General features: G+C 52.8%; 3 protein-coding genes across 15 annotated transcripts; 2 read left to right on the top strand and 1 right to left on the bottom strand.

Moving 5' to 3' along the window:
- The first annotated feature begins 29,023 nt into the window (after nt 1–29,023).
- Nucleotides 29,024–38,851, top strand: SPINDOC (spindlin interactor and repressor of chromatin binding). Its single transcript, XM_037140216.2, is given in 8 exon segments — nt 29,024–29,396; nt 33,212–33,541; nt 33,625–33,774; nt 33,938–34,087; nt 34,199–34,399; nt 38,461–38,509; nt 38,511–38,617; nt 38,620–38,851. Coding segments are annotated over 8 exon segments (1,254 nt in total). The 5' UTR covers nt 29,024–29,269; the 3' UTR covers nt 38,760–38,851.
- A 10,966-nt stretch (nt 38,852–49,817) lies between these two features.
- On the top strand, nt 49,818–105,468 carry MARK2 (microtubule affinity regulating kinase 2). Of its 11 annotated transcripts, XM_037140207.2 has the most exons (20): nt 49,818–50,492; nt 74,250–74,356; nt 89,958–90,137; nt 90,372–90,425; nt 93,235–93,283; nt 93,610–93,675; nt 93,765–93,835; nt 94,053–94,109; nt 94,800–95,036; nt 95,478–95,597; nt 95,702–95,801; nt 95,885–95,997; nt 96,900–97,032; nt 97,294–97,475; nt 97,695–97,792; nt 98,623–98,784; nt 99,429–99,686; nt 100,679–100,705; nt 102,725–102,769; nt 103,344–105,468. In XM_037140207.2, exons 2-20 carry the CDS (start codon nt 74,321–74,323, stop codon nt 103,702–103,704), a joined length of 2,349 nt encoding a protein of 782 aa, XP_036996102.1. In that variant the 5' UTR covers nt 49,818–50,492; nt 74,250–74,320; the 3' UTR covers nt 103,705–105,468. The 11 variants fall into 11 exon arrangements, with proteins under 11 accessions (XP_036996102.1, XP_036996100.1, XP_036996105.1 ...); XM_037140205.2 differs by lacking the exon at nt 74,250–74,356 and having other exon boundaries at nt 49,819–50,492; XM_037140206.2 differs by lacking the exon at nt 74,250–74,356 and having other exon boundaries at nt 49,820–50,492; nt 97,297–97,475.
- A 248-nt stretch (nt 105,469–105,716) lies between these two features.
- On the bottom strand, nt 105,717–110,953 carry RCOR2 (REST corepressor 2). Of its 3 annotated transcripts, none has more exons than XM_037140202.2 (12): nt 110,110–110,953; nt 109,328–109,384; nt 108,945–109,025; nt 108,693–108,745; nt 108,444–108,605; nt 108,213–108,337; nt 108,046–108,115; nt 107,746–107,961; nt 107,281–107,358; nt 107,088–107,145; nt 106,719–106,948; nt 106,209–106,603 (listed from the first exon to the last, which is right to left on the bottom strand). In XM_037140202.2, the coding sequence occupies exons 1-12, from the start codon at nt 110,234–110,236 to the stop codon at nt 106,289–106,291; spliced, it is 1,572 nt and encodes a 523-aa protein (XP_036996097.1). In that variant the 5' UTR covers nt 110,237–110,953; the 3' UTR covers nt 106,209–106,288. The 3 variants fall into 3 exon arrangements, with proteins under 3 accessions (XP_036996099.1, XP_036996097.1, XP_036996098.1); XM_037140203.2 differs by having other exon boundaries at nt 109,328–109,380; nt 110,110–110,197; XM_037140204.2 differs by lacking the exon at nt 106,719–106,948 and having other exon boundaries at nt 105,717–106,603.
- Nucleotides 110,954–123,014: the final 12,061 nt, after the last annotated feature.

Genomic DNA, 123,014 nt, shown 5'->3' with positions numbered 1-123,014 from the left:
TTCTAACCACTTCTAGTTTGGCAATGAGTCCAATAGATTTTTGCTCACATAAACTCCTGAAATTTTTATATGCCCCAACTTATCTTCGAACAGCTCTGGAGTCAGAAGTGGGATCCGGAGGACCCGCGGGCCCGGGAAAGCCCCAGGCGCCTGCGCACCTAGAGGGGTCGCCGAGCCCCTTCAGCTCGCTGCTTCCTCCCCGCAAATGGAAGTCACAGGTGGAGCCCTCTCGCATCTTAATTTCTGCAGTTCTAGCGTTTAAAAGAGCTCTCCAAATATGTCTGAGCATTTCTATCTCTGGCCTGGGTCTGGCGTCGGCTAGCTTACAAGAAACTGGACTGGCGGCGTGACACCCCAAGTAATAAGGGAGCAGGAGAGAGAAATGGGTTCCTCTCAGTCCGAACAATCCGGCACCCCGCCATCTGGGACCCCCGGGAACTATGTGTATAAAAACTATGGGTAGAGAACCTGTGTTTTTCTGAATCAGGGAGTTAACCTTACCAAAGATCGTTTTAGATTAGAGTGGCACCCTGGCTGGGTGGCTCAGTTGGTTGGAGCGTTGTCCTGTACACCAGAAGGTTGCAGGTTCAGTTCCCGGGTCAGGGCACTTCATACCTAGGTTACAGGTCAGGGTGCATATGGGGACCACCAGGGACCGATGGTTCTCTCTCGCATCAATATTTCTCTCTCTGTCTCTCTCTCTTTCCCCACCCCCCACCCTTCCTCTCTCTAAAATCATCAAATGTATCATCAGGTGAGGATTTAAAAAATTACAGTGGCCACAGTGAGGAAATTTTAACCTAGAGAAATCTACCCATTTACGAGAAAAAAAGGTCCTGAATTCCCTCCCAGAACAGTGGGGTGCATTTTTTACTGATATGCAGAAGCTTCTGAAAAACTAAATGAATCAAAACTTTGATTCTTTAAAAGATTCTTTGCAAAAGACCAATGAAAAGCTTCAGCGACACACGCCGAAGGCAGAGCTAAAAAGTGCGCACTGACAACTTGACCTTGACTGTTCCAGCAGCCCCTCTCCTTCCCTCTCCTCCCCTAAATACTCTGGACCTACCGGTTCCTTCCCATAATTGCCTTTTTGCTCTGAAGATTAAACTAGAGGCTAAACAAATGCCTTTAAAAATGAGATCCTCCTGTAATACCAGATGTAACCACCTTTTCTTCTTAGTCAGAGGACCATCATCAAAAATTTTCCCCAAAACTAAAGAGAATCCTCAAAACTTTGATGAGGAATTTAGCCCTCGCTGCTGTGGCTCAGTGGACTGAGGACCAGCCTGTGAACCAGTCAGGGCAGGTGCCTGGGTTGCAGGCCAGGTCCCCAGGAGGGGGCGTGTGAGAGGCAACCACACACTGATGTTTCTCTCCCTCTCTTTCTCCCTCCCTTCTCCTCTTTCTAAAAATAAATAAACAAAATCTTTTTAAAAAATGTATGAGGGATTTCGAACCCTAATTGGAATTTATGATTCAGGACACCTCATCTGTGCCCACTGACTGGTGTGACAGTGGGACCTGGCGACTCCTGGAGATGGTGGCGGATGCCTGAGATGAGCATGGAAGAGCAGCGTCCTCATGGCTCTGCCAGGGATGGCCCAGGACGCACCAGAAAAACAGCCCACGACCTCCTTAAAGGCATTGATAAGGTATTCCCTGAAAAAGCCTAAACCGGTCTATCATTCAGTCTTGCAAACAAAAACAAGGATAAACCAGTCTCAGGTCATAAGACAAAATTGGAGACCATTTCTGTGAAACATTCTGGCTTCCCGGATTGAACACCAGCACAGGAAGCGCCCTGACTTTTGAAGTCTTTAAGACTCCAGCTGCAACTCGGTAGCCTAGCAAAGAGATACCAGCTGGGCACGGAAGCCGCCCCTTTTGCTGAATTAACAGCCCTCGCTGAGCATTTTGGAAAAATCTTGGATGGAGATAGAATTCAATCAGCCAGTGAACTTACGACCCTGCAGACACAACGCCCCCAGGGGCCGAGGGGGCCTCCTCGTCCTCGTTTTACAACAGAACCTGGGGGTCCTCCACTCAGGGCTGTCGTGCCCCAAGTGTGGGCCTTCCCTGCGAACAACCGGCCCGGAGAGGGGACACCCCCTGCCGAGCCCACTCTTTCACAGACCCCCACCTAGGAGTCCAGACTGGGTTTGCGTCCAGGGAGGCCTTAAAACAGCCAAGGACCGAATAAGTAATAAGCATCGACTGGGCTCCAAGTAAATCGCTTCCCTCTGGTCAGTTGCCCCCCACGATGCCCCTCACTGGGCAAGGGAAAAAACAACAACAAAAATTAGCGGGGGATCCCGTGCAGCATTGGTGGGGCCCAGAGCCACTTTCTCGGCATCAAACCCCACTTTTGTAAAACAGCGCCTCCCCGGGAGTGAAGAGACTATTTCCACAGTGGGCGTTTCTAGTCCACAGGACACCGGGGCCGTTTCCGGGACACCGCACTTTCCTTCTGTGTGACGCTGCCCCACGATGCTCTCTAAATTGAGAAGATGTTTGAAATTTAACTCGGAAGGAGAAATAAATGGCCTTGGAATTTCCAGGCCCTCCTGAACCTGAGCTGCTCTGCTCTCTGCACGCAGGAATTGATGAACTTGAACTCGAAAGTATGAAAGCGCCGATCTCCCAGAAGGGCCTGAATGCCTATGGGCTCCTTTCTTACCCTGCAAAATTAAGAGCACTGAACCCATAAAAACCCGAATAGGTTATTCCAAAGCCCTGCCTACAGCGCCTCAGTATCCACCAGACCAAGAGCTGTTAAGCCAAGACTTGGAATCCCAAGCACTAATCCCCATAACATTCCGGTCCTACCCATTAAAAAGCCAAGTGGACAAGGTTGGCAGTTTGTCCTGGACGCATATGCAACTCATAAACTTGTGATGCCAAGGTCCCCTGTGGTTTCAGATCTCAGTGCCTTGTTATCAAATGTACCGACAGGCTCCGAGTGTTTGGTCACAGTGGACCCACAGTGGTGGGTCCTTGCTCCGCTTTCTTTAGTATCGCAGGTGATGAGGAAATCTCCATTCACTCGCTGTCACCTGGAAAAACCAACAATATCCTGGGACTGAAAAGCCACAAGGGTGCACTGAAGCCGTAACCTATTTTCCACAACTTTTTACATCCAGATTTGGCAACTTAACAGTTCCCTAAGAACTCTACACTCGTTCAATGTGTACATGACTTACTGGTATGGTCCCCTGCAAGGGAAGACTCAGAAATAGACTTTTGTATCTATGACTGCAATTAGTCTGTAAGGGCCATAAGGCCTCCAAGGAAAAATTCAGTTCTCAGCCTGGAAGGGCCCCTACCTAGCACATGATGTGACTGTGGAAGGTATTTCCCTCTCACCTGAGAGAATAAAGACCATCCAAGCCCTGGCAGGTGTGGCTCACTGGACTGAGTGCAAGCCTGTGAACCAAAGGTTCACCAGTTTGATTCCTAGTCAGGGCACAGGCCTCGGTTGCGGGCCAAGTCAGTTCCCCAGTAGGGGGCGCTCAAGAGGCAACCACGCATTGATGTTTCCCTCCCCTCCCCTCTGTCTAAAATTAGTGGATTGAGCATCGGCCTGCAAATCAGAAGGTCACAAAAGGTCTCTGGTTCAATTCCCAGTCAGGGCACATGCCTGGATTGCACGCCAGGTCCCCAGTGGGGGGCACTTGAGAGGCAACCAGGACCTCATAAGGTGTTAGTGTTTTATATATATATATATATATATTTTTTAAGACCATCCAAAACTTCTCCAGATGTCCAGCTAAATGACAAGTAAGAACTTTTCTCGGGCTTGCAGGTCATTGTAGATCTTGGATTCTAAATTTTTCTCTGATGGCAACTCCCACTCATGAGCTTACAAGGAACTCGACTTCAGAGCACTCACCCTGCAAAGGTGATCATGAGACAGTCTTCAGCCAACTAAAACTAGCCCTGCGACAAACCCTAGTCTGAGGGTTCCAAAATTCTACTAAACCTTTCACCTTAATCGTCCCCAAGCTCTAGACCTTCTCACACGAGCCCGTGGAGGAAAACGGTGACCTGTTGCTACAGCCCACACTCGGACCGGGGAGCCAGAGCGTGCCCAGACTCCGAGAGGCGTGGCTGCCGTGGCTCGACTGGTGGAAAGCCCTGGGTGAGCTGTTACCAGGGTGTGATGTGCGCTCGCCAGCACCTCACACTGCTGAGAGCCCGTTACACTCTGAGCAGAGTTTAGTATTTTTCAGCAAGCAGACTAACATCTTACGAGGTCCTTCTTTCCCTTTCTTCTTTAAAAGATTTTATTTATTTATTACTTACTTATTTTTGAGAGAGAGGGGAAGGGAAGGAAAAAGAGAGGGAGAGAAACATTCAGTATGCGAAAGAAACATCAACTGGTTGCCTCTTGCATGCCCCCCACTGGGGACCTGGCGCACAACCCAGGCATGTGACCTGACTGGGATTGAACCAGAGACCTTTTGTGACCTTCTGATTTGCAGGCTGATGCTCAATCCACTGGGCCACACCAGCCAGGGCTCCCCTTACTGATAACCTCTGTCTTAAATGCTGTAACTTGCTCAACCCCGCTGCCCTCGCCTCAGCCTGACCATGGCATAGATCACATGACTGTGTCACTGCGGTGTCACGGCTATTGACCCCATCGCTGATGTCCAGGACTCACCATTAGAAAACCCAGATTAATCATCTTCATAGATGGGTTCTACGCTAAGAATTCGGGAGGGAAATATCAAGCCGGGTGTGCGGTCACAACCCAATTTCAACGACAGAAAAGGGAAACCCCCCCCCCCGTTTGTCTGCTCAGCCAGTGGGACTCTGGGCCCTCACCTGGGCTCGTCCATTAGCCTTTATACCAATAGTGGCTGTGTCTTTGGAAGGTCCGTGACTTTGGCGTGTTGTAGAAACCGAGAGTGTTCCTCATTTCTAGGGGAACCCCAGTCAAAACTGGGCCCCGCGTAAATGGACTGCTCTCTGCCATTCTACTGCCTCACTGAGTTACTATCATCAAAACTGAAGCCCGTGCTAGACAAGCAGACCCTGGGCATCAAGGAAACGCTCTGGCAGACTTCCAAGCAACATCCGCCAGTGTTAAAATTGTTCCAACCTGCAGTGTGAAGGAACTTCATAAGGTTGATTCTAACCAAATTATTTACAGACGAGACAAAAATCAGGCACCTGCGCTGGAGCAACACTGTCACGACCAATGAGGGTGCAGATTTCTATTTCATGAGGATGCACGGAGGGTCTGCACAGCCTCCCGGTTCTTCCTGAGTCCTTAGAAATGCCATTAATAAAAGCTCTATATTCCGCAATTCGTCCTGGTGCAGGTAAGAAGATCCACATTGACCCAGGAATTCCACTGTTAGGAGTATATCCTAAGAACCCTGAAATGCCAATCCAAAAGAACCTATGCACCCCAATGTTCATAACAGCACAATTTACAATAGTCAAGAGTTGGAAGCAATCTAGGTGCCCATCAGTAAATGAATGGATCCCAAAACTATGGTACATATACACAATGGAATTCTATGCAGCAGAGAGAAAGAAGGAGCTCCTACTCTTTGCAACAGCATGGGTGGAACTGGAAAGCATTATGCCGAGTGAAATAAGCCAGGCGGTGAAAGACAAATACCATATGATCTCACCTTTAACAGGAAGCTAAACAACAAAACAAACAAGCAAGCAAAATATAACTAAAGATACTGAAATAGAGAACAGAGGGACAGCGACCAGAGGGGAGAGGGGAGAGGGGAGGGAATTTCAGGGGAAAGGGGGAAGGATTCACAGGAACAAGTATAAAGGACACATGTACAAAAACTAAGGGGGTGGAAATGGGAGGGAGGTGGGGAGCACGGGGGTGGGCTGGGATGGGAGTAAAAGACAGAAAACTGTACTTGAACAATAATTAAATTTTTAAAAAGATCCAAATTATGAAAAAGTATTGGGTGTGGGGGAGTGACTGCTCCAAGGTCGCAAAATTAGTTTACCACCATTGCTGGTTTGTGAAACCATGACCCTGGAAAGACCACGAGAAAGAGAGGGAACCTCCCCATCCCCTGCCGGGCCCCTGGGACGTTCAGTGGGACTCCATCCCTTCGCCCCCTGCAATGGGCTTTCAACATGTTCTTGTAACTATATGTTCTCAGGACGGATTGAAGTCCTCCCATGTAGAGAGGCTGATGCCACAACTGTGGCTTAAGAAGCTTTTAAAACATATATTTCCTGCCCTGGCTGGTGTGGCTCAGTGGATTGAGCATCGGACTGAGAACAAAAGGGTCCCCGGTTGGATTCCCAGTCAGGGCACAGGCCTGGGTTGTGAGCCAAAGTGTGCCCCCAGTAGGGGGCGTGGGAGAGGCAACCACACATGGATGTTTCTCTCCCTCTCTTTCCCTTCCCCTCTCTCTAAAAATAAATAAATAAATAAAATATTTTTAGAAAAGAAAATAGATTTCCTTTATGGGGTACTCCCAGATGTAAGTTTCTAGTGATAGGGACCTCATTTCATGGGACAAATAATTAGACATTTAAATAAGCCGCTGACACAGTGGCATTACCACTGCCCTTACCATCCTCAGCCATCTGGTAAAGTCAAACGGGCAAATGGCAACTTAAATCTAAAGCTAAATGAGCAGAACGGACCGGGCGCCCTGGCCGAGAGTTCTGATCTGCCACTGGTCGTGATGGCCATCAGATCAAGCCCGACGGGAAAGTGTCAGTGAGTGGCCTACAGAGTGGTACCAGGGAGACCAATGCCTTGGATGATAGAACCATACACTCTGGTCTGACTCAGGGCAGTAAAGGTTGAATGGGTTCTGCCTCAGCGCATTCCCACCAGGCAAAGGAAGCCGTCCGGGAGCCTCCTGCGGATGATTGAACCTCCCACAACTCGAAATCTGGAGTGTGGGTCTTCCGGAAATGATACCTGAGAAAGACTGACCTTGAACAGACCATACCAGGTTCCCCAGATGGCAGTCAGACTGCAGGAAATTGAACCCGGGGTCCACATCTCCCCGTTGCAAAGGGCTCTTCCAGACTCTTGGAACTGCACTCGAGCAGGAAATCTAAAGTTAAAACTGACCCGGGAGATTCCTCCCCAGGAGGAGGCCACACTTTAAGGTGGATGGTTCTCCCAAGTTCCCAGATCAAGAGCTTCATAATTCTCCTCAACACTGGCCCCGTGCATGTTAATCCCTCTGGATGGGCATCCTTTGGGCAGCCCCTTCTCGCCTTGGCTTGGAGTCAGTACAGACAAGTGCACGACTAGAAACTTATCCTGAACTCCGACGACCACTGCTGGGTCGACTGCTAAGGCCGGAGCCGCAGGACAGCAGTCCCCAGGCTCTCTGGATTGGGTGGTTTCGGAGAACAGAATTGCTTCAGGTTGCCAGGGGTCTGTGCCCGGGAGAAAGACCTCCTGCTGTACCTGGATCAACAGCTTTGAGATTGCAGAAACTCCAAGCAAGAACTTAACAAACAGGCTGCTTGACTAAAGTAGGTTGAGCCCTGGCTGGTGTGGCTCAGTGGATTGAGTGTGGGCTGCGAACTAAGGTGTCCCCAGTTTGATTCCCAGTCAGGGCACATACCTGGGTTGCAGGCTGGGTCCCCAAGTGTGGGCCCTGTGAGAGGCAACCACACATTAATGTTTGTCTCCCTCTTTTTCTCCCTCCTTTCCCCTCTCTCTAAAAATAAATAAATAAAATCTTTAAAAAATAAAATAGGCTGATACCTCCTCCAGTGTTTCCCTAGATTTATTTGATGCCCGCTGGGCTGGGTCGTGGGGGCCTGGCTAAGGCCCCCCATGAACTGATATCACTGCCAGTCTGGCGGTGCGATCCTCCCAACGGCCGCCACTGAGGTCGCGCCGGAGTGTGGCGTTGTCTCCAAGACCGAAAACGCCTGTGCACAGCCGCCGGCAGCACGGCAGACGGTCTGGGTGCACTCGGAGAATGGAAACAGGATGGACCCCAGAGAAACACGGAGGGCACGTCTCCCACGGACCTGAGACCTCTGCGTTTCACGATGGGACCAGAGACATTTAACTCCGACGGCGACTGCGAGGGGCGCTGATGCCAGATTTTCCGTGGCTCTCTCATGTACGTGAGGATCACCGGAAGGAAGGCGGGGATTGTTCAATTAATTAAGCAAGGAAGTCACTGGACAGAGGGGACTCTAAAGCCCCAGCACCCACGTGAGCAAACCAGAACCGAAGCCTGCAGATACGTTAAGGCAGGGGTGTCAAACTCGTGGTCACCGGGGGCCACATCAGCCCCGCGGTTGCCTTCAGAGGGTCGGATGTAAGTTCAGGGCTGTATAAATGTAGCTACTCCTTAACAGTTAAGTGAGAGCTGGGTGCCTCCGCGGGGTAGAAACGAGGTGCCGGCGGATACAGCAAGGCGGAGGCCCGGTTGGGCCCTGGGCCCTGTGTGTGCCGCCTGTGTCTCAAGGTTACCAAAGTGAAACCTTGCCGGTTCCTGTTGTGAAAGGCTGCATTTGATAGCCGCTAAGACTCACCGTGATCCCGGCCTCTCAAGATGGTAATCAGAGGACCCGGTTTTAGCGAACAATGTGAGAAGGGCGGTCACGAGGGCTCTGCACATGCTTCTGGGTTCGCTGCGCTGCAGCAACACTGTCCCTCGGCGCTGTGTCCGTGACCTTGTCCTTGCCCTCTGATCGCATCCCTTCCTTCCTGGCGGAAACAACGACTGTTGCCAGCACCGCGTTTTCTCCGTCACTGGACTGATGAACCTGTGTGAAGTGAACCAGCCGTGCACTCTCACAGAAGCAAAGTTGCCGAGGCTCGGAACCGCCTGGCTCCTTTTGCAGCTTTGGCAGTGAGAGAACCAGCGGCCCCCACCTGACCATCATACCACCTTGAACTCAGATATCCCTGGGGCTTTGGACATTTTCAAGACCCTTGAGCAGTGCTGGCCCTGGCTGGTGTGGCTCAGTGCATTGCGTGCTGGCCTGTGAACTGAGAGGTCGCCACTGATTCCCAACCCAGGGCACGTGCCTGGGTTGCTGGCCAGGTCCTCTCCATACGGAGCACGGGAGAGGCAACTGGTCCATGTATCTCTCACGCTGATGTTTCTCTCCCTCCTTTCCCCTCTCTCTAAAAGCAAATAAATAAAATCTTTTAAGAAAAAGACTCTTGAGCAGTTTTCAATAGAAATAAACTCAAATGATGAGGATGATGGCAACGTCCTTACTTGGTTTTGCCTTTTCTCTGCATGTGAGTTCCCTGGCTCCCTTCAGCGGAGCACTTCTAACCCACTCCACTGTGGCACTGCCTGAGTCCAGTTAACTTTGCTCAAATGGATTTCTAAAGTGTTAATATCCGCCAACCGGATGTAACGGACATCTACAGAGACCACTTCATCCAGGAACAGAGTCCACATTCTTCTCAGGCTCCATGAGACATTCACCAAGATAGACCACATCCCTGTTCATAAAATGCACCTCAACGAAAAATTTAAAAGATTTTATTTATTCATTTTTAGAGAGAGGGGAAGAGAAGGAGAAAGAGAAGCAGAGACACATCGACTGTGTGCTTGTCTCTTGCACACCCCCACTGGGGACCTGGCCTGCAACCCAGGCATGTGCCCTGACTGGGAACTGGTGACCCTTGGTTTTGCAGCCCACACTCAATCCACTGAGCTACACCAGCCAGGGCTCAGCAAATCTAGAGGAATAGAAATCATATAAGATCTACTCTCAGACCACAACGAAATTAAACTAGAAATTAATAACAGAAAGTAACTGAAAAAAATCACAAAGTACATGGAGATTAAACAACACACCTCTAAATAACACATGCCTACAACAGAAATTTACAAGTACTTTGAACTAAATGAGAAGTACAGCACAACTGATAGAGCTGCGGGTTGCAGGAGAAGGGCTGCTCGGAGGGAAATTTGGAGCCTCGAATACATGCATCAGAAAAGAATGTCTACCATCAGTAATGTAAGCTTCCACCTCCGGAAACCAGAAAGAGAAGAGCAAATTCAATCCAAAGTAAGCAGAAGAAAAGAAATATTGAGAATTAAAACAGAAATCGATGAAGTTGAAAACAGGAAATCAGTGGAGAAGATCAGCGAAACCAGAAGTTGATTCTTTGTATGGGTCAGTGAAATTGATAAGCCTCTTCCCAGGCTAACTAACAGGAAAAGAGGGCCCTGATATCAGAAGTGAAAGAAAACCTCACTCCAGACCCCACACACATTAGAAAGGCGATAAAGGAACATAATGACCACTTCTACGCGCACAAATTTGATGACCTAGATAAAATGTACCGATTCCCTTAAAAACGCAATTTGCCAAAATTCATCCCAGAAAGAAACAGACAGTGTGAATGGGCCTTACCCATTAAAGAAATTGAATAGTTAATTACCTTCCAAAACGGAAAGTACCAGGCTCAGATGGGTTCACTGGTGAATTGTAAGAAACCTTCAAGGAAGAAATGATACCAATTCTCCACCATCTCTTTCAATGAAAAGAAACAGAGAGAATATTTAACTCATCCTATGAGGCCAGCTTTACCGTAACACAAAACCAGGCAAAGGCATTGCAAGTGAAGCAAACGACAGATCAATAGCTCTCATAAACACAGATGCAAAACTCCTCAAAAATATTAGCGAATCAAGTCCAACCGTGCATAAAAATAAAACAGAAATTAGAAGCAGACTTACAGAAAATTCAGACATTGCAATAAGCAAACATGGACTTTATCATTAATACATTAAGGAAAGTGCAGGAAAAGAAAACAGTTGGCAAGTTGTAGCGGAATTTCCATAGTCAGAATCTATTACCAAAAAAAGGTCAAATGGACACATGTATAATTTCTGAAAATAAGAACTCCCCGGATGGCGTAGCGCTTTGTGCTATGTGTTTGGCCAAGATGGAACCACATGTCCCAAAACCCCCTTTCCTGTGTCGTCCTGGGTTCGAGTTGGTCCGAAGGGGCAGCTGTGAGACTTTGGGAAGGCGTGAGTGACGCACCAGCCATTGCACTTTGGGCACCGATGCCCGTGGATTCCATACCGTCCAGGTCTCCCCTCCAGCTGCCGGCCCTGCTAACCAACAGCTACGCCCAGCCCAGCTCCAGGTGCAGAGGCAGCAGCCTTCCCGGGATATCTGTACCGGCCACGCTTCCTAATCTAAATCGGGCAGCTGGGCGTGCCTGGCTTCCCAGATTCCTGTGCTGCCTGCCCTGATACATGGCCTCTTCCCTCTCAAACTGTCCCTGTAGCCTCCGAGGATGTTTCTGTGAGCAGCTACTGAGCAATCCAAACTCCGGGCCTGGTGTTCAAGTGAGCTGGTGTAATACAGGGGCGGGGAAAAGTGGATTTACAGAGGCGGAAGAGGGTAAAGGGGGGATAAATGATGAAGGAGGGAGACTTGACTTGGGGCGGTGAACACACTACAATATGCAGATCTGTACACCTGAAACCTGTACAATTTTATTAACCAGTGTCACCCCAATTAATTCAATAAAAATTTTAAAAGTCGGTTTACAGTTATAAGTAGGCAAAGCACAGAGTTTATTCTTGTATTATTGTTGATTGGTTGTTGCATTATTTCTTTGTATTACAACTGGAGGCCTGCTTTTGCCCACCCTGCGTGTCGGCGCTCTCTGGGCGAGCACGGCCACGCACTGCGGTCCCACTCGGGGCTGGCCTTCAAAGGCAGTGAGGACGGGAAACACCCCCAGGAGACAGACCCTCCAGAAGGACACGTGGTGGCTCAATTTTTTCTGGAAAGAAAGATAGAGGAACAGATCTACACTGGTTCATGAAGCATTAATAGGCCCAGCTGGTGTGGCTCAGTGCATTGAGCGCCAGCCTGCAGACTGAAGGGCCACTGGTTCTATTCCCAGTCAGGGCACATGCCTGGGTTGCTGGCCGGGTTCCTAGTTGGGGGTGTGCAAGAAGCAACCAGTAGATGTTTTTCTTGCACATTGGTGTTCCTCCTCCTCTCTTTCTCCCTCCCCTCTCTCTAAAATTAACAAATAAAACCTTTTTTAAAAAGAGTTAACAGTGGTTGGCTGGTCAGGGACTGGAGAGAAACATGACTGGAAAGTTGGAAGCAAGGAGGTCTAGGAAAGAAATAGGCGGCCGGACCTCTCCGAAGCAGCACAGCTCGCGAAGGTCCTTTGCTCCCTGTGAATGCTCACTGAGACGCCAACTCACTGAAAATGGGCAAAAGACTTGAACAAGTTCATCCAAACAAAGGGATATTCAACTGGCCAAGAAATAGTTTTAGAACGTGTTCCACATCATCAGTCATCAGAGAAGTGGAAATAAAAGCACAATGAGATACCACCGCACACTCACCGGAAGAGCTCAGATTAAAACAATGAACAATAAACAGTGCTGGTGAGGATGTGGACAGCTGGAACCCTCTTGCATTGCTGGTGAAAGTGTAAATCAGCACAACCACTTTGGAAAAAATGTTTAGACAGCCCCAGTAAAATGACAGATTTCAATAACCTATGACCCAGCAATTCCACTAACGGATAATGCGTATGTCCACTATGCATTAATAAAGATAAATGCAAATGTCCACCAAGAGATGTGTTCAGGAACGTTTGCCTCTCATGGATTCTAGATAGCCACCACGTTTTACACTTCTCATCTTCACAAGACGACATCCAAAAAGGAGAGAGGTGGGGAGAGGCTTTTCTGTGACGGTCTCCCTTGTTTTCTCGGGGGGGGGGGGAACACACGTTCCAAGGAGTCCTCCAGCGGCCAGGTCACGTACAGACCCATCAGCCAAATACGACCAAAGGAGTCGGGTTCTGGGACTGGGGTCAGACCAGTCGCCATCCATTCCCTGAGGCTGAACCAGGGGCTCTCCTTCCCTTAGCATGTTGCTGTCCTGCAAAATTCGGACTCTGTTAGCAAGGAAGAAGAGGGGCGTGGCTATCTGATAGGTGATGGTTGTGCCACATTCTTCTTCTATAATAATAACATCGAGGGAAATGAAGTAATTTATTTTTTTTTTTATGGGGGGGGGGAAGGGATAGGTTGCTGCTGGAAGAGGGTTTTGTTTTTTGGTGCCACACCCCAGATATCCTTCGGAAACTCCTATACATCACTCTCAGAAAAGCAGTTCAGCCCTGGCCAGTTGTCTCCGTTGGTTAGAGCATTGCCTGATACCCACAGTACCCAAGGTTGCAGCTTTGATTCTTGATCATAGAACATACAAGAATCAACCAATGAGTGGAACAACACATCCGTCTCTCTCTCTCACTCTCCTTTCCTCTCTTTATAAAATCAGTTTTTAAAAAAGTAGTTCAGCCATGGCTGGTGTAGCTCAGTGGATTGAGTGAGGGCCTGTGAACCAAAGGGTCACTGGTTCAATTCCTGTCAGGGCACATGCCTGGGTTGCAGGCCGGGTCAGGTCCCAAGAGGGGGTATGCATGAGGCAACTACACACTGATGTTTCTTTCCCTCTCTATTTCCTTCCCTTCCCTTCTAAAAATAAATAAATGAAATAAATCTTTTTTAAAAAGTAGTTCAAATGGGGTGACCCCATCCCCCACCCCGAGAGTCACAGTCACGTCCCAAGGACAGGCACCGGACCTAGCCTCACTAGTAAGAGGCGTCCTCTGACGCTCTCTGGAATTCACTGGGCCAGTGAGTTGCAGGCACGCTCTGTCGAGCTTGCCAAACCACCGAATAACAAACCCGAAGTCGCTATGGTGTTCATCTTCGCCACCATTCTGCGGATTGTGCCTGAAAATGAAGCCCAGGCAGGAGACAGAGCCTGGAAATGGGGAGAAATGACAATTCCGGAAATACCACGTGTGCTCCTGAATGCAGCTGTGCCTGAAGCCAGAACTTTTCAGACACATGGGTCAATAATTCCTTTTTTTTTTTTTCTTGACTTAGTTTGCATTTGGTTTCTGTCATTTGCAATGGAAGAGCCCCAAATAATACAAGAAACAAGCAGGGGCTCGATCATGGAAGGCTTCAGTGTGAGACTCATAAGTCTGGACTTTATTCTGGGATAATTGGGGAACCTGGAGGGGTTTTAAGCAAGGGAAAGACATGCTCGGATATGTGAGACGTGGCCCTTATTGTAGAAACTGGGGAGCCCACCCCTCGGCCCAGATCCAGCACATGTTACACTGCGTAAAGCAAGAAGAATTACCAAATCCCTCAATCCTACCACTGTCAATTCGGTCAGAGGGAGACTCTAAATCCAAAGAACAATAAAAACTTGTACTGTATCCTGAGTGATGAAGGGAGCGGCTGTTAAAATCAGGTGTGCATTTGTGACGCTCCCAAGACCCAGGCAGCGCAGGAAGGGGTGGTACTGTCTAAAAAATTATTGGAAAGCCACACAAAGAGGAGGAGAATGTCTTTTTACCTTTTTTTTTTTTTTAAATGGTATCTTGTTATTGTTTTTTTTTTTATTTGTCATTTCCCTGATAACTAGTGGGGTAGCACATCTTCTAACTAATTCAGTATATATTTAAATATTTTTTTTTTTTTGAGAGGGAGGGAGGAGAGATGGGGGAATATAATGTTTTTTTGAACAGGCATGTTCTTTAAGGATTTTATTTATTAAAGGAGAAGGGAGGGAGAAAGAGAAGGAGGTAAACATTGATCTGTCGCCTCTCGTACACACCCCAACTAGGGACCAAACCCACAACCCAGGCATGTGCCCTCACGGCAAATCAAACCAGCGACCTTGTGGTTCGCAGGATGACGCCCAAGGAACTGAGAACCACACAGTTCAGGGAGGGAAATGTCTCTTTAGACATACATTATACTTATTGCTTCCAGAAACTTTTTTGTGGTTTTTTGAAAGATGTGCTTACTTAAGAAGAAACCCAGTAAGGGGACCAGCAGGTCCCACAGCTTTCACTCTTCCCACTGAGTTAAAATTGGTGGACCCACCACTCTCATCCCTGAGGCCATTCATCACCCAGAGTTTGCCGGGCTGGCAGGAAGGGAACGTCAGTGTGCTTCCGGCTGAAACCCAAGGGCCGGTTTCAGATAACAGGATGCAGGAAGGAACCCAGAAGCAAAACTTCTTCTCGTGGAAAGGGGTGGACTCTTCATTAAGAGAGAATTTGTCTCACTTAGAGACTGAGAAGGAAGTTCATGTACACAGGCAGGGTGAACCTGAGGACCAGAGAACCAGTCAGAAGAGGAAGAAGATCCATGAGGACGGAGAGAAGGTACAAGTCATACAGTGTTTCTCTGTGATTGCGGAGGGTGTTCGGTGAGCCGGCATTGGAATCTCAGCTCCTCTTTCAATGGAAATTTCTTCTGAAAATTCCCTAGTCTAGCACTTTGTAAACTTAGGTGTGCATAGAAATAACCTCTAGGATTTGTAACCTATAGGAATCTAGATTCCTGGAATTCTTGTATAGGTCCTGATTTAGTAGAAAAAGTGTGAAACCAAAAACATCAGCGTACTTGCTGCCTGTCACTACCAGAACCAGTAAGTAGAGACAAGGATTGAATCTTTATGGGTGCTTTATTCAGGTGGCCGGCAATCTGAGAAGATGGCAGGTTATACACCCTAAAAATTATTTTCTCGAACATCTCATCTCAAGCAGACCTTTTCTATAAGGAAAAGAATAGGAAAAGTAAGGGGTTTGGAATTCAGAAGAAAAGTAGATAAAGGGTTTGGAGTGAGGGGGAAAGGTGAACTCAGATAAAGCTGCTGTCTGGAGATTTCCCTAACATCCCTTCATCTGCTGATTGCTGATTCCTTATCTGCACCTGGACATTTTCTCCCCGGAGCACAATGGCCCAGATAGCATCTTGATCACTTGCAGGCCTCCTGGAGTCAGGGTGGGTCCAGTCATGCATTCCAATTCCTGGAATAACAGCTTTCTACCTGCATTAATCACTAAGCCCATTAACCATAAGCTAAAGCTAAAAATGTTTAACTCTTGTGTCCCCCCATCAAGTGGACAGCTGTTGTTTATACCTGTTCAGCATCCTTCACCCCTTCTTGTGGTGTCCTTCAGGGAAACAAAGTGGGGCACATAAGTACATAAGCATTTCTTCATCAGCTACTGTCCCTATTGCCCAATGGTGGCCCCACAGGCACCAGTTCCACCCACTTCTAGGAGGCACATGCACTAATGCCAAGCAGGTTCCCACAAGCGTCCCATGCTGAGGTGTCAGAGAAGCCCCAAAGCAAGAAGCAAGAGATACAAGGTGTGGGTACAGTGCAACCCAGTTGTACCTCCACAAAGTTGACAGAGCATAGAACTGGTGGTGGCAGCAGTGGCCTGAAAGGACGCGTGGCTGAGAGGGTTTGAAGTAATGCCCAAGAAATTTCCGTCTACTTCTTGAACTCTCGGATCTGCTCAGGCCCTCTGCTAAGTCCAGTCCATTCCAAGGTGATTCATGGAATAAGTTACATTCATTATTTTTCTCCTCTGTCCCCATTCACAATTTCTCTCACCTACATCCAACATTTCACTCATCTGCTATGTGACCCTGAGGTCAAGAAAACACCATTAAGTGATAGCACTAGTGGGGACTTGGACCCATACAGTTTGTCTCTGAAGCTTGGGCTTTTAAACAACTACGGTGCCTAAAGCACACTGCTAAGGAAAATTTCAACACAGGTGGCATCCAGGTTCAGTGAGAAAAAATGCCATAACCACTTAGAGATGTCTGTCATGAACAGGGAGGCTGATAGAGCCACCACCGAATGCACAAGTGACCAAAGAAAAATAGACAAACTGGACTATATCCAAAAGGTAAAACTTTTGTGCTGCTAACGACACCATGAAGAGAGTAAAGAGACAACCCACAGATCAGAAGAAAATATTTACAAATCATATATGGGATAAAAGTCTAGTATCTAGAACATATAATGAACTCATACAATTCAGCAATATGAAGACTAATAACCTAATTTAAAAATTAGGTTATTAGCCCTTGGACAGATAGCTCAGTTGGTTAGAGCATCATCCCGATACACCAAGATTGTGGGTTCAATCCCCAGAGAGGACACTTACAAGAATCAACCAATGAGGGCACAAATAGGTTGAATAACACATTTGTTTCCCCCACTCTTTCTTTCTCTGTGTCTCTCTCATCCTCTCTCTCTCTGTAGAATCAAGAAATAAAAACTTAAAAAAATAAAAGAAATAAAAATGAGCAAAGATTGAATAGATGTTTCGTTTTTTAAAAAAATCTACAAATGATGAAAAAGCACATGAAAAAATGTTCAATGTCATTAGTCATTAGGAAAATACAAATCAAAACCACTATGAGATACCACTGTGCACCCAGCAGGTGGATGGTGCCCAGTGGTATCTGGATGGCTATAATAGAAAAGATGGACAATAACAAGTGTTGGCAAGGATGTGGAGAAACTGGATCCTCCTTCCACTACTGGTGGGAATGTACAGTGCAGCAGCTGTGGAAAACCGCTTGGCCATTCCTCAATCAATTAAACCTAGAATTACGATATCACTCAGCAATTCCACTCTGAGGCATATGCCCAAAATAATGGAAAACAGATGTCCAAAAAAGACTTGCACATAAATGTTCATGGCAGCACTACTCACAGTAGCCAGAAGGTGGAAAAAACCCAAATGTCCATCACTGATAAGTGAACAGATAAAATGTGGTACATACATACAACTGAATATGCTCCAGCAATAAGAAGAAATGGCGTACTTAAACCTGTTATAAGTAGGATGAACCTGGGAAACACTATGCTAATTAAGAGAAGTCAGTCACCAAAGACCATCCCTTATGATTCCCTTTATATGAGATGTTCAGAATATGCAAATTTGTAGAGACAGAAGTAGATTAGTGGTTGCTGTGGGCAGGGGTGGGGACAATGGGGAGTGACTGCTAATGGGAATGGGGGTTTTTTAGGAAAGATAAAAGTGTTCACCATTAGTTTATAGTGATAGTTGTACCACTCTATGCATACGCTTTAAATGAGTGAATTGTATGGAGTGCAAATTATCTCAAGAAACCTATTTTTGAAAAGCTGAATGTCCCATGTCCCAGGAAACTCCTCAATCTCCTAGGAAACAAGAAGAGTCGGTCCGCCTAATGCCATCCGCGCCCATACAAAAAAATTTTTGAAAAAGAAACAATGGGGTTCAGGGGAAAATGCAGGATCTTGAGTGTTAGTCAGCTTTTCGCTATTCCAATGCTGTGTAACAAACAACCCTAAATGTGATCGCTTATAAAAGCCAACATTTATTTCTTGCTCACAGGTCTGTGGATCAACTGTGCCTTCACTGGGCCAGCTGGGGTCAGCTGGACGTGGGTGTCTCTGGTTCCAGGACCGGGGCTGGAGCAGCGACATTTCTTTGGGGCAGGCTCTTCTCACACGGATGCACCAGCAAGCAGAGCCAAAGCACACCACGCAAATATGCATAAAGCCTCAGCTAGGATATAGCTTGCCTCATAGCTGCTCACACTCCATTGGCCAACAAGATACATTGCCAAGTCCAAAGTCAGTGAGATGGGAAATATTCACTGCCTAATGAGAGGCACTGAAAAGCCTAAAGGTAATAAAGCTGGGTGTGTAATCTTATTAAGGGGGGCAGTGAAATATAGCCGTCCCCGACTTATGATGGTTCAACTTTATGATGGTGTGAAAATGATACACAGTCAGTAGAAACCTTACTTTGAATTTCCATCTTTTTCCAAGCTCAAGAATGCAGTGCAATGCTCTCTCGACGCTGGACAGCGGCAGTGAGTCACGAGTCCCAGTCAGTCTCGCAATTACCCTCTCCGGGGTAAACAGCCCACACTCTTCCCCAGTGTGTGATGTTGCTGGCGTCTTCTGGATATTGAGTTTTGGGTTTTCACATCCCATGATGTCTATAAAATGCCCATCTGTGCCTCCAGCTTCTGAGAAGAGGAAGGCAATGACTCTTGAAATGAAACTCAAGCTAAGTGCCCAACTGTGGGCTGCTGTGTGTTCCGAGCACGGCTGAGGTAGCCTAGGCTACGCTCTGCCGTTCCACCAGTTTGATGCAGGAAATGCATTTTCGTGTAGGATGGGTTTATGGGAAAGTCACCCCATCACAGGCGGAGGAGCCTCTGGAGTTGGAAACATGCCTATCTACCCCAGCTCCTGGGCCACACACTTGCCACTCCTGCTCTGTGAGACTTGTGTCTAATGTCTGCTGCATTGGCATCTTTTTTTTCTTTAATAGAAATTACTATATTTTGAATTTAAGAGTAAAAATATCAGACAATACAGAAAACTTTAAAATGTAAAAGTTAGCCATGGCTTGTGTGGCTTAATGGATTGAGTGCCAGCCTGCAGACAGAAAGGTCACTGGTTCGGTTCCCAGTCACGGCACATACCTGGGTTGTGGGCCAAGTCCCCAGTTGGGGGCGTGCAAGAGGCAACCAATGGATGTATCTCCTGCACATTGATTTATCTCTCCCTCTCTTCCCCTCTCCCTAAAAATAAATACATAAAATCTTTTTTAAAAATGTAAAAGTTAGCTATAAATAAGGGTTAGCTGATGTTAACAGCTTGGTATTCCTTTTTTTTTTTTTTTACAATTTCTTGTATATACAACCACATTAACAGTATTCTTAACATGACCAGGATTTTATATACTGTCTTGTAATGTCTATTGTCAGTTAAAATTTCATGAATTCCTTTCTATATAGAAATATAGATCATTGTTATTTTATGGTACTTACATTTTGAACGTGTTTATAAATATTTTCCACCAATATTTCTGCCATCAGAACAGATTTATTTCCATTTTTTATGTTTACTTCTGACCTGTACCATTATTTTTCACTTCAATATAATCATAATCATAGTGTATGTTTGCGGGCTTGCACACATTATTTCATAAATGCTTTTCCATGTTGTTACGATGCAGATATCTATTCTTTTAATTTTTTTTCTCTATTTGGTCTTTTATTTTTTTGGCATTTAAAAATATATTTTATTGGTTACACTATTACAGTTGTCCTATTTCCCCCCTTTATTCCCCTCTGCCCTGCCCACCCCCTCCCACCCACATTCTCCTCCCCATTAGTTCATGTCCGTGGGTCATACATATAAGTTCTTCGGCTTATTCATTTCCTATACTGTTCTTAACCTCCCCCTGTCTATTTCGTACCGACCAATTATACTACTTTTTCCCTGTACCTTCTTCCCCACTCCCCGCTCCTCTTCCCTGCTGATAAGCCTCCATGTCATCTACATTTCTGTGGTTCTGTTCCTGTTCTAGTTGTTTGCTTAGTTTATTTCTTTTTTGTTTGGTTTGGTTTTGTTTTTTAGCTTTGGTTGTTGATAGTTGTGAGTGTGTTGTCATTTTACTATTGGTATTTTTGATCTTCTTCTTTTTCTTAGATAAGTCCCTTTAACATTTCATATAATAAGGGTTTAGTGATGATGAACTTCTTGAGCTCATCTGGGAAACACTTTATCTGCCCTTCCATTCTAAATGATAGCTTTACTGGATAGAGTCATCTTGAATGTACGTCTTTGCCTTTCATGACCTCAAATACTTTTCTCCAGCCCCTTGTTGCCAGCAAGATTCCTTCTGAGAAATCAGCTGATGGTCTTATGGAAACTCATTTTAGGCAACTGTATCCTTTTCTCTTGCTGCTTTTAAGATTCTCTCCTTCTCTTGAATCTTGGGTGATTTAATTATGATGTGTTTTGGTGTATGCTTTCTTGGGTCCAACTCGTTTGGTAGTTGGGACTCTGAGCTTCCTGGACTTCCTAGAAGTCTGTTTCCTTTGCCAGATTAGGGAAATTTTCCTTCATTATTTTTTCAAATAAGTTTTCAATTTCTTGCTCTTCCTCTTCTTCTTCTGGTACCCCTATGATTTGGATGTTGAAACGTTTAAAGTTGTCTTGGAGGTTCCTAAGCCTCTCCTCGTTTTTTAAAAAAAGATTTTACTTATTTATTTTTAGTGCGAGGGGAAGGGAGAGAGAAAGAGAGGGAGAGAAACATCAGTGTGTGGTTGCTTCTCACACAACCCTACTGGGGACCTGGCCCACAACTCAGGCATGTGCCCTGAATGGGAATCAAACCAGCGACCCTTTGGTTCACAGCCCACGCTCAATCCTCTGAGCTAGGGCTTCCTCATTTTTTTTTTATTCTTGTTTCTTCATTCCGTTCTGATTGAATGTTTATTTCTTCCTTCTGCTCCAAATTGTTGATTAGAGTTCCGATTTTTTCCCCTTCATTGTCGGTTCCCTTTATTTCACTTTTCATAGCCTTCACTTGGGCCTGTGTGTGTGTGTGTGTGTGTGTGTGTGTGTCTGAACACCTGTTTCTAGTAAGAGGCCAAGCCATAGGTATTCACCCAGGCGGGGCAACCTACCTTGCCACGTTGTGGCGCTGTCTGTGGGGGAGGGGTCCGAGAAGGAACAATGAGGTGGGCTCAGCTCTCCGCCAGGTTCCAGTCCCCTCAGCTGCTACCCACAAGCAAATTGGACCCTTCTGGTGCTGATTTCCAGGCGGGTGGTTTTATGTATGTTCTAGGACCCTGTGGGTCTCTCCAACAAACTCACCTGTGAAGCTGAAAGTTTCTCCCACCACCTCAACCCCCATAGCTTTTTTCAGCCAGAGGCTTCGAGGCTCTATTTCCCCACACTGGGTTGTGTGGTCTGTCTCGATTCCCAGTTGTTCCTCTTGGTTTATGCACATGCAAATGTGGGACCGTGTGCTCCACCAGCCTCTGCCTCACCTGCCCGGGTCCTCCAGCCGTCACCTTGCTGTGAGTCCTCTCTGTGCAGGCCGCCCACCCCCGCCCTTCCTACTGGTCAGGATGAATGTTTCTTCTCTAACTTCTTGATTGTCAGACTTTCAGACAATTCGATTGTTTTGCCTGTTTTACAGTTCTGGTTGGTTTTTGCTTTTAAATTTGTTATCCTTCTCGTGGTTGTGCGAGGAGGTGCAGCGTATGCACCTGTGCCTCCATCTTGCCCAGAAGTCTCCAGGTATCTGTTCTTTCTGGTGCTAAAACACCATCATTTAATCAGCCAGTTCCTGCTGTTGGGGCATTGTGACTATTTCTAATAATTTACTATGACATTAATTGGTTCCAAAAATTCTTATTGAACTCTATTGGCTGAGTTTTTTCCGCCTTCATTTCCACTGTTCTTCCCCTCATGTCAATAGAAGTGGGGCGGCCGATGGCATTTTCCAACTGTTGAGTTCAGTGATGGTTTAGTAGTTGTAGTAGTTTACTGGTGTAGATTTATATAGCTTGTAGCCACTTCCCTATACAATTATCAATAGCTGGCCTGAGTAGGAATGGCTTCAAGAAATCCTATTGCCCACTAAATTGAATCGGCTCCTTTTTGTGACACTGAAGTGCAGGGCCAGCAGTCCTACAGTGCCCGGCAGCGACACACACGTCAACAGTGGAGGAGAAACGAGGTCTGAAATTTACAGAGCTTCTAATCTAGGGTAAACAGTGGTCACAGCTGCCGCTTGGGGAAAGCCCATCTACAAGGAGAGAATAAGGCTGATGCGCAGAAAGAGACAAAGACCAGGATGGGCCCTGGCTGGTATGACTCTGGAGTGAGCGCTAGCCTGTGAACCAAAATATTGCTGGTTCAATTCCCAGTCGGGAACACATGCCTGGGTTGCTGGCTGGGTCCCCAGTTGGGGGCACGCCAGAGGCAAACAATCGATATATTGCTCACGCATTGATGTTTCTCTCCTTCCCTTAAAAAAAAAGACCAGGATGGAAAGACTGCCCTGGTGGCATTAGCGTCCTGGGCCAGCTGTCCCTAAAGCCTGCCAGTATCCCTGCCCTTCTCACGACCGGGCAGTCAGCCCGTTCTTGAAGTCCACGAGCCAATAAATCCCTGTTCAGTTTGAACAAGAGCCCTGAAGGGTAGGCGTTGAGCCGGTACTAACACCACAGTTTCTGGGCCAGTGCCGAGGCTAGAAAAGTGGACAAGAAGTGTAGCTGCCCTGGAGGAGCCCACGGGAGACTGGGCTCCCATGAGAGACTGGGATGCGTAAAACATAGTGTTTGCTGCGCCAAGTTTCATAGGAGAGCCGCTCCGGCTAATTCCAGAGGAGGGGACCCCTGACTACATGAAAATGAGGAAAAACTCCCCTAGGAGTGGGAATCAACTAAGTTCAAGCAGTGAAAACTACTATAGCATCTTTGTTAGGTCATTTTTCTTCTTTCGGATGATTTTAAGGTAACTCTTGGTAATAAGATTACTGAGCTAAAAAGCATAGACACCCGTTTGTTATGGCTTTTGTAGACTGCTGCAAAATGCCAATGCGAATAAAGCCACGCACACCTCATACGTGGTCTTCGAACAGCCCTCTCCCCATGTAAAGCTCTGTCTAGACTTAAGTCTTGCAGCAGCCTATTCCCTGTCCTGTCTCATCACCGAGACCCTCCAATGCTACCAATAGGAAAAGCTGTACAGGAAGGAAAAGCTTCAGCCCAGCAGGGGGCTCTAGCCCAGGGGACAGTAGGGAGAGTGGCCTTGAGCAACTGAAGGCTGAAACAAAGGCAATTCATCCCCACTTCTCCCGTCTCCAGCCCACCCTTCCAGTTTTAGGATCTCATATCCCAAGGCCAGTCTGTACCCGCTCTCCTCCACATGGGGCTGTCTCAACAATTTCGATTCCAGTTCCTGCCACAAGTGCTCACTTAGCATCGGCTGTGTACCCAGTGGATGGGAACTCCTAATAAGTCCATCTAAGACAGTCTGTAGTTCTCTTCAGGTGCCTGGCACAGACAGGGCTGGCTCAGCAGCCGGCGTGACAGAAAAGAGCCCCGCCTCACAGTGGGACAGAACCGCTCTGTGACTTGCAAATCCTTTGATCTCAGATGATTATTTCTCTAGGATTTGGTTTCTTCGTGTATACATTGGAGCTAGTATCTACCCTTTCATGCACTGAGCGACCCCTGGAGGCTCACTGCAGGGCCACGTGGTGAGTACAGTGGAAAGAGCAAGGACAGTGGCCACACAGTGCGGGAGATGGTCCTGCTCTAGCCACTACCTGCATTCCCATCAGACTGTCAGCGGATTTCTCAAAAGAGACCTCACAGGCAGGAAGGGGCTGGGAAGCAGTATGCCAAGTCATGAAATCCAAAGACCTACAACCAAGATTGTTCTATCCAGCCAAGCTTTCATTTAGAATGGAAGGGCAGATAAAGCGCTTCTCAGATAAGGTCATGTTCAAGGAGTTCATCATCACCAAGCCCTTATTATATGAAATGTTAAAGGGACTTATCTAAAAAAAGAAGATAAAAAATAGGAACAGTGAAAGGACAGCAAACTCAGTTGTTATTAACAACCACACCTAAAACAAAAGCAAACTAAGTGGACAACTAGAACAAGAGCAGAACCACAGAAATGGAGATCACATGGAGGGATAGCAACAGGGGGGTGGGAGGAGGAGAAGGGGCGAGAAGGTACAGAAAATAAGTAGCATAGATGGTGGGGGGAAAATAGATGGGGGAGGGCAAGAATAGTAGGGGAAATAAAGAATCTAAAGAACTTGTGACAGATGGACATAAACTAAAGGGGGGAGGGATGGGGGAGGGGTGTGCAGGGTGGAGGGGAGTGAAGGGGGGAATGGGACAACTGTAATGGCATAATCAATAAAACGTATATTTTAAAAAACCTAGCACACTGCGGGCAGCAAGATGAACCATTATTGTATGTACCCCTCAGCAAAAAATGCTGCCAAATCCGACTCAATGAGTTCTTATGTCTTGGAATTGTATTGTATGTTTATTAAAAGAGCTCTGTGAGACCTACCAGTATGTTGGCATAGATTTTTTATTACACATCCCTCTTCATAGGTATAAACATGAAAACATAAGCAAAAGAAATTGGTTAAGGTTGTCAGCGCTCACAGAAACACACCTGTAGTCAGAAACAGCGAGGTTCATTTAACTCGCTGCAGTGAAGGAGGACGCGCCCCCAGGGAAGCCTCACGCACCTGCCTTTGTCCCACGGTCTTGTGGAGGGACTGGGGACATGGGGAGCAGCCCTGGACTGAATGCTGTCCAGAAGCAGAAGCGATTCAGAGACTGGGTATCTTTATGACATTTTTATAACGGAGGCAGGAGGAGTCAAGCAGGGCTAGTTGGATCTTTGGGAAAGGAGCAGCGACCACTCAGAAAAAGGCGAAGTCACTTTTGTGGGCTCATCCTGGTCTCATTCTGTGGGTCACGTCACTGTCTGCCTGCGACCCCTCCCAGACCCGACTCCAGTGCATGCGCACATGTGCGCGTTGGCTTCTTTACACCAAGCAACTCCCCTCCACCCTGCAGGGTGTCCAAGAATCCAACTCGGTCATGACCTGTCTAACCAGAGATGGAATCAGCATCCACAGGTAAAAGCCCCAGGCCCAGAAGACCACCCTTCGCTTCAGCTGCCAGCCGGGCCACACATTGGTGTTTCCAGCAACACCCTCCAACTGAAGCTGTTAACTGTACTTCTGACCAACTGGCTACAAATCCGAGTTTTCCGTAACCCTCCTCAGGTTTAATTACTCTGTGAGAATGGCTCACTGAACTCACGAAAACCTGTTTACTCTCTAGATTACCGATTTATTACAAAGAATATTAAAGGACACACACCGCAGCCAGATGAAGACATACACAGAGTGAGGTCCTAAATGAAGGAGCTGCTGCCCTGAAGTCCCCCCCCCCCCGAGCTGGGGACCCTGCAGGTGGCAGGTGGGGCAGAAGCGCTCTGGTTCCCCCACACAGCTCTCTGAAAAATGGCTGACAAGATGTACTTTTTTTATATGTATATACTTTTTTTGTTTTTCTCTTTCTCTTCTTTTTATTGTTGTTCAAGTACAATTGTCTCCATTTTCCCCCCACCACTCCCACAGCCCCCAGCCATCCCCACCTCCCACCCTTGATCCTGCCCCCCTTTGCCTTTGTCCCCGTGTCCTTTATACATGTTCCTTGATGACCCTTCCCGCTTTCCCCGCCATTATCCCCTCTCGCCTCCCCTCTGGTTACTGTCAGTTTATTCTTTATTTCAACATCTCTGGGTACATTTTGCTTGCTTGTTTGTTTTGTTGATTAACTTCCACTTACAGGTGAGATCACATGGTATTTGTCTATCACAACCAGGCTTATTTCACTTAGCAGGGTTCATCTCTTAGTCCCCATGGACTAAGTCACTGACCTTTGGCAACTGATTCAACCTCAAGCCCCCCTCCCTGGAAATCAAGGCCTGAGGACTGAAAGTTCTAATTGTCCAGTCACCTGTTGAATCCTGTGGGCAACCAGCCCCACCCTTGGGTGAGGTCCGAAACTCATCTACTTTACACAACAAAAAACACCTTTATCACTCTCCATTCCTAAGGTTTTGGGAGCCTGGAATGACGCATACAGGGTGGGGCAAAGGTAGGTTTACAGTTGCGAGCACACAAAATACAGTTTATTCTTGTATTATTATTCGTTAATTCTTGTGCTATTTCCATACAAACAGCTGTAAACCTACTTTTGCCCACCTATAGGAGGAATATATTTTGACCCCATATGTATTTTTTTAAGTCACCAGATCGCACCAGCAGAAGGACCATCTTATACTTTCTTGATATTCCTAAAATTTCACTGATGTCCATTACAGAAATCATCCTCATTTCAAAGCTGTTAAAATGTGGGGGGCGGGGAATGTTCATCTCAGATTTGATAAAATAAAACTCTCGCTCTATTATCTTGGGCAAATAATTTAACTTCCTCAATTTCCTGCTCTGTGAAATGGGAACAATACAATCTTCACATAAGACTTGTGAGGACTGAACCATAATGTGTATCCAGTGCTTGGTATAATAATACCGGGTGTATCACTCAGTGTTCAAACAGGAAAACAGGAACCACTCTAAAAATGTAAAATGGGCCCTGGCTGGTATAGCTCAGTGGATTGAGTGCGGGCCTGCGAACCAGACAATTGAGGTTCGATTCCCAGTCAGGGCACATGCCTGGGTTGCAGGCCAGTTCCCTGCAGGCCAGTTCCCAGCAGGGGACACACAAAAGGCAACCATACACTGATGTTTCTCTCTCTCTCTCTCCTTCCCTTCCCCTCTAAAGATAAATACATAAAATCTTTAAAAATAAAAATGTAAAATGGATCATTTCATGCCAGCTCTTGGCGACACCACTAGTGACCGGGGTGACAGAAGGGCCAAGAAGCCCACCAGGGAGCAGTGAGGCGACCCAGAGAGGGGCAGAAACAAGAAGCTGCCCGCGCTCCCACACCAGAGGCACAGATGAGGAGATGGAACACAGGGGGCCCAAGTGCGTTGGAGCCGCAGCAGCCCCCCCAGCGAGAGCTGGAAGCGCAGGGGAGTCTGGTCTGGAGACTCGCTGGAGCCTGAACGACACACAAAAAGAGAAGAGAAACTGCACCTTGGAGGGCAATACGGAAAATCTCCTGGCTGGTGTGGCTCTGGACCGAGCGCTGGCCTGTGGACCAAAAGGTCACCAGTTCAATTCCCAGTCAGGGCTCATGCCTGGGTTGCTGGCCACGTCCCCCATGGCGGTGGGGGGGGTGAGAAGCAACTGATTGATGTCTCTCTTCCTTTCTCTCTCTCTAAAAATAAATAAAACCTTTAACAAAAAGGAAAACAATTTGTTTTACTTTTTAAACTTTTTGGTTTGACACTAGGACACAAACACACACGTCAGACAGCACTTCCACCTGTTCCCCACCCCGACCCCTGCCCCAGGCTCCTCAAGGGCAGTAACAGGCAAGGAGCTGCCATCTCCTTTGACGACCATCATTCTTCCCGAACACCTCCGGAAGGACCTGTCTGAGACTCTTCTTGAGGAGGTGTCACTCTTTTCAGAAAGCACTCCCACCATGAAGTCAGCAAGCTGTAGGAATTGTTCAGCCCCATGATAATCTCACGGGAGCACTGCCACAGGCAAACAAATCTGTACAATATTCTGAATCATTACTGTGCTTGGTCTGTGACAGAAGCATTTTAAGATGGTGGTTCAGTGTAGGACATTATCTCCACTGAAATCTCAGGGAGCGTCTGGGGAGATGCTGGAAGGGAGATGCCCCCGTAAGTCACCGGTAAAAGCCCAGCCCCAGGAGTGTGAAACTGCAGCGACACGACTCTGGTCTTGGGGCTCTCTAGGATTTCTGTATGACCTTGGGAGGGTCACAATTTCTGAACTCACTTTAAAAAACTGGAAATCGGCACTGACCAGCTGGCTGGCTGTAGTCCAGTGAGGGGAAAGGTCACAGGTTCCATTTCCTGTCAGGTCACATGCCTGGGTTGCAGGATTGGTCACCGGTGGAAAAGGGTACAAGAGACAACCGATCGTGCTTCATGTTTCTCTCTCACATGGATGTTTCTCCCTCTTTTTTCCCTCCCTTCCCCTCTCTCTGTAAATAAAATCTTAAAGCAGAAAACTGGAAATCAGAGGAAGCATTTATCTCAGTCTCTTGAGATCTTGCTACAAGATGTATCCTCTGGTTGAAATAAGTTATAAAAATTTTTTAAATAATAAATAAAACTAGAAATCATAATCATTAGGGAAGGTTTGCATACCCCAACACTCCACTTGGCTCATCATCGTCGCCTGCCCTTGCCTAGAGGCTCCCCAATGCTTTTCCAAAGAAAGTATAAGTATCTAAGAGATAATGTGCCCAAGATCACATAGCTGGCAGATCGGAAGTAATTCCGTTTCCACACTTCCCACGCTAAGACCCTTTCCACTTCCCCACCGGTTCTGTTCCCGCCATGGGAATCTTCTAGAGGAAGCAGGTTTGGTCGGGGGAAGGCAAAAGGGACCCCGATCTAAAACTTCAGGCGAGCAAACTGCCCGATCAGCATGGCAACGTAGGGCGGCAACCCAGTGGACTCAGGAAGACCCCTCCAGGGTGAGCCTGAGGTGCTGGCTCCCTCCGGGGCCCGACATCGGAATGCTGCCGAGATTCCGCCGGCCCTTCGCGCCGCCCGGCGAGTCCGGAGATTCTAACGGAGCCGCGTGCGCGGGGCGGAGCCGCGCTCCATTGGCCGCGCGGCGTTTGGGGGCGGACTCGCGGCGGGCCGGCTCGGCGGGCGCCGACAATGAGGCTCCATAAAAGGGAACGGCAGGGGGCTGGGGCCCCGGATTGAACTCTCCCTGTCCGGGGTCCCGACGCAGCGGGTCTCGGGGAGGCCCGGACGTGCCCGTCTCAAGTCCGGCCACCCGCGGGGAGTGGGCGAGGGGCGGCGGGGAGGGGGTGGTGCAGGCGGGAGGTGGTGGAGCGCCCAGGCCTGCGCGCGGGTTCTCCAGCGTCCAGCCGCCGCGATATCCCCAGCCGCACTATGGCCCTGAAGGCCGAAGGCGCCGCACTCGACTGCTTCGAGGTGACACTGAAATGTGAGGAAGGGGAGGATGAGGAGGAGGCCGTGGTGGTGGCGGTAATTCCGCGGCCCGAGCCGATGCTCAGAGGTGAGGATGGGAGGGGACCCCACTTCCGCGTCACGATCAGGGGCTCGTTCTTGCCCCCCACCCAGCAGGGGCCCGGGCATCCTCTGCCTTTCTTGGGTATGGGGTTCACCTCCCACCCGGTTCTGTTTGGGCCCGGTGCGCTCTTGCCCCGCCCCCACCCGGTTTGGAATCTCAGGCCTCCCTGCATTCCCCCCTCCCCCGCCCAGGGTCTGGAGCCTTCGATCTACACCCGCAACGCCCGGGATCCTCTGCTGCCCGAGTACCCCCTCTCCCGGGCCCGGCACCCGTGGGGGGATCCCCGTGGAAACTGGCTGTCTGCGGCCACGGTCTCCCGCCCTGCGGAGCGGAGGCAGGCCCAGTGGCCAGGCTTGTGCTGCAGGCCGAGGGGCGGCAAGGCCTCCAGGCCTGAGACTGGGCGCGGCAGCCTGGTGTCCAGAGCAGTTCGGAGGATCGAGGCAGGCGCCACTGCCTCCGGCCAGGAGGATTTTAAGGGCCCTCGGTGTATATAGGTTTCCAGTTCCCCTTCCCTCTGTGGGCCTTCTACTTGCACAAGCCACAGGTGTCAGATTCTAGAGCTTCAGGGGTACATGGGATTGCTCGCAGCACCTGGTTTTGGGAAAGAAGTGCCTGCTGAGGAGGGAGATCCGAGGCGGGAGGGGATTTGAGGAAGGGCCAGGATCACACGTTTCCCCTCCCCTTCCACCAATTTCTTCAGTCCCCCAGACCTTGCAGACCTTGAGGAAACAAAGGGCCACCGTAATGGAAGAAGTGCTAATCATGGAAATGCAAATACCTTTTCATTCCCGGATACCTCTCCTCTTCTGAGGGAAAGCACCCTAAAGAGGTCGTGGGCGAATCCATTCATTTTTACCTCAGGGGGAAGTGATGCCCGCCGGCTTGCACTGCCTCTCACCCGCTTAGAATCCGCAGGGTTAGGAAGTGAGGGAATTAGCCGCACTGTCCTCCTCGGAGCTCTCACAGCCACAGAGATCCCTTCCCCACTTCGGCTGGTGGTGTGTAGTGAGGGTTCCACACGAGGCTGTCTCAAGCCTCCCAACCCACAAGAGTGGCCCTCTTCCCCACTCGGGGACGAGGAACTAGAAGTTCAGAGCAGCTAAACCTGGGACATCTACTCTGTGCCAGGCACTGATTTAGGCTGGGCATGCCCAGGGCTCTGGAACACACACACACACAGGACCAAAGGCAGACAGATATAAGTAAACAGGTAGTATGTTAGGTGGCAATAAGGGGTTCAGAGAACACTAAAGCAGCTAAGGGGGGAAGAGTGGGGTGAGTTTTATTTGGAATAGCAAGTGGTCTGGAAAGGCTTCTGTAATAAGGTGGAGTTTGAGCCCAGATCCAAAGGAAGTGCAGGAGTGAACCATGGAGGGAAAGCATTTTAGAGAGAAACGCAAGTACAGAGGTCCTGAAGCAAGACGCTTCTTGAAAGGTTTGGGGGTGGGAGAGAAGAAGAGGATGAGGTCAAGGCTTTGGAACTGAGCAACTGGAAGGATGGGCCTCCCTCTTGCAGAGGTGGGCAGCCTTCAATGCAGGTGTGGGGAGGCCGGGAGTTCAGGGTGGATCGTGGTCGATATGAGGTGCCTGGGACACATCGGAGGGCAGGCGGGAAGCTAGAGAGACGGGTCTCGGTTCACGGGAGAGGCTGGCTGCAGATAGAACCATGGGAATCATCAGCAGGGAGGCAGTGGGACAAGAGCACCAGAGGAAGGGTTCCGAGGACAGAGTCCTGGCGTGCCCCAGTGACGCCAGGCTGGAGATGAAGTCAGCCCCTCATCAGACATGTCTGAGCACCACTGCATGTGGGTGCTGTGCTTAGTGCTGGAGACACAGGTATGAAGGATCAAAAGTCTGTGCTGCCTGGAGCCCACAGCCCCCCGGGGAGATGCAGGGAGATACCGCGTATCATACATCGGGTGCTGCTCTGTGCTGTGAAGGGTGGCGGAGAAGGCCGTGGCGAGAATTCGGTTCTTTAGCAACGACCTGGAAGAGGCGAGGGAGCCACACAGAGCCCTGAGAAGAGGTGACGAGGGAGGGAATGAAATGAGGAATGGGCACAGGTGACTGAGGAGCCCCAGTGAAGTGACAGGGCAGTAGCCAGAAAGCTGAGTGACAAAGGCAGTAGAAGTGGTGGGTCAGAAGGTAAGGTTTAAGAACGGACTGCTGGGTTTGACATTGGTGGCCTGGGTGAGCAGTTTCGGACGAGTAGTGGGAAAGAAAGCCTGACTGCCCTTGGGGTTGAGGTTCCAGTCCATGGTCACGTGGGAGATAGGCACAACCCAGTTTTGGGCCTGGAGCTTCATGAGTCCAAGCCAGTTCTCAGCCATTTCAAAGGCCATGTCTTCCATATGGCACCCAAGCATTAGGGCCTCCCATAGCTCGTCCCATCCTCTCCTGTGGCAAAAGATGTACCCCATGAGGAATCGTAGGCTCTCCTCACGGCCTGGGCTGCCTGTCTTTGCCAAGCTACAAAGAGCTCCTACCTTTGCAGCTTTTGGTCCGTGTGCACAAAGGGCAGGTGCCAGGCAGACCAGTGAGCATGAGGCTACAGCTACAAATGCTCTGGGAGCTCTGTGCAAGGAGAGGCTACTTTTGATGGGGTGACCTGCCTTCTGAAGGGGCCTCAACAGGGGGAGAGAGCAGGCACATGGCATTCACTGACCGAAGGCTCATTGGGCATCTCTCCTTTGTGCCAGGCCCTGTGGAAACAAGAAGATGATAAAATTTACTGTCTTTGTCCCCGAGAAAGTGTGTGCTGTGGCCTGGAAGTGACACATGAATATTTCCAACTGCCAGGGTGGGAGTTCAGGAAGGCTCCCCGGGGGTGAGAATTTGAGCAGGTCCATTACAGAAGAATAGGAGATTGCAGGAGTGATCGGGGAATCTGGACAAATGTACCGAGTTGGAAGACGTGCAGCAACCTCACAGCCTGCTGGGAAAACACACGTGCGCCTGTGGTCTGGGGCCAGCGTGAAAGGGGGTGTGGAGACTCCAGCGGGAACGCCAAGGCACACGGGCTGTGTTTAGTGTTACCAGCCCCTCATGGGCTCCAGGGAAAGGGAGAAAGAGATGGGCTGGTGTTAAGCTAAAAATAAGAGGCCTAAGGGAGAGGTAAGAAACATTTTGGGGGGCTCAAAAAGAAGAGCTATTGGGGAATTCCTGATTTCAGGCAGAAACCCAAATACAGGGGTGGGCAAAAGTGGGTTTACAGCTGATGTGAGTCTGCAAAACAGAGTTTATTCTTGTGTTATCATTCATTTATTAATTGTCGTATTCCTTACTATTAACCTGCCTTTGCCCACCTCTGAAGTGTTCCGAGTGGGAGAAAAAGACCAGGGGTGTTTACGAGGAAGGGAGGGGAACCATCACATCCGTAGGTGGAAGGCATTTCTGTTGGCGCAGGTGAGCTAACTAGTGACGCAAATTCTAAAGAATGTCTTTAGATAACTTTACTACACATTGAAAGGATGTTTTAATCTTCAGTCCGTCAGCTGCCAGTCGGGTGGTCGTTGTATCCGCTTTCCTGTCATCCTCGCAGACAGGCCTTGAGGCCGCAGCATCGCTCAGGCCCTGTCCAGAGGTGACTTTGCCCCTCGTAACATCCGGAGGGCTGAGGCATAAGATGGGCAAGGCTGTTCCTCTGAGGTGGTGGCTGTGGCTCCATTTATTCAGCTTTCTCACAGGGGGGATGCTCCTCCCCCTCCCCCACACCACCAAGTGTGCAGATTTGTGTTCTAGGTAACGCTGGCCATGGGCACCTTTGCTCATAGCACCGCCCCCCTCCTCTCCCTCCATAGTGGCCCACCAGGAGAAGACCCCGCCGCGGAGGCCCAGCCTGCTGGAGGCGGGCAGCAGTAGCTGCGAGGAGCCCAGGCAGCAGGTGTCCTGGGAGCAGGAATTCCTAGTGGGGAGCAGCCCAGGAGGCAGCGGGCGGACGCTGTGCATGGTGTGTGGGGCAGAGATCCGGTTCCCCTCAGCCGACACAGCGCGTGCGCACATCCTGGAGCAGCACCCCCACACGCTGGACCTGAGCCCTTCGGAGAAGAGCAACATCCTGGAGGCCTGGAGTGAGGGGGTGGCCCTTTTGCAAGATGTCAGAGCTGATCAGTCATCCCCACCCAACTCAGGTAGTTGCACGTGGGATGGGGGTGAGAGAAAGGCAGACCTGTGGGAGCACGCGTGGAGTTCACAGGGCACTTGCACCCTTCAGACCCGGGCCAGGATGTCGGTGCAGACCCTGACTCTGCCCCAGACCCCGACACGATGCCAGCAGAGATTGTCGTTCTCCTTGACTCTGAGGACAGCACGTCCCGCCCTAGAAGGACCCGGCCCAGGGGACTCCGCCCACTTGAGCTTCCAGGTTAGTCATGGGGAGCAGTGAGGCTGAGCTGGGGGCGTGTGGAGACACAGGCCTGTGTTCTGGTGAGAGAGAGGCTACTGGGCAGGTAGCTTCAGCAGCCCTCAGGGTGCAGGGTTCAGGCACGTTCCCTTAAAAAGGTTTGTGACCTTTTCTTCTTTCACAGCTACCCCTCCCACAGAGCCAGTAAATAAGAAGCCCCGTGGTCAGAGGTGGAGGGAGCCCCCTGAGGAAGAGCCAGTCAGAAAGAAAAGAAGCAGATCCATGACCAAAAACCTGGACCTGGACCTAGACCTGGACCCTGACCCTGACCCAGGTGGAGGGGGAGCCCTGGGTGGGGGCTCTGGCTATGGCACCTGCACCTCATCTGAGTGGTGCTCAGGCCTTTAGGTCCTGGTCTCACAGTTCTGTCTGTCCCGTCTTCTAGACCCCCCGTCACCTGACTCACCCACAGAGACTTTCGCGGCTCCCACCGAGGTCCGACACTTCACTGACGGCACCTTCCCTCCCGGCTTCGTCCTCCAGCTCTTTTCCCACACCCAGCCGAGGACCTCACACAGCAAGGACGCGCCCAAAGAGGGGACAGTGGCCGAAGGCAGCCTTCCGCAGCCAGAAAGCCCCTCTCCAGGTGAGCCCCTGAGAGGGGATGACCTGGGGGACAGGTAGGCTGCATCCCTGGGCTCTCGCCTCCTTGAGGTGGTTTGGCGCTTGAATCCTGAAAGTTGGCCTGGGGCCGGCACATATGAAGGATATGGGCTGGGCTTTGCTGGCAGGTCCCTGGACGTGTCCTGGAATTGGTCATCAGGCTGGCCTAGGTCAGGCTCCCCAAAGTTTGAGTCCAGCTGCAGCCTGAGTGGTGCCCACTGGGGACCCTTAATGGGGGGTGGGTGGGTACCCGGCAGACACCTCTGTAAGCAGAGCAGCGCAGTGAGCTGCAGAGGGTGGCAGTGAGCGTGTTTTTGCAGCACGCTCTTCCGATTTTAAGAATGATTTACATGCATTTCCCTTGGTCCTTACAAAAGTGTCTTCCAGAGAAAAATCCCCATGGTGCTTATATTTGTTTCCTGTGGCTGCTCTAACAAGTTACCGCAGACTCGGTGGCTTAGGGCAGCACAGACGCTTTGCATTTCAGTCCTGGAGGTTGGAGGTCTCACTGGGCTGAAACATGACTGTCATGGGGCTGCATTTCTTCTGGAAGCTCTGGTGGCCCTTTCTCCCTTTTCCAGCTTCCAGAGGCCTTCTGCATTCCTTGCTCTGTGCCCTTCTGTTTTCAGAGCCCACAGTGGCCCCCAGAGCCTTTCTCAGGGTGCTGTCTTTGGCCTGCATCTTCTGCCTCTCTCTTGCCCACCTAGGAACCTCATGGCTGTGTGCAGTGAGCATCCAAGGTGGCTGACAGCGCCGTTAACTCCACATGTGGCCTCCATTGTCCCCTGCCGTGCAGCACCCTAGATTCACAAGTCCTGGGGATTAGGACACTGACATCTTGGGGGGGGGGTGCTTTGCCCACCTTAGTCTGGGAGCCAAGTGGTGGCAGGGCTCAGGCGAGACTCGAACACACTCCAGAGGGCAGCAGCTGAGCCTGGTTCCTCTCTTCGTCTTGCCACGCCAGGCACGGCGCACAGCATCTGGGGCTCAGGAAGTCGATCTTGGAGTGAGTGACCCAGGCAGTGCCCTGGCCCGGCCTGTCTGAAACGAGCATTTGGAGTCAGAGCCCGAGAAAGATGGCACATGAAAGGGAAGGGCAGGCGTGCCGCTGCTTCAGCCCACGTCACTGAATCATCTGCTTCGTACCCGCCAGACCCTGCATGGAGCCCTGGCTGTGTGTGTACATGTCCATACGTGTGCCGCTTCGTGGGTGTTGGGTTTTTTGGGGTTTTTTTGTTTTTCTTTTTTGCCAAAATGGGCTCCGCTTTTTCTCATCTCGAGGCAGACCTTATCCCTTCCGTAGCTGATGGTTTTAACTGTCAAGTTTCAGCTTGAGGCCCATTCCAGTCCTGCCTCCCCGAGACTGTGCCCTGCTTGGATTTGAGCATTCCGAGTCTCCTTGTCTTCAGTGGATCGCTGCTCCGAACAGCTGGCCCCTTCCACAGCTCAGTGGGTCTTCTGCTTTCATTCTCAAAAGAGAGCCTTCATTCTGACCCTGGGGTAGCCGGTGCCCAGACCCCCCCTGTCCGGAGTGGTGAATAGCTGAGGCGGGAATCCCTGAGATCTCAGGTCCCTTTGCGGGGAGTGCGGGAAGCCTGAGACTTCGGGGTCCAACACACTGATTGAATGGCGTGAGGGGGACGGAGGGCACTGATGGGCGTTCTTGGCAGTGGCAGGATCTATGGAGGTCGGACGAGGCCGGGAAGCCACAGAAGACACTAAACGGTGCAACAGCAAGTATTCTGCAGCCCAGCCCCCGAGTGAAGCACTCCGGAAAATGACACAAGTGAGGCAGCCGTTGTCCCCAAGAAGCTCGTAGTCCATCTGGGGATGCAGGTCAGAGGCCACGAAACTGAGGTAGTTGGGTGCCCACACTCGTCCTATGCAGAGTGAAGGCTTCTGGCCGATGGTCTCAGGCTGTTTTTCAGGATCTCAAAGCTTGGATGGGTTTCTCAGAAAGCTGTGAGGCTTGCACCTGAACGTCTCCACTTTGAGTTGTCTTATATATTCCAGTTCTCTGAAGATTTTATTTGAATAAAAAGATATTACCACTCTTGAAAGTTTAAAAACCAAGGATTTAGAAGTTGGAAAAGCTCGCTGTGGTCAGGTCACCCAAGCTGATGGATGTGTGAAGCGGTGAGGGAAGACTTTCCGGGACTTCCCAGGCGTCTTGTAGGATGAACGTGAAGAGGTTGCCCAGGCCAGAGGAGAAGGTGGTCCTGAGGGCCCACTCACAAATGGTGGGGAAAAGAGCCTCTTTGTCTTGCCGGTGATTAATTTGAGTCAGACCCAGAGGCCTGGCATAGGGTTCCTTGGTCAACGCAGCGTGTTCCCAGACTGCCCAAGGAGAAAGAAGAGGGGGGCGTCTGTGTGCGTGTGTGAGAGAGATCGCGTGTGCGCATGCGAGCTTCGTGAGGGTCGGGGTCTTGTTCATTGCTGTGTTCTCGGCCCCTGAGACGGTGCCTGGCACAAAGAACGCCCTCAAAAAGATTCACTGAAAGATGAGTGGGTGGCAGCCACCTTCACCTGTTGTTCTGGTGGCGACATTTCCAGAGCCACTACTCAGAGCAAAGCCTTGATGAGAAACAGTCGACTCAGCCCCCGCCCCCTCCTCTGGAGAAGGTGTACGCATGTACACACCACGCACAAACGCAGAAGGAGGTGGGGGTGGGCGAGGAGGGAAGGGGGTGTGGCTCCGGGGAGCTGAAGGGGCTCAGCTTAGCTGGTAAGCTCCCCACCCCACCCCCACCCCTGCCACATCTGCTCTTTTCTAGCCCTGGGGGCTCCCATTGCTCCGATTCTGAAAGGACGCCTCTACCGCTTCTCTGGAGCCCCCCTTTCCTGGTGCTCCCCTTCCCTCCCTGCCCCTCACCCCCCACCACTGACCTCCCAACTACCAGGGAGAAGTGGCGCTTAGTCCCACTGTTTCCAGAAGTCTCCGCCTTGGCAAGCCCTTACTCTGTCCACAGAGCTGTCACATGGGAGCAGAGACCTTCAGGGAACACCCTGGAAGCGGGCTGTCTGGAGGGCCCTGGCTGTCTCGCTCCCAGCCAGTCTGCTCCTCCCAGTCCTCTCTGAGGAAGCTGGCCACCTCATTCTCCAGTTCCCTTGAGTCAGACCCTCAGTCATCCTCTTGTCCCTGTCAAACCCCACACCAGTCAGGTGATCAGCAGGGCTGTTAGCCCCACCTCCAGCTGTGCCCAGAGTCTGCCTTGCTGTCACCACCGGCACTGCAGCTGCCCTCGTCCATGTCCGCGCTGCTTCTTGCCTGGTTCCCATAATGGCCTTCTCACTAGTCTCTGGCTTCCTGTCCTTGCCCCTATGGTTGGGTCTCATGCAGCAGCCAGTGTCCCTATTGAAACCCTCAGTCTCACCCCAGTCCTGCTCTGCACAAGGTCCCTTTTGTGCCCTGCCATCACTCTCCAGGTAAAAGTGAGTCCTCGTGGCATGTGATCCTCATCCCAGGATCCTTACTGGTCCCCACCACCGTCTCCTGCCGCAGGTGCACGCAGCATGGTGCTCACACCGGTCTTCCTTCCTGGGAAGGCTGCGTCTCCCACCCCCTCAGCATAGCTGACCACTCACGTCCTGTCCATCTCAGTGTCAGCTTCATGAGACCCTCCCTCTCCCCTTCCCTAGCGTATCTTTTCCCTCCTGACCATACATACCGTTTTGCATTTTTCGTTTGTTTGATGATTGGCTCTCACCACTGGAACGTAAATCCCAGGAAAGCCCTTGTGCTGCCCCAGGCACTGACGTACCCCCAGCCGCAGGAACCGTGTTGGGCACAGCACAGTAGCCTGGTATGTTGCTGCTGAGGTGAGCAGCAAATGACTGGGATTCAGCCCGCCCTCAAGGAGCTTATAGTTTATCAGGGAGACAAACCAGCTTCTGTAAGTACAAAGCAGACTTTGCTCAGCTGGGTTTCTGACTACGCCGGGCGTAGGGCTCTGGAAACCGGCGAAGATACAGTTTGCAGAAGCCTTCAGGAGCCCCCTGGAGGTGGGCCGTGGTCTGAAGGGTCCTGACTCACTCTCTTCACAGGTTCCCCTTCGGGACTTCGTGGGACGCTGGACCTGCAGGTCATCCGCGTGGACGGAGGAGCCCCTGGCAGTCAGCCCACTGCAGGACTGGTCCAGGCACCCCCCGGGGACCAAGGCTGTGGGAGCAGGTGACACCCCAGGCCAGCCCGTGGTTCTGTCGGGCCCAGCACCACCGTCTCGGGGCAGCGAGAGGCAGCAGGTGGTTCGCAGGTCCCTCCTCCCCGGGGAAGCGGGGTGGAGCGGGCAGTGTCCCCTTCTGGCTCTCAGAGCTGCCCCGCTGTGCCACCTGATGAAGAGTAAAACCAGGTGCCAAGGCAGGATGAAGGCAAGGAAGGGGGCACAGAAACACATCTGCCCGGCAAGGTGGGCAAGGGTGGTGGAGGCCAGCGTGCGGTAGGGCCCTGGGCCTGGGGAGAACCCGCCCCATCCTTCGCTGACTCGGACTGCCCCGTCCCCCGACCTTTTCCCACCCCTCCTAGCCCTCCACCATTCTCCCGTGGCACAGTGCCTTACACGAGAAGGAGGTGGTCGCCACGGGGTTTGAGCTGAGTCCCACTACCTCGGGGGACACCTCTCCTCCCCCACCTGTTCAGGCTCCCGAACCAGGAAGCCTCCATTACCTCCTCCCGCTCCACCCCTGCAGGAGGCCCAAACAGCCCACCTGGGGGCTTCACCATTCCCCCACTCCTTTCTCCCTCTTTCCCTGTTGTATATATCTCCTTTGTTGACAATAAATTATTTTTTTTTATTAAGACAGTTCTGGGCCATCACTGGGGGAAGGGGCTTGCTAGCAGGATACGTGGCCTCCAGGACCAGCCTTGAGGGCGGGAGGGCTGAAAGGCTGTCCTGTGTGGGAGCCAGGAAGCCGCCTACCCACAGGGTGGAGCAGGGCCGCAGGCTGTGTTGGGCTGGCAGGCGGCCAGGTGTCGGTCACAGAAGCACCCACCCTTTCCCCTCCCCCTGCCCTGGACCTGGGGCAGAAATGCCCATTCTTTGACATGCTGCACTTTCCGCCCCGCCTGACAGGCCACTGTCCGAGCGAGGCCACAGAGGCGGGTGCCCAGGGATGCTCACACCTTCGGAGCTGAGACTCGACCTCCCTAAAGTGACATGGTTGTGGCCAGCCTGCGCTTGGAGAGATGCCGCCCACCCCGCCCCACGTGGGGCAGGTGGTCCTCAGTGCAGCCCGCCTTCCACCGCTCAGCTCAGGCTGCGCAGATGAACTCCCGGTCCTACCCTCTCCCTGGTTTCGTTAAACCCGGGCCTCTGCCTGGTTTCCTGTTCCCCAGGTCAGGAGCTGGCCCACTCTGGGTCTCCATCAGATTCATTATTGTCCAAAAGATGACCATCCTAGACCAGGTCATCGTGAGGGTTTGTTTTCCCTTTGGTGATGGGGAGCTCCCTCCCAGACCCCACATAGTACTGGTTTAGAATCCAGAGGCAGGGGGGATGGATAGGGTAGTTGCCCCGAAAAATACTGTGGGGGGAGGGGCACAGCTAGGCCTCCAGGGCAGCGGGTCCCCAAGGACACCGACTCAGCCAGGCTTTGAGACCCTCCAGAAAGCCAGTCTCCGAACCCGGGGTGAGAGCTGTGCTTGAGTGGCCTGCCATCAGCATGAGCCAGACAGGGTGGGCGTGGCCCCACGGCCTGTCAGACTCAGGGCATGGCCCTTTCTCCCCATCCGACTCCAAGGGAGGCCAGGGATGTGGGGTACCCCGGACCAGGGAGACTGGAAGGCTGGGCTGTGCAGTGAAGGGAGACAGCGGGCGAAGATTCCGGACGCCCTGCGTGTGACGTCAGGGGGCGCATCCTCCGGTGTCCGCCCCGTTTGGGCAGCGTGGCAGAACTGCACCCTCCCTAATGGGAGCAAATGGTGCTGGAACTCTGGCTCTGAAACAGGACTATGAATTATTGCTGTTACTATTCATCCTTTCAGTCATGTGACTGTTTACGCTGATGCTGATGTGCTTTTAAACAGCGTGGCTGTGTTGCCGGATGTTCACAATTGAGAAAAGGTATATACAAGCTCGTTGTGGAACTGTGAAGCTTGACGCACGCTCGCCGTTGTTAATGTAACTGATGTCTTGGCCCACCAGACTGCGGGCTCCTCCCAGGCAGGGACCGGGTTTCAGTGACTTCATTTTCCCAGGCTCCCGCACAGGGCCTGGCACATGGCAGTAGGTACTCAACAAATGCGGATGTGTCAAGTTCTCTCTGGGCGCGCGTTCCTATGTGACGTTTTTCCACGTAATCCAGTCCCTGGAGTACAGTTCTCCGCATAGGGAGGCTGCCACGGTGACTACCGGCAGGCATTCCGGGACTTCAGACCCACACCCCACGGGCAGGGGTCTGCCCAGCCTCGGCCCGGACCGCAGGGACTGTACCAGCGTGTGTGGCTCGGAGTTGCCACTGGGCACCTCTGGGCTTCCAGGGAGGGGTGGCAAGCATGAAGCTAAGGGCACCACTCCACCCGGAATGCAGAGGGAAGTTTCTGAACGTAGGTGACCGATTGCCTGTGGCCTCCCATCTGGCCTGGAGCCTCCATCCCAGAACACCTGGAATGCCACCCACGCAGACATCAGTGCCCCCAGGGCAGGCGAGATGAGAAGCAACCTGGACTGGAGAGAAAAGGCGGGCAAGAGGGTGCCACTGCCCCTGACACCCACTCCCCTAGTCCCCAGTGCTCCCAGGGGCTCTGAAGCTGGCCACTCCTGCCCTTCCCAGTTACCCTCCTTGGGACCTAATTTCAAGGACATCTTTTGGGATGCCAAGAATAACTGCAGGCAAAGTGGGTCTGAGACAAGGGACGAAGCACCTCCTTTCCTCCTTCCCCCCTTGAGGGGAAACAAATGTAAGGGTGTGGCTAGGGAGGGGGGACACTGGCTGGGACCCTGTGAAGCACCCTGGTTGCATCGCTGGTTGGGCCCAGGCTCTGCGACCTCCCTCTCCTGCATGGAATGCAGTCCCTGAGCCCCCCCACCCCCACCCCACACAGCTGGGCTGCCGCATGGCTGCAAACTGCAAAGTCCATTAGACCCACCCCTGAGGTGTGGTAGGGGGCTGGGGGCCTGGGACAGGAGCGCATCTCCGATGGGACAGCAGCGTCTCTGTGTCCGGTGGGGAGGGGCCCCCAGCTGACCTCCCCAAGGCAGCACAAGTGGGAGGGGGCTGCCGCCTGCAAGTGGGGTGACAGGTAAGGTGGGCACCACTGCACCCCAGGGTGTCTGTTTCCCCACCTCCTTGGAAGCAGGTGCCTCAGCCCAGAGCCTTTATATAGAATCTGGTCAGTCCCCTCATCCCCTGCGGGAGCAGCGTCATCGCGCCTTGCACAGAACACACTGGCCTCTGGAGGGGGAAGAAGAACAGGCCTTTGGCCTCCCCGACACCTGTCAATGCCTCAGATCCCCTCGGGCTCCACACCTAGGAAGCTCAAGAAGCAAGAGCAGCAAGGGCCCATCGAGCCACCATCCTGTGGGTCAGATTCCACAAACACGAATGAAGACCCCCGCGAGCGGATACTGTGCTAGGAACTGCAGGGTCTGGGCAGGCCCTGCACCCTGGTCTCCACTGTGGGTCACCCCACAGTGGGCCTGTTATATGGGTGAGGAAACTGAGGCACGGAAGGCAAACCAGGTGAGTTGCCTGACATTTCAGCGCCAGTAAAGGAGCAGAGCCAGGCCAAGCCCAGGTCTGACTCCAGAGCTGTTGTCTTCTGCTCTGTGTGGCCAGTTCTGCTTTAGGAAGACTTGACATTGTCCCATGAGAGCTCAGGTACTTGCAGGTTCGGGGGCAGGGTGGGGTGGACTCAGGAGGGGGACAGGAAGGTCATACACAGTGGTGAACGCTCAGCAGCAGCACCCACCCCAACCCCCGCCCCAGCACTCTGCTGGCGGGGCCCAGGGCCCTCATCATCCCAATTTCCAGAATCTCCCCAGGTCCTGGCACCTGCTGGGATCCTGCCCTGTGCCTGGCAGTGCCAGCTGGGAGGGCTCACTGCAGATGTGGAAGGGTGCTCATGTCACCTGTCCCAGGTGACAGTGACTGTGGGCCAAGCTGAGGGCTTTCAGGGTGGAGGCAGGCCTGCTGCTCACCTGCCCCTTTTCTCCCGAAGTTGGCTCCTGGGCCCCGAAGTGGGCCCTGCCTGCTGACCGTGGCCTCACTCAGCGACCTGTGACCATGGCCCAGGCTGGGCTCAGCATCTGGAGGCTACAAAAGCAGTGACTGGCACCATGGTGTCCATGTGAGCCTGGGCCACTCTGGGGGCGGAGGGTGATTCTCCTATCCAGACCCTGCCCTGTCCCCCCACTCCCTCTCTCGGACTGGGCCGAGTCCTCTTCCCTGCCACAGCAACTGCATCTTCATAGGTGAGCAGTTTGCCTCTGAGAGATGCCCACGGACCTCCGAGGTCAGGACTGGCCGAAACAGCTGTCTGTAGACAGGTGGTTCGGGGCTCAGGCTCAAGAGGCCACGCTGACCCAGGCCCACGGCTGCGAGCTGGCTGAGACGCACACGCTGCTCCAGGTGCTGGGAGCACAGCTGTGAACATACAGCCAAGAACATACAGCCGTGAACGGGAGAGACAGCCCCGCTTCCCTGGCGTCCCCACACCAGGGAGACAAGCACACAAGGCTCTCGGCGGTATGTCCCACCAGGAAAAAACTAGGCTTCAGGGAGGGGCTCTACTTTTTATTTATTTATTTTCTTTTTTTGATCATGGACATTTCCAAATGCACCCAAAGAAGAAAGAGAGGATGAACACCCATGTTCCCATCTTCAACAAATATGGCCAGTTTGGTTCATCTTTATCTCCGCATGTGTCCCTTCCTTCTGAATTGTTTTAAAGCAAATCCCACACATTATATCCTTTTATCTGTAAGTAGGTCTGTCTGTATCTCTAAGAGATCAAGACCCTGTTCATATCATTATCACACTTTAAAAATTAATAATCCTTTAATGTCGTCTCCCATACAGTCAGTGCTCACACTCCCCAACTGGTCCATGAATATCTCTAAAAAGTTTTTAAAACTGTGGGACATGCACGTGCCCAAAAGTGTGCCATCTTCCCCTCTCTTGCGTGTGTGGTTGAGTAGTGAGACATCCGCGTCATGCAGCCAGTCTCCAGGGCTCTACACGAACATCTGTTTACAGCTGGTTTGTTCAAAGCAGATCTAAACGAGGTCCCCACATTCCACTGGGTTGGCAAGTTTCAACCCGTAAGGGCCTCTCCATCCTTTTTTTCCCCTTCTGTTCTTTTTCCTCGTGTAAGACCACAGTGACGTGTTCTGTAGACAGAATTTCCTCCACTCTGGGTTTGGCTGATTGCACACCCCACTTTGTCCATGCAGGGGTGCTGTGTTGAGATGGGGGTGGCAGAAGGACACCCCCAGAGCACCCGGGGAGCCATGCAGTGAAATAGGGCAAGGCGGAGGGGACGAGGAGGACCAAACCCTGAGGCTCCCGTTTCCCAGGGAATCCCACACAGCCTGCTCTTAGCATCAGGCACTGTTTGAGGCACCGAGGACACCGCTGAGAACCAGAAAATGTCCATGCTTCTCCTTGGGGCTGGAGACATCAGGCACTGTGCTCCAGGGGAGGGTGGCAGTGAGGAAAGCAGGAGGTCCCCCCACCCCACAGACACTCCGTCCGCTGGCTCCGGAGCTACTGCACAGAGATGGGTAGGTGGGGAAATCGTCTTGGCACACCGGCGAGTCATTGCCTGGGCTGCCCCACCTCCTCCAGGAAGCCAGCTGGAGCGTGGACACCAGCTGGGACTGACTCTGCTCAGCCAGCTCCAAGTCTGAGGCTGCTGTTGGCCTGTCTGCCTCCCCTCCACACCCCCCCACCCCCCCAGATGGGAACTCGCTGAGGGCCAGCTCTTCCGTGCTTCCTGCTAGCCCTCGGCTTATCCCTGAGATCAGATTCAGCGTCACCTCCTCTAAGAAGACTTCCTTGCTGCTCCATCCAGTTCCCAGGTTCCCACGAGTCCCAGATCACCTGCTTTGGGTACCCCGCTCCGAGCCCCATTAAAAACTGCCCACTGCTGCTTTCTCCTTTGCTTCTCACAGGGTCTTTGCCGACATCAGCCTGGCTCCCCACCCAGGATGTTTTGTCTCCTCAGCAATGGGGGCAGCAGAACTCTGCCCGCAGACCATGACCCAGTGTGGGAGCGTGGGTGGGTCCAAAGGTCCCGCCTCCCGGGACCACAGACTGTGGAGGTGCCCTCGCTTCCTGGTGCTTCCTTCCTGCCCCAACCCTCCCCCTAGGCCAGTATTCAGTGACCTCTGTGACCTTTCTACTGCACCTTTCCACTGTAGAAAACATACGAGCAAGACTGTCAGGGACATTGTCCCCTCCATTCCGGGGCGGTCCAGGCCATGGGCGAGGAAGTGTGAGATGAGCTTTGGGTTAGGGTTTTGGGGAGCGTCTCAGCCCCTGCTGCTGCTGCTGCCACAAAATCCCACAGGTTCACAGCTTATAAACAACTGGACTTTTCACAGTTCTGGAGGCTGGGAAGCTCAAGATCAAAGCGCTGGCAGGTTCGGGGTCTTGCGGGGGCCTTCTTCCTGGCATATAGAAGGCAACCTCCCCGCTGTGTCCTCACGTGGCGGAAGGCCCCACTATGCCCATCCGGTCATATGGAGCCCTTATAACCTCATCACCTCCCAGAGGCCTCTAATACCACCACCGTGTGGGGGTAGGATTTCAACGTATGAATCTCGGGCTTCACGTATTCTATCTATAGCTTTCTAGAAGACCCACAGAGAGCAAATAGTCGAGCTTCCCTTGGTTGTACAGACAGGGATCCTGAGACCCGAGGGGGGAAGGGAGTTACCTAATGGCTCATGTGACCCATTGGTGACAGAGCTGGGGCCTGAATGCGCTCACTCGCTCCCAATCCACTCTTGTTCTTGGGGGAAGTGGCCAGGACACAGCAGAGACTTGAGACTCCAGGAGGCTGGCTAGACTGCACTAATAACACTGATAATAACAGTGGCCCACACTAACTGCTGGCCATCCACACGTCTCTGTCTGAGCATGCTTTATACATTAACTCATTATACTCTCACAAATCAACCCCAAGCAGCTGGTACTTTGGTTGTCCCCATTTAACAGGTGGGAAAATTAAGGGAGACAGAGGTTAAGAGGCTTGCCTAAGATCCCATAGCTGCTAAGAAGAAGGCTGGCTATAACGCCCATGTGTTTGCCCCCGCCCTACACCACCCCTCTCCTGGGTGATTCCCCTCCCCCCACTTCCCTAGTCAGGGGCTGCTCTATGCTTTGATTTCCTTATTCAATTGAGTAATAACAGTACCTCCTGCTCATTGTAACTGTGATCATGTCCACACGATATGCAGCTCTCACGGCATGTCAGCAAAGCCAGGAAAGGGGCTGAGACGGGCAGTTCCCGTCCTTGCATAGCTTCTGTCCTGGTGGTGGTGGGACAAGGGGCACTGATTATAAACATTCTAGCCCACCAATTCTAACAGGCACATTTTTTTCACACTCTGACATCTCCAAACTGTTGTAAGTTTAATACGATACATGGCAACAGTGACCAACTGTGCGGTGGAAATTCAGAGACACCAAGAAAAACAGGGCACAGCTCTGCAAGATGGGAAGGCCTCGGGGGAGTGAGAGGGCAGGAGCTTCTCTTGCCACCCGATCAGAGCCTGGCCCACACCCCCGTCCCTCAGAGTGGCCTGCCCAGAATGAGCATGTCCTCTGGCTCCACTGGTTGGTAGGATTGAGAAGAACAGCTGTCTTTCAGAGGGGTAAGAGTAAGGATGCCTCTGTCCTGACTGGTGTGGCTCAGTTGGACGGGCATCGTTCCACAAAGCAAGGAGTTGCCAGTTCAATTCCTAGTCAGGGAATGTGCCTGGATTGAGGGTTTGGTCCCTGGTTGGGGTGTACATGAGAGGCAATGGACTGATGTTTCTCTCTCACAGCGATGTTTCTCTCCCTCTCTTCCTCCATCCCTTCCCCTCTCTCTAAAAATAAATAAAATCTTAAAAAAAAAAAAAGAATAAGCAATGTCTTCCACTCCAGCAGGCTTGCCTCCCCTTTGCCTTCTCCAGTTCCAGGGGGCATCGCAGCTGCCCTGGAACATTGGCCCTATGTTGTTCATATGGAAAAATAATACAGCAATTAATAAGTAACAATATGAGAATAAACTGTGTTTCACTACTCACAACTGTAAGCGTACTTTTGCCCCACCCTGTAAATCTCAAATCCGACCACTCCCCCTGCTGCTGCTCTGTCTAAGCCACGTCATCTCTCACTTGAATTATCATAAAAGCCTCCTTCCTGGCCAATGGCCCCTTTACTCTCTTCTCAGCCCTGCAACCAGTCAGATCATGTCACAGCAGCAATTCCCTGTCCCTCTCTCAAAGCAGCGGCCCACCAGTCCTGGCTCCATTGGCTTTCGGCCCTCTTCTGCTACTGCTCTCCCGCTTGCTCACTCTGCTCCAACCTCATTGGCCTCCTTAATCTTTAAATAGCCAGGCCTGCTCCTGCCTCAGGTCCTTTGCACTGGCTGTGCCCTCCTTCTGGAATGTGCTTCCACAATGTCTGCAGAGCTCCCTCCCTCACCTCTTTCAAGTCTTTGCTCAAATGTCACCTTCTCAGGGAGGTCTCCACTGACCACCTTGGTGCTGCAACTCATTTTCCACCCCCTCAGCCCTGCACTTCTGATCCCTCTGACACCCAGCTCTTATTTTCTCCCATGGCATTTAATTCTTACTATTATGTTTGTTGTCTTTCTTCCCCCAATGGAGATGTTAAGTTCTCTGACAGCAGAGATCTTTATTTTGTTCAACGATACGATGTACCTGAAGAGCCTAGAACGATGCTTTGCACATAGTAGGTGCTCAACAGAGATTTGAGGATGAATTAATATGCAAATTAGAGAGGGGTACATGTGTGGTAATATACAATTAATCTTTGAGAGACTTGAGAAGGTAATATTTGAACTAGATCTTGAAGTACATACACCTGGAAGCTGAGATAGGTGATTGGCAATTGATTAGCTTGGACAAAAGCTTGGAAGTGGGAGAGCGTGGTGGCGGGGCAGGAGCTGGGAGGAGGTGTCAACCAGTGGAACTTAGTTGGACAGGAGATTAGTAAGGTAAGTTGAGGCCAGACTGTGCAAAGCTTTGGATATAGGTTAAGGGCTTTTCCTACTGCCGGGACCAGCTACAAAATTTATGGGCTGCAGTGCACAGTTAAAATGCAGGACCCTCTTGGTAAACGTTTTAAGAGAATGACAACAGCACATTAAATCAAGCTCAAGGCCCTTCCCTGAGTAGGGCTTTGTGTGCCGGCACAGGTTCTAGGCCCCCTGACGCCAGCCCCGCCTATCCCATGAAAGAGCTGGTGAGGGCTGGTGGCAGGACAGAGATGTAATTAGAGCTGGACTTTAGGAAGACTATTCTGGCTGGTCTTGTGGGGTAGGTTGGACGGAGTCTAGGCAGGGAGACCAGTTAGGCAGCCTGCGTGGACAATGAGGACAGAGAGGGATCAGATGGTGTGGGGTAAGGTGGGGCTAAGGGGCTGCGGGCAGGGCTGAGGACTTGAGTGAGTAGAGGCAAGGAGGAAGCGGAGTTTACTTAGACAGGAGGACAGGCCCAGGAAGACTCCCGAGTGCACCTGTCTGCGTGCTCCTCCAACCCCTTCCTCTTTTCCCTTCTTTCCAGACCCCAGTCTTGGAAGTGAGATCTTGCATAGAAATCCACAGTGCTTTTCCCTTTGGCCACCAGAGGGCAGATTGTTCTCATGGATTTTTCAGGGTGAATTTGGGGTGGAGAGGGGGAGTGAACCGGTTTCTGTCCTTACCTATTCTCTCTCACTACCTTCTGCATTTCTTCACCCACTTCTTCCGCAATGACTGGGTATCTGAATGGCGCTGCGGTGAGGCATGGGGAGGCAGGCGTCCGGGAGTCTGGTACATGTACTAGGACTGTAGATGGTAACTGTTGCCTTAGGAAGCACTTTCATACCATCCTCTCATTGCACCTGTCTGGCTGCCTATTTCTCTGGCTGACTTGGCCAAGGGCTCTGCTCAAGATACCGCAGCTGGGAGTTGGAAGTCGGGTGTCAGAGGTCCAACCAGCACTTTTCCTCACAATCCCCAGGGCCACTCTGTTCCTATACCTTCCGGGACTTTTTAGTTGAACCTGGTCTCTGGCTCCTGTGGGGATTCTGGTTTCTGCCCACCTTAAGCTGCTGTTGAGGGGGGTGGGCAGGTACAGCAAGTTCTAACATATCTGGATCAGTAGGACAGGTGGGGGCAGCTTGGAGGAATCTCTGGAGGAATCTCTCCCCGGTGAGACAGTCCAGGAAGAAGTGAAGACCTGGTGCCCAGGCCGTCACAGATTTCCCGGCAGAGTCAGGGGCTCTCCAGAGGAGAGGGACCTCAGCGTTCATGAATCCAATGACCTCACTTTATTGATGGGGAAACTGAGGCCCAGGGAAAGAAAGGAACTTCTCCAGGTGCCCATTCTTTGTTCCATCCTGTGGCATTCTCATCTTCAACCAGTTTCTCTTTTCTTTCCCATGAGTTTCTTCGTCTTAGAAGGGATAAGTGAGATGTAAATTAAGATGAGAATGTCTCTCCTGCCTTATTTCGCAGAAATACTTGAAAAGTATTTGAACCAGTATGATAATATTACTATAGTGTGATGTTGTTTTGTGCTATCTTGAACAATTAAAATACTTTTTTGGAAAAAAATAAAGATAACTGGAATTCAAAAATGTTATTTAGAATGTTATCACTGAAACAAATACATGAATTCTTTCACTACAGGAATGTCGAGAAAGGTAAATTCAGTTATTTTATTTTCAGTTATGCTTCCACAGCTGGGAGCCTGCAGACCGGGTGCTTGTCTGGGACCTTAACGAGAAGCCAAGATAGACGATGGCAAATGATAAATGGTAGGTAGACAGGTAATAGACTAATGCTGCATTTGACCGGTAGTAGACATGTTGATAGGTTGGATGATAGACGAGATGGATTTTGTGAGCTGACAACGAACGGACACGCAGATGGAAAGTTGCTATAGAAGCAAAGGATGCCAATCTCAGGGACGCCTAACAGCCTTATATTCTATTTAGTCAAATAATAACACGCACAGGTGATCCACGTTTCCTGTTCAAGATTTCAAAATACCCGAAAACTGACGGAAAGAAGCGAAGAGTTAAACTCGGTACCACCCGAGGCCTCGGGTGTTGCCGGAAATGGCCGACGACCGCTGTCGGCGGAGGGGCGGAGCTGGGGGCGTGGCCAGCTTTCAGCACGCGGAACGGCTTCGGGTGTTTCCGGATGCTGCCGAGAGCCCGCTGCTGTGAGCCGGACGGCCTATGGGCGTGGCTAGAGCACCTGTAGTCGCTTCGTGGATATCCGAAAACAGAGCCGAAGCTAGGTCTTCGGAATCCAGAAAGCGCGCGCGTCCCCTGGGGTTACCTCCTTCGGGTGTTTCCGGATTTCACTCGTAGTCGGTGGCCGAGAGTGGGAGGAGAGCCGCCCTCCCGTTCCTGGGCCGCTTCGGATGTTTCCGGCTGCAGCCGACGGAAAGAGCCGAGGGCCGGCGGTGGTGGCGGCCATGTTGGGAGCAGCAGGTCCGGCGGCGGCTGCCTGTGTGCCGGGCGCGGAGCAGTGCCGCTGAGGGCAGGGGAGGAGCGAGGCGGGCGGCCGGCTGCGGCGGCAGAGAGTAGGCGGAGCGGCGCGGCTCGGCCTAAAGGCGGCACAGCCCAGCCGGGGGTCGGGGGGGTGCGGTCCGGAGCCGCTCGGAGCCGGCGCGGCCTAGCCCGAGCGGCGCATCCCCGGGCTGGCGTGAACGGCTGCCCGGCCTCCCCGCACCCCCGGCCGGGGCCCATGCGGCGGGTGCCCCTGCTGTGAGAAGCCCCGCCCGGCCGGGCTCCGCGCCTTCCCTTCCCTCCCTTCTTCCAAGCGTCTCGGTTCCCTCCCCTGAGATACCGGCGCCATGTCCAGCGCCCGGACCCCCCTACCCACGCTGAACGAGAGAGACACGGAGCAGGTAAGGAGCCCCGAGGGCTCCCCAAATTCTCTGGCTGGACCCCTGCACCTTGCAGAGCCTTCTCCCTCCTTTGCTCTCCTCGTGCCCCTGCTGCCATCCTGCAAGCCTCAGCTGCCCTGTCATCTGTCTTTCGGCCCCGCACATCCATCCCCCTCTGAGTCTGTCCTGGGACCCATCACGTCCTGACTCCAAGATGCACACTGTCTTTCTACTGACCCCACTTCTGCCCTCACCGCCTTCCTGCGCTCTTCCGTGTTACCTCCCCAGCTTCCCCTTCTCTTCCTTTTCCCCCCCCCTCAGGGGCCTTTCTGGTCTTCCTCCACCCACGCCTAAAGCAGCCACCCTCGTCTGCTCCTCAAATAGCACCCAGCGATTTGCCCCAGTCGTTGTCCACTTCTTCCTCCGTCTCTCTAGCCTTGTTTCCCCTCCGCCGCCCCGGTTCTCCCAGCCTCTGCTTATCACCCTCAGGGTCCTTGCTCCGGAATGTGTTCTCGATCCCTTTTTCCTTTCGGTTCCCAGCTTTTTTTTTACCCTGCTTCTTCCTTCTCCAAATTGTGCTCTCCCTCTTGCTTGCAACCCACCAGCTCCACCCTCATCACCTTTGCAAAATCGTTCGCCTACTCTTTGCTCATCACTTTCCCTTCTTTTCTCCAGGAGCTCCCTGGTGCCTCGCGCTGGCATTTGTTGCTTCCGTGTTTCCCATACAGCTGTCATGCGCACAGTTTTCCCACAGGTTGTCTTTGGGGTTCCAGTCATCACTCCCCTCAGTCTTCGGGTCCCTCGTGTTCTCTTCCCCTGGGGTTTGGCTTCTAAGTCTTGCGGCCTCCTGTTTGTGGCTGTGAGCGCTTCACCAGCCTTCTCCTTGGACTCTTCCTACCGAGGGAAAGAAGCTACTCTTTCAGCCCACTCCATTAACATATAACCTGTTGCTCAGCCCTTTCCCCTGCCTTTCTACATTACCGCCCTTGCCTTTCTGCCTTACACTGCAGCACAGACCATGCCGCCTGCCTGTGATCTGCCACTTTTCATAGTGTCTTTCTCTTGCTGTGGCCTTCCCATGTCTCTCCTCTCACCCCATCTTCCTTGTTGTGCTGCTTCTTCGTCAGGGTTGCCTTTCATCTCCGTGTCAGTCGCCTGCCTTCTTCACGTCTTTATTTTCCCCAGATATGCTCCTGTGTCTTTTCCCTTCTTATCGAGCAGTCTTTGTAACCTCCGGTCCAGGCCTGTTGCATGCTAGTTCCTTGAGCCGCTCTCTCCTCGTCATCCTGACAATCACTGCTACCTGCGGTTTATCACCCAAGCTTCAGCCTTTTCTGTATCAACTCACCTCTGAGCCGACAGGCGTCCACTTTCCACCTCTCCCCTTTCACCATCTCCAGTGTCCATTGCTGAGTGCTCTGTGGAGTGTTCCCTGTTGTCACACCCTTGGTGGTGGAGAACTTGACCAGGCCCGTTAAAACTTGACTTGGAAAAGGAGCCCTTCCTCCTGCCCCGCCCCCCACGGGGGGGGGCATCCCCAGGCTGGGGCCCCAGTGCTTTTTGCATCCTTTTATCTCATTACATTCTTTATGTTTTTCTCTGGTTCCCTTCTTTCTTTGTAGCCCCATGGGACCCTTGCTGCGTCTCTTGCATATTAACATTCTTCTCTGAAAAATCTTCCCTCTTTTCATGTTCCCGCCTTTTTCTTTTGTTACCCCTCGCTCTCTGTTACCTGGGCAGTCAGGGAGAGAGCTCTGCACTGAGTTTTTGTGTGTCATGGTTGATCCTTTTATTACTGATGGATTGACGGCTTTGGGGGGGTGAAGCAGGGGTCGAGAGGGAGGGATGGTTGATTTTCAGTTCATTGCTGGGTTCGGCAGGTGGTTCTATATGGGACTGAGGTCTTTGGAAACAGGAGTGTGGTCTGCATCTCACAGTCTCCCTCGATTGCCTGCTGTTTCTCCCCGACCTGGGAACCACTTTCTCTAGGCCCTCTGGAGGTTGCCTCTTCCATTCCCTTTCCTGTCACACCTTTGTTTTGGCAGGTAAACCCTGCTTAACCAGAGAACTTTCCCAGACTGTTGATTATGAACCAGTAGGAGGAGGCCAGTCAGTGGACTGGTACCCTCAGGCATTTGGGGAGTGGCGGTGGCCTGCCTACTGGGGGGGGATCGTGTCCAGCAAGGTGGAGTAACTGCTTGCCTCAGTGTGGTTTCTTTGTGCTGTTTACTAAATGTAAGTGTATTCTTGCCATGGTCTTTTTCTTGTGATGTGTATGTTGATTTCTTCTCTTCCCTACATGCCCAGCACAGTGCTGAGCACACAGTAGGGAGCACACTCGCTGATGTTATGGGAGCGGTAAGCAGTGAAGCATGTGGGACTGGAAGCCGCACTTTGATAACTTCATCCAGAGCAGTGGCTGCACACACTGTCATTCTCTTCCAGATTACAGAGTACTTATCCCATCTCTGTTCTCTGTGGCCTGAGGTTCCCCTGAATCACTTCATAGCTTCTGCTGTTCTCACGGATGCCCGTCTGACTATTAACTTGGTGTTAAGTCTCATCCTCATAAAAATGCAGACTTTGGAAAACCTTGGATGCAGAGTTTTACAGGCAGATACCTATATTTTTTAAAACAAGAAAAAAGACAAGTAGCAGGTCTTTTGCTTGCAAGACCAGGGATGCCAGAAGCATTGGCCTCCTTGAGAAGAGCTCTTGCCACCAGCCAACAGCAGGAAAGCCCTTCTTGGCCCCATTGCAGCTCCAGCTAAAGCAGTCATGGGAACTCAGTCATTGCAATGAGCCTCAATGCTATGAAACGAAGCTCAAAGAAGCAAGGCATTTGGTTGGGCGGTTCCTTACCCCCCCCCCCCCCCGTTCCTTACCCCCTACCAGAGGCCCTCTATCACCTTATTTAGATTTAAATGATTTAAACTGGTCTCACCAGAAAATAGGTAAGCAGACTCCACTGGTTGTCTTCAAGCTCCAGTCCCTCTATGCTCTTCCTCTCTGCCTGTCTTTAAAACATGTGGCTGACAAGAAGCCATTTCCAGAAGTTCTTTGATCACCTCTGAATTAAACACACAGAGAGAGAAAATGCTGAAGCATAAAAATAAACCTTGTGTTGCAGGGAGGTGGCCTGTTTGCTGTCAACTCTGCTTCTAACAGTGAGAGCAGGAGAGTAAAGAAAGTCCATAACACAACTGTTGTGATGCCTGGTTTCGGATGTGTTTCACAGTCACAGGCTCTCGGACTCTCCTTCCTCTGCAGGAGGCTTGTGACCTGGGGTGGTAATTTGGGGGGTTCTTAGTCTGTGAGCTGAGCTTTCTGTTCACTTTTCCAAATGGCTCTCCTGGCCTGGAGGCTTGGCAGTGGTGGGAGCAATCAGCAAGATGCCTGTTTGTCGTCCAGCCAGCAGCAGCAGTAGTAATGGGCAAGTGTGGAGAGGGGTTCAGCCTCCAGCCTTCACCTGTGACTGGCTAGAGCTTTCTGTAACACCTGGTAGCGGGCCTGCCCGGCTTCAGGCCTGCCTCACCTCGGCCTGGGGAGCCCCAAGAGAGGGCTCCCGAGAGAATGAACACAGGGGCCTTTCCCTGTCCGCCCCACTTCTGCTGCGGTGGGCGAGGGAGGGTGATGCTGTCATTCTCCTAGGGAGTGAGTGACATTGTTTGTCCCTGGGATAGTTCTGGGAAGGGGGGTTTGGAAGTCTGGGGGAAGAGAGGAAATCCATCCTATAGGATCCTTTAAAGAATAGCTGAGCTGCTTCAAACACACACATCCCTTGGACTCCAGGGTTGGTTCCGCCTGAGTGTTGCATTGGATGACTTGGGTTTAGTGTCATCTGGTAGGGAGCTTGGTTAGCTCAGTTCACCGCAGGCCCTGCAGGTTGGACAGCACTGTGTCCCGGGTGCTGGCTCTGCCCTCTGCCTTCAGGGATGTGGGTAAATGTCAGACATAGATTCTCATTTTTTGCGTGGCCCTAGAAATAGGAATGCGGTGTTAAAGCAGGGGCTTTAGGAGTTCCTACAGTTCATAGAATTGTCATAACCTTTGAACCCAGCAAAGGTAACTACTAGTAAATTCTCATCATTGCTCTCTCATCTGTGCATTTGGGGAAGTAGCTAAACAGATGGATATAGAGCAATCACTGCAGCTTGGCCTGCCTCAGATTAAAATCAACTTTGCGGAGGGGTAAGTCTTTCCAGTGGTGACCAGAGATGGGTCGCATTTTTTTTTTCCCAGGGGAAATGTCCTAAGCAGAGTTGATGCCTATGATGTAGGAGAAGATAAAGAGTTTGTGGACCTGGAGGTTCACATGGTTGGATCTGAGTCCAAAGCTACTCAGATGAGACTGCCCCGCTTTGGACAGAACAGCCCAGCTCTCAGCAGGCATTTAACCAGAACTAACCCATACCTCAGGAACGCTTTCCCACTGAGCACTTAGCCACCTGGCTGGCTTTTCTCACCTCCCAGGAGCCTCCATGACTTTCCCACATATATATTATGTCGACTTGAATGAATATTTTATGCCTAAAGTGCAGCCAGGCCTCAGACTTTGTGGCCCATTATCGTACAAGCAGGGTGGGGGCTGGGTGCCACCTTTGGCCTGCTGATTGTGTCTCTGCTAAATGGACTCCCCCAGCAGCACTTCGAAGCCCATTAATGGATTGGGATGAAGTAACCTCAGCAGATGGAAAGGGCGAGGAGGGTGGTTGTCCTTCCTTCCCTGAGACGGCCTGCGGAGGCTTTCGGGTAGTGACCAGGTCCAGCCCCGAGTCTCTCTGCTGGGTTAAGCTGTAGACAGTGGCTACCAGGCCTCTGCTTTGACAGGAGGTGTGGAAAGAGTTTCGTTTTCTCTTAGCTGTGGTGGTGCCGCCAGGTTTGCCACTTTCCTGTCAAAGCAGAAATTGAGAGGGATGTGGACAGGGTGGGTGGAGTTTAAACACGGCCCTTCCTCCTTCAGCGGAAGTTCAGCAAAGTGACAAACCAGTTAGGTGGCTGAGGTTTCTTCTCTTGGTGGGAGATTCCAGTATTTGTGCGTTTTGCACTTGAAGCTTGGATTCTCCAGGCTTTCTCCCAGCCCTCATCAAACACAAGTGAGTCACGGAAGCGTTAATCTGTGCATTTCCCCTTCTGTCTCAGGGAGGCCCTGGGAAGGGTGAGCCTTTCTAAATTTTGTGTGTGTGTGGGGGGGTGCACAGAGTTCCCACTTTGGGCCTAAACCTACACCAGCCCTGAGAGGCTTTGCTATGGGGTAAAATGTCCCTGCCCCCCCAAAACCCAAGGACCGTTGTCATGTCTCTTAGACTCAGAGGTGACGCGTCCAGTCCTGGAACAGCACCAGGAGGGAACCTGGCTGCTGGGTTTCCAGTTCTCCCTCAGAGAAGGAGGGATCCCAGTTCTTTTCCTTGCTCACTGGACCTGCTGCTCCTTTGGGGGGAATAAATAGGCTAGATTCCTTCGCCCGGATTGTCTCTTTTTCTCCAGTGTTTGAAGTTTCTTGGTTCCTGTGGGGAATTCTTTCTGTCTTTGAGTTGACACTCATTTCCCCCTACTTCCATGTATTTCTTTTTCTGCATCAGATGATTAATTTTAGACCTGAAAGCTATGTAATCACAAGGTTTGGTGGGAGAGAGGGTGAAATGGACACCGATATTGGTGGCAGGGTGAATCCTGTGGGACAGTGGGGGTGGGGGAGGAGAAGCTGAGGGGTGTGTTCAGTGCCTGGCTCGGAGCCACCTTTTTCTCTTCAACATGAGGAAGGCGGAGCAGACCAGAGGCTTCTCTGTAGAACCAGTCAAGCTGGTTTTGAGCAGCCGCAGCCTGTTTTCCCCTGTTCTTTGGAAGGTTGGCAATACAAAGGTCTGCCTCCTCTGGGGCTCTGCTCATGGAGGGCGAGTTTGGATGATGTCTGCAAACACCCCTCTCCCCCAACAATGAGTGGGTCTCTGAGTTGGGCCTCTCCGCGCGCCTGGGCTCGTCTTGCACACCTTCCACGGAAAGCTCGGAGACAGCTCCTTTTCTTGGGCCCTCTTTGCAATTCACAGATTGGCAAAAGGCCCTCAGCCTGGCCCGGAAGGAGGGAGTGGGTCTGTGATTGGCTTCCCATTTGTGGATCTGGAAGGGAATCTGGACTCCTGACTCCTCCTGTCTGTCATGATCTGGCTGGCTGCTAGATTCAGTGGGACCCCGGGTCTCTTGGCTCAGTGCAGTGGGACTCTGTCCAGTCTGCTGAGGAAGAAAAAAGGAGAGAACAGTTTCTGGTCTTTGGCAGCAGGTACTTTAGACAAGGGGAACAGTTTGAGTTTGTCCCTAATCGAGGTACCTGTGGGAAGAGGGGGGGCCATCAGTTAGCACGTTGAACAGCAGTGGGGAAAGGGCATTTGTAGCAGGGTTGTTTTCCTAGTTTCCCACTACCCAGAAAACACCTAAGTCTGAAAGTTGGATAATAGTGAGGCTACTTGCAGACATCTCCAGCCTGTGCCCTTGACCTCGGGGCGAGCGGCTCCTGTTGACACTGCAGTGATCTACTCATTGCTTCTCCTGAGCAGCATTTTGCTGAGGTTTTTGTTTTGGTTACTGTCCTGTGAGCAGGGTAGCCCCCTTTTCCCTCCATCATCTTTGTACTCAAGGGCTGGCTGGCCTTCCCTTGCCCTGCCACTTCCCCGTCTCCCCTCCCCAGATGGTCATCATTTAACTGTTTGCATGTAGTATTGGAAACACTTACAGTTGTCTCTCTGTTTTTGCCCACAAGAGTTTGAATTTCTGGTTCTCCAGTCACAGGAAGTGGGGACCTTTGGGCCCTCTTGGTGTAGCAGAGATGCTCATTGAGTTGAGTTTATGGCAGAGCTGAAAGGAGATCCCAGCACTTTGGATTTCAATAAGTGGTTTTGTTGTGGTTAAAGCAGGCTCTGCAGCCTTGTCCCTGTATTGGAACCTTAGTTTAGCCTCTACTGTGACCTTGGGCTTCCTTCATCACTCTCGGCCTGTTTGCTCCTCTGTGAAAAAGGAGTGATAATGGTATCTATCTTACAGGTATAGTTGTTTTCGGTATTAAAAGAGCTAACGGATATCAAGCACTTAGAATAATGCTTGGCAGGATATGATTGTGAACAGCCTGGCGGGTTTTCTCTGAGTGTCACACAACCCCAGGGTGGTGTTGAGTGATCTGTGTTGGAATTTCTCAGCAATTAACTGAAAGAATATTGGCCTCTTCCAGCCATTGGGGTCCCAAAGGTGCTTTTCCTACCCTTTCAGGTTTTTAAATTTTATTTGTTTTTGTGTTGTTGTTGTTGTTATTTGCCAATCAGCTACTGAAAGAAAATAGAATGCTGTTGGAAGGGTTTGTCTTCCTTTAAGAGCACTTTTTTAAAAAGTTGATTTATTCCCAAATATCAATATTAAGTCAGTTTATTGATTAGAGAACACACACACTACCATCTGCCAGCCCGCATCTTTGTGTTGTGAGTGTTACCGGTGGTGGTGGACGTACAGCTCGCCAATGGCTAGAAAGCCAAATCCAAAGACTCAGAGTATGAGCTTTTCCGAGTTTCAGAGGAAGCCCCACCAAGTGGGGGGATTTCTTTCATCAAATTTCATCATCTCGTCATCAAATTTCTTTCTTCAAGTGCAGTATTTACCCTTTGGCAAAAGAAAAAAGACCCCCTGTTTCTCTAAAAGACCACTTGGGAACTTAGCAGCGAATGACTTTAGGTTCCTTTGTCACTGGCAGAGGGGCCTTCGAGGGCAGGTCCTCAGTTACCTCGGTGGGCTCCTCTGACATGAGAAGGAAGCCTCCCTTTGTGACGCCTGGAAGGGTCACAGCCAGTTCTCAGCTGCTGCCGTGAATCTGTGGACTTGGAATCTGGGGCCGCGATTTTGGTCTCAGGTTGGGTCCTTGTTTATCTTCATCTCTTGCCACTTCTAGAGCCTGAATGCTTCCTCAGAACAGCAAGTTGCTTAGTTTTTTCCACATTGCAACTGTGGCCAGGGGAATAGGTAACAGTGTCGCCTCAGAGCTCGGCGGGGAATCCTCCTGTCACTGTGTTTTCCTCTTCCTTTTGACCCCTCTGCAGATTTGTCTCACTGTTTTTCCCATTTGGTGTTTCTGAACTCTGCTCCTTCGCTATCACTGTCCATCTTGGGGTTTCGCCTCCACTGCCCACTCTGTCTTACCTGTGTCTGTGCCTCTTCTGTGGCGCGGCTCCAGAGAGGAATTCCGATAGTCTGAGATCTCGATGCACAGAAGCTCAGATCCGCCCAGTCCTTCCTTTCTCCTGTTCCTCTGATCTCTGTAAGGTTAGGATTCACTGCTGTAAAAAAATTTTTTTTCTTTTTATGTCTCTGGAGCCACCATCCTCAATAAAGCCAGGCTTGGCAACCCGACAGCTTATTAGGGACGGCATCCCAGTTTCCCTGGTGACAGGGTCTAAGCCGTTTCCTCTGGCCTACCAGGAATGCTATAACTCTAAACCCTGTCTTGGAAGAAGTATGAGGGAGCACTTGTTAATTTTGGTAGCGCAGCATTGAACTTGGTTCTCAAGATGTGGTCTGGGGAGCCCAGGGGTGGTACATGGAGTGAAAATTGTTTCCATCGTAACAGTGCGGACTTTGCCGTTTCCCCTCGTCTCTCACCAGTGTACGGCGGGGTTTTCCAGAGGCCGTGAGTTGTGTGTCGGCATCATCTCTCGTGGCTGATGAATGCATGTTTCTGTATTCTTGTGTTTTCTAGAATTTTTAAGGTAATGCTTTAAGGTCTAAGTACGGAGGTTTTCAGCGATGAACTCAGTTTGTCCGCAGCACCTCTGCTGTGCCCTTGCCAGCTTTCTTTAGGCATATCTGCCGTAATCTCTGAAAGCCTCGCTGTTGTGCAGTGAATCCTTACTTTGAAATCCCAGTGTTTTCCCTGCACCTTCAAGGAAGCAGAACAATAAGTAAGTACAACTTGTAAAACTTGGGAAAACTTCTAATTTTTACAATTTTATTTACAACTTATTTTAGCACTTAATTCTATTTTATTCTGAAATAGGAAAAAATTATAATTCTGTTATATTTAAGGATGGATCGTTGGCTTAAAAAGGGAGATTAGAAGACTTGCTTTCTCTACATAGCTGCAGGCTTCTTTACTGAAGTGGATGTATCGACAAGAGAAAGGGGGATCTACTCCAAAGAAACTGGGAAAAACTGGGAATAAGAAATGCAAAACAATAAATAAAAGGGATGAAATCACAATGAAAGTTTTCTTTTTCTCAGCTTTATAGATATTAATAATGAACCTTATTGTGTCTTGCGCAAGAAAACATTTTTGTAGTATTATAGTGCCAGTTAAATTGCGGCATTATTTCAAGACCCATCATTCAGAGTTTAAAGAAAAAGGAATTGAATATTTTAACTGTACACACCATGAACTCTTACAAAGCCAAAATTTGTTCCAGCTTTTCAACCTAGAATTGAAAAAGTCACTGAAGCTTCTTACAGGATAAGTTACCACATTGCTCCTTTGGCTGGGAAACTGCACCCCAGCAGCTGAGAGACCCGTGAAGTCTTGAACAGCTGACGTTCCTGAGCGCCCACTGAACGAGAAATTAGTAAAATTCAGGTCAGTGCCATTTCACATGTTACCACAATTTGTCGAATTAAAGATTTGGCGGCAAAGATGAAGATTGAGTCTGAAGACTGAGTTAATATTTTGTTTACAGACTTTAACTTTGACCTTAGAAATGAGTACATTTATAGACGTGGCTCAGCTTGTATCAGCACCAGCTACACCTCAAAAATATTTTTATATGAATGCGTAGCAGCAGACACAAGTGGTGAAAAGTACACAAAGGGAGAGTAACTTTTTGACTTTGACGGTTCGCCGGGAACAACATCATTGCACTCTCCCCGTTGGTGCAGCAGCAGGGCGCCCAGCCCGTCCAGTTGACCACAACAAGCTGCTGCTAGTCGGTCGGAGTCAAGGACTTTGTTTCTGCCACACAATTGTGGTTTCAAAAACCAGAAAGCCATTTTCATTTAATATCCTGGATAAAGCACAAAAGTTTATGTATTTTTATGAAATTTCGACCCTGTAGCAAATGTTTCTTTAATATTCCGAGTGAGAAACGCGAAGCATTTCTGGAGCGCCACTGCTGCGCGCTGCGGCCCAATGACTGGCTGGAGCAAGTGCGCGTGTGCGGGGCCCCACCAGCTGCGCGAGTCGTCATTTCCCGTGAAGGAGCAACTGAGGGCCAGACCGTCCTTACGCTTCAGTGTTCTGTGGCCATTTCCTTGAAATTGAATAAAGTGAGGCTGTCACCACTACCAGAGATAAAATTCAAGTGTTCGAGCAAAAACCAAAATTTTGGAAAGTCTGTATTTGTCTAAGACGTTTTTGATGTGATCAGTGGTAAAATTAACGAAATGTGATTTTTTGATGTTGTGTGAAATACCAACATTTGGAAATTCTGCATGAGTCAGTGAAGGAATATTTTCCAGATTGCCAGTGGGTAGAAGCTGTCCAGAGTGCAAGATGACCAATGGATTTTAATGTAGAAGCACATAAAAGATTCATGGATAGAATTTCAGATTGCAACTGGCTTTCAGAAGCTACCGCTTGCTGAGTTTTGGTCTAGTATCAGAGAAGAAAGTCCACGGTATCCAACGGCTGTGGAACTCCGTTTTTCGACACCAGGTCTGTGTGAAGTGAGATTTTCTTTAGATCTTCGAACCAAAACAATGTATCAAAACATACTGAATGCAGAATTGGATATGAGAAGTCGGCTCTTGTCCGCTGATCCAGCCATTAAACAGATGTACAAGAGTGTAAAACTGTGCAACCCTTGCTGTGAATTCCATTTTGCCCTAGATAATATAGTTTCTGCATTAAGAACAGGTTATTTGAGTTAAACACATAATAGATTTATTGATAATTTAAATGAATTAATAAAAAGTTTTAAAAAGTATCAGTGTCTTTCTAATACGCTAATTCTTGATAGTCATAACGTACATAAACAAAAGATTTTTGCAGTCCTCAGTAGTTTGTTGTTTCATTTTTATTTTTTAATTCTAGAGCCAGGGGAAGGGAGATAGAAAGAGAGGGAGAGAAAGGTTGGTTGCCTTTCATACATGCCTGGACTGGGTGACCAGGGACCAAACCCGCCTGTGCCCTGCCCAGGAGTTGAATTGGGGAACCTTTTGATGTGCAGTATGACATCCAGCCAACTAAGCCACACCAGCCAGGACCTTGGTAGGTTTTTTTTTTTTTGAAGAGTGTAAGGAGTTCTTGAGATCAAAAAGTGAGAAAGCCTCTGTTACAGACAAAACTTGTTACTGGTCCCTCTAGGGTTGGTTACTTGTGATTGCTTTGTAAAGAGCTCTAGTTTGGAATCCCCAGCCTCTATATAATCTCTGCTTAAGCCTGAGAGACTTTGACCCAAAATAATTTCCTTCTTTTAATACATATAGCACTGTTGATCTTTTTTAAAAATTTTTTTTATTGATTATGCTGTTACAGTTGTTCTATTCCCCCCCCTTCATTCCCCTCCACCCTATCCCCCCGTCCCCACCATTACCCCCCCATTTGTTTATGTCCATGTGTCTCAAGTTCTTTAGATTCTATATTTCCCATGCTATTCTTGCCCCCCCATCTATTGTCTATCTATGCTACTTGTTTTCTGTACCTTCTCCCCCCTTCTCCACCTCCCACTCCCCTGTTGCTAACCCTCCTTGAGATCTTCATTTCTATGTTTCCACTCCTGATCTAGCTGTCCTTAGCATTGTTGATCTTAAGAGGTGATTGTTTTTGTTGCTGTATCTGTGGTTGGTTTGTTTCTTTTCTTCCTCCCATTTATTTATTTTATTGTTTGTTTGTTTTAGAGAGGGGGGAAGGGTGGGGAGAGAGAAACCTTGATTTATTGTTTTACTTATTTATTATGCATTCATTGGTTGATTCTTATATGTTCCCTGACTGGGGGTTGAACCTGCTGCAACCTTGGCATATCAGGACTGACACTCTAACCAACTGACCTACAGACTAGCCCCTACAGAGGGGTTCCCCCCCTTTTTTTATTTATTCCTGATTTTCCTTTAATTTTATTTTTCTTTTTATTCTTTTTAAAATTTTTTTCCTTTGTTCAATTTCTCCCCCCCCTTTTTTTGTTGTTTCTTTAGTTTGTTTTTTTTTTTTTTTTTTTAGATTTTATTTATTTATCTTTAGAGGGGAAGGGAAGGAGAGAGGGAGAGAAACATCAATGCACGGTTGCCCTTCATGCGTCCTCTGCTGGGAACTGGCCTGCAGGGAACCAGCCCGCAACCCCAGCATGTGCCCTGACTGGGAATCGAACCGCGACCGTCTGGCCCGCAGGCCCGCGCTCAATCCACTGAGCTACACCAGCCGGGGCTTCTTTAGTTTGTTAATATTTGGTTTTTATTTTATTGGTCTAGCATTGGGTTTTTTATTGCATTATAAGATCACTTTGTCAAGTAGACTTACTTTGGTATGTGTGAAGTTGTGGTTTGGAGGAAATACAGTTTTTTCATTAAAAGTCAGTAACTTAGGTTTACATGTAATGGGTTTATTAATGTTCTTTTAAATGAATGGATACGTATTAATTTTTTTCATATTAACTTCTAATTATTAAGTAATTGATAGATATAGTCCCTATAAACAAAAGTTTTTCAGGGACTCATTCATTTTTAATAGTACATATGGTTTCTGAAACCAAAAAGTTAAGAGCCATGGTTGTGGACAAAGCTTGGATTAATTCTTCCTGGCTTTGGTTGGTCAATTTCTCGGTAATTTCATAAAAAATCATTTTGCACTTCCCAGCCCCAGTTAGTCCTGGCTGGGCCTCAGGAAGCCACTTGCTGCCTTGTCTTGCCAGAGTCAGAGCTTGGGAGGCTGGTCCCCAGTGACGGGAGGGACTCTGACTCACGTCTTCCTTTGAGTACAGACCATTGGCCTTGTGAGGTTTTTTTTTAATGGTTAATTTTTCTTTTTTAAATTTTGAGATAATTTTAAACTTGGAAGAGTTACAAAAATAGTTGAAAGAATTCCTGTACGTTCTTCACCCGGTTCCCCCCATGTTAACATCTTGGGTCATCACAGAGCATGTATCAAAACTAAGAGCTGACCTCGGTGTACTGCTCTTGACCAAGTACAGAACTCATTGAGATTCCATCAGGTTTTCCACTGATGTGCTTTCTCCGGTCCAGTGTCGCCCTTAGTTATTGTTCCTTCGTGGTCTCCACGAATCTGTGACCGTTTCCTAGTCTTTTCATGTTTCTCTGAATGCTGACAGTCGGGAGGAATACTGGTCAGTCATTTTGTAGAACATTCCTCAGCTACAGTAGTCTGAAATTTCCTCACGGCCTTGTGCTTAATTCCTTTTCGTTCATTGTAAAGTGCACATCACAAACAGTTTACATTTTAATAATTTTTAAGTGTATAGTCCAGTGGTGTTAAGTACACTCACCATGTTAGAACTCATCATTCCAAACAGAAGCTCTGCATCAGTTCAATGACAACCCCCATCACCCTTGCCCCAGCCTCTCTTCCCACTTTATGTGTGAACTTTCCCTCCCCAGACCCCTGATGGAAGTGGGATCATACAACACTCGTTTTGTGTTGGATTCAGTTCACTGAGCATAATGTTTTCAAGACTCATCCATGTTGTAGCTTTAATTCCATTTCTTTTCTTTTTAAATTTTTAAAAAAGATTTTATTTTATTTTTAGAGAGAGGAGAAGGGAAGGAGAAAGAGAGGGTGAGAAACATCAGTGTGTGTAGTTGCCTCTTGTACACCGTCCCCATTGGGCACATGCCTGGCTCACAGCCCAAGCATATGCCCTGACTGGGAATCGAACCTGCAGCCCTTTGATTTGCAGGCTTGCACTCAATCCACTGAACTATACCAGCCAGGGCTAATTCCATTTGAAAAGTTAACTTGAATTTTATTATGATGATACATATGTATTAAGTTCATATGTTGGAAAATAATTACTAAGATGTGTAGTTGTGATGGATTTAGTAATATTATTTTAAATGAGTTAATAGTTTAACATTTTCTCAGTTTTAATTATAATACAGTAGCTTTAACCCACATAAAGCAGCTATTTGAGGTCTTTATAATTAAGAGTGTAAGGGTTTCCAGACAGAAGTGTGAGAATTGCTTTTGTAGACAAACATGGGGTTGATATTCCTGTCCTTGATTGGCTGGTTCCTTGCTATGACCTTATAATGAGCCTTTGTTTCGCAATTCCCAGGGTCTTGGCTGGGCTACAGGAAGGCACTTGCTGCTCTGGTTTGCAGTCGTTGCAGCTGAGGAAGCTGGTTCTCAGTGACCTGAGGGACTTTGGCAAAAGTTGGCTTGTTTCCTCCTAATACAGAGCATTGGCCTTTTTTTTTTTTATTCCATTAAAAAGATCATTTGGCTTACTTGGATTTCATTATGACAATAGATTTTTTTAAAGCTTATAAGTTGGGTATTGGTCATGTCCAAATCTGAAAACTGCAAAGCTTGCCTAGCCTCTAACCTTGAACAACCTTGGTGCCCACAGTAGCTGAAGGCTGACAGGCTGCAGGCACTCACCAAGGCCGGAACACCCAGCAGTCTGCTCTCGGGGTGATTATAGAGCCTACACACTTGGTTCTTATTCCTTCTGTTAACTCTTTGTGAGCCCTGTTTCTTAGTGCCTCCCAGTCCCATACTTCTGTAGGTACGTATTGTTCTCCTGTAAGAGGTGAGCAGATTTGGGGGGGGGTGTGTAACAGCACGTGAGCTTCATCTTTGTTTGATGAGTCTCGAAGAGACAGATGGAATTGCACTAGATATGTAATTCTAAGCTGCCTTGTCGTTCTCAACCTTGTTCTTTTATTTATACTCATCCTCTGATATTACTAGCGTCTCTGACTTCTAAGTTTCCTTTAGTTCCATTCATAGTAGACCTTCGGGCCCCTCTAGTAGTCACTTGGACCAGCTTTGAGAAAATCTTTTTAAACCGATCTCATTTGCTCAGAATCACTTCTCATCAGAATCAATAAAAATAAACAAAAACCCCTGTTTATAATTACACTGACTGGGATGACTCAGTTGGGCATCATCCCGTAAAGTGAAAGGTCACTGGTTCGATTCCCAGTCAGGGCACATTGCATAGGTTGTGGGTTCAATCCTGATTATTGAATCCATCCTGATTATCAAGCAATCAGTGTTTCTCTTTCACACCAATATTTCTCTCTCTTTTCCTCCCCCCAAAAAAACAAACAAACAAACAAAAACTTTGATCAGATGATTAGCTTATATATTCTCTGGCTGGTATGGCTCAGTGGACTGAGTGCTAACCTGTGAACCGAGGGGTCTGCCGGTTCAATTCCCAGTTAGGCACATAACTTGGGTTGCAGGCAGGGTCCCTGGTGAGGGAGCATGTGAGAGGCAGCTACACATTGATGTTTCCCTCTCTTTCTCCCTCCTTTCCCTGTCTTTCTAGAAATAAATAAATCTTTTTTTAAAAAGTACTTGTATCAACTTGAATCTACCATACAGACTTGCAAGATTATAGCTTTATTTCCCATCACTTGGCAAGTCCCACAATCCTGTGCCTTTTACACAAAGCATAGTTCTTTCTAGGTTCCCGTGTGGCTTTCATTTCAGTTCCAGATTGGAACTTAATGTGCTTTTTTCTCTTTTCGGCCGCTGTCTGTATGGAAGATAGACTTTTGCCTTCAAAGGGGATTTGTTCGCTCTGTGAGCTAAGGCAGTGACTCAGTAACGGTGCTTCCCGGTTGGCCTCACATTCCCTGCGTGGTCGGGGAAACTCTTGCAGGGGGTGGACTGACTGACTGAAGGGAGCAGCCCATTCTCTTTCCCTGGGCCTGGTGGGCCTGGTGGGCCTGGTGGGCCTGGAGGGCCTGGTGGGCCTGGTGGGCCTGGAGGCTTGTGTCTTTAGCTATAGACACAATAGCCAGCATGTTTATCAAGCACTTCTTTTGTCCTAGGCTCTTCTTTAGCTGTTTTACGTTTATTAACTCATTTAATCGTTGTGAGATAGTAGATCTTACTATTCCCCCCACCTTACAGGTGAGGACACAGGGCCCAGAAGTGTTGAGTGACTTGTGTAAGGTGACAGACCCAAGTGGCCTGACAGATGTGTTGGTGCGTGTGTGCCGGTGTTGGAAGGATTAGCTTCCAGTCAGTGTTGTGTAAAACCCATCTCCCAAGTTGGCTTTAGAGTCTGGAGGGGACTCCTCTGTTTCTTTCTTGTCCTTTTGAAGATTTTATTCATTTATTTTTAGAGACAAGGGAAGGGAGGGAGAAAGAGAAGGAGAGAAACTCCTTCCATGCTTCTTGCATGCTCCCAACCAGGGACCTGGCCTGCAACCCAGGCATGTGCCCTGATGGGGAATTGAACCAGCGACCTCTTGGTGAGCCACACCAGTCAGGGTGCCTGACTGTTCTTTCTGCCTTTGGTGCCCTATTACCCAGGTGGCACAGGTGGCAGAGATACAGTGGGTGCTGTGCTCAGGCTTACCTCCTGGTCTTGATTGTGCCATACAAGAGCTGTGGGAAACTTAAAAAACAGACTTACTTAATCCTGGCTTCTTATTCTCCTCTTTATCTCTTTTCTTCTTCTGGTATTTCAAAAACCCCTTTAGAAAAACCAGAGTCTTGAGACCTAAAATTGGTACCCAACAACTAAGTGTACCCCACAGCCTAAGACAGTTTGGATTCTGGATTTGACTGCCCTGTGCTGTGGCAGCCATGAAGTGCTGGGATTCTAGAACTTTTTTTTTTTTTCTTACAAGCACTCCTCCTGTCTCCCCCCCCAAAAGAAAAAAGTTGAAACCTTTTGTGTGTGGATCTTCACTTTGACCTTGTGAGACTAACATTCCCTCTTCAAAGCCCCTATGGGCCCCCTGTACACGCAGAGGCCCAGAGCTCTTCGCTGTGGGCTGTGGCTCCTGGCACCGCCACGGGCAGGGCCAGGCCTCTCTGCGTGTTCGAGACCTGCCAGCTCTGTCCCGGATGCTGAGCTCTGGCTGTCTTGCTGTGTCTCTTTGTCCCACTGTGTGTGTAATGTGCCACCAGTTCCCGTCTGCATTTGTTTGGTCTTTCTTTTGGTTCACTTCGCTCTCCCGAAGCGGGTCCCCGAACCTACACATGCGGTGGGTCTCCGAAACATCCGTGGCCGTTTCTCAGTGAGGGCGATGGCTGTGTGTGCCTCTGTGGAATTTCAGTTAAGTTGGGTGTGTGAGGTCACGGTTTGATTTACTTGCTTGTCTCTTCCTGGCGGTAGTGCCTTTTCTTTTCTCCTGGTAGAGATTTTTCCACTTACGCCCCTCTGTTGCCCTAGCAGAAAAAGAGAGGGAGTTCGACTATATCGTTGTGTTTGTGTTCAAACCTCATTCATTTCTCCAAGATCACAGTTACATGCCATTTCTAAATTACTTTAGAACCCGTCTTTTTGTTAAAGTGGGAAAACCAAGGTCTACATAAATTACTTTGACAAGCACAGCTTTCTCATGAGTGATTTTCCTGCTTCCCGTCTTGGCACATTTTAATCTCAACAGAGGTGGCTGTTCACACAGGTGTTTTTCGGTGACGCGGGCCGCTGCTTTCTCGGAGAGTGCGCGGCAGCGCTGTCTCGCTAATGAAAAGGCTCTCATAATAGGCTAGGTCCACAGGGGCTCTGCCCTCTGGACTGTATTCCCAGGGAGAAGAACCTCTACCTTAATTACCACCGCAGCTGGCAGAGAGGTGTGGCTGCGGATTGATTTGATGACGGCCCTTTACACTGCTGTGGAACTGTTGGGGGGGGGGTTCGCTTTTTAAGTAAACAAATAGATTTGAGTCAGATAAATTTACTTTGGAGAAAGATCTATATAAGGATTTCCCTTTGTTAGTCCCATGTCTTTTTTTTTTTAGATTTTATTTATTTACTTTTAGAGACAGAAAGGGAGAAATAGAGGGAAGCATTGGTTGATGTGTGAGAGTAACATCCATCAGTTGCCTCTTCCATGCCCCAACTGGAGACCCGGCCCAGAACCCAGGCATGTGCCCTGACCAGGAATGGAACTAGTGACCTTTTGGTTCACAGGCCAGTGCTCAATCCAGTGACTCACACCAGCTAAGGCAGCCTTGTGTCTTTAGTGCCATTTCTGTGTCCTTATTTTCTACTTGGTAGTAAGAATCACTCAGCTGGCTTTTGTTGCCATTTGGTGTGGACAGTGAATAACATGGGCATCGTTCTCGTCCTCCCTGGCACCTCTCGTGTGTACCCCTTTGGTTTGGCAGCACCGGATTCCTGTGCTTGGTTTGGTTTTCATCCCCTCCTTTCCGTCTTAGAATGGTTGAACCCTATTCTGAATTATATTTTTCAGATAGTGTTTAAAAGCAAACACCCTGCCTTTCTTAAAACCACAGAAACTGCTTGTGAAACAGCCGATAGGGCGAGCTGCCAAATCCACAGTTAAAACCAATCCCTAATGACAAAATGTCAAACACCGATGTTAAACCTTCATCTGACTGTGGTGTGAGGATTTTTTTCAGTGGTAAATGTTTAGGTGCAGGGCTCCCAGTTTCACACTCAGAGTGCTTACATTATAAAATTTTTCATGGTAAGAGTCTTGTAAAGCTAATCTGCTGTCGATGGTACAGGAAAGATTTTAAACAAGCCAATTCCCATTCCCTCTTGCCTACTTTTTTTTTTTTAATTTCAGGATGTGGTTTCATTTTGAGGTGATACTTGGATCAAGCCTCACATCATCTTTTCCCCTTTTGTTTTTATATAATTTTATTTATTTTTTAGATTTTATATATCTTTAGAAGGGAAGGGAGAGAGAGAGGGAGAGAAATATCAATGTATGGTTGCTTCTCATGTGTCCCCTGCTGGGAAATGGCCTCTGCTGAGAACTGGCTTGCAACCCAGGCATGTGCCCTGACTGGGAATCGAACCACGATCCTTTGGTTCGCAGGCTTGTGCTCAATCCACTGAGCTACACCAGCCAGGGCCTCTTTTCCCCTTTTTAAGATAGGTGTACCTTCAGAATCCTTTTTTCCCTCCAGTGGGGAAGGACTTGGGCCTTAATCCTTAATTCCTGGACTCTGAATTAACTGACTTTTTTATTTTATGACGGCATAGAATCTTCTCTGTCTGTCTAGGGAATTTTACCTCTTTCCAAGTACTTCCAGGAATGAGTATTCCAGAAGAGCTCTGACATTGCTGGTGGCCTGATGGGCAAGGGCACAGCTTAGACACTGGTGTCGGTGTGCACTGGGCTATTACACTGATTGAATGGGAATTGAGGGAGGTGATCAGGCTTGACCACTGACAGTGGGGAAATAAAAGGAAAATGAGATAAACGTGCCTCCCTTGCCACAGGCAGCACTGCGATCCGGTGGTTCCGGATGCAGATCTTCGGACGCTCCTTCCAAACCTGCCCCTCTTCTCTTCTGTCACTAGGGGCTTTTTCTGACTTCATTTCTGTGACGTAAGTCACCAAAGCCGCAGACTTCTAGCAAATAAGAGCAATTGGTAGTCTGTAGCTTTATGGGATTGGGTCCCCTATCGGACTGTGTGGTTTTATACTCATATCTCCTACTAAATAATCAGCTCTTTGGAAGACTGGGCTGTATTTTATCCTTCTCTGTATCCTTTCCTCCCCAGAGTCTTCAGAGTGCTTTGTGTGTGGTTATCTCTCAATTAAATAATTAGGAATTAAGAAAAAAATTGTAACATGGGCTTTATTCTCCACTTGAAATCACCCTTGGGAAAGCATGTCTGTATTGATATGTAAATCAGACATTTGTTTTTGGCCATATAAGTTACAAGTCTTTTTTGAAAATATTTTATTTATTTATTTTTTGAGAGAGGGGAAGGGAAGGAGAAAGAGTAGGAGAAAAATATCAATGTATGGTTGCCTCTCATGCATCCCCTCCTGGGAACTGGCCTGCAACCCAGGCATGTGCCCTGACTGGGAATTGAACCCCAATACTCTGGTTCGCAGGCCTGTGCTCAATCCACTGAGCTACGCCAGCCAGGGCTACAAGTCTTAATCAGTGTCTTAGTAGGTGCAATAATGACTAAAAGGAACAACTTTTTCACGATGAGAAGATGAGGGGGGAGGTTTACACTGTGACTGGATTATGCTGAGAACTCAGAGGAAAGCGCAGGGGGAGAATGCACTGCTGAGGAAACCCTTGTCTGGCCTTTCGAAGTAGGGACTGGGACCAGAAAGCCCAGCCCACTTGGTTTTGCTGAGTTCCGTTCTTGCCCTGACCCACAGTGCTTCTGGTTGTTGCTTCTAGTTAAGTTGGCCTCAGCCTTCCCTGTTTCACAATGGGGTAAGAGAGGCACACCGAGTGCTGGGGTTTCATCTGGAGTTGGAGAGATCACGTGGTCTGTATCAAAAGGCTGGAGTTGTTTAGAGCGGAAGAAAAGCTCAGGAGGGTCACGGGACTGAAAAGCCGAGTTCACATTACCCCAGCACCTGCTGGTGGTGAGGACCCAGATATGCCTTTGAGCATCTCAGGGGAGACTGGGGACCATGTTTGCAGATAGGACAAGAGTGAGAAAGATGATGATTTTCTTCTTGATTCCCTGGTCTTTGTGACTCAGGCTGTGAAAGCTCTGCCTGACTTTTGAATCTCCTGGTTTTGAACCAGTGCGGAAGGCACCAGCTGTGTAGGGTGGTGCAGAAAGGACCTGTTGGACTGGTCTGCTTGGAGGTGCCTCCCCTGCCCCCCATTCTGGGTAGGGAGACTGAAACTGCTGTTGCCAGCTTTGCCAAGTCAGATTCTCCTCCTGGCTTACCTGCCTATGGTGGGCAGGCCCAACTCCCCACCCAGGAGCCCTTGGAGGAGCTGGCCTTCTGGGGGAATCATGCTGTGGGTGGGGCAGGTGCTAGGTGTGCCACAGACCCTAGGAGGTGCTGCACTGACTCAGAGCAGCTTGGACTGAGGCTATGGCATCTTGGGGCCTGCCGGTAATAGGCTGTGTCATGGTGCCTTTCCCTGAGTCTTGTGGCCACCCACGTTCATGGTACACAGAGAGTGGAGAAGGGTGAGGAGTGTGTAAATTGTGGATAAATGAACTCTACAGAGGGGAAGGATCCTTCCCTAGGGGACACTGGGGTTCAGGATTGTAATGTTGCTAAGTTGTAGCTGTCACGTAGGTTAATTTTAATTTTTCAGCCCTAGGCAGAAGAGATTTTCCAGTGTGTGAGCCTGGTGTCTAAGGCATGTTGGATGAGATTTACCTGTGGGGCCAGAATTTTTGGCAGGTTGACTTGATATAAGCCAAGGTCAGGATGTGGTCTTCAGGACATGCAGACCATGGCCACTTCCTGCTTTGGTTTCAGGGGCAGAACTGAAAGGCTTTTGAGCTCAGATGCACGAAGAGTGCTCACATCCACACAGGACAGACCCTCAGAGGTCATCTCCAGCCCCTCATTTTACAAGTAGAGAAACAAAGGTCCCAAGAGGGTACATGACTTGCTCAGGGTGATGTAACTTGTTTGGGCGGAGCTGGGTCTAGAATTGCACTCTTGGAGACTTTGGCACTATCCCCCAGTTGCTCCCACTTCAGAGGCATTCCCGTTGCTTAGAAGGCCTATGCTGGGTCTGCCTGCATACCCCACGGCAGAAGGGAGACTGGGAAGGGACAACTGGAGGAGCAGCATGCCCCAGCTCCACACACCGGAGACGAGTTCTGAAATCCTGCCTGCGCCAGAGGCCCTGGGGAACGGAGGTAAAGCAATGGGCACTGCATTCTAGCTCTGACCCAAGCTGGAGGGGTCATACAGAGCAGAGCTGTTCTCAGGTGAGGTGTCACAGAAAAAAGCAGGAAGACCCTGACCTTGACCTTTCCTCATAAATTAGGAAAGCCTTTCTTCAGATAGGTACCAGGCAGTGGCACCACTAGCCACATGAGACAGGAAGAGGGGAAGGAGGTCAGCCCCTAAGCCTGTGACTCCAGGCAGTCTGGGCTCTCCACAGCAGATGCTGGGTCCTGGCCCTGCAAAATTAGATTCTGTTAGGGACCAGACATTGAGGACACAGAGATGACTTAAGTCCTAGAAATTTCCCTTGGGCTTCTCTCAGTCTTGTGTAATGGTGAACAGGCCATTCAGCACACAGTGAAGGCCTAGTGTAAGAAGGGCTGACTTGCAGATACCTGGAGGCACATGTCAGGGGCCCTGTGAAATCAGAGGGATGGAACAGGGAAAGCTTCCTGCAGAAAGTGATACCTGAGCTGAGGCTAACCAGGAAGGCGAGTGTGAGCAGACGCCGGAGGGAAAACGTTCCAGGCAGTAGGAGGCTGTAGCAAAGGCCTGGAGGTCTAAGAGAACCTTCTACATTTGGGGACAGGTGGTGGGAGCCCAAGAGTGAGACTCTGGGAAGGGACAAGGGTGAAGCTGTAGCTGCAGGCAGGGAGAGGAAGCCAGCCAGCTCATGTAGTGCAGCTGCAGGAAAAATCCAGGAGCCATGTGGGTCTGAAAATCAACTTTACGTGTCTCTGTGTACACATGCATAGACATGTACTTACATGTGTGTGCACATCTACACAGAGATACATAAGTCATGTATGTGCATGTTTAAGTGGTGCTTTGAATATGAAGCCATCACTTCCTGTTCCCAGTGCTGGGTGCCCTGCTGAGATGACTGTGGTGTCTCTCCTGTCCCCCGCCCCACCATGTTGTAGTGCACAGGCGACAAACACAAGGGCCGTGGGCCGAATCCTGGCCTCCACCTTGGTTTATCCAGCCTGGCGCCTTATTTCTACCTGGCAGCAGCGCCAAGCTCTCCCTTAACTGTTTTAACTGTTAAGGAGTAGTTACATTTATACAGTCCTGAACTTAACATTCGGCCCTTTGAAGGCAACCTTGAGGCTGATGTGGCCCCTGGTGACCATGTTTGACACCCCTGCTGTAGAGTCAAAGGGACTGGGTGTGGGTTGGGTGGAGAGTAGGCTGTTCTAGGTGTCTGTCTGGGCAGGGGGACTGGTTTTCGTTTTGGAGCAGGGTTGGCTGAGAACACGATGGAAGGGGACCCCCAGGCCCCCTCCATCGGGCCCGGGGGTCCTCAACAGTTCCCCTCTTCTCAAGGGTGGTGTGACTCACAACCCATTGCTGCCATCGTCGTTCTGCAGGCTTTTCAGAGGCCTCCTGTGGAGGCCCATGGTGACACTTGGTGAGAAAGAGGAAGTACCTGATGGCCGTCCCTCCTGCCTTTCTGTCACTAAACAGCACCTCTCTGTGGCAGCCTTGGGCTCTGCTCTGACGCAGGAGGTGCTGTCCCCTCCCTGGGGGAGGGGCCATCATCTGTGGCTGTGAAAATTGACCTAAGGTTGGAGAGTGGCCTGTCTGCCTCTGGCGGAAAGGACAGCATTTCACTTCCAACTGCACTTGGATGTTGCCCTATAGACAGCTGGGCTGGCCCCTCTCCTGCCAGGGAGAGTTGTGTTCCCATGCTAGTCCAGCTTTTACTGTTTTCCCCTGCTGCCTTTCCCCAGAGACCAGTAACCGGCCCACCTTCTGTTGTGTTCTAGCTCTGATAGGAGAACCATTGGAAGGTCTTGGCAGGAGACCAGCCCACTCTACCTGGTCGGTTCCCCTCCTTTCCCAGCGTGTTTCATGTGCACGTTCCCCAGAGTTCTTATGCAGCTGGTAGTGCCCAGAGACTGGAGCTCTCCTGAACCAGGAACCCAGCTGCTGCTCTCCCTGGTTTTAGGGGTGGGGCTTGAAAATAGAGACTCATAATCTCCCTTCCTCCTCCTCCTCCTCCCCACCCCCCAACACTGCCAGGCAAACTGGAGTGACTGGCTCTGAGCCTGAGAGCTGGACTCAGCCTGCCTCAGCCCGCCTCACTGCCCTGCATGACAGCAGCGATCTGGAGGAAGATTAATGGGCGTGTGAGTATGTGAACTCGGGAGCATGTTGCGTTTCGGCCTGCGCCTCTGTGGCTGGTGTGGACTCACTCTAGTGTTAGGGAGACCAGGGCTCTCAGGGGAGATGGTGACCCCACCAGGTGTGTGCGTGTGCGTGCGTGTGTGTGTGTGTGTGTGTGTGTGTGTGTGTGTGTGTGTGTGTGTCTGCCCAAGGCTTCCTTGTTCTCCAGCGTGTAGAGAAATGGAAAGCACTTCTAAATACCCCTGCGCTTCAGAAAAGCTTGGTGGGTGGTCGGGGAGTTTATTCTGGGAATCTTCGGTACAATATCCCTTTTTCCCCCAAACCAGTCGCTTTACTTCCTAAGTTGGACTGACTACCTTCAGCTTTCTTAGGAAGGTTAGGAAAGTGGTGGCTGCTTCTCTGCTGGAAAGGGGATGTTGGAGAGGGGAGTACAGGTGGCCAGTGGGGGTATCATGTTCTCCCTCTGGCTGACTGGAGGGGGACACCACCCTTGCCCTCTTCTGCTAACCCCTTCAGCCAGCCTCGGGAACTCCCAGCCCACGTGGAAACATCCTCTTGCTGCTATGCTTTGGGTGCCTAAGGCACAGACCAGAGCAGAGCAGCCCAGCTTGCTGGGAGGGGAGGATTGGTTATTCAGGGGCTATGACAGACAGTTTTGCAGAGCCAGGGGCCAGCATCTCCTGTGGAGAGCGTAGACTGTCTGGAGCCACAGGCTCGGGTGCTGACTGTCTTCCCCTCGTCCTGTGTCTTGTGGCTAGTGGTATCATTGTCAGGTTGACCGTCTGATTAGAGAGAACACCCTAACCGCATTGTCCCTGGACTCCCTGCTGCCTGAGCCCCTCTGTCCTGGAACAGTCTTCCAGTTCTGACTTTAAGGCAAGACATGGTTGTAGAAGTTCTGTTCTAGTAGTTGGACTTCTGAGAACAGAGTGCTTTCTTTATCCAAATGTTCCCTTGAAAAACGCCCTCTTTCCTAAGCTCTACACCCTGTTTCTTGGTGGGCCACGTAGGCTTTGCTTGGGTATTAATTTCATTTGGGGCTCCTTCTGGGGTCCTGTGTTGCTCATCCCTATAGCCACCCCCCACCCCCTTACAAACCCAAACCTTTCTTACAGAGAAAGAACACTGGAAAAATTGAGCAGTGCCTCAAGGTCACTGGGTCCTAAGTGGTATTTGGCATAGGTAGCTGGTTTGGTGTTGAGTGAGAGATTTCTGCTTTATATTTGAGCAAAAGATTCTTGGCGGGAGGCCTCTGTGCTATGTTCCCAGTGCTTGCCCCCTTTACAGGGTTTGCCCCTCTCCCTCCCCTGACAGGTTGTTTTAATCCTCCTGCCTATAAACAAGTACAGCAGAACATGTCAGGCCGGCTCGCATGACCTTAGTTATCTCTTCCTGGAGTAACCAGCATCAACTTCAGATACCACAGTCACTTGATGTGCTAGAGCTGTTGGGGTAGAGAGGTGGCGATGCCAGGGGGAAGCCTGGGTCTTCCAAGGAAGGTAAATGTGAGTGAGCGTGATCCTTAGTAAGAATCAGGTAGAAAAGTCAGCTCCCATTGACAGGAGTAAGAAGAAGACAGTGTCATTCCTGCAGCCTTTTATCCCTGCATTCCTACTGCTGGCATCTCATTTATCTCTCTCCTGTCTGTCACATCCTGTCTGCAGGGGCCCGGGACATGCAGCTGTTTCAGGAAGCTGCCCCTGAGACAGATGCATGCTAGTACATGGGATACAAAACCCAACACCAAAAGTCCCATCTCCCCAAATGCTGGTCTTGTAGTGTTGCTCATTGTGAAGGACAGCTGGTGGTGGGAGCCTCGCTGTCACAGAGGGCTACTGGGTCTCCAGCCTGAGACACTCAGGAGCTGGAGGTGCAGCTCAGTCCCCCGCACCCCAAACACACGTAGGTTTCCCTCCTCTCAAAACAGAAGAGGTAGCCCTCTTCAGTACACAACAGTCAGGGGCTCTGGCCACACACTGTGCATGTGTGTTTTAAGTGCTAGTCACTTTCCTCATGGTAACTATTGATTTCCAGTGTTTCCAGGTCCATCAATCTAGAAAACCTGGGCACGATTGCCAGTGTCGTGCATCTCGAGAGCCGTGTTGTATATTCTGGATTTCCCCAGGGTGGGGTACACATGTTCAGAGTGCTTTTAACCAGGAGAGAGTGGTGGGCTTTTATGAAGGAATAAAACATTTGAGCTGCTGGAGACTTTTCTGCAAGACCCCGAAGTTCAAGTAATTTGAACTTGCCTTGCCAATAGGTGGCTTTGGACTCTAGGATTTTTCTAGGCCACTTCTAAAAAGATACATCTTTTTTACAGATATAAATCATTTGCATTGATTATTGGGTAAATAAGTTAAAGCCCAAAGCCATATCTTTTTTGTTTTTTATCCACTCCTTCCTGCCCTACCCCTCACCATGTCTTTCTTCTGGCAACCTGCAGCATACGTTAGGAAAGCATATGGAATTATGGTAATAACAGAAGCATGTCGTGAGCATTTAGTGTATGCCAGGCATTGTTCTAAGTGTTGGATGGTGTTGGATATTGGACTATTTCTAACTTTGCACCTTTTGTTTTCTCTTGGTAGAGACCCCTTCATGCCTAATGGGGGGTCAGTCTTTGTCCTTGGTGGCCATACGGACTAGACAGAACAACAGAATGGGCAGCAGTGGCCTGCTGCTGCCCAGCTAGAGTCTTCTAACCAAAGGTATCCTGGGCGTTTTTTCCTCTCTCAGTCCTCAGGTCTTTATTTAAGCCTCCATGCCTGTTGGCAGTTAGAGCTGCCCTTCAGGATCTGCTGGGGAAGGGAGGATCTGTCTTCCTTTTGTAGCCACAGTTCCTTCCCTGCCCTCCTCAGAGGTGAAGGACTACAGACTTGGCTGCTTGCCTCCTTCAGAAAATAACCAGCGTTCTCTTGTCTGCATTCTGCCTACTCGTACATCTGACAATGCCCCAGGTGGCCCCTTCCTCCCCAGCACCCCCGTTAATGTGTGGCTCCGGTTCCTGAGGGCTTCTGCCAGTACAGGAGCTAATGTGTCCCAAAGAGCCCTGCACTCAGGTTCGTATCAGGGAGGCCAGGAACCTCGGAACCTCAGAATCACGTCTCCTGGCCGCTTTGGCCAGGGCCAAGCTGGCCTTTTCTGGACTACGCCCTTTTCTTAGCAACTCTCCTCCTAGAACTCTCCGAAATGATGGATTAACTATAAAAAATGCTTTAAAAAATATTTATATTTATTTATTTTGATCAATGTATGGTTGCCTCTCCCGAGTCTCCTGCTGGGAACTGGCCTGCAACGCAGGCATGCGCCCTGACTGGGAATCGAACCTCGATCTTTTGGTTCACAGGCCCGTGCTCAATCCACTGAGCTACACCAGCCAGGACTAAAAAATGGTTTTTAAAAAGGCACTTGTAATGGAAAATGGCCGTTGTATCTCATTTATTATAATGTACTCCTAGGCCAAGTGCATAGACAGCTAGGGCACCCAGGAGTAGAACTGTCTCTGCCACCAGAAAGTGAGCAGAGTTCAGCTCCGGGGCAGCCTAGGCCTAACTGAAGTCAGAAGCCGACGTGTGCTCAGTCTCACTGAGAAGCTTGTGCTTCCAGTCTTCTCCAGCTAATTCCTGACCAATGAGCCTTCTTCCATTTATCCAGCAAGCTAGCCAAGGCACCTGCCCATGTCATGGCCACTTAGTGACAGGATCCAACAGTCTCTGCCCTCGGTCTAGGGTTGAGACTGCAATGACAGCAACAGAGCTGGTGAGGTAGATATGAAACATATACCTGGCGTTAGTTGCCAAGCAGGGGAGGCTGTTTGAAAGAGCATTTATTTGCTCCTGATACATCAGAGGACCACCCCGGGTTCCCATTTCTCCTCTTTCTGTGTGGACACTTTACCCAGCCTTCCTTAGTGAGCCCTTCTCTTCCGTAGTGCCCACTCAGATCGCCTTTTCTCCCACCACATTCCTCATCTCCACCTGGGTTCGCATCTCCTTAGACCTCTCATCCAACTTGCCAACCCAAATGCTTTGAAATTCCCCTCTCTCACCTCAAGTCCACTTGTTTCAAGCCATCACCCAGGGTTTGAAGGTTAGGAAGTCCCTGTGTCTGTTGCCCATGCTGCTTGCAGAACTGAGATACGTTCCTGGCTTCCACATGGGAGCACTGAATACCTTCCCTTATTCTGGACTATGGTTAAGACCTTAAGTATGGCTAATATTTCCATACTGTTGATACTTCAGATGCAGTGGCGGGCCCTCGGGCTGGCCTGAGAATAAGTCCCCATCTCTGACATGTTTCTGTGGATAAATAGTTCCTTCTCAGAGCAGAACTTTTGGTGAGTTGGGGATTTCTTATGCAAAAGATTTGCATGTGCTTGTGAACTTGTCCTCATGACTTTGTAGTCACAGCACCATCTATCACAAAAGTTGTCCTTTTAGATGCTGGATGACAGTGGCAAAAAGAGCTGTACATACCACCTGCTACCCAGAAAGGTTGCTGGAGACGTGTTCTTATCTCCTGTGATTGTTCCGAGGGACAGGTGAGACTGGATTCTCGACTTCTGACAGATTGGACCCGTGGTCAGGTGGCAGTGCAAACAGGTGCCTTGCCTGCTTGGTTTCTGACCGTCCGCTGTGAGAGGAAGACGGCACCCCTGCCTGTGAGCGGGAGCAGCCCAGCTGGGTTTGTGGAAGGAGCTCTTTTTATGGTTGGATTTTTTAAAATATTTTATTTATTTATTTTTAGCAGGGAAAGGGAAGGAGAAAGAGTGGGAAAGAAACCAATATGTGGTTGCCTCTCATGTGTCCCCCACTGCGGATCTGGCCTGCAACCGAGGCATGTGCCTGACTGGGAATCAAACCAGCGACCCTCTGCTTCACAGGCCCACGCTCAGTCCACTGAGCTACACCAGCCAGGGCTTATGGTTGGATTTTTAATGGTCACTTCAGTGGAGCAGCCACATTGCAGCTTGGCTTAGGTGGTGACAGTTCTGAGGCCAGAGTGGCGGCAGTGGCCTCATGTGCTGTCTCTTCTACTGGAGCTCTCACCTCTGGCCTTTGCGACTTCTGGGGCAGCAGACTTTGTCCTGGTGTTTTTTCTGGTATTTCCTCCTCCTGCAACTCCCTCTTTGTAACGGGAGTGTTTTTTCCATTTCCAGAAGAAGACGGAGTAGAAAGAGGCACCTCTGTCCCAGCACACAGGCTGGGTCTGCTCTTCACTATGAATCTGGTTTCAGGAAGCCACACTGGGAAGGACAGGGATAGAGGCTTAAATCTGTACTCAGGTACAAAGGCTGTTGCATAAATGCTGAGAGGTTTGTTCTTTTGTTTTAAGATCTGGTGCTTCTTTTTTACTTTGTGTTGGCAAGAACCCTAGGAGAAGACGGGAGATTCTGGGAGGAGGTGATTGTGCTGGGTGAGTCAACCGGGCTCCCCAGCTGCCATTTTTAGTTCCTTTGCTTTCCTGTGCCAGTTGGGGGGCGGGGGGGGGTGGTGGCTGCTGATTTGTGCAGCAGGACAGGAGGCTAGTGTGTATGGGTGTTTTTTGGGGCCCTCTAAGGCCTTACACTCAGTACATTGATCCGAGGAAGAACACTTTCAACAAAACTCTCTCAGTTGGCAAACAGTAAATAAGTGTTTCCTGCAAGTCTACAAGTCATTACCTCTGCAAACTAACTGGCTGGGCAGCATTGTGTTGTCACAGTGGGACACAATGGTTGACAGCAGGGCAGTGGAAGGACCAATGGAGGGAAGCAGAGAGAACTACCTGGAGTGGGAGGGCCTGGTGGTGGGTGAGCAGCAACAATGTAGAGGAGAGGGTCGCCCCTCTGTGATGAAAAGAGGGTTTGAACCTTATGGAGGGGGGCTAGACCAGGGGGGTGTGTGGTGGACCTTGCTCGTCCTGGGCTGTGCTCATATATGTGTCTGTCTCCAGTTCACTGTGGTCACCTTGGTCTATCTGTGGTCACCTTGGCCTTGAGCTTTGTGTCAGGAGGAAGCATCAAGGGCCTTATGCCCACCTGAGAAAGCTTGTTGAGTAGCACTGAAGCTCCATAGATGTCACCCGTCCTCCGGAGGAAGGATCTCGTGGCCACTGCCCCTCCGTCTGCAGAGCAGACAACACCAGTGAGAGTTTTGCTGCAAATCCCAAAGATGGTCCTGAAGACACCACAATGCACTTTCACATTCGTTCATTTGTACACATTTATTTGTTTGATACCTGGTAGAATACTTTTGCTCTGTGCTTATGCATTGTGTGGGCATGAATGAAACAGACCAGGGTCGCTCCCTTTGTAGTGTGATCCAGTAGGAAGGGCATACAGTACTTGTCCAACTTGAAAGGGCAACACATATCTTGAAAGAGGAGAAAGGGGTCTCATGGCAAGATATTTTGATCTTCCTTCCTCTACTCTTAACTCCTGGGGTTGAGGGTGGAACAGTAGGGCAACTTTAAGGGTCAAAAAGTTGTTCCACTTTGATTTTGTATTTTAACATGGGCCAGCCAGGTTCAGGCACGGAAGTGAGCAAGACACTGCCTCTGATTGCTCAGAGTTTGTGGAAATAGAGTCCAATGCAATGAATGAGTACGGATAGGGTGGTTTGCGAGGCTGGAGCAGGGAGAGATCACTCTCAACTAAGATGATGTCTGGATAATTCTTTGAACAAAAGGGATAAGAGGGTTTGCTTACCTGGATCACTTAACAGAAGGCACTATGTGGTAGCTGGCGCTTTGCTTTCAGTGTCTGTCTGTTGTAGCTCTTCACACCACAGTTCTGGTCCCTCTTCTACACGGCAGCCAGAGTGGTGGAGCGGGATGCCACCGCAGGTCTGACTCCAGAGGACACCCTTTACTGCCACACCAGAAACAGCCCTACACTGCGCTGAAAATATGAATTACTAGCAAAGAAAAGGAAGTTAGAGGGAGGCCAGGCACCTCAGCTGCACTGGTTAGTCTCCATCAGCTCCCCACAATCCTCTGTAAAACAAGCCAAACCTTCCTGCTGCAGGCTGCCTTCTGCCTCCCCCAGAGCTCCGGCTGCTGGCAGTCTGGCTCTCCTGTGATATGGAGGAACTTGCTGGTCTCCATGGTTACAGTAACCCACTGGTACGGGAGGAGCTGAATGGAGTGTGAGGCTGGCAGTGTGAGCTTCCCCCAGCCCTTGGCACCATGTGGTACGGGTCTGTTGGCTGTTTCTTGGGCCTTTTCTGGAGGAAGGGGTTATGGAACTGACAAGGGAGGGAAGAACAGGCACACCTCCTCCTCTGGGCGTCTCAGAGAGTGGAGGCTTGGCTGTCTTCTCGTTCACCTGCTCCTCTGGGCAGGAGTGGTTTTATATTAGCACAGGGTCTTTTCTACCATGTGACAGCACAGCCATGAAAGAAATTAGACTTCTTGATTCTAGAAGGAATACCAGCTTGGCTACTCTGGTGCTTGTAGTCGAGATCTTAGAGATTATAGCTCTTTTTGGGGCTCAGAGAACCCCTTGAGTTGAGGAACCCCTTCACGCTCCCTGAGAGTGAAGAAGCACCGCTGAGACCGTACCACACGCCAGGCACACTGGTCAACACCATGTGGATTTGCTCCTGTCATAGTCACACTAACCCTGAGACTTGGGTGCAAGTCATGTCCTCATGTCCCAAGTGAGGAAACTGAGACTTAGAGAAGTCAAGTAACCTTGCCCAGTGAGCTGGTAAGGAGCAAAAGCAGGAATCCCACTGCAGTCCGTCTGCTTCCAGAGCTTCTCTCCCAGCACACACCACAAGCAGAGGTGCTGTAAGAGAGTTTAGTGTGCAGTTAGTTCCCTCCTCTGAGTTCCTAGGAAGCGGGAACCAGAGTTTTCTGTACGTTGCAAATGGCCCTGGCTCCAGAGGTAGGCGATCAACAAAGGTTTGCTGAAAGAACAGTAGTTGGGGAATGAGATAGAGACCAGACCCCAGTGAGCAAATTCTTGAGGGCGAAGTGGTGCTGAAAGCTGCTGAGGCCCTGGTGGCTCAGTAGAATCCACTGTGTTTGAAGAGGAGCCCATTTCAAGTGACTGACGACAGGAGGTGAGGGATGCTCATTGTATTGTGGCTTCAATGCACTAAGGGGAGTGAGCTGGAGGTGGCTCAGTTCTAATCTCATGCCAAGCCAGCTCTTGCCTGCTGTTCTTCCAAGGTGGGCCCTGGCTTCTGCTGTGGCTGCTTTGAGGCCCACAGGTAGCTCTCCTCATAGCCCAGGCTGCAGTGCTCATCTCCTTGCCTTGGGGTGAGGCTTGCAGCCCAGAGAGCTAAAGGGCAAAGACCCTGCAGTTGCTTTTGACTTTGTGCTTCAGTTGCAGGCTCTGCTAGTCTGTGTCTGGGAGGCACCTATCTTGGCTGGCTGGAAAAAGGGAGTTAGCCCTTTGACAGCTTGACACAGCTCCACCTCTTCTCTGCATTGGGGTATGCAGGAAAGGTGGGGGTCCCCCAGGGGGAGCCATCACAGTTAATTTTAGGGATGTGGGGGTTGCATCAGCCTCTCCACTGGTCAATGCTTACCACAGCTCTACAAGGTCTCTCCCACCCAGAATGCTCTGCTGGTTTATTGCCTCTTGGCAGTTGAGAGTGACAGTTACTCAGGATCAAAGGATGCAAGAAAGCTCTTGGATGCAGTGAAGGAGGAAGGGTTAAAAAAGTAGTGACTTGCCAGGGCCATGTGACTTTGTAGCTCAGTCATACCCCATCTCTCCCAGCCTCTCTTTGAGGTCAGTGCTTGGTACTTCCTCAGTATAGAAAACCCCTTACTGCCTCCTGCAAACAGGATTGAGGAAACAGTCTTTCAGCCAAACTCCAAAGCCCTAGAGACTATAAAAATAAAGCCCTTTGATCCTGATCTGGTTTCTGAGTAAAGGGACAGGTGGTCCCATGCCAGCCTGAGCCCAAGGTCCAGTATAAACCCTGCCCTCTTCCACTGAGACCAAGGCCCACTTCGGGAAAGAGTGAGAGGAAGGTCACTACAGGCCCAGCTGGGTAAGCCGTTAAAACTGCCCTCCACTCCTGGCTGGTGTAGCTCAGTGGATTGAGCGCTAACCTGTGAACCAAAGGGTCGCCAGTTCAATTCCTGGTTGGGGGACATGCCTGGGTTGGGGACCAGGTCTCCTGTGGGGGGAACGCAAGGGGCAACCACACATTGTTGTTTTTCTCCCTCCCTTTTTCCCTCCTCCCTCTCTAAAAATAAATAAAGTCTTTAAAAATAATTAAAAATTTTTTTTTAAGATTTAAAAGAAAACTGCCCTCCACCACTGACTTTAGCCAGACATTGGCATGCCTGTGGTTCCAAGCAGCTCTCCGAGTCTTGCATCTTTATCCTTCCTCAAGTCTGGAGGGGGAGCCAGGACTTTTCCTGGGGGAAGTAAGAGCAGATCGGGCGGCAAGAGGGGTCAGTGGCCCGGAGAGGGCACAGAGCCCTGGGTCTGGTCCCAGCTCTGCGTGGGAGGCTGTGGAGCCTGGGCAAGCCTCTGCCTCTGTGCTTCAGTTTCTTACCTGTCAAATGAGGGTCCCGCCTACCCTATCAGCCTCTGATGTGGAGGACACAAACGGTATGTGCTGGTAGACGCCAGTATCAGAAATGTCAGCTCACAGGTAAGGCAGACACTGGAGTAGCACATCTCCAGGTGCTGGGAGGACACGGAGGCTTTGCCCTTCCCTGGAGGAAATTACAGCCTACCAGCGTGGGATCTTTCAAGAGCGGCCTCCTGGGAAAGATCCTAGCCTGGAGTAGCGGAATGAATGGGGAGTAGGATGGGGAGCCAGAAGAAAGGCCAGGACCAGCACAGAGAGCACAGACAAGGGTGGCAGAGGCTTTGCTGGAAGGAAGGGGTGAGAAATGGCTCCCCCCAGCCCCTCGGGGCGGGGGGTGATGGACACTCAAGGTGGTCAGGAAGCTAGGGATAGACTCCCAGAGTCAGAGATGGAAGGGACTTGGACATTTATTTGGTTTGTTCTCCAGCCTTTGGGCAAAATTTAGGATTAAACATCTCAGTCTCTATCAGTGACAAAGGTTCTTAATCTAGACACTTCCAAGGGGCTTCACTGGGTTCCCAAGCCCCCCAAAATTAGGTCCAAAATCTTTTGTATGTACATCAGATACGCATTTTTCTAAGGTTAAACACTGCTTTTTGTGGAGTAGGGGGTCCAGCTGCCTCTGTTGGGTGCCTGTTTTCTGCCTGTGTCTCCCTCACCTTTATTCTTGGTGGGTTATTTGCTGGTCTTGCCCCTCTCTGGGTTGGCATGTCTGATTCCCATGTCCTCCTCCCTGCCCTGCCCTGACTTGAGCCCTTACCCAGATCCCACCTGCTGCAGGTGAGATAAGGACTTTACGACAGTCCTGGCTGGAGTGAGTCTCCGCACCCTCTCCCAGCTGTTACCCAGCAGAGCACCTTGGGGAGGGTGGGGCGGCACACTTCCGGGGCTGGGGAGGAGGAGGGAGGAGGAAGTTGATCTAAACCAGCCTCTCTCAGCCTCCCTCCCTTCCTGTTCCCCTCCTGCCCCTTCCTCCCACCTTGCTCCTGGTGTAGTGTCCTGAACTGCCTGAATTTCCTGGCTCCCAAGGCCTGGACTGCAGGAAGCTCAGGGCTTTGTCCCCGTTGCACTCCTTGCCAAGCCCCATCTCTCTCTGCTACTGGTGGTTTCGGTTGCGACACAGTCCAGGTTCCCAGGCAGGAGCCGCTGGGCCTGGCTGCGTTGCTACTTTTCACTGAGGAGGTGGTGGAAGGTGTCGCCTGCTTCGGCTAAGTAAGGGTGGCTGGCGGGGCCACAGCCCCCGCCCTGGACCCGGCTCTTCCCGGCCTCTGTACTTTGCCCTCGCTGCCTGACGGGTTCTGCTGTGGCTCTGCTGAATGGGAGTCGCTGGCAGTCCTGGTCCCTTTCTCCAGCCGGGTATGTTTTCTTCTCTCTAGTTTTCTTTCTTTTTTTTTTTTTTTTTTTTTTTGGTTCTGGGATTGCCCTTTCTTCATGTTTCCCTCCCACTCCAACATAAGATCTTTAAAGAATTGCTAAATGGAGCCAGGTACTAGCACAGGGTAGTAAAATTCATGGGAAGGGTGAAGAGGCCTTGGCTAGGTCAGGAAGAGCAGCCACCAGCAGAAGAGTCTCCCCTTGGATCGAGTCAGCAGACTCACCCAGAGTGAGAAGAAGGGGGTGGTGACAGACAGACAGAGGCCCAGGGAGGGCCCTTCGCATTACAGTGAGGGGAGACAGGGATCTGGGCTAGTCGCCCAGGGCTGGTGCCTGGGGGATACTTCCCTCCTTCCATCCACAGATCCTGGGCCACAGATCCCGGGCTTACTTTGCCCCTGGCCAGGAAGTGCCTGCTGGTCACCCCTCCCAGTCTGGCCCCTTCCCAGCCCTGTGGCAGCCTCAGAGTACTTGAAAGCAGAGCCCCAAAGCGGAGCTTTTCTAGGGGAGAACTGGTGATAGGAGCCTCCAGCGTTAGGGAAAGGGCCCTGCCTACCTGAGTCAGCGCCGGGCCTTTCAGGGTGGTGGCTGTCTTCCGGGCAAGCCTGGCAGCCACCTAGGCTGAGTTCTGAGATCCCAGGTTGAAGGGCCCACTGGATGTAAGGGTTTTTTCCTTTTATCCCTGTGCCCTAAGTTCTCTCCTCCTCTCTGTTGAGGACCCCGAAGCTATTTAGGCCCGACTTCTGAACCAGGCCTGCTTAGTAACCTGTGTGGTCTGCCATTTGGTTCCAAATGCTGCCTCAGAGGGTTACCCCTTTGTTCTTTCTGAAGGCTGCCTGAGAGCCATGGGGTCTACTTTCACCAAATTTTCTCAGACTGTTGGCCCTGCCAGGGGTGTGATGTCAGCCAAAGCTTTAGGAATATCTGGTGTTCCATATCCTACTGTAAGCAAGGAGAACAGAGGTAGAGGGAAGAGCGTGGCTTCGGCCAGATCCCATTTAGTTGGCCTGCAGGACAGCTAGGCCTCAGCCCTGTTACTGTGTCGGTGAGATGTCGGTGAGATCTGGGTTCGGTGAGATCTGGGTCCAGGCTGGACGGGCCCAGTCAGAACCATGGAAGAGGGAGCCTTTTTTACCTCTTTTTTAATAAAAATATTTATTTATTTATTTAGAGGGGAAGGAGAGAGGGAGAGAAACATCAATGTATGGTTGCCTGCAGGGAACTGGCTTGCAACCCAGGCATGTGCCCTGACTGGGAATTGAACCGCGATCCTCTGGTTCGCAGACCTGCACTCAATCCACTGAGCTACACCAGCCAGGCCTTTTTTACCTCTTGTCTGGCTTTCCCTAAAGCCTCCTCACGTGGGGCCTGGGTCCCAGAAGCATTTTCTACTGGAGACTTCTCTGTACTTCCTCCACGTGGGTTGTCCTCACTCTGTCCTGCATCCCTGCTGTGGGAAACGTCACAGCTGAGAAGGGGCCAAGGGGGGTGGAGAGCAGCTGCGCGCGTGGAATCCTGAGCATGAGGCGGCTCCGTCCTGGAAGAGGAGTGGGCAGCTCTGTGGGCAGGGGTCAGTGAGCACATGCCGGTGCTCTGCTTCTCTGGGTCCTGGACAAGCAGGGTCTTCACTGTTTTCCGGGCCTGGATACCCAGCTTGGAACCAGCTCTGCCCAGCTGCCCTGTCCAGTCCCCTCCCGTGACGACTGAGGGTGCTGGTGTGAGCCCCCAACAGGTCAGAGGACAGGGCAGCCAGTGCTCAGCCCGGACCTCTCAGCAGCTGGGAGGGCCGGAGCACCTCTCGTTGGCCTCCGTCTGGGCTGCAGCCAGCTCAGGACTTGACTTACCATATCTTGCCATGTAAAATGTGCACTTTTTGCCCAAATTTTTTAGGGGAAATAGGATGTACACTGTACGTGGGCATAATGGCTACATAGCATAGGTATAATAATCCATGTGTAATGCTCATGAAAACATGGGTGCACATTATACACAGGAGCACATTATACATGGCAAAACACGGTAAGTGTGGAAGTTTATTGACCAGATGACTTCTGGCTCGGTGGACAGTAGTCTTTGGGAACTAAAAATAATAGCAGTAATGGTTGCTATTATTGCTAACCTGGACCTCTTTTCTGATCGTTGGATAAAGCATTATATGCGTATGCTCTCACCTGCGTAATATGAGGTAGGGAATATTTTGTCGCCACTTCACAGAGGAGGGAGGTAGCACTGGTGGGGTTGGGGTGGGGGTGGGTGAGTTCTGCTGGACAGAGCTCTGAGACATCTGCAGGCCATCTCCTGGCACAGATGTGTGGGGCCACCCACACCCTTCATCTGTTGATTGGATGGTTTCCTTCCCCCTTGTAACAGTCTCTTTTTCCTCTTAAGGATGGTGTTGATAATGATGAAATTAACACGGTTCGGTGAGTGGCACATTTAGGGTTTGAACCCTGGAAGTTGTCTAGGGCATTGCTACCCTCACATCCCTCTGATGGTTGTTCCTCACAGTGTGGTGTGGGGCTGAGCCTGGCAGGGCGTGCCATGCCACACAGACCAGCCTGGGGCCAGGGACACCGAGAGGGGTGGGCAGAGCGGAGCACGCAGCACACCATGGCTTCCCAACATTTGGCTTTAGAGGGGCGGAGGGCCCAGATTCTCAGGTAGATGCTGAATCTTTATTCCAAATCTTTGGGACTTGGAGGCTTGCCGAGTCATATCCTCAGAAAAGAAGGGAGTGACCAGACACCTAGGAAGTGAATTGGAGGTTGCCAAGGAAACTTTTTCGCCCTCTTCCTCTCATGGGACTTGGAGCCGAAGGAGGGCCCCTTTGGCAGGCTGGGTGGGTGGTGGGCAGTCCAGCCTCGCCTGCAGGGAGAAGGGGCTGAGGAGAAGCTAGCTGGCCTTCAGGACCCCAATGGATGGAACTTGAGCTGCCCATTGGTAGACTGAACAGGTACCAGTGGGCCCTAGAAGTGTCCTCCCCAAGGGGTGTGAACCTTCGAATTCCTTTTGGAGGGAAGAGAAAACAGGTATATGAAGATCTGCTGTTTGAGGACCAGCCAGGCTGAGGTGAGCTGTAGGATTATCTGGAGACCAGAGGCCACAAGAATCCTGTGGGCTGGAGTGGAAGGGCAGAGAGGCTTGGGGACTTCAACTTGCAGAAGAGGGAATGCTCCCTGAAGGGCCAGGGAGGTTCAGAGGGGCTCGGCGGAGACGGCAAGGTCTCTGCTTCCAGAGCCTGCCGTGCACGTGAGGCCTTTTCTCCTCGAAGGCTGGACCTTGAGTGCTCCCGGGGTCTGAGTCAGGCAGCTTGCCCCAGACCAGCTGGCAGCGCTGTGCAGAGGGAAGGAAGGCCCTCCGCGGACACAGTGAAGAAGGGAAAGCGCCTGTAGCCGACATTGCCTTGCTGTTATTGCTGGTTTTCTGCTTGGAAAGCATCTGGTTGGGGAAACGCGGGAGGAACCCTGGACAGTTCCTGGGTCTTAGCGAGTCATTCCTTTCCCCTGTGGTTTTCGTGGGCTTGCCTCACTGGTAGCCAGAAGGGGCTGTGAAAGGAACAGCTTTGACTCACTGCTCTGGTTGCCCTGCCCCTGCAGACTGTGTGCTCGAATCTCCCAGGGCCGCCGTGCGTGGCTCCGGAGTGAGGCTCTGGTGGCAGCGTCGGCTTTCTTCAAGAGAGAAAGCAGGGCTCTATACCAAACCCAGACCAGGCTCTTCAGTTTTACTGAGATGCGGTTCACACACCATACGATTCACTCACTGAAAGTGCACGATTAAGTGTCTTGTAGTAAATTCACAGAGCTGTGCGTCCATCACCACAGTCCCCTCCAGCCACCCCTGCCCTCCTTAGCTCTCGACAAATCTCCCGTTTCCATGGATTTGCCTGTTCTGGACATTTCGTAGAAATGGGACCGTACCATCTGTGGGCCTTTGTGACCAGCTTCCTTCACTTAGCATCCTGCTTTCAAAGTCCATCCGTGTTTTTGCTTGTGTCAGAAAATTGTCAGTGGTTGTTCCCCAGTTTGTCTGCCTGTCCACCAGTCAGTGGACATTTGTGTCATTTCCATTTCTGCCTATCACGAGTGTGGGATATTGTGAACAGACATGTATGTACAAGTTCTCGTGCATCTCCATTTGTCTTGGGTACGTGCCTAGGAGTGGAATTGCTGGGTCACGTGGTGATGCTGTGGTGGGTTAGCCCTTTGAGGGATGTGCAAGTCGGTACGTTTTCACCTGGACCGCACCTTTCAGTGTTATGTCTGTGTGCCTGTTTGGCGCCGTTGTTGTTGCTTCTGCTTCTCCACCCCTTTGCCCGAGCAAGGGGACGTCTAAGGAGAGCAGGCTGCTGCCTCGCTCAGACCCTGTCATTCAGTGCCTTCACTGCACAGGAATGCACCGAGTACCTACCATAATCCAGTCTGTCTAGTTTCTGGGATGTACCAGTGAGTAAATGATAGGGGTCCATCTCCTTGAGCTTCCATTCCATCAGGACAGAGAGCAGATCAGCGCACAGTGAGAAGTAATAAAGGCGAATGTAGCACTGGGTGGCAGTGAGTGTCGTGAAGTAACTCCGATGGTGTGGCTCCTGCCTTTGAGAGGCAGCCCGCTCAGTGAGAACAGCGACAGGGCGGGTGTGGGGGACTGGACGGGCGGCGCTTACAGATGTGCACGTTCCACCCTGCAGCCCGCCTTGGGACACCTCGACTCCAAGCCCAGCAGTAAGTCCAACATGCTGCGGGGCCGCAACTCGGCCACCTCTGCTGACGAGCAGCCCCACATTGGCAACTATCGGCTCCTCAAGACCATTGGCAAGGGTAACTTTGCCAAGGTGAAGCTGGCTCGGCACATCCTGACTGGGAAGGAGGTGAGCTCTGGGGTGGGGAACATGGCAGTGCCTTCCAGCTCTTGGGACTCCTGCAGGCCGTGGCTAGTGCCACGGCCAACCTCTCATTCAGCAGACAGAAATGTGATCTCAACACACAGGAGTGCCGAGAGGGATGGGACCAAAAGGAGGTGGAAACGGAGAGGTGGGGGCACATCCGAGTGCGGGGTTTAGCTTGGTCAAAGAGGTCATCTGGGCCTTTTGTCTCACGTTCAGGTAGCTGTGAAGATCATTGACAAGACTCAGCTGAACTCTTCCAGCCTCCAGAAGGTGAGCACACGGCACCTCCATGTCTGACCCTCCCTGCAGGGGTCAGTGATCTACTGACCCCATTTGCTGCTCCTCTTGACTCCCTAGTTGAAACACTCTGGTCGTGGCACTGTCCCCACCATCCCTCTCCACAGTTTTGCAACCTTTTGGGCTTCGGCTGGATCCTCTTTTGACTTCGCCTCTTGGGTGTCACTGGTTCTTCAGAAGGCCCTCTGCCCCTTCCCAGCCGCTTTGGCCTACCTATCTGACCTACTTCCTGCATCTTGTTATCTCCTGGCCTGTGGCCAGTGCTGTGCAAAAACACGTCTGTGGCCATTACTAGAAACACATTCCAAGATCTGGAATGATGGAAGGTGGGTCAATCTGGAATTACAGGAATAAGGGGCAGGAAGGAAGCTGCCACTGGATTCTGTGCCGGCTGCGTTTTAGAGGGTGAGTATTGAAGACTGGGGGTTTTCACACCTACGGCCGTGAGTGTAGACCAGGTACTCCCAGTTTCCCTTCTCACTTCTAGGCTCCTCTTGGCTAAAAGTCACAGAGTCATTTGTACATAGTCTTGGTTAGATGAGGTTGAACTCCTTCCTTCTTTGACTTGCAGTTTGAAACTAAGGTCTTGCGCAGCCAATTGGGGAAACTCTCCAGGTGGGAATGCGTACCCCCTGCTCAAGGAGCTATGAAAAGCTGGAGGCAGAAAAGGAGACTTTTCTTTGTAGAAAGGGACAACTTGCCAGGAACCGGTTACAGAACTAGAAACTCTGCCCTCCCCTCCCAGCTGTCTCCCAGAAAGCTGCCCCCATCCAGGTCAAGTCAGATCTTCTTGTGTCCTCATACTCCAGCTGACCCTGATTCCAGTTTCTGACCTGGGTTAACCTAGTCCTTTTCATGTCAAGGCAGATTGAATTTTCCTTTTCTTGAGCACATTGTATTCAGTTAGGAGAGGGCATAACCTCTTGCTAACAGTCACTTACAGCAACATTGGGAAGCTTGGGACTAGGAGTCAGGGGCTGTTGCTGAGAGAGACACTCTCAGAATTAAGAGCGTGTGGGTTGAGCTGTCCTGATATGCTGACAGCCAAAACCAGTGTTTCCTGTTTCTTGTTACCCGTGGGATCCCCTGAAGATTCTTTGGTTCAGAGGAACCATGGCTGTCATCAGCAGTGTGTCCCTGCTTGGAGCTTTCCAGAAGGAAGGCAAGAGCACTACTCTGGACATGTTGGCTCAGCCCCATAGAGCAGAAGCCAGCATGGTGAGGGCCATTTGCTCCTTGGAGCAGTCCAGCCTGCTGTCCTGTGATCGTCAGAGTCAGCCAGGCCATCTCATTTCCCACCTTTTTTTCTCCCTGCCTCTTCCTGATCCAACCAGAAGGGACCAGTGTCAGACGAATGTAGCCATTTTCAAGGCCTTTTAACACCCTCTGTTACTGATGCCAGTCCGATTCTGGCCAGACGACTCTGTGTGAAGTCTGTCCCGGCAGTGATCCCTAAAGGACGGACACTGAAGAAGCTAGCCCCCTTAGGGTGCTAGACAAGTCCGGAAACTCCTCACTCTCCTCGGAGAATGCCCTCCAGGTCAGGCGGGCACCCTGAAGGCCAGAACCCCCCGAGGTGGGTCCTGGATTTTTGGCTTCATCATTTGCAAGAGAACTGCTGGTCTAAGGAAGAAAGTGAAAGAAACCTTGGCTCTAACAAGAAAAGGGAACCTTGACCAGTGGGTCTTGGTTGGGCTTCATCCCACAAAACGAAAGGTTGCCAGTTCGATTCCCCGTCAGGGCACAACCTGGGTTATGGGTTCAGTCCCCATTCAGGCCAGTACAACAGGCAGCCGACCGATCGGTGTTGCTCTCGCACATCGATGTTGCTCTCCCTCTTTTTCTCCCTCCCTTCCCCTCTCTCTAAAAATAAATAAAATCTCAAAAAGAAAGAAAGAAAATGGAGCCAAAGTCAGAATCAAGTTCCCAAAGATTGGAAAGCCTGTCTTGTCTTCTTCCCTGGTCACAAAAGTATGGGATTTCATTAAAGAGAAAAAAAACGTGTTCACTTTGTTTTATAAACTATACTCCAGACCCCCCCCCCCCCCCCCCCCCCCCGAGAAAACTGGTTTTGCTCTTCACACCAGTGTGAGGTCCGGCAGCCGCAGAAACCCCGCCTCTAGTTCCCTGCCCCTCAGAAGGGGCGGAGCTCGTTTCTGTCGTCTTTCTTCGTGGGGATGTATGGTTTGGAGTCCCCGATTGCATTGCACAAAAAGTGTGTGGAGGTGGATTTGATTAAAATTGGCATCAGCTATATATAGGAGTGGCTTCTTCTGTCCCCACCCCAGGGCCCTAGGAGAGAAAGGCCCGCCCACTAGGGCAGAGCCCTCTGACTTCTGTAAGTCAGAAGGTGAGGCTTCCCCTTCAGCACTCCCCCATCCCTCAGACAGACCAAGCTGGAATCGCTTCTGTTATTGAACTTTGGTTCTGCATATTCATGTACGTGGGCTCACAGTCCCTCTTTCAGAGGCAGCCAGCGAAAATCCGTCTTCTGTGTGGGGGCAGTAAACTGCAGCCGAGGGCGCGGCTGGGTCACCCAGGTGCCGAACCTCAGGGCGCAAGCCGCAAGCAGTGGAGTCCAGCTTTCCTCCCCCTGACCCTTCCCGCTCTCCTCCCCTCTCACCTGCTTTGCAGCCATCGGGGCGGGCGCGGATGCTGCAGACAACTGCCCTGTTTCTTTTCCTTGCACGCTTTCTTTTTTTGGAGAAAGAATCCCAGTGGTGACTCTGTTGGCAGAGACCCGCGGAGAGCAAGCGTGACCCCATGGTATTTTATTTTTCAGCTGTTCCGGGAAGTGAGAATAATGAAGGTTTTGAATCATCCCAACATAGGTGAGAACCGTTTGTCATTCCGTCCTTTCTCCCAGTGTCAGGGCTCCACTCCCCAACCCATAGCCCTTCTCCCCTAGGCCCTCGCCTTCTGGAGCCTGCAGTCCTCGAGGATGTCCCGGGGAAGCCCAGGTCAAAGTCCAGCTCTGCCTCTGGCACACGGGGCTGTCCTTAGGAGGGCACTCTGGCTGCTCGGAGAGGAACTTGTCCTTGGGAATATGGCGTGTGACAGGGGAACTCGCATCCCTAGGATGCCCCTGTACATGTTGGGGCTCGATGTGTGGCCCTTCCTACTTTTTCAACTCATGGCTTGGCCTCTTCTCTTGTAGTTAAGTTATTTGAAGTGATCGAGACTGAAAAAACACTCTACCTTGTCATGGAGTATGCCAGTGGAGGTAGGTATGGAAATGCCTCTTCTTGCCGTGCACCCGCCACCCCAGCCCCAGCAAGCTCTGACCTGGGCCTGGGCCCCTGTGTCTTGCAGGAGAGGTGTTTGATTACCTCGTGGCTCATGGCAGGATGAAAGAAAAAGAGGCTCGAGCCAAATTCCGCCAGGTGGGTGCGACTCCCTCCCTGGAGCAGGGGCCCGACCTGGGTCTTTTGGGGTCTAGCACACAGGGAAAGGCCACCTACGTGTAAGTGACCTTTTAAGGGTCATTTGGGCTTTGTGGTCTATGTGTCAGCTTAGAACAAGGTCCCAGGGTCACAGCTATGCCAGCCCCTGTGGCCTGTGCCAGGTGGCTCTGGATTAACCCGCCGTCCTTCCTTTCAGATAGTGTCTGCTGTGCAGTACTGCCACCAGAAGTTTATTGTCCACAGGGACTTAAAGGTAAGGCGTGCTCTTCCCCCCGCGCCTTTCACCCAGGGTCAGGGTGCTCCCCTCTGTTCGTCATAACGACAGAATCATCAGGTAGAGCGGTCGAGGAGACAGCAGCCTGTAATACTTTGTAGATGATGACGAGCTCCTGGTGGAGGCCTTACGACTGGGCTTAGGCTCCCACTCCAGCCAGTGGGCAGAGGCTCCCTGCTGTTTCCCCTCAGCCGCCACCCTCCAGCGCTAGCAGGTGCAGCAGGAGCTCCCCAGGCCTTGCTGGCCCCCGGGGCAGCCTGGCAGAGGGTGAGGGAAGGATGTCGACTGTTCTTACACCTGCAGCACAGCTGCTTTGCAGGCGTGTGTGCACACGCGCTGAGATGTCAGAGTGTGTGACAACATGTGGGTCTCCTGGTCCCCAAGTCCTCACAGACGTGACCGTGATTAACCTGGGCCTGAGAAGCTTCCGCAGCTCAGTGCGTCTCTGAGCCCTCAGATCCAAGCGCTCACGTGGCTGCCTGTGTTGCTGCTGCTCTACTGCAGCCCAGCCTGTTCACACTGACTGGAAGGCAAGCCCTGGAGTTGGTGGAGGAAGTTCTGAGACGGGAGATGACTTCCTGTTTGTTTTCCCATTCCCTTCCGCGTCTTCCTGGCCAGTGCCTTAGTGTGGCCCACTTGGTTCCCTGACCTCTCCATCTTACCTCCCAGGCAGAAAACCTGCTCTTGGACGCCGATATGAACATCAAGATTGCAGACTTTGGCTTCAGCAACGAGTTCACCTTTGGGAACAAGCTGGACACCTTCTGTGGCAGTCCCCCTTATGCCGCCCCAGAGCTTTTCCAGGGCAAAAAGTATGATGGGCCCGAGGTGGACGTGTGGAGCCTGGGAGTCATCCTGTACACATTGGTCAGCGGATCCCTGCCTTTTGACGGACAGAACCTCAAGGTGGAGTGAAGCACAGTCTGAGATCGTTTTTATTACTTCTCCTTTCCTCTCTCAGCATCCGGTCTTACCCCTGACCTCTCACCTTTGCCATTTTTCTACATTTCTCCCACGCCAGAGCTTCAGAGAAAGGCTTGCAAAAGGTAGCAGTTGAAGGTCTTCTGCACCCAGTGTAATAACCTCGATTCTTTTCTCGGGGGCTGGGATCAGTTGTGTGTTCGTTCACCCCACATGGCACTCAGGACTGCAGCCCTCGGGCCAGTCGTGCCAAAGGACTTGGGGTCTTGAACTTCACCGCCTCTCTGGGGAGGGGCCATATCCCTGGCTCTCTGCCTCCTACCGTATTGCACTTAAATATGCCCGCCAGTCTTAAGCTCTCAGGAGCCTGCCTGGCTATTAGGGTTCTTCCCTTGGCCTTGGGGTGATTTCAGTTTCCTCCTGCAGGAGCTACGGGAGCGGGTGCTGCGGGGAAAATACCGTATTCCGTTCTACATGTCTACGGACTGTGAAAACCTGCTTAAGAAGTTTCTCATTCTCAACCCCAGCAAGAGAGGCACTTTGGAGGTGAGCAGTCGAGAGCCCAGCTGACCGGTAGGTCCTGGGTTCCAAGGAAACCTTCAAGCTGAGTGTCCTTCCTCTTTGCCCTTCCCCTTCACTTTGCTCCCCAGCAAATCATGAAAGATCGATGGATGAATGTGGGTTATGAAGATGATGAATTAAAGCCTTACGTGGAGCCACTCCCTGACTACAAGGACCCACGGCGGACAGGTGAGGCTGGGCGGCATTGGGCTGTGAGGTTGAGCCTGCCTGGAACTCGGGGCCAGCCTTAACTCTATGTCCCCGTGATGCAGAGTTGATGGTGTCCATGGGTTACACACGAGAAGAGATCCAGGACTCGCTCGTGGGCCAGAGGTACAACGAGGTGATGGCCACCTATCTGCTCCTCGGCTACAAGAGCTCGGAGGTGTGTGCCCTGCTCCGTTCCCTGGTCTGCAGCCCTGTGACAGTGGCACCCCATGCCTTTGTCCCCTGCTGAGCGCGGAAGCTCACCTCTGAGTAGGTGTGCTGCCTCTGCTGGTGAACTCAAAGGCCTAGTGGCCATGGTCCCCTGGTCTTTGCTTTCACTGGTCTCCCTGGGGAATGACTAGGGAAGCTGGTGGGGTTTGGGCCTGGGCCTGGGCCTCGGGCTGGGCCTCCACATGGATGAGTAGATCTGGCTCATCTCTGTTGGTTTGGCTGGGTACGTTCTGTGTTGATCTAGAAACTCTTTCCATGTTTATCTGTTTTTGGAAGTATACATCTCTGCCTCTCTGGGTACATGGGTCCCTGTTTTTCTTTAAGAGTCTCGAATCTGTGTTGTTTGTGTCTGGGTGTGTGTAGCTGTGTGCATGCGTGTCCATCCTCATCTGTGCATCTGGAGGCTTCATGAGTGTTCTTGTCTGTCTGGGTCACCACGCCCCTTGTCTGAGTCCATGGGTGCTATGGGATCGCGGTCTTAGTTAAGTCACCGTCCATGTGTCCCCGTGTGCACTTGGGAGCTCTTCGCTCTGCTCTCCCGGGGAGGCGTTAGGCTCACCATCTCGGCTCTTGCCTTAGCCTGCTGAAGAGGCAGGCAGGAGGCCTCCGCGTCCGGACGTGCGTTCCTGTGGGCGTGTGTGTCCCTCCCTGAGAGTGGGGTGTGTGTGAGAGGTGGCGTGTCTCTGTCTGTCTGTCGGTGTCAGGGCACGTGTGTTTGCACAGGTGTTCATCTGCACATTGGTCTCGCAGGGCCTGATCGTGCGAGCCTGGGTTGGATGTGTGGCAGGCAGGGTGGTCGTCATTGGGCATCTCTGCCTGACCTCCGCCCTCCCCTTTCTGTTCTGGCAGCTGGAGGGCGATGCGGTCACCTTGAAGCCCCGGCCTTCGGCTGACATGACCAACAGCAGCGCTCCCTCTCCCTCTCACAAGGTACAGCGCAGCGTCTCGGCCAACCCCAAGCAGCGGCGCTTCAGCGACCAGGGTGAGTGCTTTCGGGAGTTGCAGGTGGGAGGACTCGCCCCTCTGCTGAGAGATCACACATTCTTAGGGCTTTGGATGACACAGCCGAGTTTTGCTCCCTGTTCCGCCACTTAGTGGGAGCGTGGCCTTGGGCAGGTCCCTTCCCTCAACCTGTGTGAAGTGGGGTTTGCTGGATTTCGGGCACGACTGGGAGAACACCGTGTGTGGGGTGGCACTCCATGGGCCCCCATCCTTACCCATTCCCACTGTCCCTCTGGCCCAGCAGCTGGTCCTGCCATTCCCACCTCAAATTCCTACTCCAAGAAGACTCAGAGTAACAATGCAGAAAATAAGCGGCCTGAGGAGGACCGGGAGTCAGGGCGGAAGGCCAGCAGCACAGCCAAAGTGCCTGCCAGCCCCCTGCCTGGCCTAGAGAGGAAGAAGACTACCCCCACCCCCTCCACGGTGAGCCACGTCAGCCCCCGGCACCTGCTCTTGCCCTTCCTGCAGCGGGCTGCCCTCCCGGCACTGCTTTTGCACACCGGGCCCCCAAGTAAAAGCAAAACCCTTTCTTTCTCGACCGTGCCCACTCGTGGCGGGAGGCAGAGGGGAAGCCGGTGCTGTGACCCCGCCCAGAACACACTCTCGCTTTCTGGACACAACTTTGTTCTTTATTTCCCACAGAACAGCGTCCTCTCCACCAGCACAAATCGAAGCAGGAATTCCCCCCTTTTGGAGAGGGCCAGCCTTGGCCAGGCCTCCATCCAGAATGGCAAGGACAGGTGAGCAGGCCTGGGCTCTGCCTGCCACGCTCCCCAGAGCCACCTTTCACGGTGGTGACATCTGTCAGTGGAATCACTCCCTCCCCCCCCCCGCCCCGGAGTTCTGTCCTGGCTCTGTCCAGTCCAGCTTTCCACACACCAGACCTCCTCCTCACCTTCTTCTCCGCCCCCCACTCCCACCCCTCCTTCCCTTGTGCTCCTGTCACCTCTCCTTGCCGCATACCAAGTGTGACTCCCTGGTTGTCTCCGCTGCCTTCTCGCTTCTTGATGGCAGCCACGTTCCTCTAGGCATCCATGCTGAGGCTTCGTTTTGGGGCCCCAAGCTCAGGGCTGGGTAGACTGAGATGCCCACATGAGGGGTGTGCACACCGAGGGTGGCTCCAGCTGTGCCCACGAGAGCAGAGCTCCCTGTCCTTGACCATCGGCATCTCTTGTATTGCCTTCCTCTTCTGAGCTTAATGAACATTCCCCTCAGCAACACCCTCCTCTTTCTGGCAAGGAAACATCCTTGTTCTTAGAATTCCCAGGAGACCAGTGCAGCCTGGAGCCAGTTGCCTCCTGTGGGCTTTCCTGCACTTTCGGGCTCCTCCCCCAGGCTCTGGCCCACCTGGCCTTCCTCACCCTGGCCTCTGCTTCCCAGCTCTGCCTTCCTCAGCTCCGCCTTCCTCAGCTCTGACTGGTGTCCCAGCTGCTGGTGCTCCCTGGGGCTGACATGCGTCCTGCTGAGCTCTCAGCTCTGGCCCTTCCCGCCCCACCCTTTGCTTCCTAACCCAAGCCTCCTGCCCCCACCCACCCCTAACCCAGGCCTCTCCGCTGCTTTTGTCTCCTAGCCTAACCATGCCAGGGTCCCGGGCCTCCACGGCTTCTGCTTCTGCCGCAGTCTCTGCGGCCCGACCCCGCCAGCACCAGAAGTCCATGTCGGCCTCCGTGCACCCCAACAAGGCCACTGGGCTGCCCCCCACGGACAGTAACTGTGAGGTGCCGCGGCCCAGGCAAGTGTGCTGGGGCAGCTGATGCACCTGCTGCCCTCCACCTGCCCCACCCCTGCCCCCAACAAGTTTCTTTCTACCTGCGTCCTGCTCTGTTCTTGTCATCTTAGCCACAAGAAATCGTTTTGTCCCCTGCAGCCAGGAAGTGGAAAGAGCAAAAAATAGCTTATTGCCCCTCTTTTCCTCCAGTTCTCCCTCTCAGAACAGGTATGCCAGAAGCCGTCCCGAGGCTCCAGGAGGAAGCCTTTTTGTTCTGAGCCTTCCCGGACTTCCTTAGGACCCAGAGACCGGGTCCTAAGAGGCAGCGTCACAGGGACTCAGTCCTCAGGGGTTGGTCAACATTGTCCCCTTGAGGTTCCAGTCTGCCTAGCTCCCGAGGAGCCACTTCTCTCCAGCCTGTACTGCTCTCCACACACGTGTCCCCCCCTTGCCACCCTCCCTCTCCCAACCATCTCCTTCCACCTCCCTCAGACGCCCTCCTTGCCGGTGTCCTCAGTGGTCACGCCCTTCCTTCTGTGTCCTCTGTGATGGCTGCCTCTGCCCCAGCATCTTCCTTCCCTGTTCCCACCCCAGGGCTCCAGGTGCTGGTGGCGATGGCTTTCTCGAGGCCTGATGCATTTCCCCCACCCCTGCCTCTTTTCCCACAGCACAGCCCCCCAGCGTGTCCCTGTCGCCTCCCCCTCCGCCCACAACATCAGCAGCAGCGGTGGAGCCCCGGACCGAACTAATTTCCCCCGGGGTGTGTCCAGTCGAAGCACCTTCCACGCTGGGCAGCTCCGGCAGGTTCGGGACCAGCAGAATTTGCCCTACGGTGTCACCCCAGCCTCTCCCTCTGGCAACAGCCAGGGACGGCGAGGGGCCTCGGGGAGCATTTTCAGCAAATTCACCTCCAAGTTTGTACGAAGGTGAGTAGGGGCCTTAAAGTGACAAGGGTGTGAGGCCGGGCCTTCCTGCTTACCTGGGGATGAGGACAGGCTTGGAACTGGGCTTGGGTCCAGGGGTTAGGAGAGGCTTTGGAAAGCCTAAGGAATTGGGTCTTTGTTGGCACCGCAGGTGCCCAGACCTTTCCTGTCCCTCTCAGGCCTCCCCAACTCCTTATACACACCTCATTCCCTGGCCTGAGCAGATGGCCAGTGCTGATGCCGCCTCCTCTCTAGAAGAGTGTGAACTCAGATGCTAAAATAAAAGCCCCCTCTCCTCCTGCGTTCCCATGGAAACATATTTGGTGATGCAGCTGCAAAGTCATGAGGCGGGAGCCAGGCTGGGCCAGCAAGGAGTTCTTCCTGGTCTCTTGTCTTCACCCCCTCTGACCTCCTTTCCCCAGCCCATTTGGTTAGGTCTGCCTGCAGCCACTCCCCTCTGCCATGGCCATGTTCTCCTGCCCAGGGTGTCCTCCTCCCTTGCAGCCTGATGCGCTGATTCTCCTGCGTGGGAACCCGAGGTGGGGATTCTCTTCATGAGTTTTCTCACGCCTGGCTCCCCACGGAAGGGACAGTTTTGGTTCTTGAGGTGCATCCAGCAGGCCAGCCTCCAGGGATGCTCCCCATCTCTGCCCCGCCCCTTTCTCCCCCACGTAGTGTAGCTCAGGAGGCAGCCAGGAGGGGGCCTGGAGAGAGCGGGCTGCCTGCCCCTCCTTCTGCACTTCACCTGCTCAGCGGGAATAGACAGAAATCTTCCCCTTCCCAGCCCCGCATGCAGGTGCAGGACTTGGGGGGGGGGCGGGGGCGGGGGGCGGGGACAGACCCTGATGTCTGGGACTCTCGTCTCGCTGAGCGGCTCTTCCACAAACGGGGTGACCCTTGAGCCTGTAAAGCCCACTCCCTACCTGCTTGTCCACATACCGTCTTGTTGGTTTTTTTTATTTCTTTTTTTATTTTGTCTTTTTTTGTTTTTTTAGAAATCTGTCTTTCAGGTTTGCCAGAAGGTAGGCGTTGAGCCCGCTGTGTGTGTGTGTCTGTGTCCCGTGTCCCGTGTCCAGCCTCTGTCCTGCCTCTGTCACTGACGTCCCTGTTCTGGCTCTTGCTCCCTCCACCTGCTAACCGTCTGTGTGGCCTTCTTTGCCATCTTAAAGGGATGAAGATTGCTCCGCCTGGGTAGTCGCGCGAGGCCATGTTTGCCCACTCAGGGCAAATGGCTTTGAAGACGGTGGTGCTGACACCAAGCGAGGGGGATCTTCTCAGGGAATTCTCCCTTTAAGATTGTCTCCTCCCCCCGTCCCCACCTCTGGGTTTTGGTGTTTGTCACGAATATTGGGTTTCTTTTCTGGCCCTTGCCCCCTGTCTGTGCATGTGCTCTGAAGAGACTACCCCTGCCAAGGTCAAAAGTGCGTCTGGGATGGTACCTCATTCTGGGTCTCTTGGCTTTCCCTTCTCTGGTCCCCGAAACTTCGGGGCTGTATGACCTCTTGCCCTGTCCTATGGGATGGCAGGACTTCGGAGGTACTACAGGGACACTGGGGTCCTATGGCTTCAGTCTGCTGCTTCCAGGCCCAAAGGAGCCTTTGCCTCACTCCTGGGGTACAGCACCCCCTTCTGGCAGCTCCTGCAGAAGTAGGCCCACCCCCACCCCAGCACATCTCTTGCCTCCAGCAGTATCTGAATGAACCAGGCTACCTCCTCCCCTCTGGGCTGTGTTTTCCAGATACGGCCTGTGGCTTCCAAAGAGCCAGGGGCTGAGGTGTTCTCGATCCCTGGTGAAACAATGGCAGATCCCCCCCTCACTCAGGTATCTCCCTGCCTAGGCGGGGTCCTGTCTCTTCCACAACCCGGGCCCTGTCTTCATTCTCTCTGGAGGCCTGGGTGGGCTGAGTACCAAGCTGAAGACCCCGGGCCATGTTGAGAGCCCTGGTTCACCGGGGTTATCAGTCCAGGCCCTGTGCTGGGGCTGGGACACTGGGCAGGCACATTGGTGCCCCAGCTGACAGAGAAACGCCCAAGACAGGGTCTTCAGGCTTTCCCCTTCCACCCACCGAACTCCACCCAGCTCCTCACTGCATGGCTGGCTGTTGACTCATGGGGCCCCAGTGGGGGCCTGCCCTGCAGGGTGCCTCCACCCACGGGGCAGGAGCCAGGTGGGGCTGGAGAGAGCAGCCAGGCTCCTTCCCTTGCGCAGCCCAGGCTCCTGGCTCGCCGTGCGCTTGTCTGCATTTGTGTGTCTGTGATGTCTTTGTGTTCCTTTTACATGTGCTGCTGCGGCTCTCTCTCTCTCCTCGCACCCTTGCCGTCCTCTGCAATCCCAACTTTCCCAGCTCCAGGCACCCATCTTCCAGCCAGGAGCTGGAGAAGCCGCTCAGCGGGGCCAGACCTCTTCCTCCCCTCACCCCCCCAAGGTGTCTGCCCTGCCCTGCACCCTACCTTCTGTACAATCAGATGGCCTGGCAGCCTGGCAGGCAGGAGTCATCAAAGAAGGGGGGCGTGGGGAGGTGGGCTCCTCTAGGACCTTCTTCTCCCCACCCACCCCCAGGTGCCTGTCCCCAGCCATGTCAAAGCAGTTCCGGGGCTTGGCCCTTTGATCCTCCTGTGAGAGGCCTGTTTCCCCCAGCCCCTTCCCTCCGAGAGGACTGTACAGTGGCACCGAAGACCCACGTGCAGCAGGCGCTCTGGCTGCGGGCCAGTGGGAACTGCGCCTCGTGCTCTGTGAGCGCAGGGCCCGTGCCTGCCCCTCCACACCCCTCCTCCCTGAGCACAGGCCCCTCCTCCCCAGCACACGTCTCTGGGAGTGTGGGGAGAGGGGCCGGGCTCCCTGCTGGAGAGGGACAGTCAAGCTGCCAGTGTAAGGTGCTGCAGAGCCACATCGGCCTGCCAGGTGGTGGGGAAGCGGCCTTTGGGCTGGGGTCCTGCCTGCCCACTGGTGGCACCTCCCTGGACTGTCCTTGCCTGGGTCTGTGGCTGTGGAAGGAGCGAGAGGTCCCAGCACTAAACTCTCCCTCGCTCTGTTTTTTGAGGAACCTGAATGAACCTGAAAGCAAAGAACGAGTGGAGACGCTCAGGTGAGAGGGCTGGAGCCAGCACCAGCCCTGCCCAGGCCACTGGGCTTGTCACGCGCCTCCTGCTCCTCTCCTCCTCCTGCCACCCCTGTCGCCACCCTCTTGGGGCCTCCCTTTTCCTCAGGGAAGCCCCACACCCCATTCAGGTGTGGGCCCTTCTCAGATCTGGCGTGTTCTGGAAGGAGGAGCCTTGGGCACTTGCCTCTTCCACGGCTGCTTCCTCTGTCCAGTGTGCGAACTGCTCAGGGCTATTGAGCACATGCTCCCCTTTCTTCCCTGACCCGCCCCTCTTCAAAGGAAAGCCCCGGACTGTACCCCTGCCCCCCCGGGGGGGGCTGGCTTCTCCTCACTGGCTTCTCCTCACCTTCTCTGCCTAGAGACAGAGGTGCAGGACTGCCCGTGCCTCTTGCCCGCCCTCTGCTCCCCGGACCAGGTCTACCACTCCCTCTGCCAGTCTGGTTGCCTCCCGGGCACCCTCCTGCTCTCCTCTCTGGTCTCAGGGTCCGTGTGCCAGGGTGGATGCCCCGTGGGTGGGATGCCTTGGCCCCCACCGATGCCGCCTCTGTCCTCTCTGCAGACCTCACGTGGTGGGCGGTGGAGGCAACGACAAAGAAAAGGAGGAGTTCCGGGAGGCCAAGCCACGCTCGCTCCGCTTCACGTGGAGCATGAAGACCACGAGCTCCATGGAGCCCAACGAAATGATGCGGGAGATCCGCAAGGTGCTGGACGCGAACAGCTGCCAGAGCGAGCTGCATGAGAAGTACATGCTGCTGTGCATGCACGGCACGCCGGGCCACGAGAACTTCGTGCAGTGGGAGATGGAGGTGTGCAAACTGCCGCGGCTGTCTCTCAACGGGGTTCGGTTTAAGCGGATATCGGGCACCTCCATGGCCTTCAAAAACATTGCCTCGAAAATAGCCAACGAGCTGAAGCTTTAACAGGCTGCCAGGAGTAGGGGGGCGACGGAGGCCGGCCCGCTGGACTTAGCTGCTGGGCCGCCGCTCCAACCCACCTGGGCGAGACTGCAGAGATGGATTGGCGTGTCTCTCCCTGCTGGCACTTCTCCCTCCCCACCCTGCTCAGTTTTTCTTCCATGTTTGTGGGGATGGGAGATGGTTCTTTCCCCCCAACGTTTACCCCTGCCCAGATATTCCCCTCCCCCCTCTCTCCCTCAGGAGGCAAAGGAAGGGAGGAGGGGTAGGGGGGCAGGGCTCCCCCTCGGTACTGCGGTTGCACAGAGTATTTCGCCTAAACCAAGAAATTTTTTTATTACCAAAAAGAAAAAAGAAAAAAAAAATCCCAGCGGCCACCTGTCCTCCCTGCCCCATCGGGACAGCCGAGACCGGCTCTGTGGGGTCCCCGGGAGGGTGGCTCAGGGCTGGAGCACTCAGGCAAGAGTGGTGGAGTCCCGCCAGGCCCCCGCCAGGCCCTCCACCAGGCCCGCTTTGGGCTTCTCCCCTCTCATCCTCTCCTTCCCTCCGAGCAAACCACCAGAGGTGGCCTTCCCCTGACCTCAGGCCCTTGGGCTGGAGCCTGGGGGGCTGGGGGCTGGGGCAGGGGGTGCTGCGCAGCCCTGAGGTGGTGGGGCTGGCAGCGAGGCACGGGGCTCTGGCCTCCCTCCACACTGTATCCTCTGCCCCCTTCCCCAGAGCTGGGCATTTCCTTCCACAAGCTGCTGTGGGGACTTTTGTTCCCCCCTCAAAAGTCTGTGCCATCTTCTCCCACCCCCTCCTGGTAGAAGGCGGAGCTGACCCTAGGGCTGGGAGAAGGGAGGGGACTGCAGGACACACGGGCTCTTGGGCCCCCAGGGGGCCGCCTGGGCTGCTACTCTCCCAGCAGGGACGCCAGGCACTCTCCGTTCTGGGAGAGCCTTTGTCTGAGAGCACAGCCCCTTCGCCATTCCTCTCCCCTCCCACTGCTCCGTCATTGGCATTAATCTGGGCACCAGCTAGTTCTATGGCAGTGACTTCCTCACCACTCATCTCTCGGCCTTGCCTTTTCTTCCTGACACTGTCGCCCCTCCTCTCAGGAGACTCTGCCCAGAGCCTCCATGGCCACCTGGCAGGAGGCTGGCTAGGGCAGCAGGGCCGGGAGCCTCTGCCCTCCACCGGGTGGGGGGACAAGTAGGCCAAGTGACTCCCAGCTTGCTAACCTCCATGGCCGGCGTGGGAGTGGCTGGTTATGGGCGTTTGGCTGGTGGCGGCCGCTGCATCCCTTAATTTATTTCTCTGCTGTTTCTGTTCTTGAGAAATTGGGGGAGGGGGCCCTGCCCCTACCCTCACCTGAGTTGTAAATTTTTTTGTGATGGGTTTTATTTTTTATTATTTTATTTTTTTTCTTGATTTATGATGACTCCACCCCTTCTCATCACCCCCACACCCTGGCTAGGCTCCATGGCAAGTCAAGCCCTTGGGGTCCCAGGAAGGGGCCTTGCCAACCTCAGTCCTCCTGCCCCTAAGCCCAACTTCGGGCTCGGCTCCAACCAAGGGCTCCCCGTCCTTTCTCCCCCTCCCCCCTCCTGCCCTACGGAACAGCCCTGGTGCTCCAAGGGGCTGGGAGGGCATGGCTTGGCTCCCCGGGGGGGGGGGGGGTGGCCGGAGGGCTCCCAGGCAAGGTGGCCCCTCCCCACCTAGTCCCCTGCTCCTGCACTTAAGTTTCTCCTCTGGATCAAACACGAAATAAAGAGAATGTTTGGAATCTGAGTTACCTCCTCCTTTCTTCTCCCAACTGGGCAGGGACCCAGTCCCTGTGGGTAAGATACAGCCCAGCCGCCTCCCTTGCAGGAGAATGGATTCCTGTCGGGCTGGCAGCTGGGCCACATGCCCTCCCCCCTCACAGCAGTCGGGAAGCAGAGCCTGGGGTCCTTCCACCAAAAGGGAAAGAGAATTCGGTGAACTTAGAAGGTTCTATTTTATTATTTTTTTTAAAAACATTGAAAAATAAACCCATGTCTGCATATGTTCCTTTCTCTAAGCTTTTGGGCAGTGGGCACCCTCGGCATGTCCTGCACGGCTGGGAGCCGGGAGCCGTCCCTCAAGCCCCTGCTGTCTTCAGACCCCAGGGGCCTCTGCCCACCTCCTCCCCTCCAGCCCCCTCCCTACCTCACCCCAGGCTTATTGCTAAAAGAAGGGAAAGAGGAAGAACAGCCAACAGGCCAAAACGTCCTCTCTCCCACCCCCTAAGCTACAATCACTACCCCTCTACGTGAAGGGTAGGGCCCAAAGGCCAAACCCCAGCAGACTAGGAGGCAGCCATTCCAGTCCCATCTAGGAAGAGAACGCACCCCGGGCCAGCTCAGAAGAACAGAGTCCCACTCCCTGGCTGGGGTGGTGGAAGAGGTGGGCTCGGCTGCCGGAAACGGGTCAGAACTGTGTCCTCTTCTGCCAAAGACCACCAGCAGCTCTGGGTCTCCGACAGACTGGCAAGAGCTCTAGTCCCTCCCATCCTCTGCGAAGCCAGAGGTGCCCAAACACGGCCCGCAAAGGTGTTCAGGAGCCTCTGGTTGGAGGAGAGCCTCAGGGCTCAAAGTGGGGGTACTGGAGGCTCCAGAGGGGCTCCGATCAGGGTGGGTGGGGGCTGAGGGCCGGGGCGGGCACTGTGGCGGGAGGCAGCCAGAGCAGGGCGTATAAGAGGTGGTGGGGGCTGGTTGGGGGCCAGCCGGGGCTGGAGGAAGCGGCCCTGCTGTAGTGGGGGCGGCTGGCGAAGCAGGGTGGGAGCTGTGGGCAAAGGTGGCCTCAGCAGTGGGGGTGGCTGGGACAGCGAAGTGGGAGCTGGAGGGGGGGGTGGCGCAGGGGGCACGGATCTGGGCACAGATGTGGAGACAGACGTAATCTGGACCTGGGAGGAAAGAGACGAGTGAGAAAGCTGGGCTCCACCACACCCTCAGCCCAGTGTAATGACTAGGCAGTTCCTTTCCTCTCTTCTCTGAAGGGTTTCTCTCGCTCCTTCTCACCTCATCATCTTCCTCTAGGGCTGAGGCTGGCAAGGGAGCCCCTCTCCTAGCCTCCTCCATGGGGACCGGGGCTCCAGGAGCCCCGTCCTGCTCGGCCTCCCACTCCTGCAGCACCTCCTCCAGATTGAAGCGGCGCCGGTAGCTCACAAAGAAGGTCTTCACCTGGGTCAAAGTCTTGTTCCCAATCACCTCTGCAATAGCCCCAAAGTCTTTGCCATACCTACGGATGGCTGCAAGAGTCAAAAGGGCAGCAGGCTGTAAATACCCCTTGGAACTAGTTACTTCCTGATCTCTCCCCTCTGCCCCAGCTCCTTGGAGGGTAGGGAAGAGATTCCTGGGGCCTTCTGTCCTCCTCATAGTCTAACCCACCTTGCACAGCCAGGAGCTGCTCGTCAGTGGTCCAGCGGGAGTTGAACTTGGTGTTGGCCTGGAGAACAAGGAGTATATCCTTCACACTCAGAACCATAAAAATGGAGGCCAAGCTCTCCAAGCAGAATGCCTCTTTCTGCTCAGCTGCTGGAGAGAACCCCTTCCTGCACCCCAGCTCAAACAGCAGCCTCACCTCAGGGGGACGGAGTGGATCGATGCCGCCCTCCAGGGCCTGGCGGAGGCTGCTATTGGTCTGCTTCATGCTTTGCACCTGGGCAGGCCAGGAAGTAAAGGAGCATCAGCCTCTTCGGCCGGGGAGGCTGTCAATCACTGCCAGCCCTCGCCAGGGCCCCGCGTCTGCAGGCAGCAGTGCCACTTCCCAACAAAGCTCTTTGCCACCCACCACCTTGGCTCATTCCGCCCTCACAGCCACTCAGTAGGGAGATGCTGTGCTTCACTCCGTTCCGCAGACCGGTTTTTTTGTTGTTGTTTTTTTTTAAATAAGGCCCAGAAAGAATGCCAAGTTGCCCAGAAGGCAGGGCAGGAGCAGAGGCAGGCTTGGCACCTGCATCATCTCCCTTACACCTCAGCTGCCCCAGTCGTAACTCCCAGCTGCCGAATGCTCCCTTTGCACGGCCCTTTTTTCTTGGGCCCCCACCTGGCGTTTGAGGGAGATGAGCTGGGAGTCAAGGCCTCGGAGTGTGAGGTTGGCAAGGTCCGGGCTTCCTGACACGGCAGTGAGGCCCTCTGGACTCAGGTACATGCCCTTGGGTGGGCGCCGCCGGGTTCTCAGTGGGTGGTGGCGATATTGAGACCCCTGGGCCTCCTTCTTCCCAGGCCCTGGGCGGGCATTCAGGGGCCTAGAGGGCAGAGGCTGCCAGAGAAAGGAGAGGGGAAGGCTGGTCAAGAACCCCAGCAGAGGGCAGGTGGGCGGGCCAGACCAGCTCTGGTGCCTCACCTCTCTCTTGGGGTCTCCAGCGTCTGGCTCTCCCTCACTCACAGCTCCTCGTCCCTCTTCAAGCTCATCACTGCTGACACAGGGGCCAGGGAAGGAGTGAGACAGGGGCAGGGTCCCCCAGGAGCTCAGGTTGTGCCTACCCCCTTGGCTTGCCCCTGGACCCCCACCTCTCTTCTTTGTCCTTTCGGCCCCCCAGCCGCCGAGCCTGTCTGTCCATCACGCTGGTCCGGCTACGGGTCTTCTTCCAAGAGTAGTAATACTTCACCAGGCTGGGGATCAGCTTGTCGGGCAGCTGAAGGGGCAACGCCAGAGGCTGGGGCCACCCAAGAGTCTGGGCCCCAGGCAGGCTCATCAGAAAGGAGGGGCTGAGGAACGATGGTGGGGGTGGAGGGCTTTACCATCTGCTGGATCCGCTGGAAGCACTTGCCATGGAAGCCAAAGGCCTGTTCAAACAGCACCTTGTCCTCCACCGTCCACTCGTCAGGGAAGGGGGTGAAGTTGGCCAGGTCGGCCAGTGACTTCTCCACATCGTGCTTATGCCACAGGAGCATGCCCAGTGCCTGTCCCAGGAGAGGGGGCAGCTCAGGCTCCACCACCCCATCACTGTCTGGTCCCCAGCCCGAAACCTGTGTGGGGCCGAGGCGCACCTGCTCGATGTTGTAGCCGTGCTTTTCCTTGGCCATCGCAATGTACTTGTCGACTGCAGGGGCAGATGGGGCCGGTCGGTGGATGAGTGGTTACAGCTCCTAACCCAGGCCTCCCCGGACGGGCACACCGGCCAGCCTGAGCCCCAAGCAGGGGTTGAACCCACGTCTCAGCCTCCGGCCCACTTCAGAGGCAGGCTGGCATGCACCCCAGTTCCCAGGGATGTGCATGAACCCAGGGTCCCACCCACTCACGCTTGGCATCAGACACGCAGTGGTTGGGCGACCACACCAGCATCCCCTTCAGCTCCTTGTTGCTGTAGCGTGCAGGGCTCTCTGAAAGGCAGAGGATCAAAGACACTCAGATCAGCCTGGTGGCACTGGCCTGGACCTATGGCCAGAGGGCGGCAGGCAGAGAAGTGGGGCCTGTGAGGTGAGGCCCAGGAGGGAGGGAGGGGCGGAGACCCAGACAGGAAGGCAGAGCAGGAAAACTAACCGTGCCATGGGCCACCCACCCCCGCCTGGCCGCCTCGCCTGTCCTTCCAGTGGGCGCCAGCCAAGGGCTCCCCCAGGTGGGGCTCAGGGCCAAGCCATGGGTCCTCCACTCCCCTCCCTGTGCAGCCTGTCCTGCCACTCACCAGGCTTGCACTCCGGAATTACGGCCTGGTAATTGGTTCCAACGCGGATCATGCTGTCTGTGGAGCCAGGGGGAGGCCGTCAGGACTCCAGGGAGGGAGGGAGGATGGGAGGATGTGGTGGGGGAGGTGGCTGGCCTGGAGTTCTTCCTGAGCACCCAGGGCCCCCACCTTCCAGCAGGCACACTTTTCCCTCATCTTTCCCCTCAGTTCCCTCAGCCATAGGTGGAACTTGAAGAGGAAGAGCCCTTGCCTAGTCATAGCCTGTGGGGGGTTGGGGGGGGGGCAGAGGGCAGGGGCCAGTTTTAGAGCCCAGACCAGGCAGGGCCCTTTGTTCTGGCTGGGGGGTGGGGGTAGGTTGGAGGGCTGCCCCAAGACCTGGACCACGGCCCTGCAGGGAATCCAAGGCTCCTCCCCTCCACATGAGCTTCACAGCTTGGTGTGGAGGTGTCTTTCCAGCCCTTGCCCCAGCCCGACCTCAGTCCCCTGCAAGGTGGCAAGGTATGAGGGGCCCAATCTGTGGATGGGAGGGACGCCCGAGTCCCTCAGGGACTGAGTGCAGGGCGTGGGCGGGCAGGACCTCCTCAGCAGCTAGGGGCCCAGCCTCCAGATTCCCCATGCCGGCAGCTCCAGGTTTTGAGGAGCGAGGCAGATGCTCCAATCCAAGGGGGACAGGAATCATCAGTATAATACACCCGTGGTCCACAACTCTGCCCCTTCCCACTCCCAGACTCCACGACCCCCGCCGGGGGGGTGCGCCTTTAACCCTAGGCCGCGGGGCTCACCATGCGAGTGCTCCTCCTCGCTGCTGTCATCCTCCGAGTGGGGCTGTCCGCCGTTGGGCGCCGTCTTGGCCCGGCTGCGGGACAGGATCCCGGAGCCCGCGCTCGGCTTCTCCATCACGGAGGGCATTACCCCGCCCAGCTGCCCCGGGGGGCGCGGGAGCCTTTAGAGAGCACCCGAGGGTTGCCGCGCTTGCCTCGAGTGCCTTGCCCGGCCCGGCCTGGAGAGGTCGCCACTGAGGCTACAAGAGGCAGGAGGTCAGCGTGGCTAGGGTCTGGTGGGGCGGGAGCCCAGCGGACAGCCCAGCGCTTTCTGCGACCCCCACGGGCGAAGGCGTCGGAAAAGTTTGTGTAGAAGTGGGGTACGCAGGGGAATGAGCGCAAGGTCCAATGCGGCTGTGGGGCGCGCTCACTCTATATGCCCCCCGGGATTGGGGTTCCCCAGAAGTCAGGACACCCTGCCCTCGGGGCGCCCAGAAGCCTCACAGCCCTCCTGCCCACGCAGTTCAGCAGGCGGGCGCTGCAACACAACTGACGCCCCCCGCGGACTCTGCGCCTCTCAGCTGACCGGGATGTCCCAGTCCCAGGGTGGGTACCCCTGTCCCGACCAGACCCCTGCCTGCGACGGCAGCCGGCGAGACTACGGAGGTGGCGGCGGGACCCCGGTTGTGGCGGCGGGACGGCGCGCACGGCACGCGGCGCTGGGGCAGAGTTGCCGGGAGTCGGGCGGAGCTCAGCCGCGGGCGCCGCCTCGCACGCTCCCCGGCGCGCTCGCTCTCCCTCTCCCCGGCGCGTTCGGGCTGCTGCTCGATCACCCGCCCGCTCTCCGCCGCCGCTCGCTCCTCGCGCACACAATGAAGCTGCTGGCAGGGAAGTAGTGCCGGCTGCGGCCTCAGCACCCCTCCCCCAGCCGATGCCTCCGCCAGCTGAACATCTGGCCCTGGGGTGGGCGGGAGGGCCCGGAGGGCGGGGCCTGGGGGCTGGGGCTAGACCTCCAGGGGGTGGGGTCAGGACTAGAGTAGTGAGTGCTTCCCTCTGCGGGCCCCCCAGGCTCTCAGACTTGCCCCTGGGGGAGACCTCACGGTCCCCCAGCAGTAGCTGGGGGTCAGCCCCACCCACGCGCACACCAATCCCACACACCAGTGGGCTCGGGTTACTGCCGTCTGCCCCGGGAGCCCTGAGGCCGCCTGCCCGCCCGCCCGCCCGGGTGGAGCCCTGCTTTTCCTTCCATTTCCCTTCCTGCCAAGGAACTCCCCGCCCCCCCTTCCGCAGGGGGGACCCCCCCCTTCAGGCGCCCTTGGGGGCCAGAGCGGATGGGAGGCCGGACAGACCAGGAATGAATTCCTCCAAGAGCTACTCAACCAAACCTAGCTTCTGGTGCATCTACGGGTCCCCAGGGGTCACCCCGATTCCCTTTAACTGCTGCAATGTACACCCCAAAACAGTGGCATAGGGGGTTGACGTACAGGGAGTGAGAGGAGTAGGGGAAGATCCGGACTGCAAGGAGAGGGCGGAGCTGGGTCTCCTCCCCACTGGGTTCACTGTCACCCCAGCTGGGAGCAGCATCCCCCTCCCCCAGGACAAGCACGGGCAGAGTGACAGACCGGGAAGCGGGTAGAGCGGCACAGACGGAGATGGGGGAGGGGGTGGGCAGAGACTTTCAAAGCCAGACCCAGCCACCCTGCCAGGCACACAAAGAGCCGGCGCACACACCGGCGGCAGCTCTGAGTCTGTGAGCCTTGCCGGTGCCCGTCCCCGCCGCCCGGGGCACGTGCGCCAGAGCACACAGGCCCAAGCCTCCGCCCGCCGGCCCTCCCACCCAGAGCCCCTGACTCCCAGACACACCTCCACCCTGGCACACCCCGCTGTGCCCAGACGGAGCCGATCCCGCGCTCGCACCATCCACTCCCTTCACTTCCTCGGCCACTCTGTAATCAGATTCCTAAATTTAGAAGCAACTCAGGGCCCAGCGAGGGATCCCTGCCCCCACCCGCTGTCTGAGGCCAGCCGGCTGGGGTCCTGTGGTCAGCTCACGACCTGTTTGGGGCCTCCTGGTCCTGAGGGATCTTAGGGGCAGCTGTGCAAAATCAGCCACGACTCCACCCGGCTGCGGCACTGTCGGGCCACATGGGGCCACCCAGCCGCCGGCCACGTTGCCCGCCACACCTCAACCCAGAGCTACGGGCCCTTTTCCCTCCTCTTAAATCATGGATTGGGCACCAGCTCCAGGGTGGGGAATCTCTGGACAAAGGAGGGGAATGAATGGGCCAAGGGCAGATCTGAGCTAGGGGGTCCACTGCAAAATGAAAAGAGCCTCCCCAGCCTGACCCTTCCTGAGTGGCAGGGTTCCACCCCACCCAAAGCACCTCCAGTCTTTAGGGAGGCTGTCATCTCTGTCCCCTCCTGCCTGGCAGGCAGCCATCGCTGCACACAGCCCTCTCCTAGAATGGAGTCTTCCATCTTGCCCACACCAGAACCCCAGGAGGCAGGGCCTCAGTTGGGTCCCCATCCTCCCACCCCTGCCTCCTTTCCCTACTTATACCTATAGCTCAGGGCCCAGCCCCTGGCCGCCAGGCATCAGCACCGTGCACATCCGGTCCCCTGTCCCCGGTCCAGAGCTGCCCGGGCACCCCCAGCCCCTAGCATCCCTCCTTCTGCAGCATGCCCCCCCCACACACACACATACACACATAAGAACCTAATTCTGCTCTCTGTCTCCCGAGAGCCTAGAGCTCAGGCCAGTCAAAGATTCTGCTCTGGAGGTGGGGGCAGGGAGAGGAGGCTTATTCCTTGAAGGTGGAGGGGGTAGTTCCTAAACCCTGGTGTGATGAGGCTTTTGCCTAGCACCTGCAACACAATACTGGGGGGATACCCTAGGAGTCTGGGGGTGACTATGGGTCCACAGTATTTACAGAGGAGGGGCATTACTAGTGAGAAAGCCCCTCCCCAAAGGGCAATGGCGGCAGGGTTAGAGGGGGAGGGGCAAGGCCCCACCCTCCCACCTGCTGCAGCCACCCCCTCCCCAGCTGGCCCCCTCTTTTGTGCAATGCCACACAAAGGACAAGGGGCCCCGGCCGGCCTGGCCATCTGCTCCCAGCAGCCTGAAGGCTCTTAAAGAGACAGCACCCCCTCCCTGCCGCCCTGGGGCTTTGGTTCCGAATGGAGTGGGCTGCTCTGAGGGACCTGGTCCCAGCGGTACCCCAAATCCCACTCACTTTTCCTTGGCTCCCCCAGCCCCTATGTCAGGAATAACACTCCCCCAGGCAAAGGGCGCAGAGGTGCAGAGGTGCCACGTGGCCAGGGACATGGGGGGTGTGGGAGGGGAAAGGAGAGGCTGCCAGGGGAACCAGCCCCTCCTCCCCTTCAGCTTTCGGCGGCAGAGGGGCCAGCCGAGCTCGGAAGCACAGCCCTGGAACTGGGGTCGCTCACCTCCCTGAGGCCACCTCTGAGCTGGGTGAGAGCTGCCGCTCTCTCTGGGAAGGCCCTCCCCGCTATTTTCACTGACAAGCTCCCCTTGCCTTCCTTGGGGAGGACGACAGTGGCTTCTTTCTGAGGGCTGTGGGCCAGCATTCAGGCCGCCTCGCAGCCTTGCAGCAGCCCCATGATCCTGGGCACACTTACTGCCTGCATTTTCCAGTGGAGGAAACTGAGGCCTTGCAGAGCTGCCACAGGGCCTCCGCAAAGCCCCTTAGCCGTGGCCAAAGACTGCCTCGCTCCCAGGCCAGACAAGGCCCCTCACTCCAAGATTTCCAGGGAAGCTCAGGGCCTTTGTCACACTGCTAGGAACACAAGTTTACATTATTTGTGTGAGTGTTTATATCCTGTCTGTCTCTCGCTGGGCTGTGGGCAGGGATTGTGTCCACCGTGTTCGCTGCTGTGTTCCCAGTGCTGGGCATGTAGGAGGCACTCGATATCTGCTGAAGGAATAAATGTCAGGAGCCCAAAAAGCCTCCCTCCTCCAGCAGCTCCTCGGTCCTCTGCCTCTTGGGCACCTTGCCTCCTCCCTCCTCAAGGTAAGGCAGAAGGGACAAAGGTTGAACAAGGATGCTGGGAGAGAAAAGGAGGGTGACCTTGAGCGAGCCACTGGGCCTCCCCTTACAGCTCCCTCCTCCCAAAGGCGGGGGCAGCTCCAGCCAATCCTGAACTCACATCCCTGCCAGACAGACTGGGACTGTCCCGAGCCCTGGCCGCTGCGGTGTGGTGCCTGGGACCCCCGCCAGGCCCTCAGTGGCCACAGCCAAGGGGCTAAGCTTGGGGAGGGAAGCAGGCAGGCAGGCAGGCAGGCGGCCCTGGGGTGGGGGAGGGAGGGTGGCAGGATCTAAGAGAAACCCGGTTGGGGGGCGGTGCTTCTCTGGACTGGAAGCCTGGGGAGGGGTGAAGCAGGGACAGAGGAGGTAGGCTCCATAGTGGGAAGAGCTTGGGGAGCACCCTATAGGGCCCCCACCCCCTCAGTCCTTCCCAGACAGGAATGTGACTCCTCCCTCCCTTCCCCTACGCCCCCCCAACCCGAGCCCACTGGCAGGCTGTGTGGCCCAGGGCACTGCCCTCCCCCTCTCTGGGCCCAGTTAGTAAATCCCCTGCACTGGCTCACACTCCCCCCCCCCCCCCCAGGACTGTGAAGAGGCAGACAGAAGGTGACAGAGGTGACAACCTGGTGCTTGGCACTGCCTCAGCACTGCGGCATTGTGAGGAGGGGGCTGAAGGAGGCAAGGCAGGCGAATCTGCGAGTGGTGGTGGGGGAGGGCAGAACAGAATGGGGGGGGAGGTCAGCAGGAGACCCCAGCTTCCTGACACCCACACCGAAGAAATCCGATTCCCTGAGCGAAGCAGGAATTGGGGAGGAAAGGTCACTAAGACCTTAGCTGAGGTAGACAGGGGGGACTCCCAGGACCCACGGGGGAGAGGGGGGAGCAATTTCCAGACCCTGGAGCCCTCGCTGTTTCTCCGGAAGCCAGGATGGGGACCTCCCCTCGCCCTCACCTGGACGACAGCTGGCGCCCTCTGGCGGTGACAGTGAGAACCAAGGGGTCCCACCTCAGCCTGGCCACAAATGTCCTCCCAGCCAGGCGAAGCCTGGCACTCTGAGGAGCCCATTCTCCTGGGGCAAGACCGGGGAATCAAGGTCCCCCTGGACCACTTGGAGTTACTGAGTTTTAGATCCAATCCCCAGCAAGTCTTCTTGACCCAGAGCCACCCAGAACCTTCCAGAATAATGTCAGGTAGAACAGAAACCCCCAGCAAAATGGCAGAGGAGACAGGACTCGTTTGCTGTGTGGTTTGAGGTGAGTTACTTCGCCTCTCTGAACCTCGGTCCCTCCATCTCTCAAAGGGAACAATGATTTTGACCTTATCTGATTGTTGGGAGGATCCAACATCATTTCGACTGGAATGAAAGTAGAGCCCCTGTAGATGCTGGTTTCTTTCTGAAGCAGGGGTTCCCTACTGAGCACCCCAAGCAAAGCTGGAAGAAACCCCTTCACTGCTCTGTGAGGCAGCCCATGCTCTGTGGGCCAGCTGAAGGCCATTGCCACCTGGGTCTCCTGGGCCCGACCCCTGGAGCGAATAGCTCTCTCTGTGACATTTGTCACTTGGCACCCTCCCTTCAGACTCGTCGATGGCTCCAGATTCCTGCCTTCAGTCTGACCTCTCCAATCCGCCAAGGACACGTGGCTGGACAGCAGTTCTCCATTACTGCTCTGACCCTGACCCACGCCTGCTCAGTAATGTCCTGTGGTTACCCACGGCCTTCTGGGCAAAGTCAGAACTTCTCCTCTTCTCCCAGCTCAGGACTCAAGGGCTTTCCAACTTGCTTCTGATCCAGCCAAACAGGTGTGCTCACCATCTGCTGGGCCCTCCCGGGTGCCCCAGAATGCCCCATCCACCCTGCAAAGCCTGGCCCAGCCCACGATTTGCATGCTCCATGCCCAGCCTGGCCCTTGGGACTGCCAGCTCCTGCAGGCAAGCTCTGCCCTGTCAGGACACATCCAGGGCTCCCAGGCCGGCTGCCTGCACCCTCCCTGCTCCCCGCTCAGGCTCCTCCTGTACCCCTGCCCCCACCCACCTGCTGCATGGCCCTCAACACATGGCCTTGCCTCCTACTTCCAGAGAATTGAGGCCATCTGGCAGGAAACCCTCCGAGGCCTACCCCCACACCCAGGGATTCAGCTCCTTCCCTCTCACCTCCAGGTGTAGATGTGCCTCCCCCTTCAAGGCCAACCCAGTTCCCAGGCTCCGCATTCCCCCTCCCCCCCCACACACACACACCCACATCCCAAGCACCTTAGTCCTCACTTATCTCTCTCCCCTCATTATTTTGCTCAACACATCAGCCCACCTAAGTCCCTCCATCCTAACCGCCCCCCACATACACCAACACACACACACACACACACCCCTCCCTCCATCCACGGTTACCTTGAACTACCCCTCTCCGCTAGAACTGCTAGCTTTTCTTCTTTTAAGCCAGGCTTCTTAAAAGAGTTGTTCGCACTCCTCCATCTTTGTCCTCACCTCCCACTCACTTCCCAGCCCCAGGCAGGGCCACTTCACCCCTGGCCACTCCACAGAGACCGTTCTTGCGAAGGTCACCAGTGACTGTTGTCCGTAAACCCCAAGGGCGTTTGGCAGGCAGGGTCTCGCTCCACCTTTGAACACAGGGCACCCCCCCCGCCCCGCTTCCAGTTGTCAACTGCCCGCCACTGGCTGTCCTCCCGGCTGTCTCCAAACCCGGCTGTTGGTCTTCCAGGCCCACTCCACGTCCTTAATTCCCCAAGCTGTGGACGCTCCAGTGTCCAGCTCAGACATCCACCCCAGGCTTGGGACCCCCTTATCCAACCAACCGCCTTCTGAACATCGGAGCTGGGTCATCTCTCAGACACCTCGGGCCAGTCAGTCCAAATGGATCTTGGCCTCTTGACCACTCATTGGCACTGCCTGCGGCCCTCCCAATTTCTCTTCCTACCGGTACCCAGAGTAGACACTCGGGAGTGCCCTGGACTCCTCTGAGCTTCACTTCCGTGTCCAACTTCTGCCGGCCTCCTCCCTGCAGCCGCTCCTTGCGCCTGTTACTGCACAGCCTCCCAGTGGGCCTCCCTGCCTCCCCTAATCTGCTCCTTATTCAGTAGCCAGAGTGATTTGTCTCAAAACCAATCTTATCAAGTCAATCCTCTGCTTCTCATTAGTTTTGGATTAAATTCAAGCTCCTGAGCATGGCTTATCTCCTTCAGAATCTGGCCTCCTGACCTCTATTCCCCCTTTGCCTTTCTCCTCTGGGGATCACTGGGGTGCTGTGCGGTTGATCCCATGCCGGTGTCAGCCTTGCCCAAGGCCCTGGACACCATGTGGTTCAGAATGTGGACCAGTGACCTGATGTAGCTCAATCAGCAGGCTACGAATATGGGACAAAGGCCAGGAAGCTGAGCCGGGAGTGTGGGCTGCCATCTTTGATGCCAAGGACAGCCAGCTCTGTGGAGGGCCCTGCGAAGAGATGGGGAAAAACTGGTTTCTCAGTGACATTAAGTCACTGGGTCCACCTCGTCTGAAGCCACCCAACCTCTGAGCTTTTTAGTCGTATGAGCCCATCAGTACATTCCCTTGGTTGAGCTGGTTGGTGTCATCTCTGTCTCTGCAAACCACAGCCCCTGCAGCCATGCCTCCCAAGACGCCACCCGCACAGACTGGCGCTTCGGCCACACTCAACAACCCACCATCCCTGACAGCGGAGAAGCTTCCTTCTCCATAATTCTCATTTGCCTTGCAAAACGGAGCTCAGGTTGTGCAGGACATCTGCCCCCTCCCAGTCTCTGCAAGAGTCACTCTAACGGGACCACCTGCCCACTTACCTGTCCGTCCCCTCCTCGAGGCTGTGAGCCCAGAGAAGGTGGATATCTGTCTTGGTGGCCCGTGCACCCTCAGCTCCTCACACGGCTCCACAGCAGCTGGCACCTGGCAGGTACCCAACACATGGCTGCTGAGCGACTCAGCCTCGGTCCCCCAGGCACCGCCTCCTCGGGACGGCCCACCTGGCTGCCCCCAGCCCCTCTCACTCCACGGGGACCTCCGCTGCCAGGTCCAAGAAATTCATCTCTGCCAAATCTCGAACGTTACCAAGGTGTTAGGCGCTCGTCTTCGTTGGCAAAGTCTTAGAATAATCATAGAAAGAGCCAACTTCTTTGGGTGCCTTTTCTTCGAGGCTACGTCCTCAGACCCCAAATTAGTACAAGTACTTAGATGTTCAGTAACCGTTGCTGAATAAAGAAAGTAGTGGAAGAGTAAACAGACGAATCCAATGCTCAGGGGTACCGACCACTGTTTCCCCAGACCGGCCCCGTGGGCCGCGGCCTAATCACTTCCACTCTACAGGTAAGGAGCTGAGACTTCAGAAGGTGACTTGCCTAAGATCTTACAGCCTGAAAGTGGCACAGCTGAGACCAGTCCCAAACCAGCTGACGCCAGAGCCCTGGTTTTCATGCCCCCACGTCCACCTCCTTTCGGTGGAGACACCTCCTCCACTCAATGGCGTCTTGAAAAAAGCAGACATTTTATCATCTGTCCTAAGACGTGTGGAGGTTGGCGGTCACCAGGGACCACGCTCCCTGGTCATCGAGGCCTCAGGTGCTGCTCCTCTCTCAGTTCTGCCTCTTGCAGCTGTTGGATTTCTCCTCATGGTCACAAGGTGGCTGCAGCTGCTCCAACCATTCCACCCTGAAGCCCAATTTCCAGAGTGGAAGAGAGGGACATAGGGCAGGGGTTTTCTCCTTGGCATCCTTCCTTTATCAGGGAGAAATACCTTTCTCGTGAGTCCCTGAGCAGGCCGACGCACATAGGATGCTGTGACGAGAGTGGGCCCACCAGACTTGTGCCCCAGCACACCTGCCGTGACATCCAGGGATCTCCACCTACCACCTGAGCAGAACTGGGGCTCCGTTAGTGAGGGACATGAAAGCAAAGCTGTTGGGTGGGCAGGCAACCCCGGCCCCACTGCCCCCCCGGCCACCTGACACGGCACCCTCCTTGCATCAGCATACTCTGAACTACAAACAGGAGAAGGAGATGGGGGGTCTCTTCCCTGGCAGACATGGGCTCTGGACCCAGGGTCATGGCTCCAGGGGCCCACTTCTGCTGAAATGAGAACAGGCCAGGAGAGCCACAGCCCCTGCTGGACAAGACTCGTTGGGCCCAGTGGTGAGTCTGCCGCCCTCAGAGGCACCCAGCCTTGCCGGTCCCTGGTCCTCAGACTTCTGGCCTCCAGAACTGGGAGACCACAAGTCGCCACTGTTGGAGCATCCGGCCTGGGGACTGTGTTCCAGCAGCCCTGGGAGACACATGGGGGGCCGTGGCCTTTGGGCACGGGGTCTGCCCAGGTTGGGCATGGCTCACCTGGACAAGGGCCTGAAGAGGCTGTGGGCCCCAAAGTCGGGACATCTCACTCCCCTCCCTAGCTGTCAAGAACAGGTAGACTTGTGAGCGCCAGCCTGCAAACCAAGGGGTTGCCAGTTCGATTCCCAGTCAGGGCGCATGCCTGGGTTTCGGGCCAGGTCCCCAGTAGGGGACACATGAGAGGCAACCACACACTGATGTTTCTCTCCCTCTCTTTCTCCCTCCCTCCCCCTCTCTCTAAAAATAAATAAATAAAATCTTTTTCTTTTTTTTTTTAAGAAGAAGTAGACTCGATGACTACCTGGTCCCTCTCATTTTCCTGAGGCCAGTGAGGCCATCTGTCACCACCAAATCCAACCACCAGCTGCCTCCTGTTGACTTCTGGTGCCAAGGGTGGGGGCCTCAGAGTTGAGGACAAGCCGCGACGTTTAGCCGGGCCTTGTACCGGAGAGGCAGCAGTACCGCTGCCCCGCAAAGGACCTCGAAGCTCCTGTGAGTCAGATTCTCAGGAAGGATCGTACTGGGTAGGTCCTCTTCCAGGTCTCCCGTTGGGGAGCCACCAAGGCGTTGGCTGGGGCTTCCATCACCTGCAGGTTTGACTAGGGTGGGACCCTCTTCACCCAAGGTGCTCACTCCCCAGGGTGACAGGTTGCGGCTGGCTGTTGGTGAGATGCCTCGGCTCCTCCCCATGGGGACCTCTCTCCAGGGGGCTGCCGTGAGTCCCCACGGTGCGGTGGCTGGCTTCCCCCTCGGGGAGCAACCCCAGAGACAAGGCAGAAGCTTGGTTTCGGGGTTGAGACCCTGGTCTTGAGGTTCACACGCTGTCACTCCTGCAGCTCGGCCCCATTCAGTTGCTCCCAAGCACTTGGGGTGAGGCCATTGTGGTGGCTGCCTGTCACCGAATACAAAAGAGCTCTGGTGCTCTGGGCGGCTCTGGGGGCAAAGGTCATGAAAGGAGGAATCTTATAGATTGAGCTTGGGAAAGATAGAACCTTGGGAGTATATTAGTTTCCTGGGGCCGCCATAAATTGGATAGGTTTAAACACAGCAATTTATTTTCTCACGGGTCTGGAGAGCAGAAGTGCATTTTATCTACTCATTTTTAGAGAGAGAGGAAAACACCGATGTTCAAGAGAAACATCAATCAGTTGCCTTTTGCACGCCCCTAACTGGGGACCTAGCCCCCAACCCAGGCGTGTGCCCTGACCAGGAATCAAACCAGTGATCTTTTGCTTTGCAGGGCGGTGCTCAATCCATCGAGCTACACCAGCCAGGGTGAGAGACCAGAAGTTTAAAATCGAGATGTCAGACTCTGGCTGGTGTGGCTCAGTGGATGGACTGCAGACAGAACCAAAGGGCCGCTGGTTTGATTCCCAGTAGGGGCACAGGCCTGGGTTTCAGACCAGGTCCCCAGTGGGGGGCACATGCGAGTCAACCACACACTGATGTTTCTCTCCCTTTCTAACTCCCTCCCTTCCCCCTCTCTAAAAAGAAATAAAATCTTTTTTAAAATGTCGGCAGGATTGGCTTCTCCCAGACTCTGAGGGAGAATCTTGCCTGTGCCTCTCTCCTGGCTCCGGAGGGCTCCCCGCAGGCCTGTGTTCCTTGGCTGCAGCTGCCTCACCCCATCTCCACCTCCATCTTCCCGCGGCTGTGTCCCCTGTGTCCACAGGTCTCAGACCTCCCTCTCCCTCCTCCTATAAGGACGTCAGTCACTGGGTTTGAAGCCAATCCTAAACCAAGGACGATCTCATCCTGAGACCCTTCATTTAATCACATCTGCAAAGAGCTTATTTCCAAATAAGGACTCACAGGTACCAGGGGTTAGAACGTCAACATGTCTTTTTAGGGGACACGATTCAACTCGCTGGAGGCGGCATCCCCGTGGCGGGACCGGTTGACACCACGACCTAATTACCTCCATCGGCTTTGGCTCAGGTGTCACCTCCTCTAGGGAGCCTGTTACCTTTCCTTTGTGCCCCCCAGTACCCGCGCCTGCCCCCCGTCACCGCCACCATTATCCCTTCCCCTCATATTTACTGAGCACCTGCTCTGTACACATCGGGCACTGAGCCGGGGCCGGAGCACAGCTGTTAAGGTTGCCAAATTTAGCCTATGAAAATAAAGGGCACCCAGTGGTCTGGATTTCCGACGAAGAGTGAGTTTATGTGAGTTCCATGTATTGTGTCTGGCAATCCTGCAGTAGCAGCGAGCCTGCAGCCTCATGGGGGAGGTGGCAGGGGTGAGTGACCCCGATGCTGTGTGATAAAGAATGAACGAGGCATCAGGAGACCCCAGGAAGTGTGCCCGGGCCAGCTGCATGAGTCAGAAGAAGGCTTCCGATGTTTATTTATCCTGGGACTCCAGGTATGAGGAGGAAAGAGGGTTTCAGGTGAAGGTGGAGGGAACAGCAGAGCAGAAGGTGGGAGTGGAGACAGGGGACCTGCCCGGGTGGGCAGTGGCCGAACACCCTAACCCCTAACAGAGTGCAGAGCCTGGTCAGGCTTTAGCCGACCTGACCAGGTGTGGGTCTGAGAAAGGGGGTGGGGATCTTGCGGCCACAAATGCCAAGGAGAGGACAGCATTTCAAGGCAAAGGGAATGAAGAATGCCAGAAGTTGGAGGGCGGCCCAGAAAGATTAGCAGAACTGCTGGAGGCACCAGGGAGAGGCTTTAGTTGGTGGAGGGAAGAGAAGCCAGGCTGCAGTGCGTTGAGGAGTCAGTGGCCTGAGAAGCGAGGAGGCAGAGACAGGGCAGGCCACTGTTTCCAAATGTTTTCGAGTAAGAGCGAGGCCTGGAGCACAAGCTGGAGCTGGAGAGGATCAGGACTGAGAAGGCTGGCGGAGGGAGGGGGGGCTGCGGGGAGGGAGCCTGAGGGCGTGAGGCCCAGGGTAGCCTGGCCTCGGAGAAGGCTCAGCTCCCCAGGTGGCAGGAAGGGGAGAGTGGGCAACAGTTTGATTCTCTGGGAGAAATCAAGGGACTCTCAGGGCCAGCCCATCACACTGTGTGACACCTACCTCACCCCAGCTGTGCTGTGACACACCCACCCCTGGACAGGGGTTGTCTTCCCAGCCTGTTTCCCAGCTTAGATGACACCGTGGAGCATGCAGTGGCCCCAGGCCTCTGCCGAGCAAATGAACTAGTGAATAGTTGGGAACAGCTGAGGGCTCCGGAGTGAGAGGAGGGCAAAGGACAGTATTTGGGGGCGTGGCTGTCTTGGGATGAAGGGGAGGAAAAGAAGGGAGAGGAGTCCGGGAAGGAGGCGGGAAGGGTGCAGGAACTGAGAAGGCGGGGTGGGGGGACAGTGTCCCTGTGCGGAAGGGTCAAAGAAGGGGAGAGTGGAGATGGGCCCCTGGGTCCCCTGCGTGGGAGCTGGAGGGAATGGCCAGTGGGGCAGTGCTGACAGCCTGACCATTGGGGCAGATGTTTGGCAGGGAATGAAGAAGAGGGGTGGGGCAGGGCAGAGAGGGTGGGGAGATGAACTTTGGTACCTGGGAGGGGTTCCTTTCCTGCCCCAGGCCCTGCCGGGCT

This window comes from Artibeus jamaicensis, unplaced genomic scaffold (genome assembly GCF_021234435.1).
Source record: "Artibeus jamaicensis isolate MK-2021 breed Jamaican fruit bat unplaced genomic scaffold, CSHL_Jam_final scaffold_614, whole genome shotgun sequence".
Lineage (NCBI taxonomy): Eukaryota > Metazoa > Chordata > Mammalia > Chiroptera > Phyllostomidae > Artibeus > Artibeus jamaicensis.
This window is presented reverse-complemented; position numbering and strand designations above follow the sequence as displayed.

Excerpts from the sequence above, each read along its gene's own strand:
- MARK2 (XM_037140205.2), top strand. The coding sequence starts at position 50,439 with ATGTCCAGCGCCCGGACCCCCCTACCCACGCTGAACGAGAGAGACACG. Across the intron at positions 93,284-93,609 it reads TTTGAATCATCCCAACATAG|TTAAGTTATTTGAAGTGATC; the intron begins GTGAGAACCGTT and ends CTTCTCTTGTAG. Across the intron at positions 93,676-93,764 it reads CATGGAGTATGCCAGTGGAG|GAGAGGTGTTTGATTACCTC; the intron begins GTAGGTATGGAA and ends TGTGTCTTGCAG.
- RCOR2 (XM_037140202.2), bottom strand. The coding sequence starts at position 110,236 with ATGCCCTCCGTGATGGAGAAGCCGAGCGCGGGCTCCGGGATCCTGTCC. Across the intron at positions 109,026-109,327 it reads AATTCCGGAGTGCAAGCCTG|AGAGCCCTGCACGCTACAGC; the intron begins GTGAGTGGCAGG and ends TCTGCCTTTCAG. Across the intron at positions 107,962-108,045 it reads CTGGAGACCCCAAGAGAGAG|CCTCTGCCCTCTAGGCCCCT; the intron begins GTGAGGCACCAG and ends TTTCTCTGGCAG.